General features: G+C 47.8%; 1 long non-coding RNA gene across 1 annotated transcript; it reads left to right on the top strand.

Moving 5' to 3' along the window:
- Nucleotides 1-30043: 30043 nt before the first annotated feature.
- LOC144139037 (uncharacterized) lies at nt 30044-71833 on the top strand. Its single transcript, XR_013316025.1, has 4 exons — nt 30044-30308; nt 51313-51541; nt 53038-53191; nt 71738-71833. It is a non-coding gene; the product is annotated as an uncharacterized LOC144139037 (long non-coding RNA).
- The last annotated feature ends 72346 nt before the right edge of the window (nt 71834-144179 follow it).

The following is a 144179-nucleotide window of genomic DNA, read 5'->3' as shown; positions in this document are numbered from 1 at the left end:
ACAACAGTAGGATCCTGTAGACCATCCCCGTCGCACAATCCACAAACCTACTTGTGTGCTGTACAGCGCAGCTTGTCTAGGTGCAGGGGTTATTCACCCTACGTACCATCTTTGACAGCCTATCAGATGCCGAGAACACCACCTGCACACCACGCTTCCCACCAACGCTTTTCAGACAGTGCGACACTTGGTGTTCGTAAGGCACAGCTACCACAGGAGCTTTCTGTCTTTGGAATTCCGAACCGGGCAAGTGGCCTATTGTGAGATTGATTACAAGGCTCTTGGCCACAGAGACATTCATTGAAGGTGGAAAACCTGCCGCTTTCGGTCATTTCGCTTGCTCAAGCGAGGTAGCCGGCATTGTATGCTGGCAAGACCTGGTAAGCACCTGCCTTAGAATGTTCGTCGCTATACCTAGCTTCACAAGCTTTGGGCGGCCGTGTAGGGTAGGATGCCCTTTTTACTAGGCGGAGCACACTGCCAACAAGGCTGATCACCTCCAGGTACAGGCTCACATACAAAAACTGTAACACACCCATCTCAGGCAACTCGTACGTGAACTTCACACCACCTGCACATTCAGTGAGAATGCGTAGCACAACGGGCAACAATGCTTTTTCTTTCACGGGGCACAATTTGATCCAACACCACAAGGTAATCATCGACATACCGGCCGATATTTACAATGGAGGTGCCCTCAAGGCGGCAAGCAATCTGCCGGTCACTCTTGGCCCAGAACAACTCGATCAGGACTGGGGCGATACACGAACCTATGCAAACACTCTCTGTGTGCACCACCAGCCTATCTTCAAACGTGACTAAAGTAGATGACAGATAAAGTCTTATAAAGTTGTAAAGCTTCATTTCATTGATGCCGACGTGCTTAATGCGCCGACGTAACGCACGCGATCAGGCGCGGCGTATTGGAGGGCTCCGGAATTATTTTGACCACGTGGGTATCTTTAGCGTCCGCCGAAATCTCGTACAAACAGGCAATTTTGCTTGATGATTCCCGGCCGTCGCGGACGGGAATCGAGCCCGCAACCTCGTGCTCAACAGCAAAGCGCCTTATAAAGTTATGAAGCTACTGGCAGACATGCCAGCGGTATTTTGAAACGACACAACACCACTGGTGTCAATGCTTTCCTGTACAGCACTCAGCATTCCACCTTTTGCAATGGAGTAAAACAGCTCTTCCGCGCAAATGGAAAACGGGAAGAGGCCGGCACCCCTCGCTTCGCGCTGCGAGAAAAACTTTCTTCCGAGTTACGGATAAGAAACGGGTCCCCAAGCATTCAGCCATTCAACTAGTTTTGTAGGAACTTAAAAAGCACACATTGTCAAGGACCTTTTTTCGTCACGATTACACGAAAAGGTGCAAATTCTTTGCGGATTTTCGCAGTGTAAAATACATCCAGCGCGTCCATTTTTGCAGCCCCAAAGCCTTTTCTTAGGTTAGGTAGGTTCAGATTAACACAGTCCCGTAGCGCTTGATACGCATTATGATACGCATTGATACGAATTAATAATGTCTATTAATGATAAGCATTAATAGACAGTCTATGTATTTCTGTAGAATTTTGGGGGGATGTTTTGTAGTTATTGTAAGGAAAAGCCATGTGCAGATACACTCCGTATTCACGAAGGAATCGGAGCAGGGGGCCATGATACGCATCTTGTATCCACGCCATGAAGAGATGAATTATTAGATGCGAAGCATCTCATGCTCAGGGCTGTGTCCCTCCCTCCCTCGTTGTCGTTGTCGCTGTCTTTGTCCGCCGTCCGCAGTTTACTGCGCATGCGCTTCTTTTCAGGCCCGTCAGTGTTTGGGCTGACGTCAGCGCATTCCACTATAAAAAGAAATAGACGGCGGCGCCCGATTTCAATCCCACGACTCCTGGCTGCAACGGGAGATACGTGGCGCTCTTCCCACTGCGCTACAAACCGAGACGGGAGCATGTGCTACGAACGCGCCGTATGTCCTTCCCTCATTCAAACAACTTCAAGAAGCTATTGATACAACAAAGGCACGCAAAGCTGAACGTCAAGAAAAACGACGAACTGAAAACTAATGGGAACATCAGCCGACCCCATGGCTGCTTCGCATACTACTCAGGGTTTCCCTACGGGAAGATGGAGTAATTTATGTGCCCTTGATTTAGCCTATACTGTGATGATGATGATACTCTTTACATGTATTCATGCGTACCCCCTTCAGGGGCAAGACCAAGAAATAATTGCTGACTCTGCCCCTGCTTGCACGTACACGCTCTTGGATTGCCCAGGGAGAAATTGTTTGTGACGTTTTCGAGTTCTTTTTGATGATGATGTTGATGCCTTTCAAGGTTTTACTACGTGCCCACTCGATGATTGGACAGGAATAAGTTGTTGATTGTGGTCCTGTTGGAGTTTATATGAAGGTGATAGTGCCCTAAAAAGCTTTGACACATCCCAACTCGCGGCGATGGGCGAGGGTTAGTGGTTGACTCAACCCTATGATTGCTTGTGTGATAATAATGATGATGCCGTTTTGGTGTTTAAGTCGTACCTATTCCGCAGAGGGGGGAGTCGGCCAGGGAGAAATTGTGGACGACCCCGGTTTGCACGTACCCCCTTTAAGGATTGGCAAGAGAAGCATTGTCTGTGCCCCCGCTAAGGCTTATAAGAAAATTAATACAATGAACCCCTTAAAGTGTTTTGGAAGTGCCCTCTAGGGAATCGGCAGGGACAAATTGTTAACTGTGCTTATGACGCAGCTTAGATGGTGATGATGGCGTCCCTTAAGTGTTTACATCATAACGACTCTGGGGAAATTACTGCAGATAGGCTGACTTCGGAAAATTGCTAGAGATAAATTGCCGACTGTGCCCCTATTGGAAAGTACCCGCTCTGGGATTGGCGAGCCATAAATTGTCCGTGCCCCTTTACATGCTTACATGATGGTGTTGATTGATTAAAGAATTTAGTATGTATCAACTCGGCGATTAGCCAGGGATAAATGTTTTAATTTCAATCCTGTTGGGGCCTATATGATGATGATAACGGAACCCTTCAAGATTTTACACCTACCCACTCGGGGGGATTGCCCACTGGAAATGTTGTCTGTGACTGCGTTTGAGATGACATGGTTATGATTGTAGTGCCCTTTAATTGTAAACACGTACCCACTCTGGGGAGAATGCCCAGGGCATGGATAAACTGTCCACTATGCCCTGCACGTACGGACCCACTCGGTCATTGTTCATGGATAAATACATGACTGCGCTGCTGTTCGAGTATAGAAATTGCAACAGCTCGCCGTCGGCAGTTGGCGCGAGCGTGCACACGCAAACTCTTGCCACAATGAGAACCAATTAACGTCGGCGTTCGCATCACGCCGCCTCGCAGCGGCGGTCGCTCTTTTGGTGTAGTTCACTTTGTCATTGATTAAGAGGTTTAACAGGCCGACGCTACACAGTCGATGAGGCGCGTCGTAACGGAGGGCTCCGGATTATTTTGTCATCTGGCGATGATTAAATTTTTGCAAAATTTCGAACCCACGGGCGTTTCCCCTGTTCGCCTCCATAAGAAAAGCGGCCCCCGCGACGTAGAATCGAAACACCGTTGTAGTATAGAGGCTAGAAGGTTTTCCTTTCTAGCCTCTATAGTTGTAGTTCACTTGCTAGAGACTCATTTGTATGCCCTAGTGGTTTTCTCCGTGAGACGGCAGCCAGCCATTGTAGAGCGTACACGATCTCGACGATCGCATAATAATGATCTCCAACACCGTACATGAAACATTTTATCTAGAATAAAACTTAGTAAAATGAAAGCGTCTCTTAATTTTTGGTTAATGGTTATGTATTTGGATTTTGGTCATCGGCTTGTGATGTTGGCAGGACTGTTTTTCTTGTGTGGAGTTTTCTGGGCGTTGAGTTTGGTGGGTATTTTTTTATTTGCGGTCAATCTTCGTAAGCACGCCTGTTTCTACAATGAATCGGGTGGTTTTTCTTGTTCCTCTAGTTCTAGTTACCGTTTTTTATTTCAATTTGTGTGTTTTGGGGAGGTATATAAGACGCATAAAATAGTTTTTCGTATTGTTTGACCAAGTATACACAACTTCATGTTATGAAACCTGTGGCCTGCTTGGTTCAGATGTGGCGTGACATTTTCTGCATTTTGGATGACCTGAAGTAGTATAAAGTTCAAAGTTAAGGTCTCCCAAAGAAAATGCAGCGAATCCTATTTATTTCACACCTTTAACTTCATGAAGCCTCCTGGAAATAATGTATCTTCAGGGAACCTATAATCTTTCCGATATTCTGAGCGACCACATCAATAGGCATTGACTGGCAAGCAGCTTTCTTCGAACAATATGTGATCGTTGTTTTGCTCCTCAAGTGATCATATCATTATTTGAATCCTTCTTTAGCACCCAGTTCTGGAGTCGCAGGCACCCCATCAGCCCCTGCACCACAATTCCTTTTTGTTTGTATTTGCACGGCTTTACGTGGCATTGCCGGCGCGGCTTTTATAACCGGTGCTGAGTATGCGCAGTTCCAGGTTGTGCCGTCAACGAAGTGGTGCGGAGAGATATCAGAGCAGTGTTTCGTGCTTCGTGGCAAGTCTTAATACTTCGCTACATGCAGAGTAATAAATCCGGTATTTTCTCTCTTCCAGGTGACCAACAACAACAATACGTCGAGCGATCAGGTACGTACCACTAAAATTCTCATGGTTATGTTTTTGTTGGTAACATTCGCAGTGCGAAACAAGCAGGTATAATGGAGAAAAACATCAATCAATTCCTGAACTTCAGCTAAACTTTTCTTCATGTAACAGAATTACCCCGCATACGTACGTACAGCAAAGATTAACAAGATAACAGCTTCTCCGAAGGTTACTAACCATACAGGCAACCACCATTCAGATACGGAACTTCGGAATACAAACGAGTTCGTATGTGGCAAGACTCTGCTCCCTCCTACCATCTTTGGTCAGATTGTCAAAATGAGACTGGCTTCACAGAAGGCCGGAGCGCAGCTGCCTTACGCGCAGTGCGTCGATAAATCACGAAGGCATTCCTGTGAGCGAACTGCAATACTTTATTAAGCGAACGTTCAAAGAACGCCCGTTTACCCGATATAGGTGTCACCACTTCTGAACTGTATGCTACAACCACATTTGATTTAGAATGCCCGAACTATATCACGTGTCTCAGATGACAGCTATTTCTTCGGTCCTCCTTGCTATCAATATTTGGAGTGGTGGGTCAAATACAACTTAGGTTGTTCTTTACCGAAAACACCCCACTGACATTGTGCCGATTCCTAAGATTTTTTTTAGACAGTGTGATATACTGTGCAAAGAGGGCGAAGCAACAATCCTTCTTTTGTACGCTGACTCGTGGGGTAGCCAACCTTTCTTTCCCCTTCTGGGTGGAAAAGTTCCTTATCTCGATTAGCGCGGTTTGTGAGACCGTGCACTTGATTGGTGGCTGTTATTGGGTTACTTTGTGTTTGTTGCACCCTTTTTTAGTACAAATTTAATGCTGAATCTCCTAGCGAAAAGTTGGCGTTCTGCGCTTGGTTTGTGTTCCTTCACTGTTTGTTATGTCTGTTTCTCGCGGTGAAGAACACTTACTAATTTAGAAAAGTTGAAGCTTGAACCCGTTGGTAAATAACTTGAGAGCAGAGGGCAGCACAACGAATGCGACGAAGCGAAGACGAGACAAAGCACTTGTGTCTAGTCTTCGCTTCGTCCTGTTCGTTGCGCTTGCCTCTACTCTCACCTTAGTACTAATTCGGCTGTTTTCAACCTTACCACAGTTACCACACTGAGCTGACTGAACGTATTCTAAGCAGATGGACATCGTGCTTAGATTGTCCTCCATGCCCTTTGGAAAACCAAAGTATGGGTTGGCAGCCCGCCCGAACAGTAAATATTTTTGTAGCCATTAACAGAAGCGGCTGGCTCAGTTCTCTGCATGTGTGAAACAGCGCTACGAAGACCGAATGACATATCGTTGAATTCGAACAAGGCATAGCCAGTAACTAACGCCGTTGTCGGTCGATCAGCCTCTGCCACAAGAATTTGGCCGAAGCCTGACTGTAAGCCTAGGGAGGGGAAAAGTGAACTGCCTGCCGACAATGAGCAGCATAATATCCAAGAGAAGGCAAAATGACACACCCATTCAGGATATCATTTGTAAACGGGTAAATTCGGCGGAGAAGCGCACAGAACGGTCTTTTTGACCAGGGTAACCGATGAGGCCCGCGAGCTGTTTGATACTTTGTGCCTATCGTCGCAACATTCAACCTTGCTGTATGCGAATGAAGCCTGGGAATTTTTTTTCTACCAGCTGCCGACGATCCAGCCGTGGTTGCATTGGGTGCGTAAAACAAATTTTCACATTTTCTGCTTCTTCTGACGAACCTACACGGATTACGTTAAACAAATGGGTATTTTGATTAGAACTTGACGTGAGAACTTTTAAAGCAACGAAAGTGTGGTTTGCAATTATTAGGCCCCCAACGATAGAGGAAACGTTCATGCTCCCTTAGCTGAAGCGTGTCACTTCCTTTTCAGCAGTTGAGGGTAAGTGTAATTGGATCCAAAACTGAGCATCATTTTTAGTTTCAGTTTCAGTTTGTCATATCGAGACTACTTTATGTAAAAAGACATACAGAAATACTTATAGAATACTGGGAAGACCTATACATCAATATCACACAGTGAGTTGAAAAAATGGTGTCATGAACAGTTGAAACCCAAAGACAACGCCGCGTTAAGGGAGCGGCATCTTAAAGGGACACTGAAGTGATATGTAAACATTGCGGGATTACTAGCGCAAATTGTAGCCCGGAGTCCCCAGGCCATTTTTCGACCACTCTGGGCGCGCTTACGCGATTTTATTTAGTAGAAAAATTATTTCGAAAATGCTGTCCTCCTCTCTTTACGCTCGCCCATTTTCTGTGGCGTTTTCGTGTGACGTCAGGAGGTGCCGAGCTCGCAATTGGCTACGCTACTGCACGGCTCCCCGGCCTTCAGACAGAGTCAGTCGGCCCAGCGTTTCGTCCGGCGGCCGCCAACGGGTCGTCGCAATTCGTTCGCTCAGTTGAAACGAAGCCAGGAAACGTTTGTGAATGGAAGAATGTGCCTTCATTTACTTGGTTAGTTTGTACACTGTATCTAGCTCCAAGTCAAGGTCGCTTCACACAAGCGCTGCACAAGCGCACATGCGACGCTTCGCTGACTGGTACGCCAGTAAGAAAATATAAAGCCTCTTGAAGGCGGAAGAAGAGTCAGCGAAGTCAATATAGGTACTAAGGAAATAAAATCAACTGATATTTTTACCGTACAGCGTAAAACTAGGGTGCGGGAAGCACTTTTTTGCGCTGGGCGAACAACCACAGCGGTCAGCAGCACGACTACGCATCTGCGAACGCTTTTCCGTCTACGAAATGCAATTGCTAGACGTGAGCTATTGTGGAAACTCGGGGTACGCTTACTGCACGAGCGCAATACAACAAATAGTCACCTAAGCTGCTTGAAATGCCAAAACTAAATAAAAGTGTGAACGTGTTGTACAATATATACCTTATATTACCAAGGTCGGCTGAGCCGGTCTCGTGGCCTAGTGGACTGGGGCGCTAGGTGTGAAGTCTCAAGTGTTTTGCAAGTCACGAGTTCGAGTCCCCGCGGGTACGTGCTTTTTTTTTGTAAGTTAACTTTTTCGTTTTCTGCCGATGTTTTCTACATTGAGTTCACCTTTTTTTTGGGCCACAACGTTCATGGCTCCATGAACTAGTTCACAGAACGCGCGCAGGCTGGCACTGGCGCGCTAGCGAGTTCTCGTTGGCGTGCTGTTGCCATAAGCACCGACTGCTTGCGGGCAGTGGGCACAGGCCAGAATGAACAGACCCTTGGCCTGGTGCGAACACGCTTTTTACGGTACAGGCATGAGTGAGGCAAGCTCCAAATATGGGGGAAAAGCGCATGACATTTGGGCGTCTGCGGGTACGCGGAGGGCGTCCATGCACTGCGTAGGCCTCGGCTAGTGAATGCTACGATTCGAAGCCGTCCTGGGAGGCTTATCTTTATGCATTTTCACAGCTGACAACATGGCAGAAGCGCGGTACGATGATTACTGAGTTATTGAGAATGCCCATCCAACAACGCCACCAGTTGTGTTTTACAGAACCGAAACCGAAACCGAAACTTGTTTGGTTGCTCACCTTGGGCATCGTCCAATCACGGTGCCCGCTCCTCCTAACGTGACAGCTTTAGTTGGTGCGGCCGCCGCAAACCGCGCATGGTAGTTTTTCTTCTTTCGCGCTTTGTAAAATAATTACCGATTTGTCAACCGGATAAACGATGAAAAGTGTGCTAATTTGAGCCAGTCTACGCAGTCCAAGCAAAAACGGGAGCTTGACAAATTCACTTCAGTGTCCCTTTAATTCAGTGTCCTTGGAGTGGGTAACGCGAAGTAGGTAAGACCATTTCTAGAAACGAAAAAATACATTAAAACAGTGTTTGGTGCACTGAATCACATCAAGAATTTATGTGCGTGCCTTAGGGGACGCAGGTAGCCGAAGTTGCTACTGACGCATATGTTAAAAAATTCACGAGCCACGCCACTCTCTAAAGGTGGGTGACTAGCAAAAGCTATGTGTTGGCTAATGTCGAACAAGGGTGAGAACTTGAATTCATCATCTAGATCGGTGGTCGTTGTGTCAGAAGGACGCACGCATATTTATTGCCTTCTTTGCAAGGTATCATAGATTTGCGTGGACAGAACCACCGCTCGTAAGAGCAGGACTGATATAGACACACGGGATGTTTCCACATGCGCGCCACCTGGCGACGTACCGCCGCGACATCAGAGCAGAAGAAAAGAAAAAGTAGTCATTCAAGCGCTTAGAACGACTGCAAAAAGCCTATCGAATTTAAGGAAGTGCGTACCGATGTATGAGGGCCAAAACCGAAGCACTGTGTTTGCTGGCGGAGCAGAAGAAATGCAGTACACTCGCCAAATGCATATTTACTGTAGAACGGTCTGCAATCCCTGCTTGGTGACAGCAGCAAAAGTAGGCAAAACCCAATACCTAACCCGGCTGCTACAGATTAATTTTTTCCACTTAAGTTACATAGGCATTTGTGAACTGTGATCGGTATCTAGGACGCATCCGCATTGGAACCGAACCCTTTTCCGATACTCCAGCAAATGCTCTGACGTCACTCCTTGGATACCTCACGGATTCACAAGCTACGCTGAAACGAGCTGATGATCTGCATTTGTTCGTGGTTTCCAGAAACGGGTCTCAGAGATAGAGAGAGCAAACATTATTATAAAACGGACCAACAAGACCTGCTCGTGGTGCCACATCCTCTTCATTAGAAGAGGCCCGGTCCATGTGACGGCGCTCCAGTGAAGGTCAACTACTGATGGGGGACGAAGGGCAGTTGGATGTAAGGCAACTGCTGCGGGATAGGATTCCTCGTACAACATAGCGGATATGTGGTGGGGAAAGAAGTTAGGAGGTTTGTGCTTTCCGGGCCAGACATGCGGCTTCACGGGAGAAGGTGCGGTGGGGGACTGGGTAATACACCTAATTTCGCGTAGCGTGCAGAGATGCAGTAGGCGTGCCTGATGATCTAAAACCTTTTGAGTGCAAGGGTGTCGCATATTCGGCTCAGTTATACCACTTTGTTATTCTGTTAAATTGGAAGTAAGATAGGATCTAGTCGGCCTTAACCAACCTGTCATCGCAACAAACTGTGATCAGCGCTGTTTAATCTTGTTGATCACCTGGTATTGTCTGGAAGTTAGTGTTTTCCTCTCTCCTAACTAGATATAGTTACGTGGCTATGGGAATAATAGGACGAACTATGGGAAGAAATGAAGTTTTCTCAGAGCACGCTGCACGCTCTTGGGTGGGGCGAACGTCCTTCTTCTGCCGTCGGCGCCACCAACCCTGCACATACCCTAAATATTTGACGCATCACTATAAAATCATGCGATCCATGCCCTGTCAGTTGCGCATGGTATTAGCGCACACCAAGAGCATCCGTCCTTGTCCTTATTTCGGTTACTACTCTTAAGTCCTAACTAAACGAATGAATACACAAATAAAAATAAATAAATCCTATTGCGCTACAGACGCCTGTTCGAGCCGCAGTAAGAATGTACGGCAGCAAGCGAAGCTGCGAAGGCAGACCTCTTATGCGACGCCATTTTGTTTTTTTGACTGATTTTGCCAGACTGCGTCGCGTAACATGGAGTTGCGAATTGAGCCTCCTAGACCTCATCGAATTGCGTCAATCTCCGAAGCCGATGATCACGCGTAACCTGTTCCGAGCTTAAGGTTTTTTTTTTTTTCAAACCGCCTCCTGGTTTTGCGCACAGTGGCTAAGGTCATGTCTGCGTGCATTGTTTGACATTCTTTATTTTTCTAGGAAACATGAGCTCATTTCTTACTGATACTACGCAGGAAGTTCGGCGCTATTCGTCCGTTCTTATTTATTTCTGCCGGAACGCTTTTCCGACGCTGAAAGTTAGTCTCAGCTCGGGTATAGCCTTTGCTTCCCCGTAGCTTATAATAAATCCGGATCTCATCTCACTACTTCTGTATATGGTAGTGCGCCTACAACACTGGACACAAAAACACCGAGTGTGAATGAAGCGATGCATCCAGAAGACCGGGTGCGCTTGCTTGAACCACTCGCTTCGGGTGCCTTTGAAGAAGTTGTTAAAATGCGTGGTATTTTAGTGAGGTTGAATTTCAACAAAGCTTGCTCACCGCTACAATCCTTTAATGGCTCTCTGTTTGTAACTGCAATTTCTCTCCCTACGCTGTGGTCATAGGGTTCTTACAAACCACTTTTTATGTTACCCTAATACTGTTTGCATGGCGATACTTGTTTTGTGGCTGCAAAACAACAAAAGCAGTGCAATATGTTTTAATGTAGGTGACAGACAGCAACCTTGGGTTTCAATTGAGGAAGTTTGAAAGACATTGACGATGGCCTTTGTTTTATTGGCTTTCAAAATATACCACAATACGTAACATTGCTGAGCGAAGTTATTCTTCGAATTTGAACCGCCTTGACCACATAAAACAAAAATGGTACTAATTAAGTCTGAACAAGAATAGAAGAGTAACACTGTAAAAGCGGTCCTGCCTATCTTGTTTACACGCACAGGAAAAAAGCCCCACATTTGGGCATTTTTTTATTTGGCAATTCGGTAATATATAAAAAAATTCTTCTGCGAGCTGAACTCGAACACGTAAAATTATTTAGGAGCACGCAAAGTATTCACATAAAAAGAACTAGGGTGATAGTTACAGTAGTTTCTTTTACAGTGGCCGAAGTATCAAATTTTCCACAAGACCTTCAACCCGCCAGTGACGAGAGTCTGCTTGGGAATTTGTTTTTGGAGGGAAATTGCTTTCCCGCAAAATACCTTCAGGTATATTGAGCGTCATGCACAGGGAGGCATTCATACAATTTTCGTCAAAATTAAAGATGTCCACAGGATGCCTGTACCATTTCTCGTGAGAACACCCAGAAGAAATCTTCGCGCAAATATTTTTTTACCTTATGTTCTCCCTAAAATTTGGCACTGTAATCAAGCAAAAGATCATTGACTCAGTGTGCCATTCTTGCGATTGCAATCAAAAATAGGGTTGCAGATCGTTTCTATGAAAAAGAGGGCCTCCAAATTGTCTGTAAAAGGCGGGGAAATACACCATTTAACTGGGCTGTCTGAAGTTTACTGGCATGTATTCTAAACAGCTTGCTTTTGGTGCTACCGCAACCCGCATTAGCTAGTGTAGTTAAAATACGTTCAACCTCGTTATCGACCAGCCTCGCAAGAGATGCCGCCAACACTACAGAATACACATTTCACTCTGACCTTGACAGCGCCTTTAGAAAATTGAAACTTTTCCGCTTTTTACGCTTTTCAGCTCCGTAAGTACACATTGTTCCAAAGCAGTGTAGTGAAATTATGGTTGATTTGTGGGATATCCAGCAGCACGTGCTACTTTTGTCTTTAGAATAAACCTAGCTGCAGTTGTTGCATACGACTCAGGAGACATTTATTTGAAGGGAAAAATACAATGCTGGCCGTTGAATCGAATAGGCGTTCCCTTGAATTGCGATAATACGTCAACATCACCTCCTACTGAGTGATGTCAGCAAGCTAAGTCGCTGCGTTTTGTGTGGCTGAGCTGGGTGGCGTCGAGAGTAGCACTGCCGGGTTTAATACGTTGCGGGCGAGGCAAGACGACAAATGATATCGAGAACTACACGAGACCCGTGTAAGTACGTGCCGCGTATGTAATCGGCCTCTATACTGTAGAGTTGAAAGGGCCTTGTGTGCACCAGCAAAGCTATTTCTGCTGGTATGGACATTTTTTGCCTTAGTTTGAAAATGGTGTGATTATTTGCGTGTTTCATTACTTTTGAGTTTTTCACTTGTAAACCTACCTGTTAGCGGCCGCTACTCTCTTCCCCTACGCTGACGAGAACGCCAGAGCTATTCCTCGCTTGAATACGGCCCGTCGTTACTTCCGTTTTGTGACAATCTTCGCAGCAGTTTAACTACGTTTCCTCTCTATGATAAGGTAATTTTTTTATATGAATTACATTTACGAAAAACCTGTGTGCGTCGTCGCTGAGATCTGTTCGCTAGATGTGCGAATCGCATCAGTTTAATTGCAATGTTTGAGGGAAGGGTAACATTTTACCATAGCCACCAATATTCCCGAATTCAACTAACATAGCTTGCTCATCCATCCTCGTGCGTCCGTAACTTAAATTATTGTGTTGGGCGCGTGACTGCATACACTTCCGGAAGAAGCACTATCGGCCCCACCGGAGCCACGGTGCCACATTGTTGCTCCAATGGCCGCAATGCTATGCTGTGAGCCGCGGAAAGGGTAACAGAGCCCTGACGGCAGATATTAGGGTTTGAGGTGCGTTGATGTTCTCCTGTCCGGAAAGCAGTTAATACCAACGAAAGAAAGAGAGCGTGTTTTACGGCGTTGTAGTTGTAATGCAAAGCAAAACTGCGCCTCTCTTTTGCAGAAACGACTCCGAGGGACAATGGTTCAATCCGCTGATGCTGCTGTGCACGTGTCTTTTCATCGGAGCCTTAATTGTCGGAGTCGTATTTCTAGGATCTGGCCCGGGCAAGTAGCCTGCTCATTCAAATAGTCGCTACTGCTTCCGTAACGAAGTAAAAGATACGTAGTGGGGAGACTGAGTAGTACATTTACTGAAGGGTTTAGTATACGTTTACACCGCTGTGATTATAAAACTTTGTTTTTGGCTCTCTTTGCCCTAGTTGGCCTGACGCCACTTAACACCACCAGCATAATAAGAGAAACGCGATAGGTACCCCGATCAAGTAGGGATGTGTTCCGTTAACGATATTGCACATATTTCGCCTTACCAAGGACCAGTCAATGAGTTTTAGCGAAAACCTTTAATGTTTCGCTAGAAGGTAGCTTAGATTAACCCCCGGGCCACAACGAGAACGCTACGAAACCCCAAGGAAGATAAAGGGGCTAAAGCCCCAATACCGCGCATTGGGTGGTTAATATTAATTCGTTAAACTGAGAAATCAGTTGAGGAGCCAACCCTAAATACAGTACTTCAAGCGTATCAATGATCACTGATTGACGATAATCATTGCAATCTAGGATTTCGACCGATTACGTGGAATTTAGATGGCAGTAAGGTGAAATCACAGATTAAATATGAATTATATGGAGAGGAATGGAACTTTTTGCTGAGGGAAAATACTGCTTGGTGTTCGGAAGAAATGTTTCGGCGTTTGCGAGCTTGAGGTACACGCTCTTCGTTCTTCGCTCATGCCCTCTAACAGACCAAGGCGACGACAGTGGGATCGGCGTTGCCTCGGGTGGAGGTGGAGGTGGAGGTGGAGGTGGAGGTGGAGGTGGAGGTAGCTCCGGTGGGGGTCCTGGTGGCACAGAAGAGATCACCGCACCGAAAGAGGAAAAGGTAAACAGCAGTTTCACATCATCAGTATAACTAGGGCGTGCGGAACTGCGAGTTACAAGAGTTACTTCTAGTGTAGAAGAATGGATAGTAGAGCGAGTTGAACTAACAATGCAAAGAAACTGCTAAGCTAAACAAATTCACAAGGAGGAGGAAGCAAAACGAGCACTCGTCCTTAAGTGGCGCTGTTTGTTAAGCCACGTTGTTCCCTCAGAATGTAACTGTAACGTGTTACAACTTGGACTAGTACACGACAGGAGCCTCTAACTTGAGGCTTTACACTCTTAGGGCGTGTTAAGTAAATAGCGGTAGTGGTAAACGTAACCAGCTAAATACAGTGTAACTTTTCAACTGTAACTACATAGGAATTACTGGTCCGTTGTAATTGTGCTTCAGCGAGATGGGTGACATCTTGAATGTTCCCGCAGATATAAAGTGTAGGCTATTTTATAAAAGAGATATAGTACCAATGCCAACAGAGCTTTGCTAAGAGGCGCGTTTTGTGGGGGGTATATTATACCAATTAAACAGTACTGCCAGTTATCTGATAATCAAAATCCCAAATGCTTTGTGTGCGCTATAAATCCATGGCAGTTAGGTATTTATTCTCAATTCTCGTAAGCTTCTTGTGCTCTTTACACACTTTTTTCTCGTAGGTGTCCCAGCGCTCCTTTTTGTCTATTTACCCTCGGGAAGGAATGAATTTCACCTCAAACACAAGGAGTGCTGACGAAGTAAATGAGGGGGGTGTTATGGAAAACCCAACAAAAGTGGCGAGAAAAGGGGGTGTGTGTTGAAGGTGATGGGATATATTATGTTCAAGTTGGAGGGATTTACTTTATGGGAAGGGTAATTTGAGTTTTCGGCAGAGGAGAGTTTGGTAGCATACGACTTCCCCAAGAACACGCAACTTGTCCACACACCCGACCTTTTCGCCTTCCCTATTTGCTTGGCGTGTGGGGCTCTGGACACCCACTAGCACTCGCTTTGTGAGTGCCCAGCCTCTCTATTCCCCTTCTCTCCTCATCCACCACCTGACAACAGGAATTGGGTAGCCCTGAAATCTGCTCCAGTATTCGCGACGTCGCAGGCACTGAATCTTCCTAATGCTTACTGTCTCCCTCTTGCTCACACTCTAACCAGTTAATAGAAGCCCAGCTAGAGGAGGCCCATGTTTTTGCAAGGAATATGAAAGCGGAAATGGGGTACGTGGCACGAATTCAGTTAGGCACAATTGCTGTCACGCTACGGGAAAGCAGCTTCATCTTTACTTTTCTTTAAATTTTGTTTACGCTCAGTCGCTACTCTTACAATAATTTTGTTGCTTTACCTTTCCTACGTGTACTTTCCCAGATTTTCCACACATCCGTCCTTGACACAATGCCGGGGCTATAGCAGGCCGCCGCTTTGATGGTTTCATGGTTGGTTGTTTGAGAGGTCTTGTCCGCCTTGTTGCTTGCGCGGGATACATGAGCTCTGCGTGGGGAGCATACGCATGGGATATATTTTACTATAGGGGTTTCTTGTTCATTTTAAATTCGACTTTGCTGTGTTTTTGTTTGAATTCGATTTATATTCTCTGCTTGAGGTAGGTTTCTGCTTTCATATAACCTAAACAGCCAGCTCGGATAAAGGCTGGCTGTGCTCCCCAGAAAATACAAGGCCCATCCGCGTAAGCCATGAGACATCCACTGATGACGAGTGACCAAAATAAATCTTCCGCGGAAAAAAAGGTGGCGTAGTGGTATTGCACAACGACTCGCCACTCGGCTACTGGCATGGAAGAATGTTTGGCACAGTTAACACAAACGCCTAGCAAAGACAGAACGGGTGCTATTTGCAACTCGTTTCGATGTCCTGAGATATATGCATATAGTAGGCGTAATGACGCGAACATACAAACACCACACTGACAAGCCTATACAAGTGCTGACGCACATGCGTAGGGGCTCACGCTACACAAACACCAACACACGCACGCACGGAGAAAATTTAACATCTTACAAAGCATCTGATCTCGGCACGCAAAACAAAACTTGCGCTGAGAAGCAAATTCTTCGATGTAGATTGACAGAGGAGTCACTCCTGCACGCAGAACTTTCTCTTTCGATTGGCGCAAAAGACTTCCGCAGTTTGACAAGCCCTGAAAACCAAGGTTTTTTTTACAGTTTCTGTTTTGTCTTATTCGAGTGAACAATTTCAATTTTTGCAATATAACACCATATGATATCCTCTTCCTTTTTTCATCGAGAGGCTTGTTTTCGTTGTCGTCTATTCTCACATCAGCTAGTTATGGGAAGCTTGTGGAGGAATTTTGAGGGCGAAATTATATAACCCTACAATATCGGCCTATCTATAGCAGGCTCATGTAAATCAAAGGGATCTAGCAACATTAAGTATGTTGTATGCCACTAGCTATCTTAAGGATACGCAACGTTATGTTCAATCCCTTTCTGTGACGTTTTAACACACGTGACTTGAGCAGTGGGATTATTAAAACAGAAAAGACACCACCAAAAAGTACAGCCGTTTGAACCTTATAGGGAACAACTTCACAGTCAACAAGGCATGAAAACGCTTTCTGTATGAGAGAAAACGATACCGTGATTAGTTATTTTCCCGGTGAATTAACAAAAGCCTCCACGGTCAGCAGCCTTAAATCAGTTTGTAGGCGCCGACGTAGTCGTGCGGCAGGGCCTACATTTATTTTCAGAAGCGTTTCGATGGCAGCAGCAGTCCGCGAGTCGGGGAGCGCCCGTAGAATGCGGCCGTGCAGCGCAGAAGCATGGGTGTTCTTTCTGGCGCGTGGCTCATCCCACGTGCCGACGTCCTGCGCGGCTGACGATGGTAGCGGACAATGATGATGATGGTAGCTGCTTGCTGTCAATGACGATAAGGCCGCTACAGTGCTCCCCCTAGTACGGAGCGCGACAAGAGGAAAACAATAACATGATCCGCTAACTAGCGAGAAAACTGTGTACGTATGTTTGCCTCGGGACTTCCCTCGAGCAAAGGACGAAGTCAGGAATTTTGTGCTCTGTGCCGATACAGCCTTTGCTGGATATTATATTTCTTCAACCATCGCATCAAGAATATTAACATCTGCAGTCAAGCTGGTGAGGGACTGCTTGTGTAAAAAATTGTCAGCTATTAGCTTTTTAATGACTGAAATCGCCGGTTAGGCTTAGCAGCCTTTGACTGCAATAGCCTCGGCTACCCCGATACCGCTATACAGTTGGCCATTGATGGAGCCCTTCCATCAAGCAACGACTCTGCGCCGGGAAACGCTTCGATCTGTGTTACCCCAAACTTCTGCTCACACTGAGGAAAGTAACGAGATACCAGCTGAAGGATTCAGCACTCACAGCTCGTGGTGGTGGATGTAAACGTTATTCTCAACAAAGGTAGAAGGGGAGAGGGTGGAGGTAAGGGTGGAATCCTATTTCCAGGACTCCAGTGGCAAAAGCCCCTAGCTTGGCTCTTTCCAGCAGTTCTCGCTGACTAGAGAGGTCCGAACAGGACAGTGCCGCTCCCCAGGACTCTATTTACGTGTGGTAGTTGTTGTGTTGCCATATGGTCGGACAGTTCCATATAGTGTGGAAGAGGTCGGCCTTCTGATGGCATTTGTGGCATTCTTCGTTATACTTATTCGGAAACATAAGGGCTAATCTGGACTTATGTGGGTAGGTATTGGTCTGGATTTTCCCGAGATTTCTGGCCTCCGCTGGGTCTAGTATAAGATGACGTGTCGGCATTGTTTTTCTGGTTAGTCGGCGTAACCGGAGTCGGTCGGTAGCCGCACTGTATGGAGGAAGGGCGTATAAATGCTCAAACTCCCAGCGGTCGATGATTTGCCTCGCGAGGGAGTCTGCTTTTTCGTTTCCTACCAGTCCCTAATGGGCCGGGGCCCATATTTTGTGTTTGCCTTTCGGTGTCAGAGGCGTTCTATTCTTTGCTGTTTTAGAAATTATACCGCAAATTAGCTTCTAATTTCTCTCGTGGAGTAGGTAATTACGGTGAGATTTTTCTTTGTATGCTTGCCCCACCTTATGGCCATTAAAATGGTGGTGGTTTCAACTTGTATGTTCTGTTTGTTGCTCATTAGGAAGTCTAGAGTTTTCCCGTCGCAGTTGACTGCCACTGCTGAGGCGTTGCCACGGCTGTTAGTTGTTGCGTCGGTGTAGACTGCGTCCGGGTCTTTGCCGTAGGTCTTCCTAATGTACCTTGTTCCTGCTAGTTTTCTTCCTTCTTTAGATGCAAAGCATCTCTTGCTCGGGGCTATGTCCGGCGTCCGTCCGTTGTCCGCACCTCTCCCCCTACACTAAAAAAAAAAGATATAGTTAGCGGCGCGCGCATTCAATCCCACGACTCTCTGGCCGCAACGGGAGGTACGCGGCGCTCTTGCCACTGCGCTACAAAACCGAGACAGGAGCAAGTGCTACGAACGCGCCTTATGGCCTTGACTCATTCAAACAACGTCAACAAGCTACTGATAAAACGAAGGCGTGCGAAGCTGAACGTCAACGGAAACGACGAACTGAAAACTTTAGAGGAGGATGTTAGCGTCTCTTGCTCATGGGGGATGTCCCGCGTCCGTGCCCCGTCACAGCGCCTCTGATGATGATTGTGGCAGGATGCCCCTAGGGACTGGCCAACCAAAGAATCTATCACGACATAGCTTTGCGTTCAACCACCATCGTCCTCTTCCACGTAGAGGAAACGCTGAAGACGAAGAAGGAGAACACAAAGCTGCGAAGATGAGGGCGTGTAAGTTGCTCTCGCCCCGTACGCAGCGCTTCTGATGATGATTTTGGCAGAATGCCCCTAGGGATTGGCCAACCAAAGAATCCATCACGAGATAGCTTCGCGATCAACCACCCTCGTCATCTTCCCGTTGGAGAACCGCTGAAGACGAAGAAGGAGAAGAAGACAAAGCTGCGAAGATGAGGGCGCGTACGTTGCTCTCAGCCGGTGCACCAAAGTCAACAACCTTTACCTCACCAACGCTGACGGAGACTACCGATTCTACCACAGATATGACAACATCGACAAGAACATAATGGACGAGTTTCGGCGCCTCGAGCACCACCGCCTACTCACCGTAACACAACAGTACTTGCGTGCCTTTGTCACCGGTGTGGACCCGGACGTGGAATTCCCTCTGGCGCTACTAAACACCAGATCACTCAACGGCAACACAATGAAACCACATCGAACCCCCATGAAGCTTCGCCTCCTCACGAGGGTTCCCCACAGGAAGATGGTGTAATTTTGTGTATGTAGGATTTATTGTTTGGGAATTAGGTGGAATTTTGAGGCTTGCTCTTTCTTGAGGAGAAAGTTCTGTCGTTCTCTGTAAGTACTCTGAGTGGACTGAGAACCCTGCTCTTCTCAGTATTTCTCTTCCAGTCCTGGTTTTCAGTAGTCGTTCTTTCTGGTTTTCTAGGAGAGTCTCTGTGACCTCCCGAAAGGTGTTGCGCACTCTCAACTTGTACAATGTCTCATTTGAGGTGTACATGGGAAGACCAAGAGCTGTCTTGTAGGCAGTTCTGATAAGTGCGTCTGCCATCTCACGTTGATTTGCGTCGATGTGGTGGTATGGTAAGCTGTAAGTAATTCTACTCATGAATAATGCTTGCACCAGCTTGAGAGTGTCTTCTTCTCTCATGCCTTTTCTTGTTCTTGTGATTCTTCGGATGACTCTAGCCAATTGGTGTGCTGTTTTGCTTTAGCTTGTCCAAGGTGGTGGCGGCCTTGTTGTTTTGCATGTGCATGCCTAATATTCTTATCGTCGGCTTGAAGAGAATGTTTTGGTTGTCAATTACTATGCTTCCAGAGGGAATTTTCTTTTTGGAGGGTCTTATTCTAATGAGTTCAGGTTTTCCGGGGCACATTTTAGGTCTATTGTATTGGCTCTTGTAGCTCGTTGATTGTTTCTTGTAGGATCAGTAGTTTTTCTGACATGGTTCCACTTTTGGTGCAAATGATGATGTCATCTGCGTAGATTTATTCGCCTATGTGTTCTTTCTCTTTTATATTTCTCGACTATTTCGGTCATTGTCACGTTAAACAGCACTGGGGAGATGATGGCCCCTTGTGTAGTTCCCCTGTTAGGCATTTCGAAAGGTTCGGATTTAGTGTTTCCAATGCCAATCATGGCTGTTCTGTTTGGCAGGAAGTTTCTACGACCTTTTTGGATCCGTGCTTCACGAATTGCCCCTCCTATAATCCAGAAGCTGGTATCTTATTTGCAGCTATAAGTGACCACTTGCGCATTTTTATCACTTTTCTAACTCATTCTGGACGACGCAAACGCGACACAACTGCCGCGTCTGTTGTGCGCAGATTAATAAATGACGAAAACATCGTTGTATTTTACCGATCAATTGAAAACGTAGATTGGCTTGATGTGCTCAATATGCAGAACGCCTCAGATTGCTACAACTTGTTTATTAGTAAAGATAACACGGTCTACCATGTGGCATTTCTCCTTGTACAAATTAAGCAATGTAAAAACGCTAGGAAGCCATGGATTGACGCCACCCTTCTGAGAGGAATCAGGGAACGTGGCAGGCTAGTTGCATTATTTGAGAAAACAAAAAAACCCAAAAATTTTACAGAAACAAAAAAAAGTTGAAATAAGCTAAACCACGATATTAAAAAAGCGTGCTGCTCATACTATGAAACAAATTTGCTAGCGTAATTAACCACCCTAAAAAATCTCGACTACTATGAATAGCTTAACGATGAAAAACCAAAGCAGAGGAATTTCAGAGCAACAGATGCATGGTACAATATTCAAAGGAAGTGCGCTTGCTGATTAATTTAATGAGCACTTCCTGGTGTCAGGCGCAGCTTCCACCACCAACGCAGCTACTCATCCTGAATTATACATCAAAATGAGTATACAGAATTCTATATACCTATCTCCCGTTTCAGAATCAGAGGTCTGTAATATAATAAAATAGTTAAAAAAGCAGTAAAGCTTGCGGAGAAGATGAAATAAAAGTGGAGCACATAAAGGCAGTAGCTCACTTTCTTTGCCAACCACTATCGCACGTTTGCAACCTGATAATGAGTACAGGTGTTTTTACAGACAAAGTAAAAAAACATTCAGTAACATTCCAAAAAGGAGATTCAAAAGATCTGATTAATTATAGACCAGTCTCAGTTCTTCCTTTAATGTCAAAGATTATAAAAGAGTTGAATAATATTAGAATGTATAATTTTTTATGGCAAACAACGTCATATCAGAGCAACAGTACGGTTTCCAAAAAAATCCACTGAGTTAGAACTGTTGAACATTAAAGATAAAATATTTGACCACATGGAACAGAGACTATACACAATAGGTGTCTTCATTGATTTTAAGAAAGCGTTTCACTCCATAAAGCACCACATTTTGCTGCAAAAATTAAGTAGGTACGGAATTAGACATTTACTTGGATCTAATGAAAAGCTACTTATGTAACTGTTTTTAATACACAGAAATCGAGCACGCAAGATCCAAACTAGGAAAACTGAATTTGGAGTACCACAGGGATCCATACTCGGCCCGCTACATAAATGACATCGTACATATTTCTTCCACAGCAGATTTAATCTTACACGCCGACGACACGAACATATTCTTTTCCGGCAGTGATCTTGGTCCACTCCAGACATTAACAAATGCCTGGCTTGAAAAACTATCGGTATGGCTAGAAGCAAACCAGCTTTCATTGAACACAAATAAAACTAGTTTGTCGTTTTTCGCCATAAAAATGAGGGTGTAAGCCACCAAATTTCAAGCACATTTCGGGGTACGACCATCGAACAAGTCCCTGCACACCAATTCTTAGTGTGACGTGTAATGAAAATTTGAATTGGTCAGCTCACATAAATAGAATTCGAACCGATGTGCCACGCTCTGTTGGCGTCATCTATAAACTGAAGCACCTTCTGCCCACGTGGTTGAAAAAGCAGCTGTATTTCGCGTCAATACACTCTCGCCCCAGTTATTGCTTCCTTGTGTGGGGAACAACTGGCAAAGTAAATTTAGATAATCTACTAGTACTCCAAAAGAAAGTAGTACGCTTGGTAGAAACTCAATCACCTAGAACCCACGCTTTCCCACTCTTCCACAAGCATAGCATACTGACTATTCAAAACAGCATAAACAAAAAAAATGGCTTTGTTCATTTATCAACAGTTTAAAAATAATTCTAATGACTTCATGGAACAATACGCATCGAAGAACCACGAATGCAATCTACGGCATGCGAGCTACAACAACAACAAAAAAAAAACAATCCGCATAAATATGGGTCGCAAAAGACAACCTGCATAATTCCCGACTTTTTGAAAAAGCACCCTGTTATTCTTACATTGATAATGTCTCCTGTTTGTGTACAATCTTTCAAAAAGAAAGTTGATGTGTATTTGGTGGAGCTATAGCGAACAAGCTATGATATAGATAAGCGTAATATTGCCGTTGAATATCGCTGTGTATTTCTACTTTGTGATCTTGTTTATACTTGCAACTTCAATTCTTAAGTAAATAAAATTCTACCTTTACTTGCGTTACGTAAACGTCGTATAAAATGGCGTTTTGTTTTCGGTATTATGTTTTCTGAGCTCGAAAATTCTGTACTTGTCACGTTGCTGGGGAGTTGTGTGGGGGGACGGGGAGGGGGCGGAGGAGGGGCGGGGCAAGTCGCTTTGTCAGGTAATTCGTTTGCCTTTTCGGAATCCCCCGAAGACAACCGCTTCTGTGATGTTTATTTATGTTCATTACGACGTTTACTCATTAACATCTCCCCTGTAACTTTTTGCGGTTGTAGGAAATAAAACATTCACATTCACATTCACAATCACGCGCCACCTTTCGTGAGCGCCCTCACTTTAGACGCGTCTAAGCTCTCAATACTCTTCATGAGAGTGTACGCTGCACCATCTGTGGCTCCAGACCACATTCTTTCTTCCGTTGGTTCCCTTTTGGACAGCAACAACGCTGGCAATGCGGTCATTGGTGGTGATTTTAATGCTAGAAACCCCCTTTGGGTGGAGATGTATTGTATGGGAGTGACAGCAGTTGTCGCAGCTTGTTCATTCTCATCAACTGAAAATTTTGAATAACCCGGACTTCCTTCCGACTTTTGCCTCCGAATATTTGCGTGAATCTACGTCTTTTTTGCGAATGGAGTGGCGTGGTTTTCCAGGGTTTTCTGGGATGTTCGGGACACTCCGACGCTTTCAGACCACCGTTACGTTGTCTTTGGCACGGAGGAAGACCCCGTTGCGCGAAGGAAGCGGCTGACAAAGGCTTCTGAGTCGCTTCTGGTCGAGGAGCTTGTCCGGGATCCTTGGTTTGAAACAGTGCCTTTGAAGAGCATTGCATCCCCACAGAAATTGGAAGACACCGTCAACACATTTTATGAAAAAAATTTCCCGACTGCGGAAGAGGTTCGAAAGTGTTCCTAAACCACACAAGGGCAATTCAAGACGGTCGGATGATCTGGCGAGAGAACGGTCTGCCATGAGATCCTTGTGCCGCAAGTATGAGGCGTGTCGTGATCAGTTACTTCGTGCAGAGCTGAGATTCCGCTATTAAAAATCGCTAGGTCTGTACAGGCGTCACATTGAGGAAGCCAAGAATGAAGTTGTTAAGAGCAAAATTGTTAGGAGAAACGTCCTTTTTGCTGATTTTGTTGAGTCGCCGGTACTCAACGCAGAACCTTCATGTGCCATATTTTTTCTTCAGGAGTACGACCCTAGGAGCTCAGGGGTTTTTGATGGCTGTATAGTGTCTTCGCTGAGCATGTCTTCGACTTGTGTCTGTATGGCTCTCACTCGTCTGAAGACACGCGTTACGGTGACTGTCGCGTAGGAGGTAGCTCCATCTTCGGTTATTATCCGGTGCTTCAGTAGGGGCGTTTGTCGTAATTTTGAGTTCTACGAAATACACTCGCTGCAGTGACGCAAGAAATCCAATTTTGTTCCCGGTTTTCTTGCGGCAGTGCTGTGTTCACGTCATAAGGATGCAGCACCTTGGAAGCATCTGCGCATATTCGTTCAAAGCTGGCGACAGCAACCACTCGACTTGTTTCTTGCGTTTCTTTTATGAACGCAATTGCAGCGCCCTTATTTAGATGGTGGTACTGCTCAGTGAAATTAGTGGCCAAAACGGGGATTGGCATCGCCCAATGCACGAAGTGCTTCGTCCGTTGTAGACACCGCGGTCGAGAAGCAAACTTTTGTCACTCTCTACGAAAGCGCCGATTTCAGGAGGACCATCATCACAGTAGACGGTAAGCATCAAGCTTGCGCGATGTAGGAGAGGGACGTGATCGTCGGCGATCCTTACAGCACCATCGTGTTCGTGGTTTGGCTGCGGCGTCGTAGAGTGATCCTATGAAAAATGAAAAAGGTATAGATTTGGTCTGCAGATCAAGTATGCCCCGTTGTCCACCAAAACGTCCATGCCGAGAATTTCGTCGCGGGAGCAGCTAAAAAAACTGATGAACGCCGCAGGGTACGTGTTGCCATCTATGCGCGTTCAACTTGGCGTTACGAGATGGCCTCCTGCTGTGCGTTTGTGTGGATCATCCCAACTTGTCGTAACTTTCTTCAGCTTAGACGGAAATGAAGCGGTCATTACTGAGTAGTCGGCTGAGTAGTCTCATTGACACGGGAGCCGACTCGGCTCCCGTGTCAATGAGAGCGACTATGTCAAAGCCTTCGGCGGACAACTGAACATCGGACGCCGCTTTCCTCGAGTTTCGCGTCCGTCGGGGTGTCGTATCTGTGCGTCTGCGTATTGGTGGTCGGGCCCTATGCGTCGTAATTGATGTTGTCTTCTCAGCCTCAGGCTCTGTCATTTCCGGTACGCGTCGAGTCGTGTGGCTGACGCGGTTTTCGGGAGTAACGTCGGGTTTTGATCTGGTCGTCTGGCTGAGGGCATATCGTGAACCACGGTCGTCGGTGAATTATTGCGTCGTTGGAGGGTTTTCGTTTTCCTCCGTGTTGCTACTTCACCTCCAGAAGTTGCTGCATTTAGTTCCCCCCCCCTCCCCGAGGGCTGGGCGACCTTCCACGTGCGAAGTCAGAATTGGTACGGCTGTTTAGCGACTGGTATGGGTAGGGCGACGGCGAATGGTTGAAATGGGTTGGTCTGCGGCTGGTGTTCGAGAGGTACTCTTCCGTCTAAGCAGGGCGCTGGCTGGGTCGGGGCGGTGTTGCCTCGAAGGGAAACCCTCTCAAACCGAGCCTCTTCTGGATTCAGCGACGGTATATGCGTTCGGCCTCTTCGCAGTAGTAGCACAGCGGACGATTATCGGGCACTCTCCACTCGTCGGTCTTGTTGGAGCAGGGGGTTGCACCGCAGGGGGTTCGGGCCGGCGACAGGGGACGACAATACGAAGCCTCGTGACGATAAGGCGCAGGTGGGTGAGGTCGATCGAGAGCAGCCATGTAGGCCAAGGCTTCCAGCTCGCGGGGTGCTTCTAGTAAGTTCCCAGCGATTGTGGCACTTCTTCCCTAAAGTCGTCGGTAAGGGAAGCGACTTGAGGTTGCTGCGGCGTTGGAAGAAGTTTCCCCAATTACTCCCTCACTACTGCGCGGATAGTCTCGCGTAGACTCTCGGCCGGAATCAGCATGCTGTAGACATAATTCGCAGTTGCCGTGACAACAAAGTTGCGGTCATACTGCTTAGTACGCGTTTCGAGAGCCTTCTGAATTTTGCTAGCTTCGGTTACAAATTCAGCGACGGATTTGGGTGGATTGCGGGCAAGTCCAGCAAACAGTTCCTCCTTTACACCGCGCATTAAGAAGCGTAACTTCTTTTCTTAAGCCATGGAAGGGTAAGCACGCCCGAAAAGCCTCATCTCCTCGACGAACACAATGCTTTCGTTATGGTGTTGTGTCCGTGTCTGCATCAATACTTCGCACGCTTTTTTCGCACAACTGCGGTGAACGTCATTAAAAATTGCGTTCTGAAATCATTCCAAGACTCCAGGGAGCTCTCCTGGTTTTCGAACCAGATCCGTGCTGAGTCCTCAATGTATAAGAAGCCTCAGTTTTTCGCGTCTTCCCATCGGTTAAACAGCTTGACCCGTTCGACCTGTTCCAACCAGTCTTGGGGGTCCTCCGAAAGTGACCCATGGAATGATGGGGGCACCCTAGGTTGCTGAATAACGAGGGCACGATTGGAAGCACTGGCCACGGTGCCTGCGTTAATCATGGTGGCTTTCACGAGGTCTTCTTCACTTTATCCGGAAGCAGTCCAGACTCTGGCTGAAGACCTTGCTGTGGGCGGCTTACACGAGTTTGGGCTTACTTCAGCGTCGGGCTTGCTTCGGAGTTGAGCTTGCTTCGGCTTGCTTCGGAGCGTCGACGAGTCGAATTCCGCGGCGTCTGCTCTGCGGGCATTAATGTCTCAACGCTAGTGTTTCTTGAACCGTCGAATTGCCTCTAGCACACTGTAGATTACACAATATTATCCTAGGCTGGTGACGTTAGCTTGATACACACTCCCTATCAAAGGAGATAACACTTGTAGCATAAAGAATGGAACGCTTGCTTCACTTGACCCAGAGATAACACAGATAAGACAGCCCGGCGCAGCCAGTAGGCTAAAGAATAAACAAACAAACCAAATGCATGGCTCACGGCAACACCAATAATTCAAACAAACTAATTCACACACAATTATTCACAAATAATCGTATGTCAATATGTTGTTCGTTACGTTGGCCCAAAGTATACCTTTGCAACTTTACAAAAACGAAGTGCTAGCTCCAACGATATCAACACCCTTGTCCCACTTGCAGCTTCCAGCAACTTCAGCCACAACAAATTCAACCGGGAGTCCTCCAACACTTCCTAAGACTACTACCGATGAGACCACTACTGAAACCACTACAACTACCACCACAACTACCACCAGAACTACCACCTCTACATGGACTACAACATCCAAAACGACTACCACTACCACAACGACGACGACACCAATGCTGCCCAACACGACGCGTGAGTAAATGAATTTGCAATATAGTTGATAGACTATGGGGTTAAGAGGACGCTTGCGCCCAAAAATGGTTCTCTGTGTGTGCGTGGTAAATGAATTTGCAATATACTTCAAAGATTATGGGATTACGAGCGCGTTTGTGCCAAAACACAATTCTCTATGATGCGGGGTAAATAAATTTGCAATATATTTGAAGGATTATAGAGTTAAGAGCCCGGTTGTGCCAAAACACGTTTCTCTATGTACTCGTGGTAAATTTTGCCATATATCTGAAAAGTTATGGGTCAAAGATCATGTGTGTGCCAAAACCCGATTCTTTATGTATTCGTGGTAAATGAATTAGCAATATATTTTAAAGATTATGGGGTGAAATATTATGGGGTGCCATGTTTGTGTCAAACCACCATCCTCCGTGCATGGAATGCTATTTTTATTGCCTCCCAGACGGACGCCCGGAATTGTCTAAAAATCTTTGTCATTTCACGAAGGTCAGTGCCAAACGAGGCTTTCAAATGAGGTCCGTTCCACCTTATAACTTTTGATCGTCTTATTTTCAAAGACTACAGTATACCTTGGTCTACTTAGAACGGACAATTTGTGTTTTTCGATGTGCCGGTGTCAAAATTCGTCTGTGAGGACAGTAGTAAAAACACTCGTCAACACCAAGTTTCTACAGAGTGTCCAAAGGCTATAATGACCAAGATTAAAAAAAGGCAGTGGCGTTATTGAAAGAAAACATATAAATGATGTTCTCAGTGCAATCAAGTGTCGGTCAGCACTTTTTTCGTTAATGAGATGTAATTATTATTAATTGCAATTATCTCACTCGAGAAGTGCTGTTCTAATCAATAAAGTGTGAATTAGGCACTTGTACCGACTAGTAATTCTGTACCCATTTATTTTAACTAAAAAAAAGCTGCACCCGCAGCGGTGGCTCAGTGGCTATGGGGTTGTGCTGCTGGGCCCAAAGACGCGGGTACGATTCCCGGAAGCGGTGGCCGGTTTTCTAACGGCGAATAGCAAGAACGCGCATTTGTTCAACATTTCGGCGCACGTTACAGATACTCAGATTGTCAAAATTAATCTGGAGGTCCCACAAAGGCGCGCCTCACAGCCTGCATAATTTCGGCATGTTAATCTCCCGAATCAATTAACAAACCAATCAATCGATCTATCGATCGATCAATTCGATCAATCAAAAAGAAAACCCGCGAAATATGAAAATACCACGTGAGGTGGCTTCCGCCCTCACCTTAAAGCGGTGCCCTCGAACAGGCTCCCACTTAATTATTCAAAATTACAAAGGAAAAGCAAGAAAGAAGAAATCTTGACCAATTTTGTGCCTGACCTGCCACATGGACCCCGCAAAACGTGCCGGTGATGCCCGATTCATGCATGCCATTATCAAAGTTATTCGCTCCTGCTCGGGTTCGTATCAGCTTATTTGAGGTCACTGGTTTATGAGGAACGTTGGAACGCCATCACGAGGTATTTATCATACTTTGCGTGCTTTCTTTGTCAGTTAAAATAAATGAGGGCGTAATTCGTCACTGGATATACCGCAGATAGGTGCCCTTGGTCGGTACCTGCAATTGACAGTTTAAACATTAGGACAGTGGGTCTGGAGTAACAAAAATAATTAAAAAAATAATTAGTAATTAATAACCAAATAATTACAGTCCGCTACTCCACTGTAGTGGAAACATTATGCCCTACGTTTTGTTCGGGCGACTCCATTGCTATTCGTTAAAATCTTGGTGCATGATAGCTAGAACATTCGGTATAGCCGAAACCTTTCCGAAGAACTAAATCTACAAACATACTTCGCACTTGCCAACATTCTTGAGAAAAAATAAGGTATTAGAAATATTTAATGCGAAATATCAATGCACTCGCTCTGTCCTTTTAATTGAAAGTATTTGCATACTGGGTATTTGCTATCGCTTTCTATCGCAAATAGCAAGTATAAAAATATACTTTTATACTTTCTATCCGGCTGCCTGTATATATGTATACTTTTTGTATACACGTTATAATAAATTGGTGTTTAAAACATTTTTTCCCACAAAGTCAGAAATACTCATTGAGAGCCTTGGTGCCTGGCGCTGTTTTGCGTCAAGCACACAAAAAAGGTTCCCCAAGATCGCACGAGTAGTGGAACGCGGGAAAACTAAATCACCTTTACTGGACACCCTCTGTGCTTGTCGTGGGAGCATTGAAAAAGAGGGGAAGAGCATGAGAGGTGTGCGAGGAGAGAGCAAAAGAACACAAAACAATGAACAAAAAAAGTGTTGAGGTAACAGGCTTGTGGAAGCAAAGAGACCCGGAAGCAAAGGAACCAGAATAAGCCATGCGATAAGGACATTCCAGCAGGAATACCGGGCGTTCCGGAAAATAAACATCAATCTTCCGAAAACTGTGTGGAGAACAGAATAAAGAAACGGGAAAAGAGGTCGTAAAGATCCCCGTGGTTTTTATGCCCTTTAATGGGCCATGAAGACGAACTACTACCTTGGTGAATTTTTAAAAATAGCCTTCACGACCACACTCAGTTCTACACCAGCCGCGGAAGACGTTTTAGAGCGCAGTACTTTGGTGCCAGCTACTCTGGTTTGACAGCTTCGTCGGCCTCGAAACCGACCGCGTGAAGCAGACACCGTATACAGAACGAAAACGGAGGAGAAAAGGGTGGCTAAGCTATGAGAGGGAGGGCGGCATGTCGAAGCGGCGCGAGCCGCTCCTGGGCGGCTACGCATGGCGAAAGCGTAAGAGGGTGGGAGGGAGAGGCACATGCGATGGAGACGCGCTGCGAGGTGCCATAGCACTGCGGGGCGTCCTGCGGTATTCTATCCCGTGTTTACATCGTAAGACGTAGTTCGAAGTCTATTCCTGATACGCACATCGCGATAACTCCCTTAGACGCAGTTCGCGCCGCCGACGCAGGGGCTTACTATCGCTGCGCTCAAGAGAACCCACGAATCAGTGTTGCCTCAACACACTGAAGCACTCAGGAGGGAATGCTGAACAACGAGGGAGGAAACCGGATGATGTGCTTCGCGTCCTCGTTCGTTCACGGCACATGCGAACAAAGTGACATTTACACTAGAAGTTGAAGCGCGGTTTGCGACGTGTTCAGCGGTGGCGAAGCGCTGCGAGATAACGGAAGAGTAGCGCATAAAACCGTGCGTTCGCTAACCAAGCAATCGCTTCCTTAGACGCAGCAGCTGTGCGCAAGGACCGAGAGGACCGGCGATGCGCCCGTATTTCGCAAGTAAGCGGTAAAGCAATGGTGAGCCATTTTTTAACTGTAAAAACACGAAGAGTGTCAAAAACTTTCAAATTATGTGCCACAGAGATGCGTTACGGGCCAGAAGTCAGAGAATGTTTTTGTGTGCTAAGTGCACGTTAGCAATAAAGCGACGCTCTCAACCCTAATTGGACGCCAGACAACAATAGTTCTTAGTGATGGTTTAGGTCGGCCGCGGCCAATCGCAAAAAAATGGTTCTGTGACTTCAGAGATAAATCGCTAGAGACATTAGAACTGAATAGTTGCCGCTGATTGTAACGTTTTGTTTAATATCGCCGTTTCTAGTTCAAAGTTTGCACTAAATTTGCCATGATTGTTATCCAGACATAGTAGTTTTTCTATTGAAGCCTAACTGTATTTCGTCTCTCCATGGCCTCTTCGAACACATGTAGCTGCTTGCCTAAGCAAGCGAAGTAGCTGCAGCACACTTCCTGGCATGGTGCAGCGTCTTGTTAGAAAACATTTCTCTGGCATTTTTGAGCGCTTTCCTGTCAGTTCTGAGGGTTTTTAAGCGAAGGCCACTTCCCTATTCTGAGAATCGTTTATTAGGCAGCGGGTATATTGAAGGTTTGTTTGCGAAGCTCGACGCCTCCGAGGTGTTTTATGACGGCGGTGTCATTCCCACTAATGCGCTGCTCACGGGCCCTCGTTCTGATTACTTTCCCAGCCTCGTTGTTTGTTCGCATGCATCGGCGCACACCCGCCCACCTGCAATACACCACATGTAGCAGCCTGCAAAGCCACATCTCTTTTATTGAAATAATATAGGCCACAATTTGCATTCCTACACAGGGCTTTCTCAACTTCGCGCTCGCCGAAAATTCTCATTTGGTCCAATATTACCTTGCGCTTTCTTGGAACTGGACAGGCTTTGATTTGATTGTAGGGTTAATATATAAAACATAAAAAAATAATAATTATAAAAAAACAATCTTGTAGTATTGAACGCGGTGACGCAGCGCAGGCAATTATGGGCGCTGCAGTCGAGGGCTCCGGATCAGTTCTGACCACGTAAGGATCTTTACACGGGACGAAATGTCGTACACAGGATCAGTTTTTGCTTATCGCCTCCAACAGAAAGGCGGCTGCCGCCGCCGCTAATCGAACCCACGTCCTCGTGCTCAGCAGTAGAACTGGACAGGCTACACTCACGCCTTAGCCAAACAGGTCGAAATAATAGTGCCATCTTGTTTTCGTTCCTCGCGTTTGAAAAGGCGCAAGGTCTACATGCCTCTAATTGTCATGCTTCTAGATTGTTGGAATTCCGTTGCTGCTTGCTCACACAGTGTATAATACTGGAACTTCATATACTTGAACTTCATAACACTCATCTGGGCCACAGCAACCTTCCTAGTGGCTCACATGCAATAAATACATGATATTATAGCAACTCATCAATAAACTAATTCAATACAGCTAACAAAAGCAAGCAGTTGTCAGAACCGTAAAATACCCTTACACACCAATTTACGTAAGCAATGCATATACATACACAAACACACACACACACACACACACACATATATATATATATATATATATATATATATATATATATATATATATATATATATACACGAGAGGGTAGACACACGTATGAAAACGATGATTCAAGTAACGATGTTGTAATGTATACCCACTCCCCTCTTCAATGCAATTGCCTTGAGGGTATTCAAAAAAATAAAAAAACGTTTCGACCGTTTTCATACGGGTGTCTACCCTCTCGTGTATTTTTGAAACCGAATCCCGGAACTTATTCATCGCTATATATATATATATATATATATATATATATATATATAGTATAAGTAAAGAGTCGGATACACAGCAAGAACAATAACAAACAATGTTTACTTACGTAGCGGCAATGGGACTTGCCTTCATCAGAGTAAAGTTACATGATTATGGTGTCGCAAACATTGAACACATTTCTTATATAGGTTTGCATAAAACTGTAAGAAGGAATGGAAAATGTTTCGCAAATGGAGAGTGTGCATACAGTCAGGCTACGCCTACGTTACAACATCAACCAACAAACAACAACAACAACAACAAAAAAAAAGGGGGGGGGGGGAGCAAGAGAGAGAAAAAGGGGTCGTGTTAACAATGCAGCGTTCAAGGTTGCACCATGAGGGGTCAACGTATGCCGCGCGGGTTGCAAGTTCAGACAATGAGGGAAAATGGTCAACCGCGGTTTGTAAAGAAAGGGAAGAGTATACAGCAAGGTATTCAGTGGCTGGGGAGACTGGTTCTAGGGAAAGCGAAGATGGGTGTGCCCCCCGCGGATGAAGAGAATAGATAGGGTGCACAAAAGAGCATTTCACAGAAGCTAGCAATCGAACAGGAAATAGGTAGGGTCACAAAAGGTTAAACATGAATAGATCACAAAGAGTTAAACATTCTTAAGTGGTGGTGGGAACGAGGCCTCCTTCTCCCGGACAAATGGCATTGTTGAGCCGCATTAAGCTAACAAAGCTGCTGTATTAGGAGAGTTTCTGCGAATTCTGATGGCAAACTCGAGGGTAGGAATAATGAACATAGTTATAAAAATTATGAAGCCGCTAAGTTTATTCGAGGGATAAGCACGTTAATTTTCCGTAACTTTCATTAATTCCAAGTGTGGCTGACCCAAACTTATAAATGAGATAAGATTCCCGAACCTCGCGGTCGTGGTGCGTTTTGAAGGCGGATTCTAAAATCGTTGCTTTAAGATGATCAAATGCATGCCCGGGACTGTTCACATGTCTTGACAGGGGCAAATAAGGACAGCTTTTTGCATGAGAGCGGTGATTATTGAACCGTATTCGGAAGGGCGTTTCAGTTTGGCCGATATATTGTTGCCTACAAACAGTGCACTCTAGAAGATATACGACATTAGCGGAGTCACAGTTAAAGTTACCTTTTATATTTACGTAGTAGTCTGAAGCCGTGCTGGTGGCGCGCTGTGTAGTGGTCATGTGTGGGCATACTTTACATCGGGGTTTATTGCAGGGCATGCAGCCAGTAGTTGCCGGTCGGTTGATACGAGAGTTAGTAAGAAAGTCCCCTAAATTCTTATTACGCCGGTAGACAACGCGTGGTGGTTCGGGGAATATGCTTTTTAAGCGGTCACTTTGCATTAGGATATTGTGATGTTTTTTTAGCACGGTTGACACTCTTGGAGCGGAGGATGAGTGGGTTAAAACTAAGTTAGTTTGCGGGTTCCCGTTCGGGGCTTTTTTCTTACAGATTTCGTTACGGTCTAATTGGTTGGCTCGCACAATAGCGTCGTCGATAACTTTTTCCGGGTATTTTTTATTCAGGAGGGAGGTCTTGAGTTCTCGACAGTTTGAGTCAAAGTCGGCTTGGTTTGAGCAAATTCTCCTAAATCGGTGGGCTTGGCTGTAAGGTATTGCTGTCTTGCAGTGTCTGACATGGCTACTTCGGAAGTGCAAATACTGCCGCGTGTCTGTCGGTTTTCTATACAGTTTAGTTTGAAGCCGACCTTGGAAGGTAGTAACGGTGACGTCCAGAAAGTTTACACTGTGTTCCGAATAGGAATGAGCAAGGGAAATACTAGGATGGGCTAGATTAAATGCCTCAATGAAGGTGAGGAGTTCCGCCTCACCGTGTTGCCAGATCATGAATATGTCATCAATATACCTTTTATAGTACATTGGCTTTAAATTTTGGGTGTCAAGAAAGTTTGATTCGAGGTGAGCCATAAAGATATTAGCGTAGTTAGGTACGATTCGAGTTCCCATTGACGTTCCGCTGACTTGCACGTAATGAACTCCGTCGAACTCAAAATTGTTAAGTTCAAGAATAAGCCTAAGGAATGTTTGGAGAGCAGAAGAATCGATAGGTTTGTCGCACGATGACTGCTCATACGCAAGGGATACAGCGGCGATGCCATCTTCATGGGGGATGTTAGTATACAGTGACGCAACATCAAGGGTGACTAGAAGGCAGTTATCAGGAATTTCAATTTTTGAGATGTCTGAGAGAAAGTCATTGGTATCCTTAATGAAGGAGGGAAAGCTGGGCGGAATGTCGCAAATGAGATTATCCACATAGCGCGAGAGGTTTTCGGTAACAGTGCCAATGCCAGAAACAATGGGGCGCCCTGGGTTGTTCACCTTGTGAATCTTTGGGAGAAGATAGAATTTACCGGCTACTGGGCTTAAGGGGATCAGGGAACGAGCCGTGGTTTCATTTATTGTTTTATTTTTAACAAGCTCAGCAAGTTTATCTTTGACAATTTGCTTATAATCTTGAGTGGGATCATTGGGTAGTGCTTTATAGAACGTCGATACTGATAGTTGCTTATTGGCCTCGTTAACATAGTCGGTTTTGTCAAGGATTACGATTGCGCCTCCCTTGTCGGCAGGTTTAATAATTATGTCGGGACAGCTTGCGAGTTCCTCTAGGGCTTTCTTTTCGTTGGTAGTCATGTTGTGGCGGAAAGAATTTTGTGTTTGGTATGCTTTTCGCACATCGCGTTGGACAGCTTTGATGTACATGTCGAGGCAACTATCACGCTGTGTGGGAGGGGTCCAGTGCTTATAGCTAGGTAGGGTTCTGCGGGCTTCTTCCGTCGCGGGGTGATCGTAGAAGTATTCTCGTAGCCTCATGAGGCTACGTAGCCTCATGAGGCTACGTAGTATTCTCGTAGCCTCAAACATGAGGCTACGAGAATACTTCTACGATCACCCCGCGACGGAAGAAGCCCGCAGAACCCTACCTAGCTATAAGCACTGGACCCCTCCCACACAGCGTGATAGTTGCCTCGACATGTACATCAAAGCTGTCCAACGCGATGTGCGAAAAGCATACCAAACACAAAATTCTTTCCGCCACAACATGACTACCAACGAAAAGAAAGCCCTAGAGGAACTCGCAAGCTGTCCCGACATAATTATTAAACCTGCCGACAAGGGAGGCGCAATCGTAATCCTTGACAAAACCGACTATGTTAACGAGGCCAATAAGCAACTATCAGTATCGACGTTCTATAAAGCACTACCCAATGATCCCACTCAAGATTATAAGCAAATTGTCAAAGATAAACTTGCTGAGCTTGTTAAAAATAAAACAATAAATGAAACCACGGCTCGTTCCCTGATCCCCTTAAGCCCAGTAGCCGGTAAATTCTATCTTCTCCCAAAGATTCACAAGGTGAACAACCCAGGGCGCCCCATTGTTTCTGGCATTGGCACTGTTACCGAAAACCTCTCGCGCTATGTGGATAATCTCATTTGCGACATTCCGCCCAGCTTTCCCTCCTTCATTAAGGATACCAATGACTTTCTCTCAGACATCTCAAAAATTGAAATTCCTGATAACTGCCTTCTAGTCACCCTTGATGTTGCGTCACTGTATACTAACATCCCCCATGAAGATGGCATCGCCGCTGTATCCCTTGCGTATGAGCAGTCATCGTGCGACAAACCTATCGATTCTTCTGCTCTCCAAACATTCCTTAGGCTTATTCTTGAACTTAACAATTTTGAGTTCGACGGAGTTCATTACGTGCAAGTCAGCGGAACGTCAATGGGAACTCGAATCGGACCTAACTACGCTAATATCTTTATGGCTCACCTCGAATCAAACTTTCTTGACACCCAAAATTTAAAGCCAATGTACTATAAAAGGTATATTGATGACATATTCATGATCTGGCAACACGGTGAGGCGGAACTCCTCACCTTCATTGAGGCATTTAATCTAGCCCATCCTAGTATTTCCCTTGCTCATTCCTATTCGGAACACAGTGTAAACTTTCTGGACGTCACCGTTACTACCTTCCAAGGTCGGCTTCAAACTAAACTGTATAGAAAACCGACAGACACGCGGCAGTATTTGCACTTCCGAAGTAGCCATGTCAGACACTGCAAGACAGCAATACCTTACAGCCAAGCCCACCGATTTAGGAGAATTTGCTCAAACCAAGCCGACTTTGACTCAAACTGTCGAGAACTCAAGACCTCCCTCCTGAATAAAAAATACCCGGAAAAAGTTATCGACGACGCTATTGTGCGAGCCAACCAATTAGACCGTAACGAAATCTGTAAGAAAAAAGCCCCGAACGGGAACCCGCAAACTAACTTAGTTTTAACCCACTCATCCTCCGCTCCAAGAGTGTCAACCGTGCTAAAAAAACATCACAATATCCTAATGCAAAGTGACCGCTTAAAAAGCATATTCCCCGAACCACCACGCGTTGTCTACCGGCGTAATAAGAATTTAGGGGACTTTCTTACTAACTCTCGTATCAACCGACCGGCAACTACTGGCTGCATGCCCTGCAATAAACCCCGATGTAAAGTATGCCCACACATGACCACTACACAGCGCGCCACCAGCACGGCTTCAGACTACTACGTAAATATAAAAGGTAACTTTAACTGTGACTCCGCTAATGTCGTATATCTTCTAGAGTGCACTGTTTGTAGGCAACAATATATCGGCCAAACTGAAACGCCCTTCCGAATACGGTTCAATAATCACCGCTCTCATGCAAAAAGCTGCCCTTATTTGCCCCTGTCAAGACATGTGAACAGTCCCGGGCATGCATTTGATCATCTTAAAGCAACGATTTTAGAATCCGCCTTCAAAACGCACCACGACCGCGAGGTTCGGGAATCTTATCTCATTTATAAGTTTGGGTCAGCCACACTTGGAATTAATGAAAGTTACGGAAAATTAACGTGCTTATCCCTCGAATAAACTTAGCGGCTTCATAATTTTTATAACTATGTTCATTATTCCTACCCTCGAGTTTGCCATCAGAATTCGCAGAAACTCTCCTAATACAGCAGCTTTGTTAGCTTAATGCGGCTCAACAATGCCATTTGCCGGGAGAAGGAGGCCTCGTTCCCACCACCACTTAAGAATGTTTAACTCTTTGTGATCTATTCATGTTTAACCTTTTGTGACCCTACCTATTTCCTGTTCGATTGCTAGCTTCTGTGAAATGCTCTTTTGTGCACCCTATCTATTCTCTTCATCCGCGGGGGGCACACCCATCTTCGCTTTCCCTAGAACAAGTCTCCCCAGCCACTGAATACCTTGCTGTATACTCTTCCCTTTCTTTACAAACCGCGGTTGACCATTTTCCCTCATTGTCTGAACTTGCAACCCGCGCGGCATACGTTGACCCCTCATGGTGCAACCTTGAACGCTGCATTGTTAACACGACCCCTTTTTCTCTCTCTTGCTCCCCCCCCCTTTTTTTTTTTTCTTTTTTTTTCTTTTTTTTTTTTGTTGTTGTTGTTTGTTGGTTGATGTTGTAACGTAGGCGTAGCCTGACTGTATGCACACTCTCCATTTGCGAAACATTTTCCATTCCTTCTTACAGTTTTATGCAAACCTATATAAGAAATGTGTTCAATGTTTGCGACACCATAATCATGTAACTTTACTCTGATGAAGGCAAGTCCCATTGCCGCTACGTAAGTAAACATTGTTTGTTATTGTTCTTGCTGTGTATCCGACTCTTTACTTATACTATTTCTGCGCGCTTTGTGAGTTTATCTTTCTCTAGATTTATCTATATATGTATATATATATATATATATATATATATATATATATATATATATATATATATATATATATATATATATATATATATATATAACTAGTGTTAGTAGAGACACAGACAAACAAGAAAGACGTAGAAAATAGAAATAAGTTTACTGACGTTTCAGGGAGAGGACTCCCTTTCTTCAGAGTACCGTACTCTGAAGAAAGGGAGTCCTCTCCCTCAAACGTCAGTAAACTTATTTCTATTTTCTACGTCTTTCTCGTTTGTCTCTGTCTCTACTAACCTTATTTTTTCGCGCTGTGTGTGAGTTTTTATCTTTTCAGACTATATATATATATATATATATATATATATATATATATATATATATATATATATATATATATATATATATATATATGTATATATATATATATATATATATATATATGTATATATATATATATATATATATATATATATATATATATATATATATATATATATATATATATATATATATATATATATATATATATATATAGCGAATCAGAAATGGGAAATGAGGGGCTCGGTGGAATCAGACAGAAAATAACGGTTGGAAGTCAAGAAAACCCCGGAAAGCAAAGGTGAGGTTGTAGTGGGTCATATAAAAACAGATGAATTTTTTGAGTCAGAAAGAAAGTGGTAAAAAACTGCCCGCCGGGTGGGATCCGAACCCACGACCAAACTCAAGACCGAACTGCGAGTTGTCCGAGTGGCGCTGGCTACCACCCCCCCCCCCCCCCGTGCATGAATCAAAAAATACCTTAACATCAATACCCGAGAAAGTGGTGGGGAAACAGCCCCGCCGGTATGCGTAGTGGTTATCGCACCATACCGGTATTCTGGAGGTCGTGCGTTCGGATCCCACCCGGCGGAAATTTTTCACCACTTTCTTTCTGACTCAAAAAATTCATCTGTTTCTATGACCCACTACAACCTCCCCTTTGCTTTCCGAGATTTTCTTGACTGCCAAACCTTATTTTATATATATATATATATACATATATATATATAGGGTTTAGAAATGAGGGGCTCGTTAGGAAATACAGAAAGAAACGCCGGCAGTCTACAACGCCAAAGAATGCATAGGGGAATGGTTGGACTATTTGTTACCGTTAGTGACGTTACATCATTATTATTATTATTATTATTAATTACGTGATAAAGAAAGAAAGAAAAACACGCGCCCAGAGTGGGGACCGAACACACGCCTTTCGATTAGATCTCGAATGCCTTACCGAGTTGGTGCTCACTCAACCAGGATTTCGGAAGGTAGTCACCGATTCCCAATAAGCCTACCCGAATTACCAGTCAGGTTGGGCGTCCCGACCTGCACTGCGTGTGCAAAATAACCACTACAAAACGGCTCCATTAAGCTCATCTGGGCACCACCTCCCGCTTCCATGGAGGGCAACTAATACGCCCACTAACAATCCTGCGCTTTTACCCCCGTGCTATGGAGCTGCACGAGGACAGTCACCCGCTTGTCACGTTCAGGGAGATAACCCAGCATTATCGCCTTCAGAGACAGACCCTACCTTCGCCGTGCCGTGACCTTTCCAAACAACAAACTCCCCTAAGGCTCATACAATCCGACTCCTTCCCACACCCGACGCGTCTTCACTTAATGCACCCGAATCGCTACGACGATGAATGTAGATTTTGCTCAGAAGTAAGACCACTCCGCCACATAATCGGGGTGTGCGACATTAGCCCTGAGCCCCCTTCTCTCTTTCCATTAACTACCCAACAAGAGCAATGGTTGATGCTGCTGTCCAGCCCATCTCTGCATACCCAGCTTCAGCTGGTTGACAGAGAAAAGGCGGCGCATACTGCTTATCGGCTCCAATGAAGAAGGAACCAGTCCCCCAGGTCGCACTCTTGGCCATTCATAAATCTCAGTAGCAGTATTTCCTCATCCTCCACCGTCTCTGCCGCCGATGTCCGCGGTGGCAGAGACGGAGAAGTAAGATCGTCTAACGGTTTGCGCTTCCTTGAATTTTATAAAAAGAGTTTACACTCATGGGCTACAACAATACAACTCTACCAACCACCGTTTATGCATCATGCATTGATTTGACCTTACCAATAATATCTCTATCAAGTAATAAATGCTGTGGTTAGGTGCTTTTCACTTCTCTCTGGATGCACTATTTGTAGAGCGACGTGCGGGAATTTAAGTTACGTCACATGGGTGCTCGTTGTGGGTGGCGTTTACCGCTTTTCTTTCCAACCACATTCACAGGGTGGATTGCCGCGTTTTTTTTTACTGCGGCGGACTAATGCTGTCAACTTTTTTCTCGTTGATTTGTGTTGGTAGCCATATTATTCATTTTCTTTATTTAGCTTGTGTTTTGGTACCAATAGCTTTAGTACGAGAAAGCGTGAAGATGCTGTGGGTTACCCAAGGGTGGCTTGGTCGCACGTTCTAACGCTTGGCGAGGAGAAGTTATTATTGCCCTTTCACCGAGCAAGACCTGAAAACGTTCGTACGTTTTGTTCACGTTTGTACCAATAAAAATGTCATACCGTGAAGCGCGTAAAATCTCGCAGTTGACCGCTGTCGACCCGAGTGGAAGAGTGAACAGCACTTAGTGCGGGCATGTCACAGCGAAATGACATCAGGAAAAATTACGCCCATCTTCCCACGAGGGAACCCTGGTGTGATGCGACGCATCGGGGGTTCAATTGGTGTTTCCGTTGGGTTGATTCTCTAAATCACGTGGAACGTGTTGTGAACGTTTATGATGCATTTCCATCACATGCGGGTGTTCCTATACGCGGGACGATAGGCGTAATTGTTGTGTCACACCACTCACTGAAGGGACCGTCGCTTCCATCACGTCTTCATCAGAAGAATCAAGTCAAGCTCGAAGTAGACAAGCACGAAATAGTCAAAGCAAGGTGACGTCAGTGCGAGAGCGAGTGCCTGACTGAGGCGCGATACCCGCTTTATATTCACAGCGGCGATTGAAGGAGAGGAGACAACGGAGGAGAGTCGCGCATGCGCGCGCTTGCGCGCACCGGAGCAGTTGTTAACGCAGCGAAGCCCGCGCCTAACAAGCGTGCCAGCTGTGGTATGCTAATGAGCCGGAGTGAGATTGTTGTACACAGCTGTGGGAGAGAAGAACGAAGGAGGGATGCCGACGTACGCCGCGACGACGATGCAGGAGGGACAAGCCCGAGAGCAAGAAATGCGTCGCATCTAAAAAATGGGAAAATGATCTGCGATGTCTCATTCTAGAATGCCAGAAAAAGCATCGCCGACATCGTAGTTGTCCAGCATGGGGTTGATAAGGGTGTAGCAATGAACAGTAATGCGTGTTGCGTGCGTGATGGTGTTTCTGAATCCGTAAGATTGGTAGATTGTTCTGTACACATTGTTGCAATTTTGGAAACAGATCAAGGTTAAAATCTTCATACATACAGGTTTTTTTCTTTTTATCACCAAGTTATCTAGAAATACTTCTTTTTCCAAAAACAAAGATGCCGAGAGTTTCATGAATGATATAACGCGCCAATTGTTACCCCTATGCCTCGCTCAACGAACAGCTTGTCGTATTAACAGGGTACTTGGTTGGTTACGCAGGTACATTATTTGAATTCCAAGTTTTGTTTTATTGATAATATAACAACACCACCCCTTGTTTGTGTTGGTGTGGAAAGATATGCTACATGATTTCCTGCAATATATATATAACTTGGTTAGGCTGGAGCCATGTTTCCGTTAATGCAATCACAACATAAACTAAATTGTGTTCCCGTGTAAGCACCTCAAGGCCATTCATAGTTTTAATAATGCTGATGCAATGCAGAAGTGAAATGTTAAAGCTCGTACTGTGCCTATCCTTAAATGAAGGCGTCACTTTATGGTTTGGCGGGAGCTACGTCTAAACAATCTTTACCCAGTCGTCTACATAGGCTACGTGTATTATTGGCAAGTTTTCAGTTTTGCGCACAATAATCTTTCCTGCTGTAGCCAAATGAACTTCCACTGTTTTTCTTTGCGCGAACATGTTGCCTTTCCATGAATCACTTTTTGTTTCTGGGCACAAATGCTCATTTATGTACACAGCCCCAGTCTCCGGGAAGGAAACCTCTACATCTTAGATGCTTGAAGCAAGCACTTTGTTATGCGATGAGCGAGTTACGAACTTAATCAAAAGTTTGGCTTAGCTTTGTCGTTCGAAGGCGCCGGATGGATCAGATCGATCTCCGACTTTTCCACACTGATACCCAGCTTAGCTGCAAATATCTTCACGCTTTCTTCTAAGGTAGTTTGGCCGGCTGTACGGTTTCAGTTCTACTGACCTAAGCTTTTGTAGCTGCTAGTTCAACTTTCAGTTTTTTTCTTTTCCGTCTTAAGAACCTCGTGGTCCGAGCGCACCTCCTTGAAATCCGAGCAGACATTCCCCAAGCTACTCTGTATGTCGTTAAAAGTGTCGCGCACATACTTAACACACTCATTTACCACTACTATGTCAAGTTCTTACCTTAAAGTTTCAATCTTATTAGTCATCTCTGGAAGTACCTTTGCCAGCTCTGACGGTAGGAGGTCGTTTGTGGACCAATATCACAGAAGCAGCCGCAGACGCGTCAGTGCACATAGAAACAGAAATTAAAATCGACGTAGCTGTATCAATCACACAGCACGCATTCGGTGCGTGATCGGCAGTGACCGTGCCTGATTCGCCCGCTGCTGTGATACACCGTCGTCTATCCTCGTCCTTATATTTTTACCGTCTCCAGTGTCACTGACTCTGAATCTTGTCGGCGCATGCGCGTTGTTGTCCCGTAGCTACCCACGCAGTTCGGCTGCCTTGATCCTTGCCAGTGCAGCTGAAAATGAACCGCGAACTTGTTTGCTTGTTCCAATCGTTAGCCTGTAATGATGATGGTTTGGGTTTTGGGGCAAGGCAATCTGGGGAAAAGAGCGCCAAACGAAAGTATACAACAGAAACAGTGGCTACTAAAATGTGTAAGCCAGAATAACAGTAAAAACAATAAAAGCAAAGGTGATGGCTTGTGTATCAGGCCAGTTTTGATTCCGCATGATAGAAAACGAGGTTTAAAAAGTAACATCAGACAAATATTTAAAAACGCGTTGCAGAGAAAACATGGCATTGTCACCAAAAAACAAGGAAGTGTGCAGCGGAATGTGTCGTCTGTATAGTTCCTTGAACTGTCCCTGTCTTGTGTCGAGTGCCTTTCATGTGATTAGGATGTGGACTACGGATAGGCCCTCCCCACACCTGCTACACATGGGTCTTGGTGAGCTAGTGAGCAGGTGTGTTCGTGTTACATGTGTGTGGTCTATCTGTATCCTAGCTAAGGTAACTTCAATGTGTCTGTTTTGGGAGACAGTTGGGTATCGTCCCAAGTGGGACTTTATTACGTGTAACTTGTTATCTGTCTGTTCATTCCATTGTGCTTGCCATTTGTTACGAAGATGTTGTGGGATTTCTGGCTCAAGTTCACTCCGCGGTAGTGTTGTTATGGCTACTGTGTTCCTGATTGCGGCGACAGCGGCCCTGTCATCCGCAACCTCATTGCAAGGGATCCCAGCGTGGTCTGGAACTCAGCACAAGACCAAAAAAAGTTTTTTGGCATATATAGACATGATAGTGTTGAGGGCCGTACTGACAATTCTGTTTTTGCATGGCTTGTGTGATGCGAATGAGCGCACAACACTCAAGGAATCAGTATATATGATGGACTTTGGAATTCTCTGTTCAAGAATGTATCGTAGAATGAGTAAGATGCCGTATGATTCAGCTGAGTAAATTGTGGTGTATGTGCTCATGGTTCTGCATGCATCAAAGTTTGGCCCATGAGCAGCGCAAGACATCATGGTTGCTGTTTTTGATGCGTCACTATAGAACTCTGCACATTGATACTTATACGGCAGGGACAAAAAGTGCTGCAAAATAGCACTTTTGGTAGCCTGGCTTTATCAATTTTTAGGAAGGACAAGTCACAAGATACAGGGTGAAGCTGCCAGGGTGGTAAAATGTCAGTAAAAGAAGATGTGTAAGTGTCTAAAAAGGAGATGTTGAAACCCGAAGCTTCCTCTCTCGCCATAAGTGTGAATGGCAAAGGGACTGACGGGCGATGTACAAACAGTGAAGATGCGGATGTATCATTAAAAGCAGGATTAAAAGGATGGTTACTCAGCGATGAAAGTTTAAAAGCGTAGAGCAAGTCCATTTACGTTCGTTGGTCCTCAATGCACCACTTGTTGCATTCAGCATAGAAACTCTCGACTGGGCTAGTGCGGAAAATACCCGACGCAAGGCGTAACCCCAAGTGTAACACTGGGTCCAGCATTCTTGATGCTGTTTCTGTCGCCGACCCATACACCACACTGCCATAGTCCAAACGAGACTCAACCAAAGCAGTATACAAGCGCAGCATGAGTTCTTTGTCAGCCCCATACGATTGGTGGGAGAGAACCATACGGATACTCATTGTTTTGAGACATTTATGCTTCAGTTGCTTGATTTGAGGAATGAATACGAGTTTGTGTTCAAACACAACACCTAAAAACTTGTGCTGCTTGTTCACAGAAAGCGAATTGCCATTCAGAGTAGTGTCTGGGTCCGGACGAAACTCACGCTTCCTGGAGAACACATTGGAAGTGCGTTTTGCAGGATTCAGCCTAAAACTATTCTTGTTTGCCCAGCCGGCAAGTTTGTTCACGCCGAGCTGGCCTTGTCATTCACAGAATGGCATATTACATGATTTAAGATATATGGACATCATATACATAAACTGAACAAAAAATGGTTTTTGGCAATGCCTCATGGAGCGAGTTCATCTTCACTATAAAGAATGTGCAGCTCAAAGCACCGCCTTGAGGCACGCCATTTTCCTTAACATGTATATTAGAGAGTGCACTAACAATTCTTACTCGGAAAGGTCGTTCAGACAACTAGCTAGAAAGGGTGTTAGGCATGTTGCACGAAACACCGAATGACTTCTAGTCCCTGAAGATACCGTATCGCCATGACGCGCTGTGGGCATTTTCCATATGAAAGATTGTAGTGCAGAACTGTGTGTGAATAAAGGCATCTTTTATGTAGGATTCCATCGCAACAAGTTGATCGTTGTTGGAGCGCCCCGCCCTGAAGCCTGCCTGGCAGCTCTTGAGAAGACCGTTGTACTCCAGGAAGTACACAAGCCACAGGTTAATTATCTTGTCAAAAAGCTTGCACAGGCAGTTTCTCATTGCAATGGGTCGATAGCTAGTGGAAGAGGAAGGGTCCTTCCCCCCTTTCACGTAAGCTACAGCTATAGCCTCCCTCGAAGACTTTAAAAGCTGCCCCGAAAACCAGACTGTTGTATAAGTGAAGGAGTGCTTGAAGTGTGTGTGCGTGGAAGTGTTGTATCATTGTGTACGTAATGTTGTCTGGGCTTGGAACTGAAGGTGTAGATGTGCTCAGAGCAGACTTCAGCTCATGTAGTGAAAACAGGGAGATGTAAGACGCCTAAGATTTATTTTTGTCGCGTAGGTACTTCTTTTGACAAGAGGATTTATGCTTCAGGAAAGTGTTCGTGTAGTGTGCTGAACTGGACGCATGTTGGAAGTGTTGTGCGAGTGTGGTAGCCTGGTCTTTAAGTGTGTCACCTTTTGTAGTGACCAGGGCAGGCTGTGTGTCTGTTGTCCTGTGAGTTTGCGTATACGTATCCATACCTTGCGTCTGTCTGTGTATGAGTTTGTCTGTTATGAATGAGTGCGAGCTCTCTCTTTTGCCTGATGGCGCGCACGTTTTCCGAACGCCTTTGGCCGTTTGTACAAGACGAGGTTACCGGACGTGGGTCACCAACGAAGGATACCCCATGCCTTGTTCTGGGCCTCTCGCGCCCACCTACAGTCCTCATTTCACCACGGCCTCCTCTGGTTGCGCGGAGCACCAGAGCGTGGGAACGGTCTTTTCGGCCGCCTCGAGGATGAGCTCCATTAGTAGTTAGGAAGCTCTTTCAATGCCTGTTCTGGGAAGATGGACTGTGTGGGCCTTTACCTATATATGTTAGTGAGGTGGGGGAGTGGTCACTGCCGTATGGGTCAGTGCCTACACCCCACTCGCGACAAGGAAAGAGAAATGTGGAGCCAATAGCCAAGTCAAGATACGAGTGTGCGTTGTGTCCTATATTTGCGTATGTGGGTTTATTTTTGTTGAGGCATGCTACTGAAGACGTAAGAAATTTCTCTATCAGGTGACCTCGGGCATCCGTGCCAGAAGAGCCCCAAAGAGAGTTTGCGCATTAAGATCGCCTGCGAGGGTGTATGGTTCGGGCAGCTGGTCAACCAGCACACCGAAGTCAGACGGCGAAAGTGTAAAATCAGGAGGAATAGATATGAAGCATGCGGTTACCAACGTAATATTGTGCGAATTGCTACAGCCTCAAGGACAGTGTTCAATGTGACAGGGTGGCATGCTAAGGACTTCTGGGCGATTATTGCCACACTGCCCGAAGAGTGTGTGCAGCGATCCCTATCCATTCTGAATACCATATAGCTATTGAAACAATTTGAGTGCTTGGAATTCAAATGTGTTTCCTGAACACACATTAAACTTGGCTGACTAGCATGCAGCTTCTCGTACACGTCAACAAGATTATTAGATGGCCCCTGGAATTTCCTTGTAGAATATTTTCTCTTCCCATTAAAATGTGTTAGAGCTACTTGAGTGTGACTATTTACGTAGTCTTTTGGGGCTTGCACTCTTGGGAGCGTTTTTTAACCTTCGCTGGACGCTTTGATGGAGAGGCCCGCTCCTTCTGCTGCGAAGCAGACAGGAAAGGTCCCACATCCATGTCATCATCAGGTTTCGAAGGGGTACCTGGTGGAACGGAACTCCCGGACTTGGCACCCTTTCAGGTTGCCTTCACTCGAGCCAAAAGCGCGGACGGCGTCAGAAGCGCCCATGGTAGCACAGGTAGTGCGGCGGAGGTGGGAGCTACTGCGGTTTCCTCCGTCTCCATCTCCTCCGTGACCCTCGTGTGTCCTTCATGCCGGTGGAAAGAAAACACTGGATGCAGCAGCATCCCCAAGGAACGTGGTTGCCAGCACAGCCACTGCAGACTGAGCGGGTGGTGTGGTGACGATTTGGGCCGCCGGAGGCAGCCCGACGGGGGGGAAGGTGGGGGGAGGCAAGGCGGGAGGGCGGCGGGAGCAAGTCCGACTGTAGTTACAGGGTCCCAGCCAAGACCAGACGCCGCTCTGCTCCCCGGTGAGCTTCTTTGGCGTTAAAGAAGAGGCACACTTCTATCACGCCACTGGGAAGGTGATATTTTCGTTGACGTTCAAGGCAATGATCTGTTTTTCTAGTTTGTACTTTTCACAACTCCTAGAATAGGGAGCCTGTGGTCCCTCGCCGTTCGCACAGGTGAAGCTCTCAGATGCGCAATTGTCAGTTATGTCATCATGTGCTGCACCTTTTGCGCATATCAGTTTACCACGGCAAGAGCTTGTGCCGTTCCCAAACCGCTGACACTTGAAGCAGCGCGTGGGTTGCGCACGTAGGGTTGGATTGGACATGTCAAGGAACCTGTGTTGAGCGCCTCAGGAAGTCTTGAGCGGTGAAGCGTCAAGATTATATGCTTTGTTGGTATTAATTGGTCATTTCGGCGTACGGTGATTCGCCTCACTGCTGTTATGTCCTGATCTCGAAGGCACTCGAGAAGATCTGCTTCCGTCTCATTTATAAGATCTCGATCAGAGATCACGCCCTGGCAGCTATTACGGCTGCGATGGGGCGTGATCTTGATATCAACATCGACCTTGCGCGTTTGCCTGAGGAGGCAGAGGATTGTTGTTTGTTTTCTACTTCTATCCAAACTCCCATTGTGAGTTTCTTTGCCGTGCACGACTTTTCGGTAAGGCTTTGGAGAAACCTGGACATTAGAAACACAGACAGGGAAGTCATGGACTTTGTCTTGTCAAGAGAGTCGATTATAAAAACAGCGACTAATTATTAGGCTTTGGGGCGAGATTGAATGCAAAGGAGGAAAAGAATCTTCGGTGCGGCCCCTTTTCAGGGACCGATCTCGTTTGGAGGGGTGTTTGAAAATACTATATGCTATAGTTTAGAAGCAGCAGGGAACGAGGGTACTTTCTTCGCTCGGGTTACCCTGATACCGGGAGAGGTCCCGGAGCTTCCGGAGCTCCCGGAGCTCCCTACCTGGCAAACAGACACAGAGCCCATCCGCCGGAGCCTGATCTGCGCTCCGACGGCCACCGTTTGATGTTTCTTCCTTTCACCTTAAAACACATCACCACGGTAGGTTGCAGCTTATGCTGGGAACTAAGGGTCCGTGGTGTCGCCAATATCGCCACCAAGATGGCTGAAGGTGCCCCTTGTGGGGGGCAGCCTGTAACAATCACACGGTACGCATTCAGTGCGTTTTCGGTAGTGACGGTGCCTGAGTCTCCTGGTGCTGTACTCAATACTGAGTGAACTACCACAGATAGAACTGTTCCGTGTTTGGGCCTACAGCCTCGGTTTCCACTGCAAATGGGCATAAGCCATAGATTAGGACTCTGTAGAAAAGAGAGCCGTGAACTCTGTTATACCCCGTGGCTCTCCTACATTTGGTGCTGGTACCATAACTTATAATGAGGGCCGCGGTCGACCTTGTCTTCGTCTATGAGTAGGCAGTTTAGGTGCCCTGGACCGTCGTGGTGGCTTGAAGTGACGCTTCTGATTACGGGTAATGGCGGGTAAAGCACTGCACGGGCCTGATTTTCAGGCCCGAGCCCGGCCCAGGCCCGTAACACGTAGCCCGAGCCCCGTCCGGGCCTGGGCATTCATAAGTGAGCCTGGCCCGAGCCTGGCCCGGGCCCGCCATCTCAAGCCCAGACCCAGGTCGGCCCGGTAATTTATTTTTTGGCCTAGGGAGGGCCCGCGCGTGTGTGACCAGGCCCGTTCTTTGACGCTGAAGAAAGTTTGTTTATTATATTCCGAGCGATCAGACGGAGCATCTAGTCTGTACAAGCACGTCATGAACTGAAACGCAAAAAATAAGGGTTTAAAAGTGCACGTAGTTTAGCTTTCACCATCTGCAGTTCACGCCACATCGGCGTAATAATAGCTCGTATTCTTACACGAGAGACACCATCACCTTTGATGACCACACTCTTGGCAACTTCACATGGTGTTATCGGCCAGAAGTTGGTATTGCTGAATTTTTTTGATCCGCATTTGAATCAACGAGTATGTATGTGCGTTGAAATACTTCACCTGCAGTGGTTGTTAAGCGGTGGTGTTTCTCTGGCACGCTAGGTTGATTCCCGGCCACGGCAGCCGCATTTCAATTGGTGCGACATCTAAAACACACGTGTACATACACAGACATAGGTGCACAGCTCCAGGATGTCTGGATTAATTCCTTCCCCTCTTGGGCATTCCTTGTAATCGTATCTTTGGTATGTTATACAACAAAATATAAAATCTTGATGCAGTACAAGAAATGTCATTACAATTGCAGCATAGCGACCATCAGACCTAGCAAAACACGTTTTTAAAACAAAATGCGTACAACTAACACCAAAAAGCGCGCAAATATAAACGAAGAATATTCATTTTGATGCTTTTTTCTACACTTCACGTAGGACCTATTAACGGCCGTGCCTATGAATTCAAGCCCGAGCCCGGCCCGGGCCCGAGGCATTGAGCCCAGGCCCGTCCCAGGCCCGCCGATAATCGACTTCGGGCGGCCCGGACCGGCCTGCGGGCCGGGTCGGGCCCGGGATTTTGGGCCGGCCCGGGCCCGTGCAGTGCTCTAATGGCGGGCGAGACACGTAGCATGGCGGTGATATGCCCTTCGAACTCCAACGAACCGTTATCGCTAAAGGACGTGTAAAAGGGCCTTAGCGCGCATCTTTTAACGCCCGGACAGTCGTGGATGGGTCGGGTTCATGTGGAGCGAGCATTTGGGCGCCAGCTGCACGGCGTTTGTGCGGTAGCTTCTAGCAGCGATACGTCGGACCAGAAAACGCGGCGTCGTTTGGCGGATGACCTGGCGATAATGCAAGAGGTGTATAGGGAGCTGAACCACGACTGGAGTATTCCAGGTTTTGACTCACTGTTGCCGTAAGAGCTTCGTACGTTGCAAGGTTTCGGACGTCTACCGCCGCTCGCTCATTGTTCGCTAGCCCACAAGGTTCGTGGTTTTCGGGCAGGTCACACGGGAGGACGGTAGCAATGTCCAGAATGTTGTGGCGGCTGAGAGCGTCGTGCATGGAAGAGTCACTGTTGCTGTTGCTTCAGCAGGATGAAAGACACATGGTCATAACGGCTTATGGTGGGTGCGTCCTTGTGCATCTCATTCGTGGTTGACTGTACCTGCCGTGTAGTCTGGCACTGAGGGAGCAGCGCTGCGGTGCAGAGGTCATAGGGTGGTGCTTTCAGCCGAGGAGGAAGTGACGTCACCGCCTGGATATTGCGTCGCTCGCCGGTGCCTTCGCGTAGAGTCACAGAAGTGGCGAGGCGGGCGCTGTTCGGTGTACGTCCGCGATGTCGTAAGCTCCCAGACCCGTCGGTGTAGGTGTAGACCCGTCGGTGTAGACTCTACCTCTTCTGCGCTGGAGGTAGAGTCTACGATGGCGGCACTCGTTGCAAGAAATGACGCCGATGGTGCTGAAGGTTTGAGAGAGCGGCGGTGAAGCGTATGCCGACCCTTCCGGCACCTCCTGTGCTGTAGACGGAAAGCAGTCGTGCCCGAAGCCGCAGTGTCTGAGCACGGCAGCGCGAAGGTCATCATGGGGGGTTTCGCTGGGCGTTGGGAGGGCAAGAGCGTCTGCCTAGCGGAAGCGTCTCCAAGAGGATGAAATGCTTAAGCAGCTGAATGGTGACGTAATTCAGCGAGAAGGTGGCCTCAAGCTTGAAAACCCAACCTCTGAGGTGGCGTGCGTTGACCACCGGTATCGGCGGGTCCTCCACGTCGCTATGTTGGTGGGCCCCACGAAGAATATCAGGCGCGGAACCTCCAGGTAACAACTTGTAGGAAAGGAAGCCGTGGACTCGGTTATGCCCTGTGGCCCTCCTACATTTATTGCGGGTGCGTAAGGCCCGGCCGAAACTTAGAGAGTGGCGTAGACATGCCACCGCCCCTGGAGCGCCGTCGTATTCGAACTCCTGTGGCGCGTGCCACTGCTGACGCTGCAGGGCACGCACTGCTGCTGATGATGGTCGGCAGCTGTTCATGATGAGGATAGTGGCGCTTCAAGCAGATGATCATGATGCGCCACTGCAACTCTAATGAGTACCTGTTCACATTGCAAGTGTGTCGCTGGGTCACGTAAACCTGATTGGATAACTGACAGCCAGTGTCTCCTATCTTGCAGCCATTATGAGAAAAATGACCTAATTAACCCCTGGGTACCCAGTTTTGCAACATGACGACAGCCTTCGTTGTATCTTGTATTTCAGGCACCCCTATCGATATCAACACCGTCGTCTGCACCGTCAGCCCCGACGGCCAAGACATCGTGGTGCCTCCGGACGGCGTGTGCACTTTTATATTTTACGAGTCGCTGTACAAAAAAGGCGCAGACAAGCCATTCGATCAGAAGACGTCACCAAAACTACAGGCCTTCTTTAATCTGGCTGCAGCTGCCTCAGAAACCAAGTATGGGCTCTCCCTTGACTGCAATAAAAGGTAAACAACAATCATTAAAACAAGAGGTTGATTAAGTTATTGTAGCCTACTACTTGGTCTCCCATGTCGTTTTCGTCGTCTCCGGAATTTCACAAGGTTTACCGTAGCTTAACAATCAGTTAAAAACGGTTAGACGCCAGTCAATGGTGTGGTTGAGATAATGTGGAGTAGGGCCTGTAAGGATGTTGGTAGAGGTAACCACGGAATTGAAAGAAACGGTACCTTGTTTATTTGGCTGAGGGTGACTTCGTGAACGCCGGATGCGGGGGTGGGTGTAAAATCAGAAAACCTAGTTCTCAGGAAGAAATCAAGAGAGGCGCACTATCTCTGAATTTGAAAATTATTTCACGAGAGAAAGGGCTAATGGGTTTAGGCACTATTTTGCAGCGAGAAGGCTGTAAGGCCGAATTTCTAACCCTCTGTATAACTGGGAATTCCGTTTATCTGCAGATATCTATATACGTACGTCACTAAGTTTTTCTAACAACGTTTTGAGGTATCATATATCGCCAGCACAACTGAATTATAGCACGTGGTGCCGGAAGTCATGTTCCGTGTACTATCATGAACTGTTCGCAAAAAAGCAAGCGCCCTTCTTGGAATAAAGATGGTCGAAACGCGAAGCTTTCTGTGATACACATCGAAAGTCCACTATCCAATGAGCCAAACAGCAAATCTACGACAACGGTCGGATAACCAAATGTGATATGATTTAATATTTATTCCCTGTGATTAGGTCATCTGAATGTGCTAATTAGGGTTTCTCAGCGTACCATCTGTCTGCCTCTTAGAGAATGCATTCATCATCATGGCTCAATGACATGAAGGTAAACTGCATTTTTTCTGAGACAATGAAGCACACTATGCATGTGAGCACTAAATTGTTCGTGCGGTGTGATTGGTGAGCATCCTGCGGAATCTCATTAGGAAAAGTTGGCTTTTCTCCAGTTATTTTCTGACACTGCCACTAGTGGGAGACGCAAAGCTTCGCTGTAAAGCCACAACTGACGCAGCTAAAATAACGAATCTCCGGTTGAGAAGGCGGAAAAAAAGCGCTAAATAAAAACACAGGACGAGGAGTGGACGGGCCTGACAAGAGAAATTGTGGAAGCGGCCGAGATAGCAAGGTCGAGGGATCAATGCGTCAGCAGGCCGTCTGTAGCTTTATCGAAACTTGAATTGGCTTTGTTGTCGTAGGCGGCACGTCACAGTTTGTTTTGTTTTGCCCACCGTTTTTTATGTTTCCCTTTTTTCCCCCTCTCTTCATGCTGGCCACACGTGTTTATAAGCGCTGGGACAGCAATAAACTATTGTTGAAAGTTATCGCTTGTCCCGTGCACTCCTCGTCCTGTGTTTTTATTTAGCGCTTGTTTTCTGTCTGAGGATGAACCAACGCGCCCAAACCTTTTCCCTTCCGGTTGGGAAGCAGTGCTACCTGCAGTGTTTGCCAATACATAAAGAGATTGTGAAATTGATACCTTTATTTCCCCTTTCAGTATAATGACTCAGGTTATACAAGACTTCGCGGATCGCACCCAAATACAGCGCTGGGCTGAAGGCGTGTTTAACCAAAAGGTCTACCACTGGGGATTCCTCAATAGGCACCCGAAAACACTGGGACTAATTGAAAGAGTCCTGAAGGTTCTCAGGGTAAGATTGTTTTTGGTTGCAGAATATTTCTCGTTGCGAAGAGGATGAATGTTTTTCCGGAAATTGATGGTACCTTTACAGTTCCCTAAACAGGCTCTGTAGGTGTCATCGTTTCATTCTTAGCAGCAGACATAATGTTATGCATCCAACAAGTACTCTTGCATCACTGTCGCACGATGATCAGGGTGGTGCTTTCACCCTTCCTTTCTTTGTTCCTTTCCCATAGAACCTCTGAGGCACTGCCCGAGGCCTCTACAGCGGCATTTGACACCCATCTGCCTCTTGTAGCCGCTGAAAAGCGTCCTAAAGTGCACTTTTAATCACGTGGACATATGCGCAAAAAATTAGGGGAGGCCCACCAGCCGCAAGCAATCTGGGGGAAGAGCGAATGAATGAGTTTAGTTTGAACACGAGAGTGTTTTATGGCCGGGCACACGAAGATCTCACTCACGTCACATCCTTCACGTAAGTGACTAAGCCAGAAAAAATGCCATTGACGCTGCGGCGCCCGGACTCAAGCCCATGCCCTCTCGAGACCTCTCACCGCAACGGGAGATACGTGACGCTCTACCGACTGCGCTATGAGCAGCGACGGGAGCAGCTTGATGACCTTCCCTATGACTCGCCGTATGACCTTCCCTATGACTCATGACCTTCCCCATGACTCATTAAGATGATGCTTCCGCCAAGGAGAGGCAAAGCGAAGTGACGCATCATGACTCTAATGAGCGCCGAAAGTTGGCGTCTCGACGCCAGTGTCTTCGTGTACGGGGGACGCGCATGAAATGAGGCAATGCTGCACTGTGGCATTGTTCCCATGACCGTTTTTTCGAGCTGCCGTTTCTGTGCATGTCATGTTTTTTTAAAGATGGTAGTCTTTCTTGGGTTACTTAAACCCCGGAATTTTCGTCCGTCTCAATGCCTGTCTGTCTGTCTGTCTGTGACTCGATTCCAGCCGCCCGGTCAAAGTGAAACTAAGTCTGCGCAATAGCCTTATATACTCACATTGAAAATGTATATGTTCATACTCATATATCATAAGTATATACTTGTCAACATTGTTGAAGAAGAAGACATTGCGCAACTATAAGACAGAAAATAATACACAAGAGATATTTACAGTGTTGCTTTACAAAAAAATTAATAGATGCTTGATATTTACGAAATGAATAAATCTACTGCAGAAAAAAATTCAGACTGTCGCCTGCTGTCGCCCGCGCCACTATAGCTCCTGGCGGCATTTTCAGAATTCAAGCGGCTACAGTTACGAAAGGTTCCACTACATAGGTTCCACATTCTGCTCGGAACGCATGTGGACTACGGCTACGCGGTTCTATAAATGTTGAAGTAGGGCACCTCGATTCACGCGTGTTTCCGCCGTTAAGAAGCGCTGGCATGGAGGCACCCGCCTAGAGCAGTGGAGCGCGGTACATTCAAACTGCTTTTAGCAAACGTTTAGCGTGTTTACCTTGAGAGGAGCGCGACGCAAGAACGACATTAGAGGTGAGCGGAAAGGCGAAGGGAGGCCTTTACGTTGCAAATGTCGAGAAACACTATCGTCGTCTGTCGACATTTCCGAAGAAGGAGCAGATATGCGGCATTTATTTCGTCCCGGAATAAACCGGTTACTTTTTTTGTTTGTTGCACGTCGGCGTGACTTCGCTTAGCATGCTCAGGCTCGCGACCCCTTCTCACATGGAGGAGGTTCCTTAAACATTCAACTGCTCCTGTGAAGGCACCTTTCACTTTCGTGTTTTACCGATTCCTATGACAGAGCGATCAACCACAATTTTGTTCTAGCTTGTGTGGCACATCACTGGCATCTCCGTCGTAGCAATTTCGGGGAAAGAACCGCTGGAAGCAAAAACAGTCTAGAAGCAGCGTGAACGGCACTGCTTCTGAGTATGAATATAGCCAAGAAATATAGGAGTCAAAGGGAATATCTTTCTAGGTTGATCGGGTTTTTGGAGACGAAGAAATACCTTTAAAGGCAGGCGAGATCAGCTAAGCTAGCCGCCCGGCGCTGGACAAGGGGGGGGCGCAGGTGATATTAAAATGCGTCGCACAAAGACAAATATATTCTGAAGAGTTTCTTCCCTCAAACCAACAGCTAACCAGAAAAACCTCGTCGACACAAGGAATGAACCTATAGGCTCCAAGCATTCTTCAAGAGTCACAAATGAATTATTCATAAGGAGGATTCAAGTCTCTTCTTCCGGCGCTATAGAGTCTTTAGCATGCTTTTCATCAAAAAGTGCACGAACTACAGAAAAACAAGGATGGAATATCTGACTTCTTTCCGTTCGCTTAAAAATATCATCATAAGCACAATGCGACGACATAAATTCTAAATTTCTTCAGAGCACTATATCTCCGCAGTACGTCATTTACGCAGATACCACAATTTTATTTTCCAGCTCTAATTACCAAACCCAACACAAAACATTGTTGGAGATGCGCGATTAGAACGTGGTGAATTCCTAACACTAAAAATCCAAGTGGTTTTCTGTGCGCCTAGGTGGTCAATCACATTCTCAAACGCAGATATCAGTCGTGGCAGTGAAACTATAGAAGTGCTAGATCCTGTAAAAACACTTCGTGTACTATTCAATACAAATATGTCTTGGAATGACCATGTAAACAATACAGTTACGCGCATATAAAAAATTGTTGGAATACTAGTTTAAGTATTTTTTCCATATGCTGTTAAAATATATATCTATAAATAATTATGTCTCAACTTAGTATCGTTTTGTTGTGCGGGGAAACAGAACCAAAAGAAACATAATGGAACGCGCGAGCTAAAAAAAAGGAATACGGCATGTAGCTGGCGTAGAGCATAATGCATATAAAAGACACCTATTCACAAAACTCACTTTGATTTAGGTTCACAACATTTATAACTTCAACCTAGCAAAAAAGCACAAATATTACATCATCATGACACTTTAATAACATCATTTGTGAGCCGGACAGCAAAAGCACCCAAATACCCAACCCGTTCACAAGAGACATGTACTGCACAATTTTTGCGTCCTACCTTCAGAAACCAAATAATTTGACAAAATATTTTCACGGCCAATACAAGAACTAGGAATTCGCGCTCGGTGACCTACTAGTTCCGCTCGGAAGGTGAGAAAAGTCGCCTTTCATACGCTATTACTGGTTCGAGACCGGCGTGATTCTCATCCAGTACAGCACCTATGCCGTGGCCACTCGTCCGTGTGAACTTCGGTCGTAGCGGAAGCGTCAAAGTGTGCCAGAATAGGCGGATTAGTGCGATTGTTGACGTTAGTCGAAAAAGCGGAAACTTGCTCAGGGACCCAGGAAAACGGGTTATCGTGCTTAAGCAAATCTGTGAGGGGCCTTGTAATTTCAGCGAAGTTTTTGATGAAGCGGCGAAAGTAGGAGCTGAGCCCCACAAAGCTTCCAACGTCTTTCATCCATCGAGGAACAGGGAAATTTTTACGGCCCGTATTTTTCTCGGTCAGGTTAGACTCCGGTACCGTCAACAATGTGCCTAAGGATCTTTATTTGACAGCAACCGCACTGGCACTTTGACGAATTTAGATGAAGTCGAGCTCTACGAAAAACAGCCAGGATGTCGGATAGGCGATGCAAGTGTGTCTTAACCGTAAGAGAAAAGACGATACCGTAATCCAGATAGCATAAGCATGTCATCCATTCACATCCATGAAGAAGAGAGTTCATCATCCTTTCGAATGTGGCTGGTGCATTGCAGAGACCAAACGGCCTCAGCTTAAATTGGTACAGTCCATTTGGTGTTACAAAAGAGGTGTTTTTGCGGTCCGTGGCTTCGACTGCAATTTGCCAGTACCCTGATCTCAGGTCAATGGACGAGAAATACGACGCCCAGTACAAGCAATCGAGGGCGTCATCAATTCGAGGAAGTGAATAAACGTCCTTTTGGTTATTTTGTTTAAACGTCTGCAATCAACACAAAATCGCCATTCGCCGTCTTTCTTTTTGACCAGCACGACTGTTGACGCCCATAAACTAGAAGAGCGCTCAATAACAACTTTCCGCAACATCTTCTCTACTTCCTGCTGAATGCCGGTACGTTCGGCGTGGGAGACACGATATGTACGTCGGCGGATAGGGATCGCATCACCAGTGTTTATGCGATGTGCCACATGGGAAGTCTGCCCCAAGGGACGGTTGCCCAAGTCGAAAATGTCCTGATATGACGCTAGAAGATAACGGAGCTGATGGGCTTCCCGAGGTTAAAGGTCTGACGCTATCACATCTATAAAAACACTGGTAGTTTGTGAAGTGTCCGTTTGGCTGTCCGTAGAGGATTCAGAGGCGTCAGATGTCACCACGGAATCTTAGCATTCAGCCAATAGGATCAGTGTAGCAGCGAAAATCCACGGGGAAGGACTTGGGAAGAGAAACCGAAGTTCAAAAATGGGAGACCTATTTCGTTCTTCGCGACAGTCACGACTGTATAAGGAAGGGTCACTTTGCGTTCAAGGAGTATATCGGTGACGGGCGAGACAAGGTAGTCGTCATCTGCGACTGGCAGGCAAGACGATAAAGGCACGTAGGTCATGGCCTAGGGAGCTAATAGAGCATGTTTGGCGCCCCAAAGCCGTTAAGTGGGGGTAATGTCATCAAGGGGTGTTGTTGGCAGCTGAAAGTATAAAACCCCGGCGGCGCTGTCAATGAGGGCGGCGTGGTCTGTCAGAAAGTCCAGTCCGAATATTATGTCGTAAGGGCATGTGTCCAAGACGGTGAACAAGGCAGGGATGTAATGTCCGGCAACTACGACTCGGGTGGTACACATTACGGTTACGGTGGTCGTTCCTCCATCGGCGACTCGCACGGTACAGCATATCGCGGGCGTCATAACTTTCCGAAGACTGCGGCGAAGGTTCGAACTCATAACGGAAATATTTGCACCTGTGTCGACTAAAGCGCTAACACGAACCCGGTCAACGTGAATATCCATTAAATTGGGTCTTGGAATCGAAGACAACACAGGATTTATACGCCGGGTCGTTAATGCAGCATCACCCCCGGGAGCAGCACAGACTAGTTTTCTGAGAGGGAGGTTGCGAAAATGGGTGGCAAACGCGACTGGCGACGATGAGGTGACGGCGAGCGGCTAGAGCAGTTGCGTCGTGTGTTGTCGGTTGCGAAGGGCAGCTGAGGACGTGGAGGAAAACGTTGAGGGTAGTCGTCGGAGTAGCTGTTCTGGGGAAACCGTTGACGGGAAATGGCGACCAGCTGCTGCGGCAATAATGGGAGACGTGACCAACGCAATGGCGGTTGAAAATGATGGGGCGGTCGTCCGCTGTTCTCCATTCACCAGGGCTGCGCCGTCGGTAGCGCGGTGGAACATCGTAGTGCCGCGGGACATCAGTACGGGGGGAAGGGATACGGAAGCCGTCTCAGGGAACCTGGTGTCCCAAGGCACAAACCGAGGGAAGGCCCAGGTACGTCACCTATTGTTTAAGGACGGCATGGATGAGGGAAATCGCGGGACCGTTCCGGTCGTGAGCGCCGTGCGGAGCGACTGGAGCCATAGCCTCGATCTTACGGTGTACTATTTTCGTGGGGCTCTCAGTCTGAGCCTCCGTGTAAGGCGTCAGCGTTGTGCGTGGTGGTAGCGACACATCTTGACACGACGACGTTGCCGCCGTGTGAGGCAGCGACTAAACTGGTGGGCAATGCGGCGGCATTTCGCCCCCTCAAAGAGTCGGCATTCGTTAAGAATGGCGTCTACGGTAGCGACATCCTTACACATCAGCAGATGGACGGCGTCATCTGCAATTCCCTTAAGTGCGTGGCCTACCTTGTCGGCTTCCGAAATTTCGGGATCAAGCTTTGAGCGGAGGGTCAAAACCGTGCATATGCGTCATATACGATTCAGTGGAGGACTGGGCGCGCGAAGCGAGCTGTTTATGTGCCGCGAGCTGGCGACCCACAGGTCTGCCAAATATTGCCACATCTTTTCTTTGCAAACATCCCAGGTGGTCAGCGTGTGTTCACTGGTATCATACCAGGATTTGGCTGTGTTTTTTAGAAGGTAAGGTACGTTAGCCAGCATGATTGTGCAATCCGACCTTTTATGGGTGCTGACACGTTCGAACATGCGTATCCATTCTTCCCTGTCGGTGTCGACCTCCCCGGTGAAAAAGCCTGGGTCACGGGGATGATATACGATGATGAGGGGCGCAACGGGTGCGGCTTCGTTGGCAGGAGGAATCCTGCGTCGACGAATGTATCGCCCACTCCGAAGATTTGTGGTGTGGTGTTGCTGCGCTGTTGACAGGCACAGGGACGGGTACCACAACCCTCACCAAAAAGATGTTACGAGGCAGATTCGGACTATTCACACACTGTGCCTAAAAGCAATATATTCTCAAAGAATCAGTCTGAGACGTATAGTCCAAAGCCGAGGATAACAGCGCAGCTCGAGCCAGTCTGCCTCAGGGCGACCTCTTCGTCTTCGCTTAGGCTTGCCTTGCGCGACCCAGTGATGCGGCACGTCCCTATATATGAAGTGTACAATGGATTAACCAGCATGTGACCCAGTGCATTGCTATGTGAAAATTCAAGAGGGCCATGACAATAATAAAGATATCGAGAAATGGGCAGCTGAGTTACGCAGTAGCGTAGAGCAAGCAACTAAAGACATACCGTGAGAGGCAAACCTCGGTCAGGCCGATGCTAGCCTACTACACATGCGGGAAGCCAAGCGAAGCTTACAAAGGTGACTGTGAAGACAGAAGTTAAACCATTATTTACGCCGACGTCCTGCAGTCCTGAACCGGGAGATAGATGACTATTCAACCAAACTTACGAGGTGAATTGGTACAGCACATGCGACAGCATGGAACCCCAGGTTGGCCTTGAGAAAACATAGAGCATTCTTGTATGCCTAATTGACCCGAAAAATAGCAAAACCACTGAAAAGCACCACCTGAGAATTTTACTGGGCCGATTCAAAGGGTCCTACGAGGACCTAATTAAAGTAATTTGTGAAAGATATAAAGGGACGAACCCAAAAGAAGAGCCTAAATAATACACGGGCAAGATGAATGAACACGGTGGGTGAAGTACGTGGTGGCATTCAGGACCTCCGGACAAGATCTTCCCCGGGACCAGACGGCATCACGCAAAGATGCTGCGAAACCTGGACGGCAGCTCTGTCGAGGCCTTGGCCCGGTACATGAAGGCGTGTTGGGAACGAAGTAAAACCCCAGGGCAGTGGAAAACCACCAAGGTGGTGATGATCCCGCTAACCGGTAAACAGTTGCATATAGATAATCTAAGAACAATATCACTTACGTCATGCATACGTAAGCTTATGAAACATGTTATCCTGAAAAGTCTTCGTAAATACCCAGAAGAGGAAGGACTCTTTACGGTAACGATAAGTTTTCGCCCAAAATTGTCAATGAAAGGCATAATGCTCAGGCTTAAACACAATTATATGGACGGAGACAACTATTCTCCTTTAGAAACCGAGGCATTCGACAACGAAAATCACACGGCGATCTTAAAAAAAGCTAGGAATTGGCTGCAGAACGTACAATTACATAAAAAACTTTCTCTTGGTTCGAACGGCTACACTTGCCATAGGGGCTGGAATCGGCCACATTGTAGCTCGGAAGCACGTGGACGACTCACGGATCGGTCCTCTCGCCCTCAATTTTTAGTGTGGCCATGATGGGACTTCCCAAAATCCTAGACGACATAGAGAGACTACATCACAGCCTGTATGCTGATGATATCACGCTCTGGGTGGCGGGGGATAGCGACGGGATGTACAGGACACCCCACAATGCAGAATCGAGGCTTCGGAATGGTGCGTAAGACCGAGAGGCTTGAGTTCCTTCCCGCAAAAATCAGAGCTGTTAATATACCGTTCCACCAGCCGCGGAGCAAAACCGACTTGACCTACACCAACAATCAACTTTTTGCAGGTGGTACGCCATATATCCCGACAGTTCAGGGCATCTGAGTTCTGCACCTCAGAATTCAGGCCAACGGGCACAACATAGAAATTATATGCGCTCGGAAAAAAAAACTTTCACCTAACAATTCGGCTGATCTCGCGCATCTCAAACGGGCACCACGGAATGACAGAGGATAACCTAATAAGATTGGTATAGGCTTTTGTTTTAGGCAGGATTACATACGTTACTCCTTACCTGAACCTAAAACGGGATGAAGAGAACAAAATAGGCGAAATGATAAGGAGAGTGCACAAACAAGCTCTTGGTATACCTATAACATCATCAAATGAACGATTTCAAGCGCTCGGCCTCTATACCACCCTCAGTGATCTTATAGAAGCCCACTACACAGTACAAAAGGAACGCCGTCGTAAGAGCCAGGCAGAGAGAAAAATTCTACATTCTCTTAAAATAAATTACAGACGTGGGCAAGGCACGAACGCCTCGATACCAGCAGAGATACGGACTCACGTACATATCCCGCCACCTCCCCTAAACATGCATCCAGTACATAAAGAGGAGCCACGACAGGCCAGAGCCAGGGCTCGGCAAGAAGGATTCTCAAAATCCGAGGACGTGATGTAGGTGGATGCCGAAGATATCACCGCGACACCATGGCCTTTAAAGCTTTGTTGAGCCGAGTAAAGAAAAGAGGACGAGGGGTACAGGGGAGATCCCTCGTCCTGTGTTTTCTTTACTGCGTTCAACAAAGTTATAATAGATTAATTACTCGCTCGTACCCACACGTTGCTAATCTACAGCCTTAGCGGTAGTGAATCAGCAGGGAAATTTCATCAACTCTGTCTCGCTCCGGTCGGCGGATCCGGAGGTTGGTGAGGAGGTGGCCGTTGCCCTGCAATGGTCGCGGCCCCGTGTACCAAAGTTAGAGTAAGCGACTCCAAGTCGGCCATTCTAAACTATGCGAGGCGATGCATCTCACCCAGGCGTTCCAATTTTTACAGTCTGGCTTGACGATGGCGCGAGACGGCAAAACACAACTGGTATGGGCACCGACCGACTCTGACCTGGCCGGGAACGCACACGCTCACTCGATGCGACGGCCAGGCAGGGACAGACTCGTGTTGTACAAAAATGTAGTCAACCACTGTAGGCTACAAAGGGTAATACCAAGCCCCAGACAAGACACTGGACTAATGGCAGTCAGTAACGTGGCGACGGCTGCAGACCTATTGTTTTCCTCAGTCCAGTTGCTTACAGCCGATGCTACCCAGGGCTCTATACAGATAAATTCAAGGCGTGCGATGACAGGGCTGACCGACATAAAATGATATGGTCCTGCCCTCTCCGGTGAAATGACCCGCAAAGCAGTAAGAAAGCACAGCCATCACTCAACATAGGTTCAAAGGAGCAGTGGGAGACCGCGCTACTCAGCTCCGACCCGGGTGTCAAGACCCAGCTCGCCCAGATGGATACGACCGCCGCCAGGGACCAAGGGATCCTGACCGACAGCTAAGCGACAAATCTGGCAAATAAAAGTTGTTCAATCAATCCATTTCATAACAGACAACGTTATCGTCACCGTTATGGTTCCTATTCCTTTCCAACTCCACTCCGTGTTTTCCATCAGGATTGTCTACCCTTGACTTCAGCTTCACCATCTTCCGCCTCTTCCATTGGGCACATTTAACTAAAAATCCGCTCGGTAATCACAACCAACTTTATTCATATTGCTCGTGTGCCGAGGGCACAGCCTGGCTCGACGCGTTGGATAGAAACCATCGTTTTACGATTTCACCTGTCACTCTGCCCTTGAACGCGGTTCTCTGCCCTCTACTAGCTCGCAACTGCTCACAGAGTCAAATCTTTCTCATGAGCTACCCTTCTCGTGTTCACTCCGGGCCTCCTTATTGCCTACTCTCATCTTGGCCCTTCGTCTATGCCGCTTTCTGGCTTTCTCTTATCCGGGCAATTTTTCCTGTTAGTCTCACTTTGTCAGTATGGCTACGCTCCCGCACACTAACCAGTCTATGCCTCACGCAGTCTCCTTCTCTTTACTTCGAAGTCTCACATGGTATGCATGCTCTTTCTCGCTGATGTCCGTGCGAGGTTGCTTACTGGGGGATCGGGCCACCTTCTCGTCTGCGCCCACTTTCTCCTTTGCGGCACCCCTGTTTAACTGCTTTCCTCGCTTGGTTTGGTCGACTGCCAAGCATGTGGTCTCTACGTGCTGTCTTAGTTTGTCACAAAGCTTTTTAAGTGGCTGTGCACTTTTGCCTCCTGTTGTAGCCTCCATTTCCGTAGTGTCCACCTTAAGTTCTTCGACACTTGCTCTGGCTTTGTCAGTGAAAAGGATACTCTCCTTACGCACAGGAATTTTTCAGGGACCACCATTAAGGCCTTCTGGCCCGATGCTCGTACCGGCGCCGGGTATAGCACCCACCCTAGTCTCATTTTTAATATTTCGGAGATCGTACAACCAAGTCACTATAGCTATTAGGCGGCAGCAAGCCGTCCTCGCCTGGTGTCATCATCTATAACCTCCTGACCTGCGGTTGTACACACCTGCCCGTTCATGGCGTCGCTCTACGAACGTGCACTTCTCCTCAGCGAGCTGTCCAAAGCAATAGCTTATTTCTTTTGTGCCTTTTTATTCGCGGCCTCATCGTAATCTGCGACCTGCGTTCTTTCTATCTCACGTGACTCATCGCGGTCGATGGTCCGCGTGCCATCGTTTTCACGTGCTGCGCATTTACCGTTCGCTTTGTGTCTTTACTCGAGGCACCGCGTTAATTCTGCATTTTGTGGCAACAACTGTTCTAGCTGGGCATCCAACCTCTCGTGCACATTGAGCCTCTCTCCATCGAACAACTAAACAAAATGCTCTGTTCAAACCTCGCGTTTTAACCAACGTCAACAAGCTTCCCAAATCCATTTTCGGAGCTGGTAAAACACGTGACTGGACCCCATGGGAATATCTGTATAGGGATAAATCAATACTGCCAGGCTCGCCAGTTATTTTTACATCACGCGTTGGGATGCTGAGGTTGTCTTAACCAGCTCCGAGAGGTGGATGCAGGAAAGCCGTTGACGGGTTTAACAAAAGACACATTTAATGCACACTTGGAAAACACTGAAGTAAAATACCAAAGAAATTATTTGTACACAACTGATAAACAATCAAGCCCCTAACTAAAAATCAAAGATATACAATTAAAATCGAAACTCAAAAGCCTCTACTATAAAGTTTCTGTACACTCGAATCCAAGGACCCCTGTCCACATATTACCAATTATTCATCTTGTCTTAAATACTCTCCTTACAACAACTAGTCCCAAGCTGTGTCCTATACTACGCGTCCGTACTGGACTGGCCTACCCCGGTCATCGGCCCTGGACGTGTCCACCTTTGCGTGGCCGCGACTCGGTGGTAGCCGTCGGCTTCTGTCGTTGATGCCGGCGTTCGATGCACCCGGTCGTTCCTTGGACGACGTGGGCTCCGCGCGTCGCGACATGTTTCTTCGGTGGGTATCGTCTGGTAGCCGCTCTTGGTGGAGGTCCCAAGTAGGTCTCTGCACGAACGTATCCTTTCGGGGCCATCGAAGTGAAGGTCGATGGAGCGTGGACTTTGGCCCCAGGTGAACGACCACCGCTGCTGGGGACACAAAGACACAGGTTTGTCGTGCGCCTACGATGCCGCAGCCGACGTAAAGTCGGCCGGCTCCCACCCAGGCTTGGTAGGCATAGCCGGTGGTCTGGCCGCATCCCCCTGGCTGGGTCCTAGAAGCTCACGTGCTTTTTCAACCTCCTCGTTTCTTGCCTCTTCCCTGCTGCTTTTAACCCCTTGGCGCTTGATCGCGGCACACTCTGATTGGCTCCTTGCCTTTGAATGTCTATATATGGTCATCGCGCCAATTGTCTCCTGTGCGGCATTTTCTGATTGGCATACCAGTGCGCTGCTATACTTGACGATGATGCCTTGGTGTTTAGAAGCGGCGTTCGTTAATTGGTGCGTTCCTGGCGAACACTTCACATGGCCGTTTCTTTGTTCTTTTTTCCCTATTCTGAGGGTTTTGATGCATCCCCTGTCCGGGGTTGCTTTCGACACATGACCCCAATTAGCTTAAAAGTTCGAACTGCTAGTGTCGATATTATATCAAGTGACAGTAGGACGGAGGCGAAGAACCATGGTAGATGATGAGATAGATTTAATTGTTTTCCTCCTCCTGGCTCGAGCACGGTTGTGCCACACTACGTGCCTGATCTGCTTCGTAGGTAAGATACGATTGCGATGAAGAGGAACAATTCGATGACAGTGATGAGAAAGGCCACGCTTGACAGAAAACGGTGAGGTGCTTGTCGCCACGGTTGGCGATGATGTTATCTATGATTCGTACCCACTCAAAAGAAATGGCTTGAATGCAGTGAAAGAGTGTCATAGGTACAAAGAACCACATTGGATGAGAACTACATCGGACTTCGCTTGATGCGCTGGTCACGCCCTGGGGACAAGAGGCGGGAGAGGTGGTCAACTGCTGGCTCAGCCACACACAGCCCGTGTGGCCTCGATGATCGCGTCCAGCCCATGATGGTGAAGGTTGGGTGAGAATGTAAATGATCCCGGAAACTCCTCATAAAGATATGTGATGGGAAAATTCAGGTAGCAGGAACTATCGTGTTGATGAGATGGATTTGATGGGTGACGGCCGTGTTTGCACGAGCATGGTTGTGTCATATATGTTATTATTATTCCTCGGAGATGTCAGTGTGTCAGCGTACCATAGTCTGCTTTTTTCTTCTCGTGGTACTGCGAGGAATACACCGCAGTGTAAAAATTATCCCATAAGGGTAGTTTACAGTGCGTGAATAGCAGTATATTACGCGCCGCACCAGCAGTTTCCCATTACGTGAAAATTTTAAAAATCGCGAAAGCAGGCGTAGGCGTTCCATCAGTTTTGCCTAGTTGAAATTTGGAATGGAGAATGGTCCGAGTGGAGTGCCCTTTCTTCTTTAAACAATTATCACGCTCGAGTTACCCTAATGTTGTCTCTAGCGTTTTGTGTACACATATAATAAATTATGCATCGCAGTTTATATGGAAGCCACCATGCTAATTCGTACAAGATTTATCTGGACGAGGTGCCTGGTGTCATTAAAGTTTGACCCGCAGGGAATTCCAGTAATTTCTTGTCGTCTTTACCCGACCGCACCACCACGTATCTCCTCCACTAGTCAGAGTGACTCGTGTTTATAAATGGTAGCAATAATTACAAAGCATCAACTGTGATCATTACTCTATTCAGAAGGAGGTCTGAGCCGCTACAGTCTGGCCGCTTAATAACTCCCGTTGCGAGCAGTCTGTCTTGGTTAATAACCAACGGGTCAAACCCGTTTCTTCAGTAGGCGGTCGTGGATCGGTCAGCCGGTCCAAAATCAGGACCGCATAAGAATTATAGCGTCACGAGTTGCAGCAAAAATAACACTGTATTCTTAAAAACCGGAAAACACGCCAAGAGAAATACGAATCCGAGACCATTCAAACCAGGAACCAAATCAACAAGAAGCTCAAAGCTAGCCGTGTCTGATACAGAGGGCGATGGTTTCAGCAGTCGTATTTGGCAATTCCGATTCGGTATAAAAACGTTAGTGCCCATTGCCTTGCTTCCAGGCAATGGGCACGAAGAACTCTCGCCATTCCACTCTGTGAATGTGGTTCAAAAACAAAGCAAAGGGGCCTCCACAACGATTACACATCCAACGCCACTTAAATTCACTCACGTCGCTCTACAAATAGCGAAACCAGAGATAGGATGAAATGCACTTAACCACTCCCTTTACTACTTCAAAAAGACGTTCTCGGTAAGGTTAAATCAATACATGATGCATGAATGGCGGTTGGTTGAGATGTATTGCTGTAGCACATGAGTGGAAACTCATTTTATACGATTAAATTAAGCTCAAACACGGTGTTAAACGATCTCACTTCTCCGTCTCAGCCGCAACGGACGAAGGCTACGAGGTCGGCGGCAGAGACAGAGTAGGTGGAGGAGCATGAGGAGCTGCTCCTCTGATTGTTACGGGTGGCAGGGCCCCATTAGGCAGTTTTGTTTGCCTTTTGCCATGCCATCCAAGGCAGCTTTGAATTGTCTAAAATAAATGGATACAACAACAACAACAAAAAATGCTTGTATTCACATTTCTAAACGGCCCAGAGGGCGGCCCAGGGGAGTGGTTCCTTCACTGGAGCCTATATGAAGTCCGCGCTGCCTGTGCTCTGCCCACCAACTGAAGCTGCGTAGGCAGAGAGGGGCTGGACAGCAACATCTCCCATTGCTCTTGTTATGTAGTTGACGGCAATAGAGGAGGCTATTCATGGCTAAAGTCGCCCACCCCCATTATGTGAGGGGTGTTCCTTCTTCTGAGCAAAAGTTACATTCACCGTCGTAGCGATTCGGATGCATTAACCGAGGACGCGTCAGATGTGCGAAGGAGCCGGATTGTAGGAGCCGTAGGGTAGTTTGTTGTTCTCTGGAAAGGTCATAGTAAGGCGAGATGGGGTCTGTTTCTGGAAGCGATAGTGGTGAGTTCGGTCCTTGAACGAGACAACCGGGTGACTATCCTCGTGCAGCTCTATAGCACGGAGGGTAAAAGCACAGGCTTGTTGGTGGGCGTATTCGTTGCCCTCCATGGAAGCAGTTGAGGTTATTGGAACCGTTTTGGAAGTGGTTTTTTAGCTCACGCAGTGCAGGTTGGGATACCCAACCCGGCTGGTAATTCCGGTAGGCTTATTAGGAATCGTTGACTACCTTCCGAATGCCTGGTTGAGTTAGAGCCAAGGCGATGGCTGCCTCTCGTGCTGCCGTCATGTCTTTGGTCTTGAGTGAGGCACATGCAAGGATGTTGGATCTGGAGGAAGCCACGATGATGGCGTACTTCTGCCCTTGTCTTTGGTCTTGAGTGAGGCACATGCAAGGATGTTAGATCTGGAGGAAGCCACGATGATGGCGTACTTCTGCCCTTGTTGTTGGGAGGCGTCTGTGTAGATAACTCCATGATACCTACCGAGGGTGGTGTTGAGCGCTTGAGCCGGTGCTTGTCGATGACCCTCGTCGTGTGAGGGGTTCATATTTCTAAGCAAAGGGAGCATCCTTAGTTCTGGTCACCAAGAGTCCGAGAGTGCATCAAGCGGAGTGACATTCTGTGCGGTCCAGCCAATACGGTGAAGGATGCGGCGACCCGCCGCAGTTCTGCGCATTCGCTACTTGTGGTTAGAAAGATGGCGCTCTACCAACTCTTCAACCGTGTTGTGGAAACCCCTGCTAGCATCCTCTCTGTGGACGCCTCATGGGAAGGCCAACGGCCTGGTAAACCGCTTTTCTAATCATTATTTAAAGCATCTTTATGTCCTCTTTGCCGGCACGAAGACCGAGGGTTGACGTGCACGAGTCTCGAGAGGACAAAAGGTTAAATTAATCGAAAGGTATGGGATTCCTTGAGGACTGGCTTATTGGTGGCAACTCGCCTGATCATGTGCATGATTTGATTGATGCTGTGTTTGGGGCGCTGCAAGGATGCGTCGCTCTTGGTGTTGGTCTGGAGATGTAGGCCTAGGATCTTGATGCTTGGGCTTGTTATGATGGCCTGGCCATCAAGCAATTTCATTGCGTTCCTTGATGTGTCGTTTGGCGTGAGGGCAGACGACAAGGCGCTGTGATTTTTTACGTGAACACTGGAGGCCACAAGCTTTAGCACATTGGCGTACTAGAAGTGATATGCCGTGTGTTGGTGTGAGCTTCATTTATATTTTGGAACTCCTAGCACACGCGGAATGCGCGCACAGGGCCGCTAGGCATGCCGTGGATGGAGCCCACAGTGGCAAGAGGGTCGCGTGACGCTATCACGTGGTATTCAGCAACAATGCAGGAGGTAAACCCGTAGATGTGCTTGCTGAGTGCACCACCTTTCTTCCCCGTCTCCGCGTATGCTCGTAGCTAAATCAGTAAGACAACGGGCTCTCGCCTTCTTACTCTAGTAGTTCCAGGTTCAATTCCTGGCGGTGCCAATAAATTCTTTTATTTGTTCCCGGGAGTTGTCTGTTGACACGAACGGTAGGGAAAGAACCCTTGGGGGTAGAGATAAAAAGCTTTGCTTTAAAACGCCAGACATGAAAACTTAAGCAACACGGTTGTTTGCACTATCAAAATAAAACTCGTCCACCCTCCTAATGGAAATGCCAAGATTGGAAACCGCAGAATTATTGCCCTGCACTAGCTTTATCTTCTCTTTTCTTAGGTTTGCCTATCTCATCGCAGATAAGACACTGACGTCGCCTAGCACACGCCCAATCTCTCAACTAGGGCAACACGTGCACGTCTGAGTGAACGTCATCACTAGACACAGCCACTCCCCGGCGCGCGCCTCCATACCCGACCACCTACGCCTTCATGCGCACTCCCCGCACCTTCCCGTCGACTCCTTGCTTTTTGGCCAGTTTCGCTGACAGTTCTTGGCCTACCACGTTCTGGTGGCCAATTTTCTCCTCGGAGTTTTGAGCGACACCACCCACGAATGAAACTCAAACTTTAAAAGCGCTGCTTTCAAAAAAAAGCTGGTCACAACATGCAAGCTCGTTGCCAAACATTGCGAATAACCAAGTTATACTCTAGAAATTGAATTTTAGCGGAAGAGTTTATTCAAAGAGCTAGGAAAGTGTTCAAAGATGAGCTCAAAGCGACTATATTTATTGCATGCTTCCTTTTGGCCGACCATTAGAGCGAATTACGGTTGATGTATATTACTAAATCAGGGTTTATTCACCAAGTTTACCACTCAACTTTTATAGCAGGGACTGATTTCAGCGGTTATTTGCGAACCCTGCCCTGGAATCGACAAGTAGCACAGATGTAAAAGTCTTTGGGGAATACCTGAATTGCTATTTTGGCATAAAACGAAATCCATGTGACCCGGTGGAGGCCGTTCGAGTGATAACAGCACGGGCATAACATGAGACTGTGAAGCTAACTTCAGTTATGGTTGGAGACTTTGCCAATTTGTTGTATATGTAGGTTTAGGCGTGTTCAGTGCGTAAACCACATGTCTATGCTCGCAGTAACCGTAATACAGCATGTGGTTCGAGCACTTCCCGCCTAAGTGCACGAACGTACGCAACCCCTTCGACATCCAACAGCCGCAGTTACCTGTCACAGCTAGTCCCAAACGAGCGGGTATCGCGTACAATGGCCGAAGAGTCACTATCCCATTCACCTTTTCCCCTCGGCCTTCTTCGTTTTCCTTTGACGGGCGATTTCTCGTCGAATCTCCAACACGCTTCCCACCCATCTCTGGCTCGGGAACGACCACCAGGGACGACGGTGAACAACATCGCTCTATAATGTGTAAATTTGGTGCCCTTCTCACATAACAGCGAATGTACCTCGCACTCTTCAATGAATATGTATACGGTTTAACGCGCCTAAACTGCACAGGGTATCAGGCACGCCGTAATGGAAGGCTTCGGAATAAAGTTGGGCACCTGGAGATCTTTATCCTGCCCTCAAAACTCGAACACACGGTCATTTTCGCTTTTCGCGTGAATGAGAAGAGGCCGCCCCTTTTAGGAATCGTACTCGCACCCTTGGGCTCAGCAGTGAAGTGCCTTGGCCACTGAGCCAACGCAGCGGGTCTCGCACCCTTCGCATTGCTTTCAAACACGCATTTTAATGCAACAACAAATGCCAAAAAGGCCGACTTTAAAATGTATTTTTGATTAAGGACGCATTCTGTGAACGCATTTGTAAAGGAGACATTAGCTCATCTCAGTCTGTAAATGCTATATATTCGTTTCTCCAAAGAAGCATTTCTAGTTCCAGCCGTTGAGGCCGTGGCGGATTACCCCACTATGCTGCTTCGTGTTCATGGCTTGCACACATTGACGAAATAAAACACGATTGGCCGTAGGTTCAATATAAAGGGTGAACGAAGCTGCAGCGCCATCCCAAACGTTGGTATCGACTTCTTGGCGTCGGGAGCGTGGTCGCCGCGTTAGGCGCAACTCCTCCGATTTCTTCTGTGCTCCCGCTGTCCTATCGCGAAATTCTAAATCCACTCTCACTCTCGCTCCCGACCCTGTTTCCTGGCCGTACAATCGCTCTCTTGTTAAAGGCTATAATACATTCTAGACTCTTCCGGTTGCATAAAACGGGAGCCTACGTCTTCTTGAAATCCGAATGCACAAGCGCGAGCACTGCCGCATGCTCTCTTTTGCACCTGGATTTCTACTGCTGGAAGGATCCCGTTTGTGGACATTTGTCGGCTTGGGTACGCCCCTAGGAACACATGTGGTTTACGGATACATCATACTAGGGTCAGAGGCAAATTGCTTTGCTGTAACGAAACAGGTGGGCTTCGGTACATGCCAAACTGACATAATAAGGCGTGAAAGACACTACCCCTCTTTTCCATTGATACGTCACGCCAAAAAGTTTATAATTATAGAGGTCCCAAGCTAGCCCTGCGGCTAGGTGTCCGGGACACTTGTATAAAAAAAAGGGGTGATAACAGAAATTAAACCTTAATAAATGCCCTCATTTCTACAACTGCAGCTGCTGGACATCATCTCTCAAGCAACTGTAAGCAAGACGGAGTCTTCCTACACTTTCCTGGGAATCTATAGCCGGACGTGTGTTGCGGATGCCAACAGAACGAAGTGAGTAAACAAACGTCCTGTTGGGTTGTCTAAAATATTTGAGCTGCCATTGTAAGAAATGGCAGCTCAAACAACAACGACGGCAGACAACTATTGTTGCCATTTTAGAGAACCCATGCGCCAAACTTGCTTTTCTGCCAGAAAATTCCAGTGTGGTAATGCTTTGAGAAATCCTGTATAAAACGTGAACGTTTTAACTCCAACACTGAACACCTATGCCACTAATAATGGTGTTTAGCTTACGCAGTAATGCAGATCTTTATTAGACGTTGGTAATGGCGGAACAACCCTGGCTAATATTTCCCCGCTGGTTCTGACAACCACCGAAGCGTAACGTATTCAGTGAAACATAAAGCGTTCAGGGTGCAACATCGTGGTTAGTCAACCTTACAGGAAGCTCCTTCCCCAGGAAAAGGCTTTTTCCCAAGGAATTTATTTTGAACTTCAGAATACGGACTTTAGTATAACATTGAAAGATTCAAAGATTTTATTTCCTCAGAAGTACGAGCAGGCAGGCTGGGACTAAAGGCTACAAAGCCTGACAGAGACTCCAGCCCCCTTTGGTACAGTACAATCAAGAAGCAAAATCAAATAAGCTGGAAATCGTAATGTGAGATATAAAAATACAAGCAGCATGCAGAGCACTAGACGTTGCAGAACAATATGGGAAAGGTACAGTACAGTACATTACAGTACAAAAAAGTAAAGTAAAACAAAATACAAGTAAACGAACGCAGTGGAACTATCATTGTGTTTTAAAGATAGACACAACTACAAAACCTGCGCATTAAACAAGTCTAGGCAACATCCACAGCTCTAACCATCGAAGCATATATTCTGATGTAAGAGGTATTTTGTCGCCTGAGTTTTAATTACGTTTCTACTGCATTTAAAATCAGTGTTGGCTCGTTGAAACAGAAAAGACTGCCTGCAGTAGTTTGTTCTCAGTTTCGGTGTATGTATTTTGGCACACCGAAAAGAGTATATACTGCTATTGTCGTTATGTTTTCCATGGAGATTTTCTTTGTGTATGAGTTGTAAAAGCTTCATATAATAAATTTGGTCAGACCTAAGCAAACTGTACTGAACAAATAGTGGACCCGTGCACAAGTCAGCATAGTGCCCGTGAAAACTGGCAAAAAGACGAAATCTTTTTTGAAAGACGATCCGCCGTTTGTAATTTGTTTTGTTTGTTGTTCCTCACGCTAATATTCCGTAGCAAAGCCTAGAATAGACAAGAGTGTTATACAGCTGTGTTTTCAGCAAAAGCGGTATTAAACCTCTCAATCTATAGAGGACGCCAATATTTTTTGAAATTTCATTGCGTAAGTTTCCTATATGAGGATGCCAAGATAATTCTTCATGAAACCACTCTCCTAAGAACTTCTGTTCTTTGACTTGGTTGATCATATTGCTCCGATATTCAATATGAATGCCTTGATCTATCTTCTTATTAATTGGTCTAAAAATGATATAGGTAGCATTTGATGCGTTTAGCTGTAAGTTATTTTCGTGGAACCACTTTGACAACATTTCTAAACATCTATTTACTTCATACTGGAGCTCTCTTACACAGCTTCCAGATAAAAATATGTTTGTGTCATCTGCATACATGGTTATCTCGGGTGTACAAGGTATGTTTGAAATATCATTCACATATATTAAGAATAACAACGGTTCCAGCTTTGATCCTTGCGGAACACCCTGTTCTATAACAATAACTCCGATGAAACACCATTATATTCAAGAAATTGCTCCCTCCTACTTATATAGCTCCTTAATAGGTCAGCCGGTACTCCGCGTTTTCCTAATTCTTTTAGATTTCTTAGCAATATTTTGTGATTGATAGAGTCAAATGCCTTTTGTAGGTCTACGAATAACCCCAATGTAAATTTCATTCCCTCTATATATTCTATTATACTGTCCTTAATAATTAGTAGAGCTTCCGGCGTTGACTTGTTTTTTTGAAAGCCGTACTGATGCGGTAAAATGACATTGTGTGAATTGACGAAGCTTGTTAGTTTGTTATGTAGTACATCTTAAAATATTTTTAAAAAGCCATTCAACACAGAGATCGGCCTATAATTGGACAACTGCTCAACGCCACCATCTTTGTGAATTAGCCTAACTCATGCTACTTTCAATTTTTGAGGAAAAACTCCATTAGAGAATTTCAAATTATTAATAAAAGCTAAAACTTGACTAATTTCACAAGCGATGCGTTTAACAGGAAGTGGTGCAATACCATCGATGCCAGATACGACGTTGTTTTTAAGTTTAAAAATAAAAGTTTGCGCCTCGCTCGCGTTTGTCGGACTTAAAAAGATACAGTTTGGAAATTCTGACTGTTCCAGCAGAGCGCTACTTTTATCTTCATCGGCCTCCTAAATGTAAGCCCTTGCTTTTATGAAATGCCTATTTATTCCGATTGCCATTTCAACTGATTCCACCCGTCAACCGTTCAAGCGAGTAACATGCGACTGCGTGCTCTCTTGCGGCCCGTTATCACATTTACTGTTTCCCATATCTTTTTGAATTTTTACGTATATCCTCGAAAAGGCGTTCATAGTATGTGAGCTTGCCACTTTTCAGGTCGTTCTGCGGCTTGTTTCTATATTTTTTTGAGTTCTAGAAGCAGGTTAGGGTCACGGGTTCACACAAAAGAGTGATACATTGAGTTTTTACTTTGATTCGTTTGGGAATTTTTTTATCTATCCAGGGCCTTCGCACCTTTCGGGAATTTCTTTGTTGTGCCACTGGTTGAAACGCTAAGTCGTAGCACGCCAGTATGTACCTAAAATATAGGCTACAAGTTTATTTGACTCGTTTTGAGTGAAAACGTCCTTTCAGTCGAAAACTCTGACAAGGTATTTAAACTCCTCCATTCCGGAAGTGGCTATTCTACGCCAAAAATTTCTTTCAAAACTATTTCCGCTTACCGTAACTTTGCTGTTGGCAAAAAAACACCGGTAGATGATCACTAAGATCAGCGGAAAGCACGCCAGCCTGACTCTTATCAATGCTGATATTAGAAAGAGATATCTAGCAGGGTAGCACTACCAGAAGATACCCTAGTCGGTAGTTCTGCGAGATTTGTGAATGCATGGCTGGCCAGTACGTTTTTTATTTCCAGAGACCACTTATCGACTGAACTCATGCCTATATTGATATCCCCCATAATAATACAATAGTTGTCATTACTGCTACCAAACTGAACAAGGCGTTCAAGAAAAATACAAAAGTTTTGCCGGTCACCATTTAGAGGTCCATAGACCAGAAACGCTGTGACTTCTCCCAAACGAATTGTTAAGCACTGAGCATCGTTATTACTCGTAGAAAAGTCGTCAATGACCGCATACGCTATGGATTCTTTAAGGTAAATTGCAACTCTACCCCCTCCTGGGCCTGTCTGAAAAGGTGTTTCGATCGGTATCCGTTAAAGAATGGAACGGCATCATTTTTAGTCAACCAAGTTTCGGAAAAACACACCAGATCAAGTTCAGGCCTAATTGTTTCAAAGAAGACAATAATGTCATCTAGCTTATTTCTTATGCTCCTGGCATTTATTTGCGAACCGGTAAACGCTTTGGAAAAACAGTCAATGTCATAAGATTTACCGCCTTCCATAAGTGTGGTAACGAGAGGGAATTTGTGAAGTTGCCATCTAATACTTCAGTCGGTACCTTCCCCACCAGAGCACCTCATGCCCCTTTCCAACATATTTCGGGTTTTGTGCGTTTTTCTCCCTGTCCTTTTGCATCGTTCAAATTTCGAAGCTATAGTCACTGCAGCAATAGCACACACATATATGCACAGATGGAAGTTCTTCTATGGCAGCTCGAAAATTCCCTGCTATGAGCCTACTCACACATTGAAGAACATGAGTTCAGACTCCGCCGCGACGCGCCGGAGGTTTTTCGGGAGTCGTGGGAGAAGAAGGCATGGCACGTGTCAATGTCCTCACCGCTGTCGTAGTTGTGCTTCTTGCACACCCAGCAGGAGGGAGGCTTGGTGCAGCCTTCGTAAGCACTTTGATGAACTGCAGTGTTTCTCCAGGTGGCCGTAGACTGAACAATTGCTGCAGCGTGGGAGGAATGTGTTATCAAACGATCGACACTGTGTCCACGAAATATTCAGATAAGTGTTGCCCAGCAATGCATTATATGCTTTTTTCTTGATTTTCAGTATGATTGTTTGCCATGTTTTTGTTTACAAGATGCCTTGACCTTGAAATGCTCCTCCGAGCAGTCAAGATGGTTTTGTCTTAATGAGACGTCGTGGAATGGAATCTGTCTCGATGTCCTCTTCTATAACGACTATATTTATTTCTAGGAGCTTTGCTTTCGGGACTTTTGTCGTGAACTATTTTTTAAAGCTGTCATGGATCTTGATAATTTCGCTAAGTCTGTCTATTCCTGTTTTACAAGTGGAAGAGATGACTACCCCTTCTCTTGACGGCCTGGTATTAACATTCTTAAGGTCTATATCCGCGGGGTCAATGGTCTTCTTGATTTCCTCAATTACCTTTACGGAAAGAAGGTTTGACTGCACTACAAGTGCAGTTATCGTTTTCTGCCTTGTTGCAGGTTCGTCTGGCTCAGACTTTGGGAATTGGTTCTTGTGCCATGGGGTAATGGCATACGCCTTCCTGAGACTCTTGACCTCCCCTTGTGCAACTTTCAGCTCTTGGTTTGTTTCAAGCGCAATCGTCTTTACTTTGGTGTATCCTGTTAGTAGAAACTACAAGTCTTTGCGGGCTTCTTGTTTTTGGCACTTGTATGAAATCGACATCCAGGACTTAAAGAATCTGCGATCGCTCTTCGCTAGCTTGGCCAGAAGAAAATCATCCTTGCCTGGATAAGTTTTGAGAGCTTGTTGGAGGCTAAGAAAATCGTCTTCACAGTCTTCAGTGCTTTTAATGGTTGTCGACTGTTGTACTGGGAAGCCACATTCCGATGCAGAGTCCTCTGTTGAGTTTGTATTTGTGAAGGAAAGTATTCTTTCTTTGTATCCGTGCACTTGTTCCAGTTTTCTGCTTTGTCTGGGAAAGAAGCGCTTCTTTAAAAATCTCTGCAGTGTCCGAATAATGATCTGACTGTGCTTCGCTGATTCTGCCTTCGCTTTTCTTTCTGGAAGTTTTTTCCCTGCTTGATACGCGTTTTGCTTGTATTTTTCTTTCGTTCCTGTCGTCGTTCATCGGGCTCACTTGGCCCAGTACTGATCATTAGCAGGTTCCAAGTTTAGAGCCTAAATTGGCAGTTTCTTTTCGTTGGGAACCTTGGTTTTAACATTGATTTGGCTACTGTTTGTGCTCCCGGAAATTTAAATCATGTTTTTAAGCGTTTTTGGCGATATCGCCTATATTTGGTGAATTCGCTTTTTTTCGTCTGTAATCACTGTTCTGCTGTCCTTATAAAATGACTGCCTACATACGCGGGCGAAGTTATAACGTGGTTTGCACGGTTTTTTTCGTTTGATCTGCAATTACTACGAGCAGGGCCAGACCAGCAGTTGCCTAGGTGTTAGGTGGAACTGTTTCGAGCTACATGGTTAGGTTTTGAGGTTGAGTCACCTACATTCCGTCCACTGTTTTGAAGGTCCACGGGATGACTTTGCATTGAGAGACTGGGGTACTTTAGCAGGTTTCCGCCAGCTGACGAAAAGTGTTGTTTTGAGCGGAAGCGTTTGCTCAATGGAGCTGCCTTGGGTGACAGTGGTCCTCGGTTTACTGAAGATTTTCACGGCTCATGGGCATACAGGCTGTTCTGACTGTTTTAGTGACGCAAACATAGGCGAATAATTGCGGGGTAGAGTCCGTTTTTGTTTAGTTGATGGGTTTGTGCGGGCTTGTGGTCAATGATATTTCACTCGAGTGGCCTCCAGGTGCTGTTGAGACTGGTATGTGATCAATTGTAAAGCACAGGCTTGCGAGAATCACAAAGTAGCACTTTTTCTGGGTGCGCGGACGAGCGCGGGCCAGTGGCTTCGGCTATGGTGGCCGAATACGCACAATGCTCTAGCATCCGCCACAAGGGTATTCGATTTGATCTTCCTTCCTCGTTACGGGATCTGCACCGATGCGCTAGAGAGCAGTGACACCCCTGGGAAAGAAAGTCAACCAGCTTAATTTTCCTGAAAAGATTCCCCTATTTGCCAGTGGCCTTCTGCTGTTTACAATTGTCATTGGAGTCCCTTATGTGTCCGAGTGAAGGGAAGGTTTGTGCCGACACTGCTTACCAAAACACCCGTCTGTGCGTTCTGGTGAAAAAGCTAGCTGTTCCTGCGCTGGCACGGTGGGAATAGTGTGTAAACTCGGTTAAGCGAATACAGAGGTGGAGGCACATGAGGGGAGCTACCTGGTTGCATGTAGGAGTCGTGAAGCTTCTAGAAATGTTTTGAGAGCTCAGCGAGAGTAATAGCGGAAGTGTTTAATCCGCGTACTGGTTTTACAACGTTTTCCAACTGAAATGCGGAGTGGTAACGCTAGGCTAGGCGCTCTGGAGGTCTTTCCACACGTTCCAGATGAAAGGTGTGTGTGTGAACATCGTGCTGGTGTTAAGTTGCGAAGAGAGCAGTGTTCAGTCAGTCGCGAATGAAATGTGAACGCACAAACACCCGTCTGAGGACACAAAAAAAAAATATGTTGCGAGGGGATTCAACACCTGACAGTGCTTGTGAAATAAAGGAGGTGGTACCCACGTTGCCATCGCAGTTAAACATGTGATTATTTTCCTACAGGCTAAACGTACTATCGAATTGTTTTTTACTTTCTTTGCTTGTATTCCACTGGCCGTGGCTGCAGACAATGTGCTGAGGATTCGTGTATCAACTCCAAAAAATCATCATCCACTGCACTCTAGGAAGGTGGGTGATGCGAGACGTTTTCAGCAAATGAGATCGATGTAAAACAATTTATGGCAAAGTTACGAGAAATTTTTAAAGCCGAGTTTTTTTTAGGCTCGGCGAAAGGAAAATTACCAGGTCACGTGTACGCAGAGCACTCGTCCGCCGCAACCTGACAAGCATGCTGGAATAAAAGCCACTGCAAATTAGGTGGAAGCAGGGGGGCCGCGTTGCTGGGTATGTCTCTCGCAAAAGAGGGCGCGCGGCCAGCTGCTGTGTGATGCACTGACAAATAGGCAACGGCAGGCAAAGGCTGTATCCCTGTGGTCCGAGCAGCGGAAACGGGGTTGGCAACGGCAAGCACCGGCCACACAATACTTCTAAATGGGTTCGCAACGCGTCATGCCTCCTTCCGCGGGGGAGGCACCCTAAGAAAAGCGACGCCACATGCAGGAACTGGAACGAACTTCTCGCACAATGGGACGATGCGTCAGCCCGTTGCAGCGTCGCTAGTTGACCATACGTACAGAGTTCATTGGCGCTTCTCTTGAGCTTTGGCATTGGTCACCTACAAGCACGCACCCACATTTGTGTTGAAGCCATCGATCTCGACTATAGTGGTGGTAGTTAGCTCATCTTACGAAAAATCACATTTATATCATTAACGAATAAACTTCAGGTACATCTTTTATTTCAGCTAATAGTGCCTAGTAGCTTCTATTCAAAAATCGTGTCCAGGTGATGTGATATAGACAGCTTAAAAATAGCACAACCACGGTGTTAGGTTCGCGCACCTCATTTAATTATTACAGCCCGGCAACTAGGTATCGTTCGGTTGGCATGGCGTGTTTACCTGTATTCTATTTGTTTTCCCGGGGGCTGAGCTGACTTGGGCTCGAGGGACGGGGTTAGAATCGACAGAAGCTTCTTTTTTGTTCACTGCACAATTGTGTTAACCCAACGAGCAGGCACAGAGAGGACGTATACAAACCCATCGGTCACTCAAAACTAGTTAAAGGCGATGCATTTGAAGACGATTTCTTTCGTTCGTGTAGAAGACCGGCGGTGGGGGACCCTTGACGTCTTAACGGCCGTGGTCACCGCCATGAGAGAGCCCAAGCGGACGGGAGCTAAAAATCAGTCAAGGGGTGAAAATATGAAGGGGTCCCTAGACGTTCTGTCTACCGGTGTTACACAGCTCAAAGCTACTGGGCCATGTTTCCATTCGCTCCACGTCTGGTCCTGGAGACTCAGTGGCTGGGATGCGTCAATGGGTAGGCGACCAGGCTTTGTTGTGCACTCTGCGTGTTGACAAAGGGACGGATTTTTTCGGCGCGGGGCACAATCATAGCGGCATGATGTGGACAATATTTAGGACAAGCCGCCCGAAAAACGATGGCAGGAAACAGGTTTGCATTTAGTGGATTGGTTTTGTAGCATGCGCTACACTGGCCGAGGTTAAGCAGTCTTGCGTGGCTCCTGGAGAGTTGTTGTGCATATGCGCTAGGAGCAGTGACGTCATACGGCAGAGTGTTGGCGCACCGGGGCCGCTACCACCACGCGCTGTGCCACCGCTGCGCGCGCCTCGCGAGGTCTGTTCATTCCGGAGGAGTGATGTCATAGCTACGGCAGACGCACTGGCGCCTACGCGTGGCCAGCTGTGCGCCTCCCTTGCGTACTAGGCAAGTCTGACGGTGCTCCAGAGCCGCTTGATAGCGCAGCCATATCTGATAGCGAGGCTTGATAGTTGGGGCCATAGAGAATGCAACAGGTTTCTACACTGACCACCGAGCCGTATTTGTGGCAATCGAGAAGCAACCAGACGTTGAGCTAAGATAAATATACGTGTCACATTATGCGTATACCATGTGTGTGCCATTCAAGGAGCAGTAAGCATGCCACTCAAACGAAGCCTAGACAACCAGGAAAGCTAATAATAACCAGTGCACCTTAGCTAACGCTACGTACATCATGCCATAGCCGAGCTAGGGCAGTGCTAATTTTTGTCTTATATTTGTCTTTTACTGAACACCGCCGCGTTTCTGTACACAAGAGTGAGGTAGGTGGGCCACGTGAAATCAGTGGCCTTGTGTGGGCTAATCAATGGGCCATATTTCACTCTCGAAGTGTCATGTCGCTTTTGTGGGGGGGGGGGGGGGGAGGGGGGTTATGGGCAAAATCGAGGAGTATGATGTTTTGGGGAAGCAAAAAAGACGGAAGAAAGCGATAGAGAGCAGAGCATGGTGAGCCCCGGTCGATGCGGGCCTTGCCCTGCCTCTGTTTTGCGACCATGAGCCTTGAGAGTTGTAAATATGTAGTGTAAATAAAGTGTAAATATTGTACAATTGCTTGGAGTAGCTCATCGCTTTTAACGTGCTGCCTACCACGAGCCATCGTTTCATGAGCTCATCGTTTCAACTATCAGCGACCGATCAACCTATTTTAATGGTGCCGTGACCGGGATCGGTCAACATGGCTTCCAGCGGATGACGGGGAGGGTACTCCAAGGTTGGGGCGACATTTTAGTGCGAGGCTCAAGGGAGCAGACGCTGCAGGCTGCAGCGGGGACACGAGGCCAGAGTCCGGGGTGACTTGTTGGTGAGAAAGCCAGGGGAGCAGAAGCTCTGGGCTAGAACGGTGAGGGCGACCTCGACAGAGGGAGAGAACTGCATTCTTTACGGCAGCACCCGGCATCATCGACGTCAGCGTTCGAGTCCGAGCCGAAGTTCAGAAGCTGGGGCGAAATCTTTGTTAGAGGCAGCAGATGCTCCACACCAGCGAGGTGACGTGAAGATTTGAGAGAGCTGCATTATCTGAGGCAGCACCCGGATCTAGCGACAGCAAGCGTTGTCGTCGGCCCAGCGACAGCGGGGACCGTTTGCGAGCACATCGATTCTTTGAACGGAGCGACAGCTTTGTGCGAGGCTCCGGGAGCACCGCTATAAACCAAGCGTCGAAAGCGGCGCAGCGCAATAACAGCATGCGGACAGCGGCGGCACAGTGAGTTCCTTTTACCCCTCTCCTTGGCGCGATCACTGCTGTCCGAGGTTATTACATGGGAGTCGCGGTACGCTAACTCAGGGTAGTTTGGCTCAGTTGCGTTGGCGTAACGCTTTCACAATGGCGGGGGTCCTGCGCCTTGGGAAACAGAGAAGTGAATCGCTGCAACAGCCGCGGCGATCGAGGAGATGGAGCTGAAAATTGCGCAGGAGACACGGGATTTAGATCAGTGTATCGCGAGGTAGGCTCAGCAGGCCAATCTTGTGGCACTTCATCCGCTAGTGGTGTGGGAGACAAGGTTGCGTCTTGTCGACGTTGCTCCCTATGTAGAAACGCTTGCCCCAAATGAGCGTGGATCGCCAGCAGGTTGCGAATCACTAGAGAGTGCATGCGATCACGAGCCGAAGTTGAGGCAGGTGTTGAGGGAAAGTCCGAAGCGCATGTTGTAGAGCTCTACCATAACCAGAGGCAGGCGCCCCGAGGGGCGGTTCGTTAATGGCTATCGCTGGGCTTGAGCTCGAACGACACGCCCCGGGGGCGAGGGTACAGCATCTTTCGGCAGTGTACTGGCGGAGAGCACGTTCGAGTTGTCGGGCGATGCGAGTCCAACGGCCAAGTAAGGGCCGGCGCTGAGGGGTATGCTGGTCGTGATGACGCGCATACATGCGAAATAGGGGAGCCGGTGGCACCACTGCCGGTGTCGCAAGGTGCTTGTTTTACCGGGGTTGATCCGCGGAGTGCCATTGCACCGGAGTTGAGAGTGCGTCAAAGGGATGTACCAAGTTGCATGAGAAGCGCAGTACTGCTGCGTGCAGACGCGCTCCGGAAAGCCTGCGATAACGGCGCTCATGGCAAGGGGAAGCTGCCCTTCCAGCCTAGAGTGGCGCAGTTCGGCTGTGGGCAGGTCCAATGGCTAGTTTTCGTTAGGTGGGCGTTCTCGGAAATTCGGAGCTTGCTGAAGTCCGAGCTCTGGCTCTTCACCATCGAGCATTGCGGCTTTTATTCGCCTTTCCCTTCCTGCCCTCCCATTGGCTTAAGCCGTCACTGCTTATGTGGGCGGCCCATTTGGGTTGTGTTGCGCTCATTCGGACAGTGGTGTTCGCGTCGAGGTGCAGGATAGAGGGGAGCATGTGCAGTGTTTGCGCTAGGACAGTGCCCTGAATGCTTGGTCCGGGCAACAAAGTCAAGCTTGAGTACGCTGAAAACGCACAGCAAGTGAACCACCGCAGGGATGAACAATTTTTATTGCGCATTCCTAAAGAACATTCGTCCGCGAGTGCGTGAAAAGGCGCTGCCCTTTCTTAAATGTTTTGTAACTGCTACCGAAACAGCCGTACTTAAAGGGGCACTGACAAAAAATTTTGAAGGCGAGATAACTTCGGAGATAGATTGGTGGGAACACATATACATCATCTGCAAAATATCAGCGGTGAATACAGCCTAGAACATATTTAAAATCAATTTTGAAGTGTGCGAAACGCAACCGAGCGGCCAGCAGAGGACCACGCGCAAGTGTAAATAAACAACATCCAAACACGTCACGAGTTTGTGTTTGCCGCTTCCGCACTGCCGGCTCGCCGCTCCAATCGGAGGGCCGGAGGGCGGAGCTTCTGCTCTCGAGAACGAATGACCCGATCGTTGGCGGCGGAGGCGCCGTGATTTCATCAGCTCATCGGGCAGCTGGCCGCGACCAAAGTTCTACAGCGATTCCAGGCACTCTGTTTCTATTACTGTTTATTACCATTGGATGCGGAAATGCGCCGGAGGCACGAAAAGCCCACTGAGCAAGCCGCACGGTCGCTGTGCAGGCGGCGGTCACGGCCGCGAAGTGGCCCACGCCGGCGCAGGTAGCTCGAGTGATAGCTTGTTACCGCTGCACGAAATTGTCCCCAAGTCCCGACCATGGTGGCTTACATGAGAAAGGAGTTAATGATGCCATGGCGGGGTGCATTAAAAATTGTCATCTGCACCGCTTACGAGAGCGGCACTCGAATATCCGCCGCAGTGCTAAGCCGAACACATCTGTAGGCGGACCTGTAGGCAGACCGGCCGGCTGCTCCCAGCGCGCGTCTTGCCACCCACCGTCTCGAGCGGCGCGCGTCGTTCGTTAGCCGCGGTAGCATTTGCACTCGCAGCGCCTGCGTCACATCCACGGTCGCTTTTTAATTAGGCGCCTCACGATATCAGTACGGGGGGGGGGGGGGGGGGCATTCGCAGAAACTGCCGTCGATGCGGATTCGATAGTGCTACGGCGGCTCTGCTCTGTGATATCCCTCCGACCGTCACGTGGTCAGCTTTGTTCACACAAAATCCACAAAATCCATCGTTTCGCGGCACTCGCTGAAACCGAAACTGCGACTGGCCGCATTGAAAATGCCTCTAATTAAACAACCGTCGCACGCTGAAGCAAATGAGGTTTCTACAGGTTATAAGTAGGTCACTAGCTACTTATCGCAACAAAAAAAACAAGATGCAAAATTTTTGTGTCAGTGCCCCTTTAATGTCTTTCTGTCGTTAAAGTCAAAAAATGATTTTCCGTGCGTTTGCAGTGGTATTGCGGTTTACATTATTACTTTGTTTCCTTTTTTATTTTTCGTAGATGTGTGGTCGGTATAAAGCGAAACCGCTTTTGGGTGCCAAGTGTTGAAAGATTTCGCCTTTTTGGAGGCCAGCGAGGAGTTTGTTCTTTTAAATATTTGGTAATGAATGTATTCTGGGACAGTTTGAAGTTTAGGCTCTGTGTGGTTGAGCGATTTCGTTTAGTGTTTGAGTTTGCGGAAGGCACACGTTCTTTCCTAAAGATAATGAGGAGCTTGTAGTTGTATTTGCCTTTCTTTGTTGCAAGTGTAGTTTCAGACAATTACGACTTTGCGTTTTGTTCCTGCGTAGCGTTGAAGTGACAGTACTTCTGGGAATGTTGCATGCTGGGCATTATGTAGCGATTGCTCCGAGTGATTATCTGGGTTGTTCTACGTGGGGTTTTTTAGAACCCACAGCCAGAGTTTATGTTGTACGTGCAGCTAGGGTTCTGACAAAATCCTGGTGGGGAGGTGTTAAGTTCGCGCACACCACCTAATTAATTAATACTGCCCGGCAACCAGGTATCATTCGCTGAGCTCAGCGTGTTTACCTGTATTGTGTTTGTTTTCCAGCCGGCGGAGCTGACTTGGGCGCGAGGGGCGTGGGGAGAAACAGCGGAAGCTTCGTTCTTGTTCGCTCCACTGTTGTGTGAACCCGACCAGCGGGTCCAGAGAGGACGTATACAAACGCGTCTGTCACTCCAAAGTAGTTAAAAGTTATCCAAGCATTTTAACAGGATTTCCTTTCGTTAGTCTGAAAGACCGGTTGTGGGGGACCATTGACATCTTAACGGCTGCGATTACCGCCATGAGTAAGCGCAAAGAAGACGGTAGCTGAAAGTCAGTCAAGGGGTCAAAAGTATGAAAGGGTCTGTCTACCGGGGTTACACAGCTCAAAGCTACTGGCCGAAGTTTCCATTCGCTCCACGTATGGCCCTGGTGACTCGGTGGCTGTGATGCTTCAATGGGTAGGTCACCGGGCTTTGTTGTGCACTCAACGTGTTTACAGAGGAAAGGAAGTTTGCGGCGCGGGTCACAATAACAGGCGGCATTGTATGGACGATAAAACAAGCCACACGACCACCGATGGCCGGCGAAAGGTTTGCCTTTAGAGGGTTTGTTTTTATATTTGTTGGATTGTTCTTTTGCTGAACACCTTCGGGTTTGTGTATGAGGGGGAGAGCGGGCAGGCCACGTGACAATTTTGAACCCACCTAGCTCTGTTTTTCACTGTTGCGAACCAGTGGCTTGGCGTGGGCTAATCAGTGGGCCATCCTCATTCTCAAATTGGGACGTCTTTTTTGTTGGTGGGTTTTATGGGTAAAAGCAAGGAATCTGATGTTTTGGGGAGTCAAAAAGACGCAGGAAAGCGACAGAGAGGAGAGCGCGGTGGGCCCCGCTCGACGCGGCCTTGCCCGACCTCTGTTATGCGAGTATGGGCGTTGAGAGTTGCAAATACGCAGTGTAAATAAAGTGTTAACATTGTACAATTGCTTGGAGTAGCTCGTCGTTTGTCACGTGCCATCGACCACGAGCCATCGTTACATCGAACCATCGCTTCGACTATCGGCGACCGATCCACCTATTTTAACTCACCGCGACGCCTTTTTTCCAATACCTCACGGGCTTTTGGGATGAAAAAACTCGTGGACCATAGTTATCTTCTCAGGCACCCCAGGTGCATGGAAGCTTAAAGGGGTAAGCTTGGCTTCTAAGAGTATTCTTGGCACGTAGCTACATCGTCGATACATATGCTTTCTTTTTTTCAGCGTTTGCCTATGTCCCTGTTTCGGCCGACTTTGTTTATTCGCCTAATTTCATACGGTGTAGACATCGTTAGTCCAGGGTGACCTGTCAAAACATTTTTGATGTAAGGGGTGAGATTACTTTGGTGCATGCAGCTGTGTATGACAGGCGCCCATCAGAAGTTCGAAAGCTGTTTTCGTTTTAGACTAGGGGTAATATTTTAGGCTGTTCTTCAGAAGTGACTGCCCAAATATGCTTCCACAGCCGCCATAATATCGTGGGGCTGGTGAACCACCCCGGCATAGGCTATGATGGGGACTAACGTGCAAAACGGCCTATTACAAGGGCAATTTCCTATAGATTCACAACAATGAAGAGGCGTAAGTTTCACAGGGCAATTCGGAGGAGAGAAAACCCCAGCTCTGCTTGGCGAGTGGTCGTGTGGTGCACTGTACCTCTTGCTTCACTAGATTCTTGATCTTCCAAGGATATTTATGATAATAGGCGAAAAAGAACGCATGAAAAGCTGAAGCTGACACTACGACTTTTAGAACGTGGTACTACTGATCAGTGTTGCGGAGTTACCAGTCCGGAATCGGAATGATTCCGGATTCATTCCACATTTTGGCGACCCCGGAATGGAATGGGAGTGGAATGGCGACAATACTTGAAGGAATAGAATGGGAATGGAATTAAGTGCCTTTTGCCCGGAATGGAATAGGAATCGAATTACATGTATTTTCCCAAAATAAATCACACGTACTTTTTCCTGCTACGCGCGATTTTTGTCAAGATATGCATAAATACGCAATGAGCCCACCAGCCCAAGTTCAAAGATCAGCAAGCCGGAGCCTTGAATTTAACAACACAATACTCCTAAAATTGGTTGGCTGGTTTCAAGCACGGTATATGTATAAGCAGCGACCCTACTACAATTCTGCTGCTTCGACATTCGTCGCGATTCTCCGCGTAATAACCGCGGCTCTAAGCCGTTGGTATGCCTGGTGGGGAACTACCGCTGAGGCATCCCCCCTCCCCCCCTCCTCTCCCAATAACTGGGCCTTGTGATTTTTTACCTTGGCTACAAAGGAAACAAAGCAAAGCTATACAGCTTTTTCAGAAACTTCGCAGATGAAGAAAAATTCGTCCTAGTCCAGGATTCGAACCCGGGACCACCGCTTAACCGGAGCAGTCGCTCAACCAACTGAGCTAACCAGGAGGCTAGCAGTTTGTAGCGCGAGAGCGAATTGATCAACAACTCGAAGTGAAGGACAGGTGTTAATCGACCAGATTTAGGGGAAATCCCCAAGGTGGAGTACGTTTCTATGAAGGAAATTTTGACATCCACCTGAATGCAGCATTTGGCTACAGAGGAAAGCTACAAAGAAGCAGCTCTCTGTCACCTGAACAGTCGCTACTGCACCCGACAAAAATATAATAAATAATTCTCGAGATAGAAAATAGAGCTTTGATGACGACTTCTGCTTCCCCGCTTTCCCATGCTGGGTGTTAGACCTAAGTAACCGCACACCTGGCGCCTGAAAGGAGGGATGGAGGGGGGCTCTTGTTGGCACTGCCGCCGCGCTGGCGCCTGTGGGTGACAAGAGAAGCTCAATGATTGATTTAGGAGCACGCTCATACTGTAAAAGCTGGGCGATGCTTCCCCCTTCACTTTCTGTGCTACCCCCCCCCCCCCTCCACTCTCTTCCTCCTAGCTTTTTATGGGATATAAGCACCGATTTCTTAGCGCACTGCCGCACACTTGCTCCTGCGCCCAGCGGCTCACGTACGCACAATACGTCCGCCAACTTGGCACATTGGAAACAGTTTTTTTTATATTACCCGTGAAGAAAACAAACAAGCTGCACGCTGCAAGCTTTGTTCCGAAACGGTTTCGACCTATTGGAAAGCGAACGCTAGCCGCTTTTCCTTGCTTTCCGGACTCTCAAGGGCAGTTTTCAGTGTAAATGCGACGTCAGCTGACGTGGAACGCGTGTTTTCCACAGCATCCCTGATAATGTCAGCAAAGCGAAACCGGCTCTCAAGCACGTCTTTCGAGCAGATCATGTTTGTCAAGCGCCACGTATATGCAGAAGGCAACTGTTTTATTTTGCTTTTTTGTTTTTAGAACTGATCGTTGAAGCAGCCGTCATTTACACTTCGTGTTTTGAGAACTGTACGGCGAAGCACCCATTTAGCTCATACCTTTTTGTTACGTAATTTGATGAATGAAACCAAAATACAGCTTTTTTTCGACCTTTCACTGCTGCTTGAGACCTTTATTGCAGCATATAAAATTCACGAGGACATCTAATTGCCATGCTGAGCACGAGGTAACGGGTTCGATTCCCGGCCGCGGTCGCCGCTTTTATGATGGAGCAGAAAAGCAAAAACGCCTGTGTGTACGAGATTTCGGCGCACGTTGAAGATTCCCAGGTGGTCATCGCCTGCATTGCGTCGGTGCGTTAAACCCTATAATCAATCAACGAGAGCACCTAAGCACTTTTTCAGGTATAGGGATTTCCGCAACAGTAGACTGGCCGACTGCCGAACGTGTCCTTCTATTGTTATTGTTATCATTTTTCTTTACTTTTTTTTCTGTTGATCGCCTATACCAGAGGACAGTTGGGGGAACCTACATTGCTACTCCACTACATGCAACTCCTCAAATTGGTTATGCAGGCCTCAGTTATACAATGCGTTATACAGGCCTTGGACTCCGTTTTTGCTGAGACCAAGGTCGCAACGCATTCGCTAAGTCCTTCTTTATTTAGCTGGATTCAAAGGTTGCGTGGTTTCAAAGTGCAAACAATCTCCCAGTTTGTAAAGAAAAAAAAAACAAAACTCAAAATAGTATACGAACAAGTGCACTATCCCAGTATACACTAAAGAGAGAAAGAAATTACCCCGGCGCATTGGTTCCCACCGAGACACCCATACAAAGGTCGTTCATACTCCAAGCACAGCCTGAACTTTCGATCATGTGCAGTGTATGATACCTGACGCACGTAACTAAGCTTTTCGGCTAGGGCGACATTGCATGCATGCACACACGCAAACACAGAAAGTTCTCACCCTATCCATGCTTTCAACGTGCTAGTGACATCCGTGAAAGCTGACGACCTCTGCGGCCCGTGATCCGTATTTGGTACAAAGGCAGGACAAGGTGCTGGAGCGGTAACTCTTCCAACTGATACCACCAGATCCAGAGGTTCTGTTCCCCGTTAAAAAAATTATAGTTCTAACCATACTGACGACCACTCCATACTCGTGTAAGCTACTACGCGTGTAATACGCGTTTAAGGAATATGTCTTCTTCAACCATACTTTTGTCAGTACAAAAAGAACATGGCATCACTTTAGCATTAACACTTTCAGGCTTAAACAATATGAAAACATCACAACTCGTAAAGACATGCTGACACTAGAAATACTATAATGACTAACGGGAGAACTGCCCCTGTGTGAATTAGTAGGGTGATCGCACTGCACGAGATCAGCCACAAAGCCCCTATCCCTTGAACTTGGGGACGTGTTTTGCGTGTTTTAGCAGTTCTTAACGAGTGCAATAACGTCAGCTTAATGGTGTGTTCATTGGTAACTTGATAATCACCCCATAAAACGGGAGTAATTAGAGGAATAGAATTGAGCTGGCCGGCCATTCCCGGAATGGGAATGGGCGATCTTTTGGCATTCCGAGGAATTGAAAGGAATGGAATTTAGGCGAATTGTCATTCCCCGGAATGGAATTCGAATGGAATGGGGAGGCCTATTGCGCAACACTGCTACTGATGGCTATATAACAATTTTGAAAGGTTCCTAAGCAGTCAGGGGTTACTATTTATAGCTGCCGCCTGTGTTGTGATCTATGTACCTTTTTTGTGTTATGGTTATCGTTTTTATGTACTTGCCCATTTCTGTACCAGTCGGTAAGGGAGCGCAGCATCTCCAAATACATATGTAAAAAAATAAACAGATAAATTAACAAGCGAAATCTGCAATTCATGCACTTTTTTTTCAGAGAATATTACATACCTGACGCAATAGTCGTCCTGGGGCACATCAGCTACGACGACCATAACTTTAAGGACTGCATAATACTGCCACCGACCATTCCAAAGCGGAAAAAAATACCACAAGGACTATCCTACTATCACCCCTTAGTGAGTAGACAACGAAAGACATCTTGACTTGCCCAAGTTTATTACAAAATCTCTGTCTCGGAAGGCTTCGTTATCTGACCCAAAAGCACCGCTTTCCGGGTTTGTGCATAAGTGCACGAAAGAGCGTTGGGCCATAAGGTTTAAACGGGGCACTGACACTACTGTGCCGCAAATCTTAGTAGTTTATGCCGTTCATTGTAGTCATTAAGTACAAGAGAACGTGATGCAATCAGTTATGAATGCCCATTTGCGAAAGTAAACCACGGCATGCGGGCGGCAGCTGTGTTGAAAAAATTGTGCTGACATCAACAGCGCTCATCCCGGACAAAAGATAAGGTAGGGAGCATTTCGAGGGCGCCGGTGTCTATTTACCTTTGTTAATTCTATCAGCACGCATATACAGTGCCATTGCGGTGCAGAAGCTCCGGGCTGACCAGCGGCTACAACGTTAAGCACGAGCACTCCAGTGAATCATTCAAAATTCATAACAAGGACCCTTGAAAGCCGGTCAGCACGACGATGTTCGAAGATTCGAAATATAAAATATTCGTAAAATATTGGAGGATACCCTTGTAACGTTGCTCGCGAATAATCTATGGACTAATTCTGAGATCATCCAGTCAGGACAAAGTTACGACGACCTACTAAAGCAGGGTTTGGTAATCGGCGGCTGTGCGCAGGTCAGGTCGAAGTGCGGTTAGCAGTTTATAAGTTATCTTGTCTCCACCGGAAAATTTTCTTCGCCAGCGAAGTCGCTCTTTGCTGTCGAAGATGGACTTCGTTGGTGAAGTCGCTCTTCGTGGGTCATTCCTTCCTTATGCTGTACGCAACGTGGTAAAGGAGAACGTCGCAGGGAAACTCAAATGGTCGCGGTTCCTGACCGTGCCTTAGGATTGTCAACTGCCGCGGTGCAAGCACAAGTTTTCTGCCAAGTATTCTGACATCCCCAATCGTGTGACGTCTTGTGTTTGCACTAAAATGCGCATTTATCAATATAAACACACTTTCATTATAGAAGCATAAATTTAGATGATGGCGGAAGAAATTGTGAAAGCGAAAATTCAAAAAGTTCAATAGTTGTAAAAGGAACAAACGAAACCAAAAATATGCATCTTATACGGGCCTGACAACATGGTCACCAAATAAATAACGTTCGGGGCTTTTACCCTGTGCGCATGGCTGACCAGCAAATCAGAAAAAAAAGGGGGCCCTGGTGTTTCTTATCGTTGTTTACGCGGGTATACGGAAGTTTATGAATTGTGTTACCCAAATATGCGTCACTCTACAAGCGCCTTTGCACCGAGCAGAAAAGGCACGCAGGTTTGGTGCGGGTTTATGACAACGTTTATTCAAATATCGGTCATGCAGCTTCGTCAGACATCCCTCAATCGACTGGCTGCAAGGGTACACCGACCCTAACGCTTGCGCAGGTGGCACTTAGGCGGCCGGTTGCCTACTGGCGCTTTTCGCGGAGCCGTTATACATACGAGAAGTTCCCTCCACCCTTTCTCCCTCACAATCTCCTCGAAAGTGGCGCTACGTGACGATCACGCTGCCACAGGAGTCGTTCGCTTTTCTCTTGAGCACACACCTGGCGAGTGGGCATTACAAGCCGTCCTGGACAAATGAAACGGTACACCAAAAATAAACAGGAACACCCAGACACAAAAAAATAATCTTTGTTGGGTGCCAATACTAAGCCGGTATTGGTACATAAAGAAGTTAAATTTCTCAAATTCGGTGTTGTAATTAAGCCCCGCGTCAATTTCGCTTGCATGAAAACGAATGGCAGTATTTGTGTGTTCCACTTTATATATTTGTGAACGCGCGTAAATTATTTATGACTGTACGTTTCCAACTTGTGTTGCTCTAAGGTGGAATCAAACCTCTAGACATTTTATGTTGTCTTGCTCTTGCCGTGACCATGCCCACCATGTCTGGGCATGCGTACGCCTCTCGCAGAAGAAAACAGGTCCCAGCGTCCGTCGTCTGCGCTATTACCACCCGGCTCTCGACCTCGGAGTGAAAGTGTACAAATATGAATAACAGAAGTGTGTGGTAATGCTCTAGGTGCCCTAGAAAACTGAACTCCACATCAAAACTGGAAAATGGAGCCGGGGTTGCTCCGTGTTCGTAGCGCAGTTGCCTGCGAGCATAAGTATGAACTCACCCGTGCCTGCACGTTGCCCATAGCGGAGTCGTTCAGTACAAAGGGAAGTAATGCTTCCGAAAAAAAACTCCCCCCACCTCCCCGAAGGGGATCGTGCGGAAATGCGAATGCATTGGGTGCACCGATGAGTGCGCTGCGAGTAATTATTATTAATGGCGTAATTAATGAAGAGAGACCAGAGTACACTTCTAGCTGTCGGTGCCGTTGCCGCGAGGGATTCGACTTCACCGACTTCCATCGCTATCAAGGCGCCAGTCGGCAAGCAGTCACGGAGAGAGGCGCGCGCTCCACAGCATTAGACAGATTTAGTTGGGCGCGCGCTCCGGACGAGCGTACGCCCCGGCGGGGCGGCTCGCGACTGCGCATGCGCAGTACGCTACGTAAACGCCCCGGCGATGCGGTGCTACGCACGCAACGGCTGGTAGCGTATACGCTCCGGGGCGCTTGCGGGGCGCTGCGGACCTGCTGGGAGGCCCCTTGCTTTCAAAATGGCTGCTGCCTCGGCGATGTCGGCGGCCGGTCGTGGCAGGAGGTTCCCCGACTGAAAACGCGGACCGTCGCGTGTTTTTCTCGTTGGGCGACAACGTTTCAGTTCCGACAGGCATGCAGACCAGAAATGAGCGACCAAGGGCAACCTGGATGGCTCCCGAAGCGGGCGGCGGTGTTTGTGTGCGTGTCGCGGCGGTGGAATGCGTGCAGTGTTGGTGCAGATCGGCGGTCTCCATTTAGGGAATTCAAGAATTTTCGCCTGCGCCGTCGTCGCGCCCTCGGGTGCGAGCCGAGGACGTTGCGCTACCGTGTGAAACGTGAAGGATTTGTAATTGAATTATGTGTAGTTGGACTCCACGAAGTGAGTAATAGGAACGCATCGTGTATCTTATTGAGTTGCTACACCCGGGTGAAGTGTATCACTAAACCGCCGTGCCAGCCTACCCGCTGTTTCATTTTGCGCGTCGCATTAGCGTCGCATGCCATGCTCAGTTGTATTTGTCGCATGGTCCTGCCATATTTCAGAGCTGAATAAAGTGAGTATCCCGAGCACTGCGTGTTGCTTCAAAACTTCGGCGTCGCGCGGTTGAGCAAAACAATCGCGACGGGTGTATCATATTTTTCCCTAATACTGAATCAAGGTAAGAGGGTATTTTTTTATCGTACTTGCAAGATTTTTACAATCGAAACCAGCGTGAACGTATAGAAAAAAAAAAAAGAAACGCCGTCCAGCTACAGTTTGCCTTGGTTAGCCACGTAAAAAAGTTAAATTTGGGTACTTCGCGTTGGGTTCAACAGGTGGCGCCGCAAGGTTAAATTTGGGTACTTCGCGTTGGGTTCAACAGGTGGCGCCACAAGCGTTAGCGCACGCTACGAAAAACGCTGTACTAAAACTATCCATGGGCGCGTCGCGACGAGCGTACGCTCCGCTTTACGCCCAGCAATACGCTAACGCCCGGAACGGCCAACTAAATCTATTTATATATATTTTTCCGAGCGCAGCGAGCGGAGAGAGGGTACGCGGAGAGGAGAGAGAGACCCGCGCAACACGCCCGCCCCGCGCGCGAGCTCTCTCCGCCGAGCTCCGCGATGCGACCGCCCTCACACGACCGAGCGCGCTCCTCCTCTCCACTCACTCTCCGCTACTCCGCCCGAGCTCCGCGATGCGAGCGACCTCACACGCCCGCGCGTGCTCCTCCTCTTCCCTTGCCCTCCGCTCTCCGCCACCTGCTCCGGTTGCTAGGCGCGCCACAGCTGTTGCTAGGGGCGAGGAGGAGCGCGGAGAGATAACACCTGCGTGCGGACGCCGGCACAGACCGCACGACAACCCCCGACTAAGAAATGCATTCGCATTTAAAATTGGGAATGCTCACTCACGCGGACGCCGGTTCAGAGACCGCAGAATGTAGCCGTGCGCGCTAACGTTGGTGCGGGCGTTGCTATCTTGGACACTAGCGACATCTATCGGCAAACGACCGAACGAGAATCAGTGGCCGATACCAAAACACAGCAGGTGGCAATCAGCTGGCCTGAGCTGACAAGGTTACTCCTGTCTTGCGGCAGGTGGGCTGTAGGACGCCGCATGAAGCAGTAGTTAACGTAGGGGTAATACATTCAACCTCGTTTGGACGCCTTATATGTACACCACCATGCCTGAGCCCGCGGGTCCCGGTTGATAAGGCGACACACATGGTTGCCAACATGCGCGCCCCCACAGCAACGAGAACCTGTACACACCTATATTGAACATTTTTTTAGAACCGTTGATGTGTGTGTGGGCGCGCGCGCGCGGTCGCGCGCTTTTGTGTGTGTATGTGTGTTTGTGTGGGGGCGCACGCGCACGTGTACGAGTGTGTGTGTGTGCTGTTGCGCGTGCGTGAGCCCGTGTGTTATAATAGAGTTTATTTTCAGCGCACGTGAGACGTAGCAGCGAGGTCTCGCTGCGCTTAGTACAGAATCTCTGGAGTCCGCGCATAGATCTCGCGCAGCAGCCCTGTCGCGGATGTAGCTGCCGCTTTGTCTGTGCGTCCGACGTACACACACTCCTGCATTGATGCCACCTGGGAGGGCAGCTGCTGTCTTAGCTGAACCCATACCGGTTAGGAGAAACCGTTGTTGTTAAGGACGGTAACCGTGTTCCTAAAATCATTCCCTAGAAGTACGGGCCATGTGATAGGGCGTAAGGGCCGATGGTCACCCATTCGCGAAATCGTGTGAGAGCGTGCTTCGAGTGGACGAACTGAGACGTCGGCTACCGCTTCCTGCTCTTTTCTGAACCGTAGAGTGTGCCAACGGCTTCACGACTTGTGGATAGAAACCCCCGTTAGAGGGTGGTGGAACTGCGGGGGTCTACTGCACGACTACTATTCCTGAAACTGGGAAGCAGAATTCTGGAGGTCGCAGGTTGGGATCATTTGCGACGGGAATGTGTTTCTGCGCTTTGTCTACCTTTCGAACATTCAAAAAATTGGGAATGCTCACTCATGCGGACGCCGGTTCAGAGACCGGCGTCCGCGTACCATATCTGTTTAAAGAAGAATAAATGACGCAACAGATTTTCCCCTTTGCTTTATATCGCGTTCATGACTGCCTACACTTCGGATTAGGTTTGGGAAAAACTTTACTTGTGCCTGAAAATGGACGGTTTTTAGGCGCAGCGACGTGGACCTAGGGTTTACCGTTACTAGGGGCAGCGCCAATGATTCACGTTGCCGGGTCGCCTGCTCTTTGCTTTTCGAGTGCACTCCGCATTTGCAGGACGCCCAGAGTTGAGTGTCCTTGTCGTTACGGCGTGCAGCTTCATGCAGCTGCGGGGATGGGCTTCGTTTAAAAACTGGGCACCGCGCTAAAAAATGTGTCTGCCAGGCCCACACTGCAACGTTGACACACTCGTTAAATAAAGTTCTGGATGAAACATGTGTAACGTTTTTGTAGCGAGGATGGAGCCGTTGTGGAGCTGCCGTAAAAGCAGTGCCTCCTGCCCCCTCAAGACCTGGTCGGGCGTGGCATGACCCCTGGAGCCAGGCACCGGGCCTTGGTGACCTTGTTGTAGCTCACGAGGGGATACTTTTTCTTAACCCTCTAAGAACAGCCGGTCTCGGAGAAGCGGAGGGTAAGTGCTCACTCCTCCGAGTGTGCCCTCTCGCTGTGGTTGAATGCAGTCGCTAATTCACGTATGTGCGCCGGAAACCACTTGACACGAACCTCTCTGCCCTTGAGCCTGGCCTTGCCGATGATGGCGGCCGCCTTGGCGAAAACACGGCCATTCTCGAGTCACAGAGACCTGTGCGGCACTCGACCTCTGAGATAGATAGGACTATGGCGGCCTCCTCGGCGTCCGTCGTGTCGATGCACCACAGTCGCAGTCATGGTCTTGGTGCCCGTGGAGGCCCTAACTGTGAACGTGATGCATCCTTCACGCTGGTACTCTGCCCCGTCGACGTAACGCGTGAGCCTGTCTTGTGTGTGCACTTCACTTCAATTAGAGCTTTGGCCCGTGCTGCACGTATCCCCCTGTGCTCCGGGTGGACGTCTTTGGTTATTTGGTCGACGTCATAATAATTATCATCATCATCATCATCATCTGCCTATCTACGCCCACTGCAGGGCAAAGGCCTCTCCCATTATTCTCCAATTACCTCGGTCCTGTGCCAACTGTGACCAATTTATCCCCACAAACTTCTTGATCTCATCTCCTCATCTAACGTTCTGCCGCCCCCTGCAACGCTTGCCTTCTCTAGGGATCCACTCTGTTACCATTAATGACCAGCGGTTATCTTGCCTTCGCATTACATGCCCTGCCCACGTCCATTTCTTCTTCTTAATCTCTACTAATATGACCTGAACACGTGTTTGTTCCCTGACCCACTCGGCTCTCTTCTTGTCCCTTAATGTTACACCTATCATTTTCCGCTCCATTGCAGGCTGAGTCGTTCTCAATTTAGGTTGACCCCTCTTAGTGGGCCTCCAGGTTGCTTCCCCGTAGGTGAGTACCGGTAAGATGCAGCTGTCATACTTTCTTCTTCAGTGACAATGGTAGGCTGCTATTCATTATCTGAGAATGTCTGCCATATGCACCCCACCCCATTCTTCTCCTTCTAATTATCTCTTCCTCGTGGTTGGGATCTGGGTCACAACTTGGCCTAAGTAGATATATTCGCTTACCACTTGCACTGCCTCGCCACCTATCTCAAACCGCTGTGCTGTCCCGAGGTTATTGATAATTACTTTAGTTTTCTGCATATTAATTTCCAGGCCCACGGTTCTACTCTGTTCGTCCACTGCGGAAAGTATGCTTTGCTCTTTGTCCCCCGAGTTACTTAGCAAGGCAACGTCATCAGCAAATCTGAGGTTACTGAGGTATTCTTCATTAACCCTTACTCCCACCTTTTCCCAATCCAACGTTTTGACTACTGCTTGTAAACATGCTGTGAATAACGTTGGAGAGATTGTGTCTCCTTGGCTGACACTCTTCCTTATAGGTATTTTACTGCTCTCCTTATGGAGGATGATGGTAGCTGTGGACCCATTGTAGATATGCTCTAGTATTCTTACATAATACACATCTGCCCACTGGTTCCATAATGCCTGAATGACTGCTAGGGTTTCGACCGAGTCAAATGCTTTCTGATAATCTATGAAGGCTAAATATATGGGTTCATTATACTCAGCGCACTTCTCTATCACCTGATTGATCGTGTGAATATGGTCCATTGTTGAATAACCTTTACGGAACCCTGCTTGTTCTTTAGGTTGACTGAAATCTAAGGTTGCAAAAATTCTGTTAGCGATTACCTTGGTAAGTACCTTGCAGCCGACTGACAGTAAGCTGATCGGCTTGTAATTTTTTAAGTGCTTCATGTCGCCTTTCTTATGGATTAGGATGATGTTCGCGTTTTTCCAAGATTCCGGTACACTTGCGGTCATTAGGCATTGCGTATACAGGTTTGCCAGTTTTTCACGTGCAATTTCTCCGCCATCCTTCAAGAGGTCTGCTCTTATCTGATCCTCACCAGGTGCTTTGCCCCCTTTCATTTCTTTCAAAGCCTTCCTTACTTCTTCGGTTGTTGCTGGTTGGATGTCTATCTCCTCTGAACTACTGTCTCGTTCGGCATTATCCTGGTTGTCCCGGCTACTGTACAGGTCCCTATAGAACTTTTCTGCCACTGTGACTATTTTATCCCTATTTGTGATGACATTGCTTGCTTATCTTTAAGTGAATAAATCTGATTTTTCCCCGCGCCAAGACGCCTCTTCACTGCTTTCACGCTACCTCCGTCCTTTACAGCGTATTCGATCCTCTCCATGTTATACTTCCGTATGTCAGCTGTCTTACGCTTATTGATTGACTACGAAAGCTCCGCTAGTTCTATTCTGTCAGCTTGGGTAGAAATTGTCATGGTTTGGCGTTTCCTAATTAGATCTTTCGTCTCCTGTGAAAGTTGGGTTCACGTATATGTGCGCTATTGCTTCCTCGCTTATGTCGCGGGTTGCCGGTCGGGTGTGCTGTGGTTATAGCCAAGGTCTTGAGGATGTGGCGTCCGGTCTTTGCTGGGGAGATGCATTTCATTTGTGCCGCCAACTGCACCTCCAGGATTTCTACTAGGGTATTGTGCACTCCTAGCTTGAGCAAGCGCGCGTGCTCGTGGATTCCATGAGGCCCAGTTCCAATTTGTAATCCGTGCGAATGAGTGTATTGATTTTGACCCGTTCCATGACCCTCAAGTTACTTTACGCGGCCATGTACGTAATGTGGCTAATGAAGAATTGGAGTCTTTTGAGGTTGTCCTCCTTAATGGTAGTTCTCGAAAAAATGCGGTGAATGAGGCGAAGAACCTCGGCCGTCTTGCTGTTAGACTAGGTGAGTGTATCGCCGTTGTGGTTGTTTTTGCCGATGATCATGTTCAAAACCTTCAGTCTTGTTTCTTCGGGGATGCGTCGCCCCGATTCGGTGTCTATCTTGATATGACCGCATTCGCGCTTGTGTATCTGGCGCGTGCGCTTTGATGCGAGCACGAGTAGTTGAGACTTGCTAGGCAAGCACACCAGGCCGCTGCCAATGAGGGGCTGCTCGATGACGGTGACCGCCACTTGCCGTTCTTCTCTGTGAATGCGTTGGGGCCGCTAGCGTCACACAGCGTGATGTCGTCGGTGTAAATGGTGTGCCGGACGCCTATTCCCGCCAGCGCCTGCGCAATCCCGGCCATGACGAGCTTGAACAGGAGCCGCGAGACAACCGATCCTTGAGGTGTCGCTGTGCGGCCGAGCACATTCTCTTTGAGCAGTAGGTCGCCGCATGGAGGTCTACCGCCTGACCTGTAGGAAGTCCTTGACGTAGCTGTAGCTAGTTTCGCCCATGTTCCACTTGGAGACTTGTGCTGAGATCGCCAGATGGTTTACCTTGTTAAAAGTACGCTCGTTGTCCAGGCGAAGGATTACCCTGTTATCACTCCCGCCTTTTTTGTCAAGTATTTCCGTCTTAAGTTTGAACTAGCGTCTTGCGTGGTCACTTTGTGTCGGAACCTCTTAATGAGGTCTGGTATAGAACTTCCTTTTGGAGGCCGTCATGCCATCACCGCGCGAGCACGTGCTCCCGCACCTTCCCCACACAGGGCAGGCGGGAGATGGAACGAAGGTTCTGCGAGTCTGGCGGCTTGCCTGGTTTTGGAATGAGGGTGGTTTGAAAGATTTCCACTGGCAAAGCAGCCTGTGAGATCTCCAGCACTCGTTGTAGTATTGGTCACGTGACTCTATCAATCCGTATTCGAGGTTTTTGAGCACCTTGTTCATAACAAGGTCCGGCCTGGTTGCCAAGCGGGTGTTTAGCTTGTGCAGTGCCGCTGGCACCCTTGCCATTGGGATACCCCGGTTTAACCAAGCATTCGGTTACCCTCCGTATGATGAGTGGTGCTCCGTGGGGCTAGTGGGTAGGTATTTGACGTCCACCTTCTTGAGCACGACGTTTTTATCCTCCCCCGCCCCGCCATGCGCATGAGCTTGGTGAGGTGGCCGCATTGGTGCGACTTGGTTTCAGTTCCGTCAAGCAGGTGGTGTAAAAGCTTCCACGTTCCGCCCCGAGGTAATTGTCCGTCGGCCTTGTTTAATATCTCTTTCCACTACTGTCTACACAGACATGTGCAGCATCTTGATGCCCCGATTTAGCTCGGTCACTTCCTTCCGCAGCTTACAGTTCAGTCCCTGTTTCTGCCACCGATGAAACATGAAGCGTTTGGCTACGAGAAAGGTGGGCCAGGGGGCTGTGCATGCTTACTATGCTTTCGACGGTCTCTGCGATTTCGGTAGCCGATCGCACGTCTTTGCGAAGCTCGACGGTGCATTCGCTCCCATTTTGGATCACCGGACAATCCTTGGGTTGGTTCTGTTGGAACCCGTCCCAATCTGTCCACTTGTCTTGCATGGTGTTACAGCGATCTTGCCGGGCATTGGGATCTCGATACTGCAGTTGTCATTGCTCACACCGAGTCCAGTGTTTGCCCTCGCGTTCTTTCCCAGATGATCGCTCTTCACGAAAGTGAGGCCTGGAGTTTGGTCCATTGGCTCGGAGTTTCCTCTCCTGGTGGGGTGGGCTGGGTCCATTGTAAGCAAGCATTTGTTGTCCAGGGCGCTTTTCATCAGGTTCCTGCACTTGATCGTGTCTCTGACGTATCCACATGCTCTGCACGCCACCTTAAAGTCGCCACCGATACCGAGCGTGCTGTCCCTGGCCCTTGTGTTGGCCTAGTGGAGGAGCGAGCCGAATGTCTAGTGTATATGCTTGGGGTTTCTGCAACGTCGAGAACAAGATTCCCTTGTTTTCGCTTGCTTGGTAGGATCTCGGTAAAGGTCTACTAAGTATTGATATTTTAATGCTTTATTGCGTTTTCCACTACACCTTACCCTTCCGGGCACTTCCACATCCTGCACGACGCTAGGGTTATCGCATAATATGAAGTCTATTTTATTTTTATGCTCCCCATTCGGGCTCCTCCAGGTCCACTTCCGACTCTGCCGTTTAGAGAAGAAAGTATTCATTATGCGTAGGTTATTCCGTTCTGCAAACTCAACTAGTAGGTCCCCCCTGCTACTTCTACAGCCCAGACCATAGTTCCCAACTGTCTTTTCTCCAGCCTGATTCTTGCCTACTTTAGCATTGAAGTCCCCCATAACTACGCTATACTGTGTTTTTACTTTAGCCATTGCCGATTCCACATCTTCATAGAAGCGTTTCAATGCTTGGTCGTCGTGTCTGGATGTGGGCGCGTAGCCCTGCACCACCTTGAGCTTGTACCTTTTATTGAGCCTAATTACAAGACCTGCTGCCCTTTCGGTAATGCTATAGTATTCTTCTATGTTGCCAGCTATGCTTTTATTGACTAGAAATCCCACTCCCAGTTCTCTTCTGTCCTCTAGACCCAGGTAACATAGGACGTGTCCATTTTTCAGCACCGTAAATGCTTCGCCTGCCCTCCTAACCTCGCTAAGCCCTATTACATCCCATTGAATGCCCTCTAATTCCTCAAACAATACCTCTAGACTCGCATTGCTAGATAAGGTTCGCGCGTTAAACGTTGCCAGGTTCAGATTCCATTGGCGGCCGGTCCGGATCCAGGGATTCTTAGCACCCTCTGCTGCGTCACAGGTCTGACCGCCGCCGTGGTCAGTTGCTTCGCAGCCGCTGGGGACTGAGGGCCGAGGGTTAATTGGCGTATTCATGGGAGGTTGTGGGCGTGACTACACCAGGGTGGCCAATCCTGCTCTGGTGAGTTCAGAGAGTAGTTCAGAGGAGATAGACATCCCACCAGTAACGACCGAAGAAGTAAGGAAGGCTTTGAAAGAAATGAAAGGGGGCAAAGCACCTGGTGAGGATCAGATAAGAGCAGACCTCTTGAAGGATGGCGGAGAAATTGCACTTGAAAAACTGGCAAACCTGTATACGCAATGACTAATGACCGCAAGTGTACCGGAATCTTGGAAGAACGCGAACATCATCCTAATCCATAAGAAAGGCGATATGAAGCAATTGAAATATTACAGGCCGATCAGCGCACTGTCAGTCATCTACAAGGTACTTGCCAAGGTAATCGCGAACAGAATTTCTGAAACCTTAAATTTCAGTCAACCTAAAGAACAAGCAGGGTTCCGTTAAGGTTATTCAACAATGGACCATATCCACACGATCAATCAGGTGATAGAGAAGTGCGCTTAGTATACTAAACCCCTATATGTAGCCTTCATAGATTATGAGAAAGCATTTGACTCGGTCGAAACCCTAGTAGTCATTCAGGCATTACGGAACCAGGGGGCAGATGAGCATTATGTAAGAATACTAGGGCGTATCTACAATTGGTCCACAGCTACCATCATCCTCCATAACGAGAGCAGTGAAATACATATAAGGAAGGGTGTCAGACAAGGAGACACAATCTCTCCAATGTTATTCACAGCATGTTTACAAGAAGTATTCAGAACGTTGGATTGGGAACAAGTGGGAGTAAGGTTTAATGGAGAATACCTCAGTAACCTAAGATTTGCTGATGACTTTGCCTTGCTAAGTAACTCTGGGGACATATTGCAAAGCATGCTTTCCGCACTGGACGAACAGAGTAGAACCGTGGGCCTGAAAAATAATATGCAGAAAACTAAAGTAATGATCAATAATCTCGGGACAGCACGGCGGTTTGAGATAGGTGGCGAGGCAGTGGAAGTGGTAAGCGAATATATCTACTTAGGTCAAGTTGTGACCCTAGATCCAAACCATGAGGCAGAGATAATTAGAAGGAGAAGAATGGGGTGGGGTGTATATGGCAGACATTCTCAGATAATGAATAGCAGCCTACCATATTCGCCGAAGAAGAAAGTGTATGACAGCCGCATCTTACCGGTACTCACCTACGGGGCAGAAACCTGGAGGCTCACTAAGAGCGTTCAACTTAAATTGAGAACGACTCACGTTGCAATGGAGCGGAAAATGATAGGTGTAACATTAAGGGACAAGAATAGAGCGGAGTGGGTCAGGGAGCAAACTGGTGTTAAAGACATATTAGTAGAAATTAAGAAGAAGAAATGGACGTGGGCAGGGCATGTAATGTGAAGGCAAGCTAATTGCTGGTCATTAAGGGCAACAGAGTAGATCCCTAAAAAAGGCAAGCGTGTTGCAGGGGGGGCGGCAGAATGTTAGATGGGCTGATGAAATCAAGAAGTTTGCGGGGATAAATTGGTCACAGTTGTCACAGGACCGAGGTAATTGGAGAATAATGGGAGAGCCCTTTGCCCTGCAGTGGGCGTAGATGGCCAGATGATGATAATGATGTGTATTCCATAGAGATATTACCCTCGTGGGCGAACGTGCACATGTCACGGCCTTCGGCAGGTGAACGTGTGCTTTTTACACCGGGAGGGACGGGGCCATCGAGATCGTCTTTTGTAAAATGATCATATCTAGTTTCATGTTAAGCGTCGTTAATCCTATTACCACTTTGTTGTGAGCGAAGCTGTGGCAATTCGACGGCCGGATCGTAAGATCCAACAGCGGCTTCACTGCCGTTGTTGGGTTGGTGGTCATTGTTAAATTAGGGTGCAGGGTTACTGCTGTGCGCTGTTGTAAGGGGGATTCAAGAGCATTGGTACACATTTCGGGTAGCGTACGACTGAGTGTAATGTCTGCGCGATGAACTTCAATTTTGCTTAGATTTTTGTAAATGACGCCACGATATTATCCAGCTTGCTCAATTTTTCATCAATCTTGTCTTCTAGCTTGACCTGAAACCTTGCTTTGAGGTGTTCTACTTCTTTGCGCGATTTGCACGGCTCGAGAGCGCGTGTATTGGGTGCGGGCTCGGTGGCCATTTCGTCTTGGAGTTTGGTTGAAGCCATTTTCTCATCGGGCATAATGTCGCCCCCTCGTTGAGGTCAATATTTATCCATTTCCCTGCATCCCCCCAATCTCTCTCTGCTTGTGTATATATAGTCTGGAAAGGTAAAAACTCACACAGAGCGCGAAAAAATAAGGTTAGTAGAGACAGAGACACACAAAAATGACGTATAAAAAATAAAAATAACAATAATTTATATACATTTATATATAAAGAAAAGGAAAATTCGAACAAGGAAGACACCACGACTGTTGCCAAGGTTGCAGCAAAAAGACTTGCCTTCGTCAGGGCCCTGACGAAGGCGTCTTTTTGCTGAAGCATTAGCAACAATCGTGGTTTCTACCTTGCTCGAAGTTTTCTTGTGTTCTCTACCATTTAAATGTTTTACTGTTCCCTAAATATACATACATATATATATATATATATATATATATATATATATATATATATATATATAGTTGCAAGAAACAGTTTCTTGGACACCGGTCAAACTTATGCAAAGAAAGGGAACACACGTGGAAAAAGGAATGGTTATATATATATATATATATATATATATATATATATATATATTGTAGTACGGAAGAGGTAACAGCGGTCAACAGCTCTATGCTAAGTATCTCCTACCCTTGCAAGGAGATTGGCCGTCGTGCAATAACGGCAAGGAAGATGAAGCCCCGGTGAACTAGACAGGCATCATAATCAGCGTGGACCGCGAGAAGAGCGCGTGATAGCCAGCCGCGTGCCCCGCTTGCTTTGGACTGCCTTCGCTGAGCATCCTGCTGCATTTCCTTCGGCAATAAACCCATCTCAATATATATATGCGGAGGTTGTGGGTTCGATTCCCGCTTCCGGAAAAAACGGCGCATTTTTTCTCGACTTCAATTTTCAATTATGTATTCCTGCATAAAAAAAAGGCAATCATACCTCATTCGGCACTATAAAACACTGTTAAAACGCCAAACAGCACTGGCAGTAAGGACTGCAACTTTTATATGTGTCCTTACGGAATCCCTCGTCCCGTACGTCTCTGTTCTACAAAATGCATTACGAGGGTTCTGGCTTCAGCAGCCTGAAATGCCTCTGGCTATCCCCGACTTCCGACCATGTCTTACGTGCGGCCGCTGGGAAAAGACGTTCTACGTCTTCCCGCGGTGGTCGAGGGGCGGCGCTAGTTGACCGGGCTCTGAGCAGTCGTAAATACAAAACCCCGCCGTATAGTCGAGAGAGGAGTCGCCGCGGAACTAGCTCAATGGTAGAGCACCGCACGCGTTATGCGGAGGTTGTGGGTTCGATTCCCGCTTCCGGAAAAAACGGCGCATTTTTTCTCGACTTGAATTTTCAATTATTTATTCCTCCATAAAAAGGCAATAATACCTTATTCGGCACTGTAAAACACTGTTAAAACGACAAACAGCACTGGCAATAAGGAATAAGGACTGCAACGTTGATATATATACATATATATATATATAACACAGAAATTAGAGTTGGCAGTCAAGAACACCTCGGAAAGCAAAGAGGAGGATGTGGTAGGTCATTGAAACAGATCAAGAATTTGGAAAGATAGAAAGACAGCGGAGAAAAAATCCCCGGCAGGTGGGATTCAAACACACGACCTCCAGAATACCAGTCTGGTGCGATAACCACTACGCTACCGGTGGGGCGATTTCCCCCCCCCCCACCCCGCTTTCTGGGGTATTTATGTCAATGTAATTTTTTCCTGTGCTTGGGGGTGGTAGACAGCGCCACTCTGACTTCTCGGGTGAATTTTTAAACCCCGCGCCGTGACTCGAGTGTCTACGACATGTCGAGAGCGGTCAACCAGTGTTGAACCCTCTTAAGTTCCTATGGCACCAAGACTGCACCAAGCATGCACCAAAAACTAGTTTGGTTATTGCCACGCTCAGACCTGCGTTCCCATTGGCTTCGCTCCTGCGCATTAACAACCTCAAGCAGCTACTTGCGTGTGGGCTGTCTTTGTGAAATATATATATATATACATATATATATATATATATACATATATATATATATATATATATATATATATACATATATATATATATATATATATATATATATATATATATATATATGTAATAAATACGTACATATATGTATATATAGCGAATCAGGATGAAAAATGGGGGGACTCGTTGAAATATTACAGAAATAAGAGTTGGCACTTATTAACAATAGTTGGCATCGCACCAGGCGCGCATTGAGGAGGTCGTGGGTACGAATCCCACCAGGAGGGCATTTGAACCATTTCAATGACCTACCACATTATCCCCTTTGCTTTCAGATATATATATATATATATATATATATATATATATATATATATATATATATATATATATATATATATATATATATATATATATATATATTGTGAGCAGTTAGTCGTGCGCCAGCCCTTTGGGACATTGACCGCTACCACAGTTACCTAGGGGCCACTATCCCATACCTCATCTTCCTCTGATAGTCATCCTCATCATCATCTTCCACCTCGGGGCTCGTGTCCGCCTCTTCGCCGCCAGCTGAGTGTGTGTTCCGCGAGAGGTGCTACGCCTAATAAACGTCCTGTACCGGCTGTCCTTCAAGGCCCTTACAAGTGGTGGTGGTCTACCTCGATCCCAGTACCTCTACGTCTGCCCACTGCACCCCTGGAGCTCCGTTCCGGACGCCGTTTACCACCAAAGGCTATGCAGCGTGAAGCCGCGAGCCAAACCGCTGGCGCCACCGCTGCTGCGGCTCCGATATTTACGATCACCAGCCACCAGCGCGACCCACCGTTTTTCGCCGGGCTCCGCGGTGAGGACGTGGATGACTGGTTGGACCAGTTCATGAGGGTGAGTGCATTTAACCGATGGGACGACTCCTTCAAGCTCTACATCGTTGGTTTCTACCTGACAAAGGTGGCAAAAACGTGGTTCCTAAACGAGGGCAGCCGTATCACTGATTGGACCTACTTTAAGGAAGAGATTCGGAAGATTTTCGGCACTCCAAGCACCCGTTCGGCCATTGCCAAAAGGAAGCTAGCTTCCCGTGTCCAACACCCTGAAGAGACGTACGCCTCATACATTGAGGATGTCCTTGCTCTCTGTTGCCGAGTGGATGCTGCGATGCCAGAAGCCGACAAAGTTCGCCACCTCCTGAAGGGCATCGCTCCTTTTGCATTCAACGCTCTTGCAGTCCAACATCCTGCGAGCGTCAGCGATGTGCGAACAACGTGCCAACGCTTGGACGAGCTACACTCTATTCGTCTGCACCAGGACGCTGGCCCCAATGAGCTGCTGGAAGACGTGGATTTGCGCGCCCTCATACGCAGTATCATCCGTGAAGAGCTGCAGCTGCGTGACCCACCTGCTTCCTCGCGGGATAGCATTCGCTCGGACTCCCCTCATTTGCGCGACCTTCTAAAACAGGAGTTGGCCTCCATGGCGGGTATCGTCCCAACGATGCCTTCGGTTCCAGTCCCAACCATGCCGTCATATTCGGCGATCGCGGCGAAACCACCCTTACCAATGGAAGTCCCGCCGGCTCATGGACACTTGAGTGCCATCTCATCGGCAGCCCCTTTCCAGACTTACTACAACGGCGTCCGACCTGTCCGCCGGGCTTTTTCGAATGATCGACCTGTCTGCTATTATTGCGGAATCCGCGGACACATCTCCTGTTTCTGTCGACGACGTCAGAAGGATGAGAGGCGAGGATATGCACCTTTTGAACGTGACATCCGCTTTGCCTACGGCGCTCCGCGAAACCAGTACGTGTCTCCAACGCGACGGTACTCGCCGCCTCCGGCCCCAGTTGATACACCTCACAACGAGCGTTCGTCACGCCACCGCCGTGACAAGCGTTCGTCACGCCACCCCTGTGGTATTGGTACGGAAAAAAGACGGGTCTGTTCGATTTTGCATCGATTACCGCGCACTGAATAAAATCACGCGGAAGGATGTATACCCAATGCCTCGCATTGATGATGCCTTGGACTGTCTGCAAGGAGCGGAATATTTCTCCAGCCTCGATCTCCGCTCTGGTTATTGGCAGATTCCAATGCACGAGGCCGATAAAGAAAAGACAGCCTTCGCCACCCCTGATGGACTCTACGAGTTCAATGTGATGCCTTTTAGACTTTGTAACGCTCCTGCAACATTTGAGCGTATGATAGACACTGTACTCAGGGGCCTTAAATGGAAGACTTGTCTTTGTTACCTGGACGATATTGTTATTTTTTCTTCAAGCTTTGCTGAGCACTTGAGACGGCTGGATGAGGTCCTCTCGTGCCTCGCCAGTGCGGGCCTTCAGCTAAATACTAAGAAATGCCTTTTCGCCACCCGCAGCATCCAAGTCTTAGGCCACGTCGTGAGCAAGGAGGGTATCCGACCTGACCCAGAGAAGGTGGCTGCTGTCGTCGAGTTCCCGCGTCCTCAGCAACAAAAGGCGCTGCGTAGCTTTCTTGGCCTGGCGTCTTAGTTCCGCCGTTTTGTACGCAACTTCGCAACAGTTGCTTCACCGCTCAACAAGCTCCTCCACTCCGGAACTTCGTTTCAGTGGTCGGACGACTGCGAAGAGGCTTTTCAGCAGCTGAAGGCCGCGCTCACTTCAGAGCCTATACTGTGCCATTTTGATGAATCGAAGCCTGTCATCCTTCATACTGACGCTAGTGGCCATGGGATCGGTGCGGTTCTCTTGCAGTCGGATCAACAGCGTCGGGAGCGGGTTATTTCGTACGCCAGTCGCTCCCTCAGTTCCGCGGAGAAGAACTATACTATCACCGAGCAGGAGTGTCTTGCCGTGGTTTGGGCCGTTAAGAAGTTTCGACCCTACCTCTACGGCAGGCACTTCACGGTTGTGACGGACCACCATGCGCTATGCTGGTTGCAGACGCTCAAGAATTTATCAGGACGCCTCGGACGCTGGATACTTCGACTTCAGGAATATGACTTCACTGTCACGTACCGATCCGGGAAGAAGCACCTCGATGCCGATTCTCTTTCGCGTTGCCCACTGCAGCCGCCTGACACTATTTCAACATCGGCGCCACCAGACAAGGTGCTCCCTGTCGCACCTATCAACTGCACATCGGTTGACCTGCCACGCCTCCCAGAACTTCAAAGACAAGACCTCTACTGCCGTACGATAATCGACCGTCTTACCGGCTCAACGCAGCCTCCCAACAGTCGGTCCCGTCGTCAACTTCAGAGCTTCCGACTTTTCAATGGTGTGCTGCATCGTATTAACCATCACGTATCTGGTCACGAATGGGTTCCCGTTGCACCGCGCACCATCCAGCCGCAGATTTTGGAAGCCCTTCACGACGATGCCACAGCGGGTCACCTAGGCTTCGACAAAACATATGATCGCGTCCGCGGTCGCTTCTTTTGGCCTGGACTTTCTAACTACGTGGCCCGCTACGTCGCTTCGTGCACTTCGTGTCAGCAGCGCAAACGATCCACATCACCACCTGCCGGACTGTTGCAGCCACTTCCTTGCCCTTCTACGCCATTCGAAACCGTTGGCATAGACCTTTACGGACCGTTGCCCTGCACAGATTCTGGCTACCGCTGGATTGTAACCGCCGTGGACCACTTAACACGTTATGCGGAGACAGCACCCATTCGCTCTGGATGTGCTTCAGAGGTCGCAGATTTCTTCTTGCGTTCCATCCTACTGCGTCATGGTGCCCCTCGTGTCCTTTTAAGCGATCGGGGCAGGACATTTTTATCGACTATTGTTGAAGAAGTTCTGCGTACGTCGAACACTGTTCATAAGACTACATCCACCTATCATCCACAGACCAATGGGTTGACTGAACGATTTCATCGGACTCTCTCTGATATGATTTCAATGTACATACAGCCTAACCATACCAACTGGGACGTGATTCTCCCGTTCGTTACGTTCGCCTATAACAATGCAGTTCAAAAATTGGCCGCGTATCTGCTTCTTTCGTTGCAAATGTCGTCAAAAGACGATAGTCTTTATCGACTTTTGCCAAGTAAATGCCTCCCTTCGCTTTATTGCTCACCTCTCATGTTATTCCTCTTGCGTCGCGCTCCTCCCAAGGTAAAGACACCAAAGGTTTGCTTAAATCATTTTAAATTTCCCGCGTTCCACTGCTCCAAACCGGGTGTGTCGATGCGAACGCTGCCGTACGGCGAAGATGCGCGTTAATCGAGGCACCCTACTTCAACGTTTATAGAACCGCGTTTCCCTACTCCACGTGCGTTGCAAGCAGAACATGGAAACTATCTAGTGGAACCTTGCGTAACTGTTGCCGGTTGATTTCTTAAAATGGCGCCAGAAGCTATAGTGGCGCTGGCGACAGCAGGCGACGGCGGAGTGAATTCTTTTTCTGCAGTTGATGAAGTATTTAATTTCGCAAAAGTCACGCATGTTTGAATTTTTATAAAGGAACACTGCAAATATCACTTCTGTATTGATTTGTTGTCTCATATTTGCGTAATGTCTTGTTCTTCTTCAACAATGTTGACAAGTATGAACATTACACCGGACCAAGACGGGTAGATTTAGCTGTGACTATATAAGACTATTGCGCAGGCATTCTTTTGCTTTGGCCGGGTGGCTGAATCGAGTCACAGACAGACAGACGGACAGACAGACATACAGACATACAGACAGACCAAAATTTCTGGGTTTAAGGAGCCCAAGAAAGACTATCGTCTTTAAAAACGACCGGCTATTCTCCATTTTTCCTCGTCTACGGCCGCGACCCACCATTCATGCTCGACGCTTCATTTTTATCGGCTCCTGTATCCGCATCAAGCCCGCTCTCTGAGCAGTTCGTCTCCCGCCTTAACCACCGCCGCCGAGCTGCCCGTCTGAATACAGAAACCCGCCAACAGGATCGAAAGAATCGCTACGACGCCTCTCACCGTGCTGTTCGCTTCCGGCCGGGCGACGAGGTTCTACTTTGGACTCCCACGCGTAGGCCAGGATTATGTGAGAAATTTTTGCGCCGCTTCACGGGTCCCTACACAGTGCTTGAAGAAACCTCCCCAGTGAACTATCGTGTCGCCCCTAATTCCGCCCCACTGGACCGCCGCTACCGTGGCACGGAAGTCGTGCACGTCTCACGGCTCAAGCCGTTCGTGCGCCGCGCTTCCCCAACACTTGCGGCCGGGCGGCCGCCTCGTCCACAGGGGGGGAATTGATGTGAGCAGTTAGTCGTGCGCCAGCCCTTTGGGACATTGACCGCTACCACAGTTACCTAGGGGCCACTATCCCATACCTCATCTTCCTCTGATAGTCATCCTCATCATCATCTTCCACCTCGGGGCTCGTGTCCGCCTCTTCGCCGCCAGCTGAGTGTGTGTTCCGCGAGAGCTGCTACACCTAATAAACGTCCTGTACCGGCTGTCCTTCAAGGCCCTTACAATATATATATATATATATATATATATATATATATATATATATATATATATATATATATATATATATATATATATATATATATATATATATATATATATATATAATATAATCCCCGCGCCGTGACTCGAGTGTCTACGACATGTCGAGTGGTCAACCAGCGTTAAACCCTCTTAAGCTCCCTTTGGCACCAAGACTGCCAGAACAGAAGCCCTTGCTATGCATGTAGCGAATCAGAATAGGAAATGAGGGGCCTTGTAGAAATAACACAGAAGTAAGGGTTGGCAGCCAAGAAAACCTCGGAAAGCAAAGGGGAGGTTGTGGTAGGTCATCGAAACAGATAAAGAATTTGGAAAGAAAAAAAGAAAGCAGAGAAAAAATGCCCCCCAGGTGGGATCCCAACCCACGACCTCCAGAATACCGGTATGGTGCGATAACCACTACGCTACCGGCGGGGCCATTTTCCTTCCCGCTTTCTGGTGTATTTATGCCTCTCCGCTTTTCTCTCCGCTTTGCTCTCTCCACTTTACTTTCCGCTTTTTCTCCGCTTTCTTTCTTTCTTTCCAAATTTTTTATCTGTTTCAATGACCTACCACAACCTCCGCTTTGCTTTTCGAGGTTTTTTTGGCTGCCAACCCTTATTTCTGTGTTATTTCTACGAGCCCCTCATTTCCTAGTCTGATTCGCTACATGCATAGCGAGGGCTTCTGTTCTGGCAGTCTTGGTGCCAAAGGGAGCCTAAGAGGGTTTAACGTTGGTTGACCACTCTTGACATGTCGAAGACACTCGAGTCACGGCGCGGGGATTAAAAAGAAGGTCCCCTTCACCCCGAGAAGTCACAGTGGCGCTGGCTACAACCCCCAAGCACAGGAAAAAATACCATTGACCGCGCCGACGCAACGCAGGCGATGAGGCGCACCGTAGTGGAGGGCTCCGGATTAATTTTGACCATCTGGGGATCTTTAACGTGCGCCGAAATCTCGTACACACGGGCGTTTTTGCTTTTCGCCTCCATCAGAAAAGCTGCCGCCGCGGCCGGGAATCGAACCCGCGAACTCGTGCTCAGAAGCACAACGCCTTAGCCACTGAACCACCGCGGCGGGTCTCTGATTCGCTATATATATATATATATATATATATTGTCACGAAGCCAAGGACGACGCAGTTGTCTTGAAGAAGAAACAAGTTTATTGGAGCGAACTTGTGCTCCCCTAACAACTCAAAAGAATACAGAGGCGGCGAAGCAGCGGTCAACAAAGTGACTTGCGTCGGCGAGCGTCGCAGAATCGAATGCCGAGGCGTCTGCTCTGCAGGCTTTTTATCTTTCGGCGCGAGTGTTTCTGGAACCGTCGATTGACATCCAGAACATTGTAGATCACAGACGATTATTCTGGGCTAGCGACTTTAGGGCGAAACAATTTGCTTATCTGAATGCGATAGCCCGTGCGGCATAAAAATAAAGAATGGAAGACGCGCTTTGCTTGGAACGCGATAACACAGCCGGGCATGGCCCGGCAGTAAAAACAAACAATAAATAAGCAAACACATACATGGTTCGCGGCATTACCCCCCCCCTCTAAGAGTGCATCGACCCGATGCTAAAATAAAAGACAGTTCAAACAAACAACAACAACAACAAAGTCCGTCATCTTCCACAGTAAGGTTTCAAGCGAACCGCGTGGACGACTTCGGGCCGCGTGCGTCGTCGTGATGTTCCGGAATCACCATCGGGGATCACCTCGTAGGTAAGTTGGCCGACACGTCGTAGAATTTAGTAGGGTCCGAAATATCGTCGCAGAAGCTTCTCACTGAGTCCCCGTCGTCGAATGGGAGTCCAAACCCAAACACGGTCCCCTGAGTGGTACTCGGCGTCTCGGCTTCGGAGGTTGTAGCGCCCGGCATCCACGAGCTGCTGGCGCGTTGTACGAACTCGAGCCAGCTGGCGGGCCTCCTCCGCACGCTGAAGGTATCCTTGGACGTCGGTGTTGAGGTCGTTGTCTTCTACGTGCGGAATCATGGCGTCGAGCATCGTAGTTGGTCGTCTTCCGTAGACAAGCTCAAACGGCGTCAGCTGCGTCGTCTCCTGGATAGCCGTGTTGTACGCAAACGTGACATACGGGAGAACTTCGTCCCAAGTCTTATGTTCAACATCAACGTACATTGACAGCATATCTGCGATTGTCTTGTTCAGACGTTCTGTTAGTCCGTTCGTTTGGGGGTGGTACGCCGTCGTTCTTCTGTAAACCGTGTTGCTGTAGCGTAATATTCCTTGCATCAGCTCCGCAGTAAAGGCCGTTCCGCGGTCCGTGATTAGGACTTCCGGGGCTCCATGTCGCAGCACAACTTGGCTTATGAAGAACTTTGCGACTTCCTGTGCAGTGCCCCTCGGAAGAGCGGCGGTCTCTGCGTAGCGCGTCATATAGTCTGTCGCCACGACAGTCCACTTGCTCTTGGATTGTGACGTAGGGAACGGGCCAAGAAGGTCCATTCCAATCTGTTGAAAGGGCCTCGACGGGACGGCGATCGGTTGAAGAAAGCCGGCGGGTCTTGTCGGCGGCGTTTTTCGTCGCTGGCAGTCACGGCAGCTCCGGACGTAGTGGGTGACGTCAGAGGTAAGGCCGGGCCAGGAGTACCTCGCCTTGATTTTTCCAATAGTGCGGGCTCTGCCCAGATGTCCGGAAGACGGGTCATCGTGGCACGCTTCCAAAATTTCGTCACGAAGGTCCGCGGGGATGACGAGAAGGTAATTCGCTCTTGTTCCGGGGCTGAAATTCTTCTTCACGCGGACGGAGTTTTTGAGGCTGAATGCTGGCAAGTTCCGCTTGAACGCCCTAGGCACGGCGACATTTCGTCCTTCGAGGTAGTCAATCATGACGAGCAAGTCGGGGTCGGCACGCTGCTGGGCGGCTAGGTCGCTCTCCGTAACAACTCCGAAGAACGCTCTGTCGTCAGCGGAGTCCACTGGTGGTGGGTCGACGGGGGCGTGGGACAGGCAGTCGGCGTCGTAGTGCTTCCTGCCGGATTTGTAGACGATTGTAACGTCGAACTCTTGCAGGCGCAAGCTTCACCGCCCAAGACGGCCAGAGGGGTTCTTCAAATTGGCGAGCCAACACAGCGCATGGTGGTCTGTGACAACCTTGAATGGTCTACCATATACGTATGGGCGAAATTTTGAAATGGCCCATATAATTGCGAGGCACTCTTTTTCAAAGGCTGAGTAATTTTTCTCCTCCTTCGACAGACCGCGGCTGGCAAAGGCGATTACTTTTTCGCTACCGCTTTGCTTTCGGACGAGAACGGCACCCAAGCCTTCATCGCTGGCGTCGGTGTGCATTTCTGTTGAGCGAGCACGAGCACGGGAGCGAGCACGGGAGGGCTTTGCAGGCGTTTTTGAAGCTCGCAGAATGCCTTTTCTTGGTCGTTTTCCCAGCTAAAAGGCGTGCTATCTTTCGTCAACCCTGTGAGTGGCTCTGCAATGCGGGCGACGTTTGCGACCAAGCGCCGGTAGTATGCGCACAGTCCGAGAAATCTTCGCACGCCCTTCTTGTCTTTCGGCCTTGGGAAGTTTGCAATAGCCGAAGTTTTTGGCGGGTCACGTAGGACTCCTGCGGCGTTGACGACGTGCCCCAAGAACTTCAGCTCCTCATACGCGAAACGATACTTTTCAGGCTTCAGCGTTAACCCCGATGTACGAATGGCTTCGAGTACAGACTCCAACCTTGCAAGGTGTTCGCCGAAATTCTGGGCGAATACCACAATGTCGTCGAGGTATACGAGGCAAGTGTGCCACTTCAGGCCAGCTAGCACAGTGTCCATGACTCTTTGAAATGTTGCTGGCGCCGTGCACAGCCCAAACAGCATCACCTTGAACTCGTATAGGCCGCCCGGGAATATAAATGCGGTCTTCTCTCGGTCCATGTCGTCCACCTCAATTTGCCAGTAGCCGGTCTTCAAATCCATGGATGAGAAGTACTTGGCATGGCAGAGGTGGTCAAGGGCGTCGTCGATTCGTGGCAGGGGATACCCATCCTTTTTGGTGATTTTGTTTATTCGCCGGTAGTCAAAGCAGAACCTTAGTGTGCCATCTTTTTTCTTTACGAGTACGACCGGCGCAGCACAGGGGCTTTTCGATGGCTGTATAATGTCGTCGCTGAGCATGTCGTCGACTTGGGTCCGGATGGCTTCCCGTTCGTGGGAAGAGACGCGGTATGGGGACTGTCGGGTAGGTCGGTCTCCATCTTCAGTTATAATACGGTGCTTCGCTAGGGGTGTCTGACGTAATTTTGAACTCGACAAAAAACACTTGCTGTAGCGACGCAGCAAAGCCAATAATTTGTTCCGTTGTTCTTGCGGTAGCGCGGGATTCACGTCGAAAGGCTGCGGAAGCTTGAAGGTGTCATCGGGTGTGCGTTCAAAGTCGGTGACCGCGATCACGTCACTTGCTTCTTGCGTTTCTTCGAGGAACGCAATTGCGTTGCGTAAAGTGCGCAATACCTCTTGTGACGGAGACACCGCGGTCGAGAAGCAACCTTCGATCACTCTCTGCGATAGCGTCGATGTGAGAAGCAGCATCCTCACCGTAGACGGTGATCATCAAGCTTGCGTGGGGTGGCAGGGTGATGTGATCGTCGGCGATCCTGAGAACAGGACGGTGATCGGGGTTCGGCTGCGGCGTCGTGGAGTTATCGGAGGAAAAAGTTATCGACTTGGTCTGCAGATCAACTATTGCGCCGTTGTCCGTCAAGAAGTCCATTCCGAGAATCACGTCGCGGGAGCAGTTAGGCAAAATAACGAACTCAGCAGGGTACGTGGTGCCACCTATGGTGACGCATGATGTGCACGTTCCACTTGGCGTTACGAGATGGGCTCCTGCTGTGCGTATATGCGGACCGTCCCATGCTGTCGTAACTTTCTTCAGCTTCGACGCGAATGAGCCGCTCATTACCGAGTAGTCGGCTCCCGTGTCGATGAGGGCGACTACGTCAAAGCCGTCGATGGACAACTGGACGTCGGGCGCCGCTTTCCTCGAGTTTCTGGTGCGTCGGGGCGTTGTATCTCGGCTTGTGCGTGTTGACGGTCGGGCACCATGCGTCGTCATCTTCTCAGCGGCAGGCTCTGTCGTTTCGGGTACGCGTCGCGTCGTGTCGTCATCGGGTTCGGGAGTCACGTCCGGGTGAGATCGAGTCGTTGGGCTGCAGGTACGGTGTTCGGTGCGGCCATGCGTCGTTGGAAGGTTTTCGTTTTTTCGCCGTTGTGCAACTTCACCTCCAGAAGTTGCTGCTTTTAGTTTCCCCCGCGTGGGCTGGGGGACCTTCCACGTGAGAAGTCAGCGGTGTTATGGCGGTTTGCCGACTGGTACCGGTAGGGCGACGGCGAGCGGTTGAAGCGGGCAGGTCCTCGGTTCGTGTTGGACAAGTATTTGTCGATCTCAGTAGGGCGCTGGCCGGGTCGGGGGCGTGGTGCGTCGACGGAGAATCCTCGCAGACCGAACCTCTTGTAAGGGCAGCGACGGTAGATGTGGTTGGCCTCTCCGCAGTGGTAGCACAGCGGGCAATCGACGGGCGTTCTCCACACGTCGGTCTTCCTTGGCGTCTGGTATTGGTCTACAGGGCGTCGGGCGGGCGGCATTGGACAGCGGTGTGGCTGGGCCTCTTGACGATGGGTCGGAGCAGGGCGGGGTTGACGAAGAGCTGCGGAGTAGGTCATCGCTTGGGGTTGACGGGGTGCTTCTGAAGGCATAGATGTTCCCAGCGCCTGTTGGACCTCTTCACGGATGACGTCAGTCAGAGAAGCCACTTGAGGTTGCGGCGTTGTTGGAAAAAGCTTCTGAAGCTCCTCCTTGACCACTGCTGGAATGGTCTCGCGCAATGTATCGGGGCTTCCAGTTGCTGCACCGATGGTCTCCGAGAACAGCGCGTTGACAGGGCGTGCGTACTGCCTCGTTCGAACTTCTAGCGTCTTCTTCATCGCGGCCGCCTCAGACGCGAATTCAGCCACCGTCTTCGGCGGGTTACAGAATAGACAAGCAAAAAGCTCTTGCTTCACTCCTCGCATTAGGAACCTGAGCTTCTTTTCTTCGATCATTTCGGGGTCCGCACGGCGAAAAAGTCGCTTCATCTCCTCAACGAAGATCACGACACCTTCGTTGGGGTGCTGCGTTCGAGGTTTCAAGCAAAAGCGCAGCTCGCTCTTTTCTCACAACGGTAGTGAAGGTCTTAAGGAACTCCCTTTTGAATTGAGTCCAGTCGGTCAAAGAACTCTCATGGTTCTCGAACCAAGTTCGAGCAGCATCTTCTAAGTAAAAGAAGACATGCCGGAAAGTTTCTTTGTCGTCCCACCTGTTGAAGATGCGGACGCGCTCCAGCTTCTCCAACCATTCTTCGGGGTCTTCAGTGGGGGCTCCCCGGAACGATGGCGGTTCCCGGGGCAGCTGCATAACGATTGGCGACGTTGTTTCTTGCACCATGGTGTTGGTTGCAGCGTTCCTTCTCTTGGGCCCTTCTGGCATGAGACCGAACTCGGGTAGCAATCCTTGCAGTCGGCGGCTTTCTCTGGCTTGGCTGGCTTGGCGGCTTCCAGATGTCGTAGAGAGCATAAAGGGTGCGTATCCCGCCCGTCACCAGATATCACGAAGCCAAGGACGACGCAGTTGTCTTGAAGGAGAAATAAGTTTATTGGAGCGAACTTGTGCTCCCCTACAACTCAAAAGAATACAGAGGCGGCGAAGCAGCAGTAAACAAAGTGACTTGCGTCAGCGAGCGTCGCAGAATCGAATGCCGAGGCGTCTGCTCTGCAGGCTTTTTATCTTTCGGCGCGAGTGTTTCTGGAACCGTCGATTGACATCCAGAACATTGTAGATCACAGACGATTATTCTGGGCTAGCGACGTTACCACGTTAGGGCGAAACAGATTGCTTATCTGAATGTCATAGCCCGTGCGGCATAAAAATAATTGAAGACGTGCTGTGCTTGGAGCGCGATAACACAGCCGGGCGTGGCCCGGCAGTAAAAACAAACAATAAATAAGCAAACACAGACATGGTTCGCGGCAATATATATATATATATATATATATATATATATATATATATATATATATATATATATATAGTTATTTATTTATTTATTTATTTATATATATAGCGAATCAGAATAACAAAGGAGGGGTTCATAGAAATAAGACAGAAATAACGGTTGGCAGTCAAGTAAAACCTCGGAAAGCAAAGCGGAAGATGTGGTAGGTCATTGAAACAGATAAAGAATTTGGAAAGAAGGAAAGTTTAGAAAGAATGCCCGCCATGTGGGATCTGAGCCCACGATCTCCAGAATACCGGTCTGGTGCGACAACCACTACGCTACCGGCGGTGCTATTTTTCCCCTCTACTTTCTGGGGTATTGATGTCAATGTAATTTTTTCCGGTGCTTGGGGGGTGGTAGCCAGTGCCACTCCGACTGCTGGGGGTGAAGTGGACCTTCTTTTTAACCCCCGGGGCGTGACTCGAGTGTCTACGACATGTCGAGTGTGGTAGACCAGCGCTGAACCCTCTTAAGCTCCTTATTGCACCAAGACTGCCAGAACAGAGGACCTCGCTATGCATGCAGCGAATCAGAATAAGAAATGAGGGGCTCGTTGAAATAAGACAGAAATAAGGGTTGGCAGCCAAGAAAACCTCGGAAAGCAAAGGGGAGGATGTAACAGGTCATTGAAACAGATAAAGAATTACAAAAGAATGTGGACAAAGATTAAGCTCCTTATTGCACCAAGACTGCCAGAACAGAGGACCTCGCTATGCATGCAGCGAATCAGAATAAGAAATGAGGGGCTCGTTGAAATAAGACAGAAATAAGGGTTGGCAGCCAAGAAAACCTCGGAAAGCAAAGGGGAGGATGTAACAGGTCATTGAAACAGATAAAGAATTACAAAAGAATGTGGACAAAGAATGCCCGCCTGGTGGGATCCGAACCCACGGCCTCCAGAATATTGGTCTGGTGCAATAATCACTACGCTACCGGCGGGGCTATTTTCCCCTCCACTTTCTGGGGTATTTATGTCAATGTACTTTTTTCCTGTGCTTGGGAATGGTAGCCAGCGCCACTCCGAGTTCTCGGGGTGGCGCTGAGGAGGCTATCTCAGTCGTGATAGCTGAGGAGGCTATCTCGAGCCGATCTGGCACGGTGTGAGGGAACAAGGCTGGGGCCCGCTCGGAGTGAGTTCTCGAGCAGTAGCGTGGGCCGCCTCGTTACCCTCCACACCGGTGGGGGCCCGGGTCCATATCAGTTCTTTCGGTGTGGTGGGCGGATTTTTGGAGAGAATTTTTGGGCCTTCGGAATATTATACTCCTGGTGAAATTTTGAACGGCTGTCTTCGAATCAGAAATTATGATTGCGGGGGCTGGCTATTGACTTAAGGATAGTGCAATTGCCGTCCCTTCCACCGTCGCGGGACAGGTGGTATGGACGGAGAGGGAGGTGACAGGAGGGGCATTTAGTCAGTCGACTACTGCCACTGCGTATGCGGAGTGGTGTCGATAGTCCGCCGCGTCGACATAAAGAATGCCTGGATTTATTGAAAAGAACCGGCACAGCTCTCGTGCTCTATGCTTTCTGCGACCCTTGTGATGAATAGTGTGGATATGGCGCGGTATGGGGCGGACTATAACACGCATGCGTATCGTGGGGAATGGGGAGTCTCTTATGAGTAATTAAAAAGGCGCGCAGGTTTTGACGATCTAGAACGTGCCTTCCCGTGGGCGTGATCATAAGCCCCTGCATCTTGATTAATATGCTGGGCTTCCACGGGTTAATCCGCTGTATTATAAACCCCCGACGTTCTAGTCGAGCAGCGGATGCGTGCATGGGCACTTGTAATGCGGCCTTATGAGCTTTTCTATTGAGGCAATTTTTTCTGGAGTTCGGTTTTTGTTACATGAAGATAAGGAAAGAGGGAGCGGCTTATCACGAAAGCTTGTACAACCAGGAGTCGTTCTTTCTACTAAAGTCCTTTGTGACAGGTGGTTATTCGTCGAATTAGGCCGATAGTTTGATTTACATGCGATGTAATTTGCGATATAAATTGAGTGTTTGACCTGTTACGCTGAAGGAAAAGACCAAGAACTTTGTACTTGCTACTGTTCGGATGGTGTTGGTTACAATCTGAATATTCCTCAGCCTCAGGCATGCAGGACTGAACCGAGCTGTATAGCTTTCGCAACACTAATCATTTATCGTTCTTTTGCTACCACGCTTCCAGACTGAAGCAGTGAGATGCCTTAAACATTTCCACAATTTTGTCAACAAAACCGTGTTACTATCATTTACAATGAAAGGCCGCTGGTACCATCCTTCGTCTGTCCTTATCAACAACAACTTAACATTCCAACAATGTCAAGTTGGTGACCATAATCTTCCGGACGCAAATCCAGTCAAGGTAGGTGGAGATTACGTGCTTTTATAAACGAGAAAATGTGTCTGTCTGTCTGCGTGTCTGTCTGTCTGTCTTTCCATCTGGCTGTCTGCCTGTCCGTCTGCCCGTCTGTTCCTCTGTCTGTCTCTCTGTCTATTGCTCTGTCTGTCTGGCTGTCTGTCTATCTGTCTGTCTGCCTGTCTGTCTGTCTTTCTGTCTTTCTGTCTGTCTGTCTGTCTTTCTGTCTGTCTGTCTGTCTGTCTGTCTGTCTGTCTGTCTGTCTGTCACTCGATTCATCCGCCCAGCATAGGTGGACGAATACTTTGCATCCTAGCACATCTGAGAGGCACCATCACCCACTACTGAAGTGCATGGCATGATCATAAATATCCACGTTATTTAGCCGGAAACTCGCAGCTACAATTGCGGTAATTGGCATACATAACGGAAAGAACCCCTCTTGGTGGAAAAATTGGGCCAAAGGTTGGCATATTAGCAAATGCCAACAAAACAATGCAGATATTTGGGCTAGTTGGTGATACGACTTCGACATGGTAAAAAGCGCACTGGACTGGGACAGAACGACAGCAAGTGACACGTAACGAGCGCTGGACTTGAACTGAGGCTTTGTTGACAAGATTGACCTACTATGCATTCCACGAAGTGTGTGGTGTGCTTTGGTTATGCAGCTAGCCTTTCGCACATACTTGCAAGCTTTCCTTGCGATGAAAAAACAATCGGGGTGCAGCACCTTCCCGCCACTTTTATGAGCCGCTGGGACACGTTTTGTATGTACAGAACCGTTACAGGCCGCCCCTGCTGTCGTTCATGTGGATTCAGGCTTGCCTGGGTATCTGAATTTGCATCTTTGATCAGGCTTTCAGCAATAGAAGCCATCGACTCTGCAGCAAAACCAACATTTCGCAGGTGTCATGTTTGGTGCTGAAGGCTACTAGCAACTTTGTGGTCACAGGACGTTTTGAGAGCAGCGCGCATCGAGTTTTAGCAATGCCTGTTTTCACAATCTTGGAATGGGGCAAATCGTAGATAACGACTGGTTTTCTGGAGCGGGGATCGTATCTCCCGCACACCTGACCCTCATAGAAAAGGGTGCTTATACCGAGGAACTGAAGGCATCCTTCTTCAGGTAACTGAAGGGTGAATTTGAGCACTTTGCCACACAAATTAAAAACGTCTGAAAGTTGGTTCACGAGTAAAAAATCTTACGATTCTAAGTGTTTCGATATGTACAGACTACCTGGTTCTATTGAAGAACGTGGGGGCTGATGATCTGGTGGAACTCCTTAACCAAGTTCTAGGCGTTTTTATTTCAAGTTGTAATCGTTTTTAACTGGAGCCACGCCAATCTCAAGGGGAAAAGTGCCTAGCCCGGTGTGGAATCGGGGTCACGGTATTGGGGATTATCTGGTGAAGATTCATTGGTGAGTGCACTTTCAAAAATATATTGATGGTCTGAGAATGCAGCGCAGTGCCGAATTAAATGGTTGAGGTCTGCGATATAAGTTAAACAGTGTGAACAACGTGGTGGTTGTGACTTTCCAATCAATCTATTTTGATATATGAGAAGTGAGAGCAGCGTTGGCAAGGGTATTGTGAATGAAAATTTAGGCTGAGCGTGGTTGAGAAGGAACGCCGTTGAGGTAGCCAAGGGGGGTGCTTGATGCTCGGCGGTATCGGCGCGTGTGGCGAGCGAGGTCTAGCTGCCGGCCAGAGGAGGTTGGCGATACAGCAGCAGCGGATTGGTCATATATCGGAGGGGAACGAGGAGGCTCTACCTAGCCGGGGAGTGCATGGTCTGGTTGCCATGTGCCTGCATCATGTGTCCCGGCATTCATGCCAGGCGAGTTTTACTGCAGTTGTAAGTATGCTGGCCATAGCTTGAATCTGGTGGATAGTAGGATGGTCAGAAAAAAACTTGTTAAACTGACCAATAGCAGTTCTGGGGTCTGTGAGGATACGAATTCGGGCCATAGTAGAGCACAGACGTTGTAGTCATGATGGCCCAGTGATTGAAGAAGGCCCCGCATTTGGGCTTCAATGGGAGACGGATAAAGTATTTGTTTTGTAACGGAACCGGTATATTTAGGTTGTGCTGAAGAATGCCACGCGAGGCCCATTCGGTGTTGGTCCAGGGTGTCATTCGCAAAGATGAGAACTTGATCATTGGGCTTCGTGTGCACGACGCGGTGAACAGCTTGTTGGCGTGGACACATCCTTGCTTTGGGAATGCCAGGTCGCGTTGTGCTGCTGAGCCAATGACGCGGGTTCGATTCCTGGCTGCGGCGGCCGATTTTCTGATGGAGGCTAAAAGCGAAAATGCCCGTGTGTACAACATTTCGGCGCACGTTAAATATTCCCAGAAGGTCTTATTAATCTGGAGCCATCCACTACGGCGCGCCTCATCGCCTGCATTGCGTCTGGGCGTTTATCCCTACAATCAATTATTCAATGCCAGGTCCCAGATTTTCTGACGCAAGAAGTGGCCTTTCCCAGGGAAGGCAGTGCCTGAATTGATTGTGGTGGCAACATAGTTTGAGCATCCCACGCAGCGAGCGCCGCTCCCTGACCCCTACGTTATCGCTGTTGATCGTGTTGCATTGCAACTTCAGAAACCAGGGCTTCCATAGGAGGCAGAGGAACCATCTTTTTGAGGGCGTCGGTTCTGGGTATGTGGCGACGATCCAGTTATTTTTTTATCACTGATAACTGCGTCTTTTTACTGTTTGAGAGAGAAGGCGGCCTAAAGCCACTGCTAGTTCGAGGGTTATGCAAGCCGCTTGTTGGGCCCCTCCGTACTTATTGGACATTCTAGAGAATATATGAAGCATTCGCTTCCAGGAGCCTGGAAGTGGCTTTATCCAGCGCTGTGTGAATTGTTCCGCACACAGACGTAATTGGTGTGTCACACAGAATGCGGTACATATCTAGAGGTATGTTATGCCATCCGGGTACCACCAACAACCCTGTTTTTCAGGAGCCAAGTACAGCCTTAATGTAGGAAGCTTGGACGTGACGGTGTGGGCTGCGGCTGCAACAAAGTGATCATGGCTTCGGTTTATGTGTTCATACAGCAAGATCACCGGGATGGATCCCTAAACGTGCAGTAGAATGATTATCTAGTTACCGTGCAACGAAGCGTCCGCTACAAAACAGCATTCTCGGCAAGCGGGCGCAACACGGGAAATAAGGCGAAGGGTTCCGCTGCAAAGGGCCCCTGTCAAAGTGCGGAGCTTTTAGAAGGGCGGCAGTTACGGTTTAAATGAAGAAAGATCTGAGTCGACAAAAGGAATCTGGTTATCTCTGAAAACTCACGTGAAAGAACGGTCGACAGCAACCACATGTTGTTCGCCTCTCACGTGGAATGTGACGGTATTGTTATTACGCACCAAAACTCTGAACGCACCATACTGGTGAGGAACGGCTTCGTAGTATCATCTCGCACAAACACCTGTTTAGGTGAGTCCATTTTGGAAATAATAAAAACCGTTCCGAGGCGGGCGATGCCTGTTGCTGTAGGCCGGAGTTGTGGACGCCCTGCGCGTAGCTTATCCATGTGGTGGGAGAGGCATGGACTGAAAGCGTCTGGCCAGATAATTTCCCAAGGAGCTGCACTGTTGAGCCGTACAGCATTTCCGCTGCGCTGAGTCCTAGGTCCTCTTTCACCAATGATCGTAGGTCAAGAAGAACGAGCGGGAGATTTTTCACCCAGTGCTGGCAATCGAGTTTAATTCTAACTGCAGCTTTTCGTACCATGTCCAAGCGCTCTACCACTACGTTGCTGGCGCGGTGGTTGGCAGTTGTATGTTGCAGCCTCGTGCCGAGGGGATCCAAAGCACGGAAAAGGGGTGATATGCAATTACCGTCTGTATTCAATTGTTATGCGGGCGGGCCTGCCGAAACGGGGCACCCATGTCTGAATAAAAACCGCCGTGACGGTCTCGCTGATACGTGAGGAATGAGTACTGCCTCGGGCCGTTGGCTGTTTCAATCAATGCATGTGAGCCGGTATGTGAAATCTTGGCAGGACTTTAGCGGTCCCTCCAGGTCGACGTGACCGCGGCCAAAGTGTGACTCAGGAGTCCGACATTCCTGCAGTTCAGCCCGAGTGTGGCGAGTCACTTTCACGTGCTGCACGTCTCACAAGTCCGAGCCCAACGTCGCACGTCCGCGTTGATGCTGGGACTATACACCTGGGTGGCTAATGTAATGGAACGTATTGAATACCACTCATCGAATATTCAGTGTGACGAAAGGTCGCACGGATGCTTGGGAGGTAGCGCAGGTTATCGTGCCTTAGGCGTACGCAAGGGCAACTTCCGTAAGCTCGAGTGAAGAGCCCCCCTCTCACCCCCCCCCCTCCATCCCACACACACTTTTTCAGCGTCGTCCGCTCGGCGTCCTCCTGAATGGCGGTCAGCGCTTCGAAGTGGAGGACTTTAGTGCAGGAAGTGCTGACTCGAGAAAAAGCGCTGGCTGCTTCATTTTCGACCCCGTGAATGTGGCCGATGTCTAAAACTCAGTAAAGCGTGTTTAACTAGTTGGTTCATCATACGTATTCGTAAAACTGCGTGCACTGACAGGACAGAGAAAAACTTCTGTCTCTGCTCTTCTGCGCTCATGCTGTCTCTTCTTTTCCCTGTCCCGTCGGTACACGCAGTGTTACATATAAAGATGTCTAGAAATCTGAGTTGAGCGCGAGCTGACCAAGTTCCCGTTCTGAGTAGGAGGAATTGTTGGTGAATGCTTAGGTGAAGGGCTTCCCGACTCTCAAGATATAAAACGCACGACTTTCGAGAAAGAAGCGATAATGCCTAATGCCGCAATAGATTCAGAGCATCTCTTCCGTAATTGCTGCACCATACCTCTGCACGCTTGAGAAATTTCAAAAATACGTCCAGTGGCTTCCACTCTGCGCCATAATGTTGCTTCATCAGCACTAAGACCGAAGGGAAGGAGGCGTCCACCATGAGGCGTGTATGGGCGTCAGACAGTGGATGAATGGAAAGGGTATGATGTGTGTGAATGACGTGTGAATGTTCGTCTTCGCGAGCACGCTAACACCATCAAATCCGCTACCGGTAGTAACCTTGCCACACATGTTGCTTCATGCGCGAATATAGCCCTCATGCCAGCCCTTGTTTGACCATTGTCATGACCTTAAGCGCTATGGTGACCAGAGGACACGCGAGGTCTTTGAAGCTTTTTCGATGCACGAACAAGCGGGCGGATGCGTCAGCAAACCCTCCTTCGTCTTGTTGCCTAAGATGATAGCATTTCTACAATGTTAACAGTATCTTGTTTCAGTGCTCTTTCGGGATTTTTTATATTGCCTTCGCACAATAAAATTTATTTCGTTGTTATTCACCGCCAGTATTTGTCTTTCTCGTCTTCCGTGTCGTTTTTAAAGCAAAGCTTTTTACCTCTACCCCCCAAGGGTTCTTTCGCGACTGTTGGTGTCACCAGAAAACTCCAGCGAAGAAATAAAAGAATTTACTGGCACCGCCGGGAATCGAGCCTGGAACTAACAGACTAACAAAGTGAGAGCCCATTCTCTTACCGATTTAGCTACGAGCCCAGGCGAAGACGGGGAAGACAGGTGGTGTACTCACCAAGCACATCTACGGGTTTACCCCCTGCGTTCTCGCTGAATGCCACGTGAAAGCGTCATGCGACCACTGACGCCCGTCTAGCGGCCATGTCCACATCTTGCTCATGTGCTAAGAGTTACAAAAATTAAAGGACGCTCACACCAAGTTAAGGCATCTCACTTCTAGTACGCTAAAATGCTAAAGCCTGTGACCCCCACTCTTCACGTAAAAAATCACAGCTCCTTTTCGTCCGCCCTCACGCCAAATCAAGGAATACATTCAAATACTCCTTGATGGCCAGGCCATCACTCCAAGCCCCAGCATCGATATCCTGGGTCGACATCTCGAGGCTGACACCAAGAGTGACGTCTCCTTGCAGCGCCTCAAGAAAAGCATTAATCAAACCAAATACATGATCAGGCGAGTTGCCACCAAGAAGCGAGGCCTAAAAGAATCCGATACTTTTCGATTAATTAAAGCTTTTTTCCTCTCGAGAGTCACTTACGTCAACCCCCTGTATTCTTCTCGACAAGGAAGACATAGAGATGCTTTATATAATTAGAAAGGCGGTCGAGCAGGCCATTGCTCTTCTCATGAGTGCGTCTACACAGAAGCTCCTTAGCACGGGGCTCCACAACACGTTGGAAGAGCTGATAGAAGGCCATCTTTGTAACAAGGTCCGACTCAGAACTACGGTGGGTAACCGCATGCTTCACCAGATCGGCTGGGCAGCCCGGAATGTCACTCTGCTTGACGTACTCCCATACTCTTGGCGCCTAAAATTAAAGATGCTCCCTTTGCTTTGAAGTATAAACCCCTCACATGACGAGGGTCACCGAAAAGCACGGCCTCAAGCGGTAAACACCACCCTCGGTAGGGATCATGCAGTTATCTTTACAGACTCCTCCAAACATCGAGGGCAGCAATACGCCATCATCGCGGCTAACTCCAGACTCAACCTTCTTGCGTGTGCCTCGCTTAGGACCCAAGAAATGACGGCAGCAGAAGATGCAGCCATCACCTTGGCTCTCACTCAACCAGGGGTTCGGAGGGTAGTCACCGATACCCAGCAAGCCTACAGGAATTACCAGTCGGGTTGGATGTCCTGACCTGCACTGCGCGTGCTAAAAAACCACTCCCCAAACGGTTCCATGCAGCTCATCTGGATACCCCCCCACGCTTCAATGGAGGGCAACAAATACGCCCACCCAACAAGCCTGCGCTTCCACCTCCCGTGCTATGCAGCTGCACGTGGACAGTCACCCGCTTGTCACCTTCAGGGAGATAACCCAGAATTATCGTCTTCTGAGAGAGACGGTACCTTCGCTTTAAACTGACATTCCAGAGAACAACAAACTACTCTACGGCTCATACAATCCTGTCTCCTTCGCACAGCCTGCGCGTCTTCACTTAATGCATCCGAATCGCTACGACGCTGAATGTAAATTTTGCTCAGAAGTAGGAACACTCCGCCCATAATCGGGGTGTGCGACTTTAGCCCTGAGCACCCTCCTCTCTTTCCGTCAACTACCCAACAAGAGCAATGGGAGATGCTGCTGTCCAGGCCCTCTCTACCTACCCAGCTTCAGCGGGTGGACAGAACACAGGCCGCGTGGACTGCATATGGGCCCCACAGAAGAAGGAACACTCCCCAGGGCTGCACTCTGGGCCGTTCAGAAATTTGAACAGAAGTATTTTTTCCTCCTCGTTCTGCTTCTCTCCCGCAAATATCGTCGCCTCCGTCCGCGGCGCAGAGACGGAGAAGTCAGATCGTCAAACACCGGGTTGGAGCTTACTTTAATTTTATAAAAAAAAAGTTTTCACTCTTGCGCTACACCAACACATCTCAACCATACACCGTTCATGCATCATGCATTGATTTAACCTTACCAACAATATCTTTTTGAAGCAAGAAATGGTGTGGTTAAGCGCATTTCACTTTTCTCTGGTTTTACTACTTGTAGCGCGGTGTGAGTGAATTTAAGTGACATCGCATGGGTAATCGTTATGGGTGCCGTTTACAGCTTTGCTTTCCAACCACATTCACGGGGTGAATTAGAGCGATTTTTTTTGCACTGTTTATTGCCTTGAGTATGAACCAACTAGCCCACACTCTAGTGTCACACTCTAGAAAAGGGTAGGCGTGGCTAGCTTGTCCTTAGCTTTCTGGAAAGCGTTCTGGTGTTCGTCAGACCAACGGAATTCGGTGGCGTTTTGGGAGTCTTGGCGCAGCCTGGATTTTTGGCTGGAGTACTCAAGTGCAAGACACAAGCGCAAGACATGAAACCTCTGTGGTGGTTTTGGAACCCTCTGAACTCTCGCAGCTTGCAGAAAGATGTTGGAGCAGGAAACCTCTTCACGGATACCACCCCCTATTTCAATGGCATAAAGCATTCAGCGGTGAGGCGGTGGCAGAGGAATTGGAGAACGTAGACAGCAAATACGCGCTTGTGATATTTGAGCACCAGACCGTGCTCATTCAGATGCTCAAAGAGCTGGGGAAGGTGTTTTTCGTGCTCAGTGGTACTTCTGCTGGCCACCAAAAATATCATCTATGTAGACAAAGACGAAAGAAAGGCCATAGGTGACCTCTCCGATGAACATCTGAAAGGTCCCTGCCGTATTTTTCGCGCTGTACGGCATACGGACAAACTCGTACATGCCAAATGTAGGTGTTATTGCCGTTTTTGGTGTCTTCCGGTACGATGGGGAGTTGTTGGTATGCCGAGACACGGCCGATCTCGCTGTAAATCTTGGTACATGCCAGCCGCACACTACAGTGATGAATATGTGGCAAGGGATACTGATCCAGCGCTGTCGATGCGTTCAAAGATCTGTAATCCCAGTCGGCTGCCAATCGCCCCCGTCGATTTAGCCACCATGTGCAGCAAAGAGGAAGGGTTGCTAGACGAAGGGAAGATGATTCCGAGCTGCATCATATGCTCAAAATCACCGCGTGACCCTTGAAGCCTTTTGCCGGCCTGTGGTGACGATATGGTGAGTCAGGTTATGTTTTACAGGCTTTTCGTGTGGGGGGGATTGGTGAGAAATAGAAATTTGGCCAAGGCGAGGGGGGGAGATTGGCAGATACTGACTGGAAGGCGCAGATGCCAGATGAGCAGATGTTTCACTCCAAATCACGCACCATGAGGGATGTGTTATCGTTAAAGGGGCAAAGACACAAAAATTTTGCATCTTGTTTTTTTTTTTGTTGTTGCGATAAGTAGCTAGTGATCTACTTATCACCTCTAGAAACCTCATTTGCTTCAGCGTGGAACCGTTGTTTAATTGGAGGCATTTTCAATGCGGCCAGTCGCTGTTTCGGTTTCAGCGGGTGCCGCGAAACGGTGGATTTTGTGTGAACAAAGCTGACCACGTGACCGTCGGAGGGATATCACAGAACAAAGCAACCGTAGCCCTGTCGAATCCATGTCGCCGGCAGTTTCTGCCAATGCCTCCACGTACTGATCTCGTGAGCCGCTTAATTAAAAAGCGACCGTGGACGTGACGCAGGCGCTGTGAGTGCAAAGGCTGCCGCGGCTACAGAACGACGCGCGCTGGGAGCAGCCGCGCGGTCTGCCTACAGGTCCGCCTACAGATGTGTTCGGCTTAGCACTACGGCGGATATTCGATTGCCGCTCTCGTAAGCGATGCAGATGACAATTCTTAATGCAACCCGCCATCACATCATTAACTCCTTTCTCATATAAACTGCCGTGGTTGGGATTTGGGTGCAATTTCGTGCAGCTGTAACAAGCTATCACTCGAGCTACAGGCGCCGGCCTGGGCCACTTCGCGGCCCTGGCCGCCGCCTGCACAGCGACCGTGCGGCTCGCTCAGTGGGCTTTTCGTGTCTCCGGCGCGTTTTTGCGTCCAATGTAAATCAAAAGTAATAGAAACAGAGTGCCTGGAATCGCTGTAGAACTTTGGTCGCGGCAAGCTGCCCGATGAGCTGACGAATTCACGGCGCCTCCGCCTCCAAGGATCGGGTTGTTCGTTCTCGAGAGCAGAAGCTCCGCCCTCCGGCTCTCCGATTGGAGCGGCGAGCCGGGCGAGCTGGCGAAAAGCGCCAGCAGTGCGGAAGCGGCAAACACAAACTCGTGACGTGTGTGGATGTTGTTTATTTATAAGATACCCACGGGATGTCTATTGCGGGTGGTCCTCTGCTGGCTGCTCGGTTGTGTTTCTCACACTTTAAAATAGATTTTAGATATGTTCTAGGCTGTATTCGCCACTGATATTTTGCACATGATGTATATGTGTCCACACCAATCTATTTCCAAAGTATCTCGCCTTCAAAATTTTGTGTCAGTACCCCGATAAGGCAACAGTCATGTGCACTCACATCCAGGTTGAATTGGCTCAACAAGTCTGCTCCCAGTACACGCGCCACCATGACGTCTCAGCGAAACAGGAGCCTGAGTCCGATGTCTATTGTTAGCGAGCGGAACCCGCATGTACAAATGGCAGTGTTGTTCATCACCTGCAGCGAAGATATGTTCTTGCTACGCTGGCGATACTCGCGGTGGACGGGACCATAGAGATTTCCGCTCCAGTGTCGGCTATCAGGCACGTGTTGCCTTACACGGTCGACAACGAAGATCAGTCGGCTGGGTGGAGGGCCGATGTCCTGAGGCGCCGTTAACTACTGGCCGGAGCGTTTACCGGAAAGGAGCAAGGTTGAGAGCATTGGCTAGCACCCGTGGCGGAACGACGGTGCTACAAGCACACAACCTCCTGTCTATCTATGGCTTCGCTGCGAAAAGCTTGACTGTCAGGAAGGGGACCGGTTGCGTCGTTGCTCGCTGTGTTGAAGAGCGCAAGACAGTAAACATTGCTGCATGGCCTCGGTAAGTTGCTGTTTGTCCTGTTATCTGGTTGTTAGTGCGTTCTTGCAGTGGCTATGCAGGCGATGTTTGGAGTATTTTGTGATGTAACCGGCCGGCTGTGCCAGTTTATAAAGAGTCGTCTTCCTTGAACCAGTGAGAACTACGCGCACCTACTGGGCAGCTGTTGCAGAAAAAGTTCACGAAGGAGTGATATCTGGCCGTCCTGACGTGCGTGCACACGGAGCAGTTGCCGCTTTTGGTGAAGCAGCTTGGATGGTCGTTGGTCGTCTAGCCCTTACAGGATTGCTAGCTGGTGGAGCCTTCTTTTTTTCAGGAACCTCTAGATGATTTAATAATGGGTTTTTGAGGGTGTTCTATTCATGTTGGTTTGGGGGTGATACCAAGATGTCGATGGCGACTGCGCTTTCCAGTGGCAGGGCTGCGGCGACATGATGTGCCGGAGCTGGAAGCGGGTCACAACTTGGTTGAACTAAACCCCTGGGTTCTTAGCCAAAAAAATGATACCTTTAGTTCTGTGGCGAAGGCTGCAGGTGCTAGGAAGCAGTGTTGCTGTCTGAGCTCATCTCGTCGTTCTGGTCAGCGCGCGGCCCGGGATTACAATTTTGTAGCAGCTCGGGATGTCGGTGGTTGAAGGAGACGTCAAAACAGACGTTGTGCTGGTTGTCAGTTTCAAGGAAAGATTGTTTATTTTGAAAGATGTTGTACGTCGAGTGGGTCCCCCAACGAAGTAATGGAAGGGAGAGCCCGACGTTCTTCTAAAAGAGAGGTAAAGGCTCCCAACCGAGCTGATGGCAGCGGCTCCCGTAGTCTACCGGATAACAAGATAAACCTCTACCCCCCCCCCCGAAAGGCGACCGTTGACTAGGAATGGGGAATTACCCGGTAGTGACCAGGCGGTGGTGTTGCTAAGAAGCATCAGCTACAAAAAAGCGTTCTTTTCAACCGGGCGAGAGACAGGAGATAAAGGCAAAGGACCCTTAGCGGTAGCCGCCTGGGCTGCGGTGTCGTGATGCCTCCGCTACAAGAATGCTAGCCGAATTCTTGCGAAAATGCCGTCTGTGATTAAACCAACGTCACGGGAAAGATGCTTTAATTTGCGGTACGCACATAGAAGAAATGAATGAAAGAAAGGTATCATGGGATCAATGCAATGGGAAGTGTGTTGAGGTGGTGGAATAAATTGCAGAGTTCGGTGTGATGATAGTACATGAAACAGGCTTAGATGAAAAAGCTATAGACGAGAAGACTCGAATACCCCGAATGGGTATGCGCAATCATCGTTACCATCATCGTGTCATAATGCTGGAGTTGAAGCTCAGAATCCCGTTTGGGTCAGCCATGACACAGAACCCTGCTGCCTGTTTTCTCTTGCCCTAACATTTGGTGCAGAGAAACCAATGAAAAAGACCAGGGACCGACGGAGAGAGCAGCAAGGATGCCAGTGGCTGTAGGCTTATGACACGCACAACCGTTTACCGCCGACGAACCCTGAGAAACCTGGCACCAGGGCTTATGGCGACCACATACCGACCACCGACTCCCTCGAAGGCACCGACGCTAACAGTGGCATTCCTATCGGGAGCATTGAGGGACGGGTGACCAGCCGAACTCGACCGATACCTGGCGTGGCCATCCTCGATGCACCGACATAACCGACCGTAACTCTCCCATCGACGCACGCGCCACGATCCGTCCAGTCCACCGTGCTTGGCACAAACAGTACCGCTGCCGAAGAGCAAGCTGGGGAGCTTGGCTATCTGCGTTCGTTGCGGAATCATATCGGCAGTGATTTTAAAATGTTCTTGCTGATGTTGACGAAACATTCGCTTCACTGAATAACGATGTACCAAAACTGGAAGCTGAGTTGGAGAACCTCAAACAAATTCGGAGGGATCCAGTCAAATTTGGTTCTGGTGATTTAATTTGACCGAAGAGGAAAATGAGACGCAAGTTAAGGATGCGGATCAATCCACGCTCTGCTTTTTTAGAGCTAATACTTACCCCAAACATTGGTGAAAGTGCCTCAAAAAAAGCAACCTCTAAACACTAAATGGCAGTCTTTCTCTAAACGCCCAGAAAATTCAGGTACTTGTTCACCAACACGTAGTCGAATCCTGTCCAAGGAGTCGACCAGAACGTACTATTACCGTCGAGATTGCCGAAACAGAAACGCTTTCTGTCGAACTGAATATCGCGCGAGCTTCCCAAGGCGCATTGAGCCGTTAGCCTTCAGTTCGAATACATCTATATCCCAACTTCGCGTGTGCCGAAACTTTGCCATATTTTCACAAAACTATACCTACGAACGCATGCAAATACTCACCAGTGCTTCTCGTGTTTCAAGAATGTCGGTTTTATAGCGTAGGCGCGGAAAGCATGGCGTGCATAAAGCCTGTTCATAAAGACAAGGTTATTTCAAAAAAGGCTGGTATAGGGGAAAGCGTTTTCGGCGTGAAGCCTACAGTCAGTCGAATGTTAGCACACATTTTCAGGACAGGAAAGTGATTACAAGACTAAAGCGCAGACATAGAGACGCGTGAACTGCGGATACAGCCTACGTCTACCACTGAACCTAACGGAGCGTAATCTCAGGTTCAAGACTCGGAGGAAATTTAGGTAGACATCAATAGCTATAGCCAGACACGTGAGCCATCAGCGCCGAACAGAAGGAGTGGACAGTATGGCATTTGAATGCCAATACAAACGCTCTATTGTTCGTATCATCGTTACAACACTCAGAGCTTCTGAAGCTGTGGTGCAGGTTTAAGCTCCGCTGGAAACAACAGTGATAACCACGCCTTACGACCGCTGGAAGCAAAAACATTACGGACTCAAAATTCAGGTATTAGGACTACAGACTAATGTGAAAAGACATGACCGGCGATATTTTGCTGGGGCTGTTCAAATAAATCCACGACGAAGCAGCCCACAACGGTGAACGTGTCTCAAGATGTGGACAAATAACCAATCGACCTAGTTTTGTCGCCGTGCGGCTCAGCTGACAAGATTAAACAGCAGAAGGAGCAGACCGACAAGCAAAACAGCGATGTAGAAGGCTCTTTACAAGCAAAGTGACTCGCGTGCTCACCGTTTGAAAGTAAACAATGCGCAGTTTAAAGATAAAGTTGCGACACAGCGTAGACATGCTCAAGGCACATCAAAAGCGGTGCTTGAGCGCGAGCCGATACGAGGAGCCTGAGTTTTACTCAGGCGTTTCGATGAGCTGCAGGATTTTGCGGGCTATTGAATCGTTCCGAAAATAGCTTACAGCTGCCTGCAATGCCCGTACATTACCGATACGCAGCGCCAGCAGAAAAGTGTCGGAATAAAAGCAAGATTAAACTCACTGTGCGTTTCATGCCTGTAGCTGTTTTTGCAGCAGAATGTTGCGGCGGTGGGAATGTGTTGACTACGCCGCTAGGGTATGCGTAATCAACATCATAATGATTCGCGTATACATATTCCTGGAATTAAAGCGCAGAATTCTGTTTCGGTCTGCCATGGCACCGCCCCTGCTGCCTTTGTTCTCTTGCCTAAACAAAGGCAACGTAGATAGGCTATGTGTATTTCTCATTGCTGGTATACTTGCATCCCGAATGTAATTAATGAGAACGAAGTGAATTGCATTGTTCTTCGCACGTTTACGTGCCGTTCTAGGTATGTCGTGAGTGTGATCCCATATCGGTGCGGTGTACTGTGATTTTAAACGTACTGTTTTGTAAAAAGAAACATTTCAAGTTCAGGCGGGGCGTTAAAAAGTTTCATCCTATTATCCCAGAATACAGTAAGCATTGTGAAGTGAACCGCAAGGTATTTCTACGAATCAACACATTTAAAACACAACTATTAAGACAATGAAGTGACGGAGTTGTGTTTGTACGAGATACACGCAGGGCTTGCAGTTATTAGTGTGAAGCTTCATTCGCCATTCATGACATCAGTTCGCGATACTTGTAAGAGTAGACTTAAGAATTGCTCAACTGTCTATGATGATTTCTGGAAAACGACCTACCAGTTAGGGAAACCATGGATTTGAGGCTGCCACAGAGAAGTGATCGTTACTGTACATTAGCAAGAAGCATGGCCTGAGCACTGACCCCTGAGGTACACCGGAGTGTACGTACCGTAGAGATGAGTTGTCGCCGCTTGCTGTGATGAATTGCGAAATGTTACTAAGAAAACACTCAATGCGTTTTTGGAGATTATCATTCGTAATTAGTTAGCGTAGTTTATGAAGGAGAAGGTCATGGGAGACCTTGTCAAATTTCTTGTGAATTGGAGCAATTAAAAAACTGTCAGCAATAAATGTACACCCGGCGGAAAAATAGGCCGGGGCACGCGGCGTGGCAAAATTCATCGCTGCGAAATCTCACGTTGCACTTCTAGTGTCGACACTTCGATGTGTGTGTGCGCATCCAACCCCTGTAAACTAACCCTGTCTTTTCTTTCGCCTCAGGAAGCAAAGCTGATAGCATTGAGCGCATGGCGCTAGGAGTAACTTTTCATGCTCAATAACACCTCTCGCTGGGACACGCTTCGGCGGTGAACTGCGAGGTTGAAACCTGCTTTGCTCTATCTGCCTGGCTGTGATAAAGGAAGCATCGCAACAAGATTTCGATATCTTAGTTTTAAGGGCGATAGGGTTTGTTTCGCTGTCTAAACGCGAATCATTTGGTCTGTGTCCGTGAAAATCAATTCTACGCGTATTTAAAACTATTTCTGTTTCGTTTCTTTTTTGTAAGACCCATGAATACGCCGATCTGTGGTGGAGTTTTTCGTCAATACCTGCTTTAGAACTTGTGCAAGGTGACTTTTTATGCAACTTCATTCAAATAATATATTCTCGCCTAATTTTTTTATGTTGCTGTGCTCATTTTTAGTTACCAACCAACCGCACGTTTTAGGCAAAAATACAAAGACGCGATGAGATATATGTGGCACAAGACTGTCACCGAGACGGGCAAGGCAGGTTATCCGTTGGATCGGGGCAGACCGGTACGCTGCACCGCCTAAGCGTGTGTGAGCGAGGCATGTTGGCAAGAAAGTGACCACTATGGCCAAACGCTGAATATGATCAGCTTTGGTGCTTGAAGTGAAAGAAACTGCAGGCGAGCGAGCGTGGTTGGACGCGAGCGAGCGTGGTTGAATGGTGTTATGTGAGGCGGTTGTATATCGAATAAATATTAGGAAAGTTAGTCACCTGGTAGAAAACGACCCCACGAAGTAGAATATGTATAAATTGATGTCATTGCGTCATGAAACTCATATAAACGTAATTGTTTTTTGCTTATTTAGCTTGTGATAATTTAAGCCTGCAGCGATGGCGTAAAGGTAGAACACCCGCCTCGCGTGCAGAAGGACCGTGGTTCGAATCCCGGTGCCGGACAAATCCCACCGGATTAAAAAAAAAAATCCGCGTATTGATGGAATTGCACAAAGGGGCTTGGGGTGCGGCCTGACCCCGGCGACCATTGCCGGTAATGCACTCCCTCACCAGAGCAGGATTGGCCACCCTGGTGTAGTACCGGCCACAACCTCCCATGAATACGCCAACTAACCCTCGGCCCTCAGTCCCCAGCGGCTGCGAAGCAACTGACCACGGCGGTGGTCAGACCTGTGGCGCAGCAGAGGGTGCTAAGAATCACTGGATCCGGACAGGCCGCCAATGGAATCTGAACCTGGCAACGTTTAACGTGCGAACCTTATCTAGCGAAGCAAGTCTCGAGGTGTTGTTCGAGGAATTAGAGGGCATTAAATGGGATGTAATAGGGCTTAGCGAGGTTAGGAGGGCAGGCGAAGCCTTCACGGTGCTGAAAAATGGACACGTCTTATGTTACCGTGGTCTAGAGGACAGAAGAGAACTGGGAGTGGGATTTCTAGTCAATAAAAGCATAGCTGGCAACATAGATGAATACTACAGCATTAACGAAAGGGCAGCTGCTCTTGTAATTAGGCTCAATAAGAGGTACAAGCTCAAGGTGGTGCAGGGCTACGCGCCCACATCCAGCCACGACGACCAAGTAGTGGAACGCTTCTATGAAGATGTGGAATCGGCAATGGCTAAAGTAAAAACGCAGTATACTGTAGTTATGGGGGACTTCAATGCTAAAGTAGGCAAGAATCAGGCTGGAGACAAGGCAGTTGGGAACTATGGTCTGGGCTGTAGAAATAGCAGGGGGGACCTACTAGTTGAGTTTGCAGAACGGAATAACCTACGCATAATGAATACCTTCTTCTGTAAACGGGAGAGTCGGAAGTGGACCTGGAGGAGCCCGAATGGGGAGCACAAAAATGAAATAGACTTCATATTATGCGATAACCCTGGCGTCGTGCAGGATGTGGAAGTGCTCGGAAGGGTAAGGTGTAGTGACCACCGTATGGTAAGATCTCGAATTAGGCTAGAGTTGAGGAGGGACCGCAACAAGCTAGTACGAAAGAAGCCGATAAATGAGCAAACAGTAAGACGTAAAGTAGAAGAATTCAGGATCGCACTGCAGAACCGATATTCCGCCCTTAACGAGGAAGCCGAAATTACGACACAGGAAGCCAGCGACAACCTTACACGCATTCTCACGGAGTGTGCAGTAGAAGTCGGGGGCACTATGGCTAGACAGGATACTGGTAAACTTTCACAGGAGACGAAAGATCTAATCAGGAAACGGCAAACCATGAGAATCTCTACCGCAGCTGAGAGAATAGAACTAGCAGAGCTCTCGAAGTTAATCAATAAGCGCAAGACAGCTGACATACGGAAGTATAATATGGAGAGGATCGAATACGCTGTAAAGAACGGAGGTAGCCTGAAAGCAGTAAAGAGACGTCTTGGCGTGGGGAAAAATCAGATGTATGCACTTAAGGATAAGCAAGGCAATGTCATCACAAATAGGGATAAAATAGTCACAGTGGCCGAGGAATTCTATAGGGATCTGTACAGTAGCCGGGACATACAGGATAATGCCGAACGAGACAGTAGTTCAGAGGAGATAGACATCCCACCAGTAACGACCGAAGAAGTAAGGAAGGCTTTGAAAGAAATGAAAGGGGGCAAAGCACCTGGTGAGGATCAGATAACAGCAGACCTCTTGAAGGATTGCAGAGAAATTGTACTTGAAAAACTGGCAAACCTGTATACGCAATGCCTAATGACCGCAATGGTACCGGAATCTTGGAAGAACGCGAACATCATCCTAATCCATAAGAAAGGCGACATGAAGGACTTGAAAAACTACAGGCCGATCAGCTTACTGTCAGTCGTCTACAAGGTATTTACCAAGGTAATCGCTAACCGAATCTCTGCAACCTTAGATTTCAGTCAACCTAAAGAACAAGCAGGGTTCCGTAAAGGTTATTCAACAATGGACCATATTCACACGATCAATCAGGTGATAGAGAAGTGCGCTGAGTATACTCAACCCCTATATTAGCCTTCATAGATTATGAGAAAGCATTTGACTCGGTCGAAACCCTAGCAGTCATTCAGGCATTACGGAACCAGGGGGTAGATGAGCATTATGTAAGAATACTAGAGGATATCTATAATGGGTCTACAGCTACTATCATCCTCCACAAGGAGAGCAGTAAAATACCTATAAGGAAGGGTGTCAGACAAGGAGACACAATCTCTCCAATGTTATTCACAGCATGCTTACAAGAAGTATTCAGAATGTTGGATTGGGAACAGGTGGGAGTAAGGGTTAATGGAGAATTCCTCAGTAACCTCAGATTTGCTGATGACGTTGCCTTGCTAATTGCAAAGCATGCAATTGCAAAGCATGCAATTGCAAAGCATGCTTTCCGCACTGGGCGAACAGAGTAGAACCGTGGGCCTGAAAATTAATATGCAGAAAACTAAAGTAATGATCAATAACCTCGGGACAGCACAGCAGTTTGAGATAGATGGTGAGGCAGTGGAAGTGGTAAGCGAATATATATACTTAGGCCAAGTTATGACCCCAGATCCCAACCATGAGGCAGAGATAATTAGAAGGATCAGAATGGGGTGGGGTGCATATGGCAGACATTATCAGATAATGAATAGCAGCCTACCATTGTCGTTGAAGAACAAAGTGTATGACAGCTGCATCTTACCGGTACTCACCTACGGGGCAGAAACTTGGAGGCTCACTAAGAGGGTTCAACTTAAATTGAGAACGACTCAGCGGGCAATGGAGCGGAAAATGATAGGTGTAACATTACGGGACAAGAAGAGAGCGGAGTGGGTCAGGGAGCAAACTGGTGTTAAAGACATATTAGTAGAAATTAAGAAGAAGAAATGGACTTGGGCAGGGCATGTAATGCGAAGGCAAGATAACCGCTGGTCATTAAGGGTAACAGAGTGGATCCCTAGAGAAGGCAAGCGCTGCAGGGGGCGGCAGAAAGTTAGATGGGCAGATGAGATCAAGAAGTTTGCGGGGATAAATTGGTCACAGTTGGCACAGGACCGAGGTAATTGGAGAATAATGGGAGAGGCCTTTGCCCTGCAGTGGGCGTAGACAGGCTGGTGATGATGATGATGATGAATTTAAGCCACATGGGGTGAGTTTTATTTTTGATGTTTTTCTGTGAAAACAGTTTTTACATGTGGGCTTGTTTGATGCCCCGATTCTACACCTTTGCTCCGACGTGCGCCTTATATTGCAGGGCGGCCGAGTAATTCAAACCATATGGATTTAGATAACATACCTCAAAATTTCGACGCACTGACGTTATTTCCCGTGAACATTACAAAAACGGACGCGGACCCGGCGATAGACACCGCATTCTTGTGGTTAGCAGCAAACGTCTTAGCCGCTGAGAAAGTCCTGCGGGGCACACTTGAGAAGTGCTTGCAGCTTCCACGTGTTCCACCTTTTTAAACAAATAACTAAAAATTGAAATCAAATGAAATTTTACTTTTCAACATTGCTACAGTGACGACAATTCTGACAGTCACCCTGGCAGAAAACTGTACAGATAGCTAAACGTGGCTTGGTCGTCTATGCAGCTGCGGCAACTGGGGTGGGAAACAGTGGGTTGTAGAAATGTGCTGGTAGCAAATGAAGTATTATGCAAAAAGAATACTACTATACATTTTGGCAATATTTCATCAATATCTTTATTCACATAGAACATCAAATTTTCCAAATGTCAAAGACATATTACGGAAAACGTTCATGAAAAGAACATGAAAAACATTGTTAATGCCACCATAATCCTAATTTGTCGTTTTATATGTACAACGCATTTCTTTGCGACTAATCCTCTTACATTCAGGAGTATGTCGGTGCGGTCGGGCAAGCATCACACGTATATTGTGACAGATTAAGTGTAAAACGTAGTCGGTGTGACGCCGGGACGAATGTATTTACCTCCTGCACCAGTCTAACCAGCTCCTTTTTGCAATCCCTCTCGGTGAGCGATGCTCGAAAAAGGAAGCTGATACAAGAGGCTGTGCTTCTCTAACTATGAATACTCATGTTTTGTTCAAATACCTTGCTGGTAGGACGCTGATACGAAACGTTACTAACACATCGAATAGCTTTTTTAAGGTTTGAAATCTACATGTACTCTATAGTGTTCGTTTCCAAAAAAAACTGCAATATTTTAAGTCACATCTCAAAAGGGCATTGTAAATGGGAATTTATGAGAAAATTATCCCGACAGCGATATAGCGCGCCCACAGGAGAAGATAACGTTTTACCCAACAGTTTAATGTGGGACTGCCATGTTATGCGTTGCGAGAACACCGCTCCTGAGATGCACGTGCTCTTTTAGTGTACCGATGCTGGATTCACAGAGGTGCAGTGTTTTACTCATTTTTATACACATTGATTCTTTGCGGCGACTCTCATGTTATTTGATGTCTTAACGCTATTTTCAAACTATTGTGTTTAGACCCGTGGAGCTGTTCATCCAAAAAAAGAATTTAGGTGAGAACGAAGGTTCATAGTACTATCACTAGTAATAAACAGGCTGGTAATGTCGTCATAAAAAATGAATTTTGCGTTTTCATCAATACAGAATTACCCCACTTCTTCGTCCCCACCCTTGTGAGGGCTCCCTTGTACAAGAGCCCCTGAGGTGCGGCGGCCACACAGCTCATGTTGTCTATAGCTGAGCCTGGTCGCTTCCGTCCGGGTTCACCAGCACGCTGGCCGGTGAAAGAGATAATCAAGAAGGGAGAATGCAGAGAAAATGTTATATGGAAAATCGCCAACTGCGTAAGAGTCTGTGCGGTTGTCCTAACGGGCGCAGCGCATCACTGCAGGGCAATGCGGAGTAGTTATATGGTATGGCCGGCTGAAGACTGGTCTTTCGAGGATATCTGCAGAGAAGCAGCAGTACCCGGCAGATTTATTTACTTCCGCCTGAGGAAAGTAAGACAGCATGAAATGTGCTATGTAAGCTTCGGAGCGGCGATCATACGATTAGATGCAATCTAATTGGTTAAACCTCAATACTGAAAGAAGGAAACTCGTGGAAACGTGCTGTCCCGGATGGAAAACAAGCAGAACGAGGTCAGCGAGAGCAGGATAAAAAAAACCTTACATCGCCAGTAAGTGAATAAGCCGCAGCTGCGGGAGAACTAGCATGTAAGAAACAACAGTGAAAACTAAGAAAACGAAGGACTTAATTGCCAAACGTAAGTGAATGAAAGTGTCAAGTAAGGCGGAGCGAATTGAATTAGCCGAGCTTTCGAAACTGATTGATAAAACTAAAACGTGCAACACTCGAACGTATAACATGGCACTGATCGAGGAAACACTGCGTATACGGGGAAGCTTGAAAGCAACTAAGAGACTGATTGACTGATTGTAGGGTGTAATGCACCGACGCAACGGAGGCGATGAGGCGCGCCGTAGTGGATTGCTCCGGATTAATTTTGACCACCTGGGGATCCTTAATGTGCGGCGAAATTTCGTACACATGGGCAATATTTTTTTAATTGCGATAGTATGCCCTTTGGCATGAGTTCCTACAGGTTCAATTGGGCACCCGTTTCCCTGAGGAAGACCAGAAGACAGCGGTAGTGGGGCCCCCACAGCCATCGCTGAAGATCGGAGGGTCTCACAGGATGCAGGTCTGTGCCAGGAAGGTGTCGAAATCTTGCTGCACTCAGGGAAGGGCACGTCCATAGCAGGTTGTTGGGGTCGGCGTCTCCGACAGAAGCCGTAAAGAAGCGGCAGTTCGTGGTAAACGGGGCATGGTATCACGGTGGCCATACCCGGGTTACCGCAGAAGAGAGGGTCACCCCAACTCGAAGTCTACGCAGCAGGACGTCCTCTCAGCGAGCGAGCCCACTGGGAAGGTCTGGTCCACACGGTGAGATGAGAGTGCGCGTGGCGCGACGCAGATCTTCCTTTAGTTGGAGAAATTAGTTATTTGGACCAGTTGTCAGCAAGGGCAGGGGCCGTGGAACCGACGTAACCTGACAGGTACTATTCACCTTCACCGCAATATGAGCGGTGATAGTATTACGCCAGATTCATTACAGTCGGGGAGTGCAGGGGTACGTGTCCAGCAGGTTATGAATGTCTCTTGGGACAGACTAGTTTGAGGTTACACGTCTCAAATCCCGTATGGCCGCCGTTGGGTCCGTGTAAATTTGTGCCGTAAAACTTCCAGGAGCTTCGAGTGCCGGTAGTAGCGCTTGCCGTCTGTGCCGGATGGCTGTAAACTCTGCCAGCATAGAAGGCCAGGTGCGGAGTGTTTCATAAGCGCAGTTTCGGTTCGCTTCTGAATGAGAGGGGCATTCGATTGCCGTAGTAACAACGCCGTCTTGGAACCCAGCGTCCACAAATGCCTCTACAACCTGGGGCTGGTTTACAGTCGATAATGATGGCACGCCCGCGGATTGCGCGTCTGCGTTTCCCGTCGACCAACTGTGGAGTCGAATGAGCGGACGGTTGTCGGTCACTTGATGGTACTGCCAGGGCGGCCTAGCTACAGGTTACGCTGGTTACTTTTCGCCTCCATCAGAAAAGCGTCCGCCGCGGCCGGTAATAGAATTCACGACCTCGTGTTCAGCAGCGCAACGCCTTAGCCACTGAGCCACTACGACGGGTTGAAAGCAGCTAAGCGAAAGCTAGCCATCGACAAAGACAGGATGTACGCACTCAGAGGCCAGCAGCGTAACATTACGCACAACTTGGACGAGATAATAGAGTTAGCAGGACGGTCCTACACACGGATGTATACGACCAATGTTTAGGCCCGGGAAAATTCCCGAGATTACAAGTTCAACTTGCGGTGTCCCATTAGTAACTCAAGAGGAAGGTAGAAAGTCTCTAAAAGACTTGAAAATAGGAAAAGCTCCAGGTTTTGGTCTTATAATCGTAATCTTTTGAACGACGAAGCAGATATTGTGCTGGAAAAGCTTGCTGTACTATTTTCGGAATGTTTGAAGACTGAACAGTTCCCATACCCTGGTAAAACTTACAGTATTCTATTTCATAACAAGGCAGATCCTAAAGAACTCATGATTTATGGACCCATCAGGGTACCCATAGTTGTTTACAAGCGCTTTACCAAAGTTATAGTTGCTGCCTATGTGACAGCCTCGATTCCTAAGAACCCAATGAGCAGGATGTGTTTAGGAAATGGTATGGAACCACGGCTCACATCTGTGCTGTCAATCAAGTGATAAAATATCCGCACAATATACTCAACCTCCTTAAAATGCCATTTATAGATTATCAGGAATTGTTTGATTTTGGACTCACCGAAGGCGGGCTGGAAGCACTAGAATACCAGGGAGTGGAGTAAACCTACCTAAGACTTCTGGAAACCAAATATAATAAATGCACGGGCAGGATAAATTTTGACCTGTAAGGGAGTAAAACAGGGAGATACCATCTCGAGAAAACTGTTGACAGTATGCCTGGAGCGGGTATTTAGCAAGCTTGACTGGAAAAACATAGTGTTAAGAATAAGCGCGGAATACTTGAGGGATTTCAGGTTTGCTCGTAATATAGTCTTGAAGAGTGAGACTGCAGAACGCCTGGAAATTATGCTTGAGTAACTAAAATCAAAAACCACGGCCATGGGTCTAAAAATTATTTTGAATAAATCTAAAGTAATTAGGAATGAGCATGCCAGAAACGTCCACTAAAGCTTAGGAAATCAAACGCTATAAGAAGTAAAAGGATAATATACCTCGGACAGATAGACAGTGCTGACCCAAACCCCGAGTGAGAAATCCGGCGCAGAATAGGCATTGACGGGGAGCAC

This window comes from Haemaphysalis longicornis, unplaced genomic scaffold (assembly GCF_048455015.1).
Source record: "Haemaphysalis longicornis isolate Haplotype H1 unplaced genomic scaffold, Haemaphysalis longicornis Haplotype H1 scaffold_5, whole genome shotgun sequence".
In the NCBI taxonomy this organism is placed as follows: Eukaryota; Metazoa; Arthropoda; class Arachnida; order Ixodida; family Ixodidae; genus Haemaphysalis; species Haemaphysalis longicornis.
Note: the sequence above shows the minus strand (reverse complement) of the source record. Positions and strands in the feature narration are given on the sequence as shown.